Here is a 143,005-nt window from a genome sequence, read left to right as displayed (position 1 = left end):
GGATCTCAGTCCTCAGCACAGCACCCAGTAGGTGTCCAGTTACTACTTGTCAGATGAATGAATGGATGGATGGATGGATGGGTAAATGGATAGATGGGTGAATGGATGGCTGTATGGATGGATGAGTGGTTGAAATAAAAGAAGAATGGAAAGATACCAGATGGATAGGTAGGTGAAAGAATGAATAGAGTGGTTGGTACAGGCCTATGGATCAGGCATGAGATGTGGAGGCCTGGGCCACTCAAGAGCTGAGGAGTTAAACTGGAGTCTTGAATAATCACTTGGAGGGAGGTTCAGCAGGTGATTCAGCATGGTGGCAGGAGAGGGAAGAGCAGAGATCACTTCTGGTTGCTGAGCCTCAGTGGGGTAGTGATTCAGTGCTCGTGAGACCAGGATGTATTTGGATGACCCTGGGAGGTGATCGCTTAGGGGTGTGAAGATGCCTTGAGACACTCTAGGTCTATGTTAGTTTCCAATCTGGGGCTGTGGGTAGAGGGTGTCAGCCAGAGCAGCAGGGCCAGGACAGGGAGCAGAGCCCTGATCTGAGGGCAGGGGAGGAGGTGGTAGAGATGGAGTTGAAAGGACACAGACAGACCACAGTGGGACCTCAGTGAGCAGTGTGTGTGCAGACGGGAAGGTGGGTGGACAGATGAAGAGCATACGAGAGTGACCCTGACCGTGCCCTGGAGAGAGAAACATGGTTCAGACCTGCATGTACACTGACACATGCACACAGCAGCGCACAGAGTGAGACTGATATAAGGTTAGAGGAAATGCCACTGACCCAGAGAGAACAGAGGGGGTGGCAGCAGGGACAGCATGTACGTGGGGACATTCATACAGCATGGGATCCAGAAAACAGGTCCCTGGAGGTCTTCTCCAAACCTGTGGTGGGCTCCGGACTGAGTAGGGTGGGCTGCTGCAGCAGAAAGACTACAAGAGGTGCTGTTCCCTGCCAGCTCCTCTGGGGCTGGGAGGAGGGGGGCAGGAGCTAAGTGGGAACAAAGGGGCCAGGGAGAAAGTTTTGTTTCTGCAAGACAGGTGTTTATCTGGATGCCAGAGGTTGTTTTGGGGAAGGGGAGGAGGAAAAGCAGTCTAAGAGAGGTAGTAGGGGGAAGGATGAGCAGCATTGGTAGGTAGTTGGAGGTGGGAGGCCAAGGTGTAGGGAGGGGACTCTCACTTCCTCACCCCAGACACGTGGCCATGGGAACCTGAAGAAGGGAGGGGAAGATAAAGATGCAGGTCCTGCCTTGTTTCCACTGCTGAGGCTGGGGACAGCACTGTGGAGGCGCGAGCCTAGTGCTGCCTTAGCGGGGCCTGGGGAGGACACAGAAATGAGGCCACCATCCATATCAGGGGCCTCTGAAGTCCTGGGCCTGGGTGGTGTGGTCTCCAAAAGAGGAGAGAGGAGGACACAGCTCTGGAGACCTCTGATGCCAGTATAATGGAAGGATGAGGAGAGGTCCAGAGAGAAAGGGCTAAGATAAGAAATAAGGCACATTCCCACCCTCAATCACTGCCTCTCTTTTTCTCTCTCCTCCTTCCCCACGCACATACACATTCACAAAGCATAATGTCCAAAGTGATCAGAAGATTTGGGACTCCACTATCGCTGTATCACTGTCTTCTTGTGATGTGCTAATTTACCTGTTTCCCCCCTGGACTCTGAGGTTCTGGATGATCAGCCTGGACTCTGAAGTCTGGGTACCCAGCAAAGAACCCAGTGGATGCTCAGATGGGTCAAAAGGATGGAATGGCGGGTGTGTAAATATGATCCAGGCATAAGATTTTTTTATATCTGAGCAGAGGCAGGTGCTGAGGGGACCTTGACCTACACTTGGAGGGAGACTTGGCAGTAAGGGGGTGGCAAATGGGCCATGAGGCAAGAATGGGAACAGTCAGAGATGACTTGGGGCTCCTGACCCTGAGTGGCAGCGATCCCATTGCTAAATGAGAATGGGGACAAAAACATCTAGTGGGTGCAGACACAGTGCAATGGAATTGAGGCGCTAGGTAAGGGCTTCCTCAAGCTCAGGGTTGTGGCTGGAGGGAAAGAGAAAGGGGTTTGGACTGCAGGAGGCAAAGGGAGGTGGATATTAACACAGGGGACAGTGGATAAGTGTATCAGGGGGTGTATGTGCAGTGAGAAGAGAACCTGGGACAGGGCTTTGGGGGTGCTGAGGTCTGAAAGCTAAAGGGGGAGGAGTTGAAGAAGGAGAGGAGGAGAGACAGGACAAGCAGATACAATTAATTGAGCAGTTAATGGGTATACAGAAGAGCAAGCAGATAAACTGGCAAGGAGAGTAACAGAGAGGGTAGGAGTAATTCTAGTTATGCCTCAGAAGAAAAGATGTGACCAACATGTGGTCACACACAGTGAGATGGGGCAAAGAAAGGGCATGGGTCCTGGCACTCGATAGCTGGTGTGTGTTTGTGGATGATGGGTTGATGAATGGAGGGATGAATGGAGTAACCTGTGGAATAAGAATAAAATCAGGTTACAAAACCAGAAAGAGAAAAACTCATGTATAAAATCCCTTTGCCAGTCACTTTCCCAATAACCAAGATTTCCTGTGGGAAGAGGGGGTAGGAGCCAGGATCAGGGGGATCAAAGAGAATTGCAAGGCTTTGGAGCAAAACTACACAGCCCCCAGAAAAGAGGGAGCCGCGGGGGAACGGCAGCCAGCCCAGGCGCACGCACACACTGAGAACACACATATACACAGCACAAGTGACGCACAGCCTCGGAGCAAAATTCAATAATTCTCCTCTGGAGAGGGGGAGAGAGCAGAGATGAACAAGATGCAGTCAGATACAGGAAGAGCAGAGGGATTGTATGTCAATAAGAAAGTTGAAAAGAAGCGGGGGTGGCAGGACAGATGGGGGGCAGGCAGAGACCCTGGCGCAGGGCACCTGGGAAGGGCTCCATGAGATTTGCTGGATGGATGGATGTGTGGAGAAGGGTGGGTGGACAGACAGATGGATAGATGGATGGAGTAACCCAAAGGCTGGAAACAAATAAAGGGCCCAGACAGAGAAAGTTCTAGGTGTTTTCCCTTTGCTCCTATGATTCCCCTCGCCATGCTTCTACTCTTTTCTAGGAGGCTGATTGTGCTCCCTACTACCTGCGGCTTCCTGCCCATTGGCTTCCAGTGGGGTTTGGCCAATGAGATGCAGAAGACAGATGGAAAAGAGAGATACCTCAGGGTCACCTTAGGCTGGGTGGTCACAGCTCCTCTCGAGGCAACCTCTCTATGCAGCTATTTGCTTCTAGGTTCTGGTAATTACTGCTACATCTCATCCCCTAAGTCATAGAGGTGGTCACAACCTCACCACTATTAGCCTCACAGATTTACAAAATCCGTCAGGTTTTTCTACTTGCACTCCTGGCTGTAGAGTACAGTGCCTTTGTAAATAAGCCTTCCTCCAGTGTTCCTCAGTTTGTCCCATCTCGTTCCTATTGGGACCCTCTAACACAAAGGTGCATGAGAACAACAGACAATACACACACACACACAAGATGGCACACACACACATACATGGTGGGACAGAGAGTGACAATCACATTCAGAAAAAACAGGGAGTGTGAGAGACAGGGTGACTCAAAGACCCAGGAAGCAGGAGAGAGAACGCACAGAGAAAAAGAAGAAGCAGGGACCCAGATGTCCGCGGCAACCTTGTGTCAATGGCAAAACAGTAGAAATCATCTAAATGTCCATGACCAGAAGAAAGGCTAAATAAACCATAATGTTTCTTCCCTGTAGAAGGCTATGCAGCTGATAAAAAAACTGATGTACAACTTCATGTACTGAGATGAAAAGAGGTCCTAAAAATGAGGTTAGTCAAAAACCCCACTGAACAATATACATAGCTCAATATAATTTCTATGGAAAATAACACCCTAAGCCAAAACCTACCAGAAACACTTTATGTTATATACACACATATATTTTATTTGACATGCACATGTATATATTGTATGTATGTATTATGTATATGATCTGGTAGGAATGATTCCTGCTGAACTATTAACTGTGGTTTCCTCCAAGGTAGTGATTGGAGAACAACATGGGAGGAATGTCAAAGGAAACTCTTTCATCTTATCTGTGACATTTTGCTTTATACAAAGATAAAGTATTCATGTGTCACTTATGTAATTAAATATTGATTTTTAAAAGAAGGGGAATAATTACAGCCAAGATGGAGGCCTAGACAGATACACTGCATCTCCCACCACAACTGAGAAGGAATACAACTACCTCAAAACTAGAAACTACCAGAAGTTCTAGAAAATTGAGCTGTATGGAAGTCCAACATACAAAAAAATAAGAATAAATACTATCCAGACAGGTAGGAGGGGTGGAGCCAGGGCGGAGAGGATGCAATATGGTGGCAGCAGCAGCAGCAGCAGACTGGCAGAAAGTGCAGTCACATGTTTTAAAAAGTAGAGAGGGACACCTAGGGAGCACACCTAGCACCAGACCAGACCGCCCAGCTATGGTTCCACTGCTGAGGAAAATAAAGCCTCATTGCTTCTGACTGTGTAAACCAGTAGGGGCTGGGGTAGAGGAAGAAACTGCTGGTCTCTCAGCAGAGTTCACTTGTTTAATGGGCCCCCACCGTCCTAGAATGTCTGCACACCCACCCACTCTGGGAATGAGAGCCAGGGCATCAACTAGAGGGGTGCCAGTACTATACGGGGAGTTGGAGAAGTGCCTGGAAAAGGGGTGAGTGCTGAGCAAGAAGCATTGTTCCCTCTCAGACCCCTCTCCCACATACAGAACCACAATGTGGTGAAACGAGTCATCGTGTACTGACGAATACCTAAGGCTCTGCCCCCTCACAACATAACACGTGCACCAACTCTACCTAAGACACAGAAGCAAACACAAGAGCCTATCAAGTTGAGGAAACAGAGAAATATGGCCCAAAAGAGGGAACAGATCAAGGTCCCAGTGGGAGAACTAAGCAATGAGGAGATAGCCAACCTAACAGATGAAGAATTCAAAACACTGATGATAAAGATGCTCACAGACTTGACAGATATGCTCAAGTATGGCAAACGCATAGGGAAGAAGTGAAGGCTGTGCTAAATGAAACGAAGAAAAATCCACACAAAACCAGTGGTAGAGGGAAGAAAACCGGGGTCCAAATCAAGGATTTGGAACATAAGGAAGAAATAAATAATCACTCAGTACAGAATGAGGAAACAAGAATTTTTAAAAATGAGGAGAGGCTTAGGAACCTCTGGGACAACTTTAAACGTGCCAACATCCGAATCATGTGGGTGTCAGAAGGAAAAGAGGAAGAGCATGAAATTGAAAGCTTATGTGAAAAAATAATGAAGGAAAACTTCCCAAATGTGGTGGAGGAAATAGACATACAAGTCCAGGGAGCACAGAGTCTCAAACAAGCTAGACCCGAAGAGGACCACACCAAGACAAATCATAATTAAAATGCCAAAGGTTTGTGATAAAGAGAGAATCTTAAAAGCAGCAAGAGAAAAGCTGAGAGTTACCTACAAAGGGGTTCCTATAAGACTATCAGCTGATTTCTCAAAAGAAACTTTGCAGGCAAGAAGGGACTGGCAAGAAGTAGTCAGTGTGATGAAAAGCAAGGACCTACAACCAAGGTTACTCTATCCAGCGAAGCTATCATTTAGAATAGAAGGTCAGATAAAGTGCTTCCCACACAAGGTGAAGCTAAAGGAGCCCATCATCACCAAGCCATTATTACATGAAATGTTAAAGGGACTTATTTAAGAAAAAGAAGATCCAAACTATGAACAGTAAAATGACAACAAACTCACAGCTATCAACAAATGAATCTAAAAAATAAAAACAAAATCCTACTAAGCAAACCAGAATAGGAACAGAATCATAGGTATGGGGATCATTTGGAGGGTTATCTGCTGGGAGGGGGCAGGGGGAGAAATGGGGAAATGGTGCAGGGATTAAGAAGCATAATTGGTTGCTACAAAACAGACAGGGGGAAGTTAAGAATAATATAGGAAAGGTGAAGCCAAAAAACATATATGCATGACCCATGGACATGAACTAAGGGGGGTGGGATTGCTGGAGGTGAGGGGTACTGGGTGGATGGGAGGGGGGTACTGGGATGAGGGGAGCAAAGAGAAAAGAATTTGGGACGATTGTAACTACGAAATCAATAAAATATACTTAAAAATATAAATAAATAAAAATAAAACATAAAATAAAAGGAGGGAAAGCAACCAGGAAGAAAGGAACAAGAGAGTTGAAAGATACAACTTTCATCCGTCTGTCCATCCATGGTCCCCTCCAGCCATAGTTGCCGGTCAGCCTCTCTATGGCTGATGCTCTGTGTGCTGAGACCCAGACATACAGATCTTGTCTCAAGAAGCTCGAGGAAAGACATCCAAACCCAAATATGCCTGGGTGCTCCAGATGTCCTTAGGGGTATTTCCCTCAGGGAAGGTCAGCAAGCATTTCTGTGGGGTGGACATGGGCCACCTTCAGGGGGGCAATGAGAGGGGAAGCGAGGAGGCCCGGGGTGGCCATGCCAAGGCTGAGCCACAGCTTCAGGCCACTGGATGCAAGTGTCCCAGCTCAACAGGAAGAGGCTGGGCTGCAGACACAGTAGGATGTGGCCCAGGTGTGAATGGTCCCCAGGCCCTGGGAGGTGTGGAACTGCATGGAGGGAGGGGCGGGTGGAGCACTGGAGGGAGAGAAGGAATAGCCCTGGAGAACATTGAGATGCCACAGATCGTGGAGCAAGAGAACCCTCCACAGGAAGCAGGAGAGATGGTCCTAGAGGTGGGAGGAAACCCAGGACCCTCATCGCCTCTGGAACTAATGGGGGGGCAGGGGTCCAGAGGGTAGGACCAGTCCCCAGAGTCAAGGGCCCTATGGACAAGGGGTGGGGAGGAGAGAAAAGACCTCATTCTATTTGGCAAACAGGAGGTCAGTGGAGACCTCAACTGAGCACCCAGGTGGGCTCATGATCAGGAGCAGATGGTCACAGAGGGGCAGGGGAGGATTAGGAAAAAGTCAGATCCTAGTGTTCCCTCCCAAGTTCTTCTGTGGACTGAAGGACAGAGCAGACAGGAGGGAGATGGGAACAAAAGGTCAGTGGAGGGAGGTGAACATGTTCCTCTCTGAAAAACCCAGGAGAGGGGAACATGGTGTTGCCAGGGCAACCACACTGTTCAGGGATGATAGAAGTAAAGGGGAAGATGGGGCATGGGGAGATGGGGATGGCAGTTTGGGGGCAGAATTAGAAAAGCTTAAAAGGCAGGAGGCAGGAGAGAGGAAGGGGGCCTGGGTTTCTGTGCCCCAAGATGGGAACTGGGGAGCAAGGGATAATGTATAGGAACCCAAGAATTTCCTCTCAGACTTAGTGAGTTAGCAAAGCTGGTGAGATATGCAAGTGGAGAGGAAAGACACTTAGCTGCATGGCCTGTGGGGCAAATAGGATGCCCAGGTGGACATAGGCATGAGTGAAGGGGTCTCAGAAGCCCCAAATGTGGGTGGCATGGCCCAGGGAGGAACAGGAAGAGGAGAACATGGCCTGGGGCACACTGACACTGGCGGGGTGAGGAGGGAGGTCTGGTGGGATGGGCAACACAGAAAGATCACACACACACACACACACAGACACACACCCTGAATGTGCGCTCAGAGACCATGACTTAGGGAGCCTTTATCAACCCCTATTTTCCCATGATGTAACTAATAACTGATCTGTCTTACCCTGGATTCTGAGTTTCTTCAGAATAAAGCATGAGGTGTTGGGCTCTCTCCCCGCAGCAGAGCACAGACTACTGGGTGTTTCACTTGCATTTGTTGACTGTCTACCAGATGAGTAGATGGATGGATGGATGGATGGATAGATGGATAGGATATTGTCCAGGTACAAGATTCTGGATCCTCGGTGAGGCAGGATCCTTGTTGAGCAATTAGGCAGAGGTTCTGAGCAGTCTCTTTGAAAATCACTTGGCAGGAAGTAGGGACAGATGGGTCACGCATGGCAGAAGAGAGAGTCAGAGATGACTCTGGGCTCCAAGCAGGGAGGTGACATCCAGCACTAGTAAGAACAGAAAGAGATGGCCACCTGGATGCAGAGATGACGTGGTGGCGCTAAGGTGCTCTGGATTTAAGATGCCTCAGGAGGGTCCCCATCAGCATTGGCTCCAGGAACACATGGGGGACATGAACTTTGAGAGCATGTGCTTGATAGTCCAGAGAACATGAACAGAGTAGGGAAATGGGGCAATGGGAGAGGACCTGCGCCCCTTACCCCTTCCATGCATGAAGGTGGGCAAAAGAGGAACCATAGTTAAAGAAGAACATGAAGAGAGGCAGGAAGGACAGACAGACCCTGGCCCAGAACTTTCTACTCACTTCCTGAATGGATGGGTGGGTGGGGGATGGGTGGAAGGATGGTGGACAGTCAGACAGACAAACAGAGATAGAGGTGAAGCAGGACAGAAAATGTGGGAGCCCAGTGGGATTACACACACACACACACACACACACACACACAGCAAAAAGAACTCCACAAACCTCAAAAACAAGAAAAGAAAACTGAGGAGGAGGCAGCAGACACACACACACACACACACACACACACACACACACACACACACACAGCAGGGATGAGGCACAGACAGAGCAAAATTCAATAAGGCTTCTCTGTGGCTGAGGGAAATAAAAACAGAGGCAGGGAAAAGGTGGAGGGAGGTACAATAAAGAAGTTTTAAAAGTCAAAGAATGGGAGCAGAACCCTCGGCGGGGCAGGAGGTGGTAGAGGTGAGATGCACGCACAGGGCACTGCAACACCCCAGCCCATCTCCGGGTCTGAGAGAGGCTCATGAGCGTCTGCAGGTGGGCAGCGGACAGGTGAAGGGGCTGCGACCACACCCAGGGAAGGCCCGGAGAGAGAAAGACCCCAGGGCGACGCAGAGTGCTCATAACGCCTGTGGCCCTGCCGCTCCACCTGCACTGCCTCCTCCTGACTGCTGAGCTGTGTGGGCTGAGGCAATGCCCCCCACTGCCTGAGCCCCACCACTACCACCCTGGCTTGGCCAGGGGGGACCCTGAGGGAGGGAGGACAGAGCTCAGCTTATTCAATCTGCTGGAGCTCAGGCTGCCATGTCCCTCTGCACAGTTCTGGAAACTTCTCCCAGGGGTGACCATTCCCTACCACTATCCCTGGGTTCTTGCACCAGCCCTCATGGCTTCTTACATCCCTCGGTCCCTTTGCAAACAGACGCTCCTCCAATCCCCTTCATTTCAGGAGACTTCTGTTTTCTTTTGGGACCTGACTGAGGCTAAGATGGGAACAGGGGTCAAAGGAGACCTCCATTGTATACGTAAGGCTTTAATTTTTTTTAACAAACACCATAGGCCCTTATGTCATTTGTGTAATTAAAAAAATTTTTTTAATGATAAAACAAGAAGAGGAGGAAGAACAAGAGAGAGGAAGGGAAGAGATCCCCAGACACTGCCCAGCTTCCCTCTATGCAGACTCTAAAAGCCAGGCTCAGGCCGCAGGCTCCCAGTGGCCTGAGCAACAGAGAGAAGATCACACACAGTGCTTGGTGCTCTTTGGGTCCAACAGGACCTCAGGGTGGGTGAGCAGAGCTTCTCTGGAGAAGGCCCAGGGCCCAGGCCCATTTCTCTGCACATGGGGGGCATTGAGAAAAGGGGAGGGATCCATGGCGGCCACTCCAAAGTGAGCCTTCCTTGTGCCAATGCACATGGGGTACAGGTGTGGCAGAGTGGCTGGAGCCAGGGCTGGAGCTCAGCAGGGTGGGGGAAGTCTCCAAAGGAGAGTGGGGAGAGGCAGGAGCGAGAACAGGGCCCCAGGGAACACAGAGACACTGCAGAGTCTGGTGGACGAACATCCCCCCCAAGGAAATGGAGGGGGTAGACCCTGAGGTGGGGGCGAAAACCAAGAGCCCCGGTGTCCACAACACTGGTCCCCAGCATCAGGGGCCTCAGGGAGTCGGGGGGGGCAGAGTATAAGCAGTGAGATGGACTGGCCAGGTTTGTCAACGGGCAGGTGGAGAGGCCACTCAGAGTGCTACGAGCGGCTTAGGGCAGGGGTCCTCAGCTGTGGAGGAAGTGCTGGAGGGGGGAGCTGGTTGGGGAGAAATGAGCAGTGCCTGAGATCCCCCCCCTGCTTGTTGGTGGGCAGAAGGAGAGAGGGGACAGGAAGGAGATGGGAACATCTCTTCTCAGGTGGAAGGGAGGTGATCACCCACCTGCTGAGAGGACCCAGGGAAAGTGGAGAGAACAGCTGTTGCCAGGGCAACGACACTGGCCATGAGGATGGGGAAGAGGGAAAGGAAGGTAGAAGACAGACTCTGGGGAAGGAATTGTGAAGAACGGGGGGCAGACGAGGTGGGGGCTGGTAATGGTGGCCAGATTTTTGGCTCTGGAAATAGGGGATGGCTCTGGTGGGGGGTGGGGGTGAAGAAGTCCTGGTTTGATAAGTCTGTGATGCTGGCGAGACCTCTAAGTATAACCAAGGAGGAAACAGTGGGTCTGTAAGGTCTGGGGCCTGAGTCTAAGGGCCTGAGGTGAGGTAACACCTTGTGGAGGGAGCCCTTGAACCCCCAGGAGTAGATGACAAGGACAGGAAAGCTGGGCAGGAGAGAAGCAGACGAGCAGGGTGCGGCTGTGGGAAGCATCAAGGCTGGAAAATCAGGAGGAAGCAGGAGATCTGGGCAAGTGCCCCAGACAGACAGTCACACACCAATGCTCAGCGTGACATAAAGTCTTGGGAAGCCCTGATCATGCATCTTGTAGTGTGTAGTGATGACTGGTCTGTCTTCCTTTGGTCTCCAAGTTCCTGCAGGACGTGGGCTGGGGCTTGGGGGCCCATGTCCTCAGCAAAGACCCAGAGGGTGCTCAGTGCAAGTTTGTTGGGTGGACGGATGATCCAGGAATCAAGAAGCTGATGACGGAGTTGTGGCAGGTGCTGATGGGATTGGGGTGCAGAGGCGACTGCTGAGCAGCCCCTCAGAGGGAGACCTGACAGGGAAGGGGGCAGATGAGGGAGGGCGGCAGGAGTGAGCTCCTGGCTGCAAAGCCCCAGGTGGTGGTGACGCTGAGTCCTAATGAGAAGTGGGAGAGAAACACACTTGGGGCGAGGGAGATGACGCATGGGGGCTAAGTGAGGGTCCCAGTCTGTGAGAGATGAGTCAGTGGCAGGAGGGGGAGAGAATGAGTGGGGCCTGGGCTGCAGGGGGACCCTGGGGAATCATTGCAAAGAAGGACTCTGTGAACTCAACCAGGGAGCAGGTGAAAAGTAGGAGCGGAAAAGACCCAGAACAGGAACCTGGGGCTCCATGTGAGGTGTGTGAAGCAGGAGGAGTCAGGGGAAAAAAGGGTCAGGACAGACAGACAGACAGACCCTAGTATGCAGCTCAGCAAATGTGCTTTGAGTAGAAGGACAGGTGGATAAAGAGTCACTGGAATGACAGAGAGGGTGGACCCTGATTGTGACCCTGCCTCAGAGAAAAAAACGTGACCCAAATATGTGTACCCCTATGCACGGGGCACACACACAGACAAGGAAAAGAGTGAAAAACTTTCCAAGCTTAAGAAAGAGAGAGGGCTGAGGGGGCGAGCTGCGCACGCACACACACACACAGCAGGAATGACGCACAAACTCAGCACAAAATTGAATAACGTTTCTCAGAAGAGCAAGAACGGATGAGCGAGGGAGATCAAGACAGAAGCAAGAGGAGCGAGATGATGTGTAAATTTAAAAAGTTAGAAAGTAATAAAGAAGCGAGATAGGAGGGGGTTTCAGGGAGCAGGCAGGCAGGCAGATGGAGAGACAGACTCAGCCTGGGCACACACACACACTCTAACACACACCCCAAGCCTGAGCATGGCTCCCAGAACAGGCTCGGGATGTCTTGGTGGGCGGGTGTGTGGCAGCCAGGAGGACAAGTGGATGGAGGAGATGAGAATGAAACCTGAGAAAGGCCCCAGAGACAGGAAAGATCCTCCAATTATTCAAATTTGATTGAGACATCAGTTTCCTGATAGGATCTTTTTAAAATTGATTTTAGAGAGAGGGAAGAAGAAAGGAGAGAGAGAGACATTGATTTGGTGTTCCACTTATTTATGCATTCATTGGCTGATAGTTGTATGTGCCCCAACCAGCGATCGAACATACAACCTTCGCGTATTGAGATGACATTCTGACCAACTGAACTACCTGGCCAGGGCTCCTGATGGGATTTTTACTGATAGACCTACATGGCAGGGAATGGAACTGGGAAAGATGAGGGAGAAACAATGCTAAATTACAGTTAATGCGACTGGTCTCTGGAATCCTGTGCAGCAGAGGAAAAGAATTGACTGCAATCCATGTTCTAATAGGGAAAAGGGCCCTCGGGGAACTGTTGAGAGTAAAAGCCCATCGGAGAATAATATACACAGCATGGAGCAATTTCTTTTAAAAACAAGAACGGCAATCGTATTCTGAATACTGTTTACCAAACCGTATTCTGCATTTTCTGGAGGAATAGACATGCTTTGACTTCCCATCATTCACTGAGGTTTGCTCATTGACTTTGTGTCTTTTGACCTTGCTAAACTCCTGATAAAGTTCTAAGAGCTTTGGGTGTAGATTCTTTAGAAGCTTTTGTGTAGACAATAATGTCATCTGCTGTTGAGACGGGTTTGCTTCTTCCTTTACAGTCTATAAGCCCTTTTACTTCTTTTCCTTGCCATATAGCACTGGCTAGATCTTCCCATTGGATGCTGAATAGAGGGATGGAAGCAAATGCTCTTGCCTTGTCCCTGGTCTTGGGGGCAGGGGGAGGTGTCTTTCACTATTGAGCATGATTTTAGCTGCTTTTTAGGAGCAGGTGTGTATGTGTGTGTTTGATAAATTTTTCCCCACTAATTTGATAAGTCTGGGATCTTCTCAGGAAAGAGACAGGGGATCAAATGTACGATGAGTGGGGACAGTGGAAGACACTTTAATTTCAAATGTAGTGTTTTTAATCTTTCAAGAAAACCCTTCAGACCAGTGTATTTGCTTATCATTGGTGAGACTGAAAAATAATTTTTATTTTAAAAATATTGAGAGGGGTGGCAGGAAAAGGAGACAGGGGCTACTGATAAAGAACAAGAAAGAAGAGGAAATCCAGAGACCTTCCATCTGTCTGTCCATCCCTCCTCCATGCTCCTGTCCCAAATATTGCTTGCCCCTCCTCTGTGCTGACATCCAGGGAAGAAATCAGACACAGGGTTCAGTCTGCTGGGGAGAAGAGCACCCAAACCCAGGGATGAGCTCTGGGACATCATGGGGATGTGATGAATATGGGGAGAAAGAGCCCATCAGGGGCTTCATTGAAGAGGACATGGTGCCTTATTCTTGAAAAATGGGTTTGGAAGGAAAAAGGAAAGAGACTATTGCAGCTTTGCTGACAGTGAGGCAGAGCCCATGGGACATGAATCAGACAGATGGATGTGCAAAGGAAAAGAGACCGTCAATCTGGCAAATGGGAGGTCAGTAGAAAGCTTTGCCCAAGCCTCATGGTGGGCATAGAGGAACTGGGGTGGCAGTGCTAAAAGCAAGGGTTAATCTCCCCAGATCATCTGAGGATGGGGGGAAAGAGAGGACAGGAATAAGAAAGGGCAAGATGGAGTGTTTCTCCACAAGTTAGAGAGAAGGCGTACATTCTCCAGTTGAGAGGAGCCTGGAGAGAAGGGAGAGGATGGCCGTTGCCAGGGCAACCATGTGGGCCATGAGGATGGAGAGGAACAAGGGGGAAGACTGGAGAGAGGTGTCGGAGGAAGAATCAGCAAAAAAAAAAGGGGGGGGGCAATTAAATTAGAGATGGAAGCCAAGGGAGTAGAGAAGGCGATACCTGGATTTCTGGTCTTGGAGCTGGGTGGGGGGCGGAAACAGGGAGAGGGGCAGGAATAATGAGGAGTTTTATCCTGTCTTGGTAAGTCTGTGATATTGCTGGGGTATTAGAGTGGGTCTGAGGAAGGAACAGTGGATATACACGAGGGACCTTCTGCATGGAGGGGCAGGGACAGCATGGTGCCGGGGAGCTCCTGGAAGGAGAGGAGCAGATTGCAGCCCTGGGGACAACCAGTTTTGGAGGGTTAAAAAAAGGAAGAAGGTCTGAAGAAGTAACCAAAGAAAATAAGACAGATGCCACCAGCCAAAACACACACAGTGTAGTGACCCCGGTGACATAAATTCTTGGGAAGGCCCTGGCTATGTGGCTCAGTTGGTTGGAGCATCATCCCACAGACTGAAAAATCGTGGGTTTGATTCCCGATCAGGACACATACCCAGGTTGAGAGTTTGATCTCCAGTCAGGGCGCATACAAGAAGGCGACCAATCTGTGTTTCTCTCTCACATTGATGTTTCTCTCTCTTCCTCTCTCTTTAAAAGCAATAAAAAATGTCCTCAGACTTCCAGCAGAGATGGAGGCATAGACAGACATGCTGTGTCTCCCTCCACAACTAAGAAGGAATACAGCTGCCTCAAAACTAGAAAAACCAGAAGTTCCAGAAAATCAAACTGCTTGGAAGTCCAACAAACAAAGATATAAAGAAGAAATACTCATCCAGATTGGTAGGAGGGGCAGAGCCAGGGTGGAGAGGATACAGTTTGGTGGCAGCGGCAGCAGTGGCAGGGGCAGGCCAGCAGAAAGCACAGTTACACGTTTTAATAAGTCAGGAGGGACACCTGGGGAGCATTCCCAGCTCCTCACCAGAACGCGCAGTTCACAGTTCCAGCACCAGGGAAAATCAAGCCTCATTGCTTCTGACTGTGCAAAACAGTGGGGGTTGGGGTGGAGGCAGAAACTGCTGGTCTCTCAGCAGAGTCCACTTGATTAAAGGGCCCCCACGGTCCTAGAACATCCGCAGATGCATCCACTCTGAGAACGACGGCCAGGGCAACAGCTAAAGAGGCACCAGTCCCATATGGAAGTGGGAGAAGTGCCTGAAAAAGGGGCGAGTGCTGGGCTGGCGGCAGTGTTCCCTCTCAGACCCCTCCCCCACATACAGCTCCACAACGTGGTGAAACAAGTAACCCTGTACTGATGAATCCCTAAAGTTCTGCCCCTTACAACATAACAGGAGCGACAGCTCTACTTAAGACACAGAGGCAAACAAACACAGAAGCCTGTCAAGATGAGGAGACAGAGAAGTATGGTTCAAAAGAGAGAATGGATCAAGGTTCCAGTGGGAGAACTAAGTGACAAGAAGATAGCCAACCTAACAGATGCAGAATTCCAAACACTGGTGATAAAGATGCTCACAGGCTTGACAGATATGCTTGAGTACGGCAAAAGCATAAGAGAAGAAGTGAAGGCTATGCTAAGTGAAACAAAGGAAAATCCACACAAAACCAATGGTGAAGGGAAGAAAATCAGGGTTCAAATCAATGATTTGGAACATAAGGAATTAAAAAACAGTCACCAGTACAGAATGAGGAAACAAGAATTGAAAAAAATGAGGAGCAGCTTGGGAACCTCTGGGACAACTTTAAACATGCCAACATCTGAATCACAGGGATGCCAGAAGGAGAAGAGGAAGAGCAAGAAATTAAAAGTTTATGTGAAAAAATAATGAAGGCAAACTTCCCAAATTTGGCAAAGGAAATAGACATACAAGTCCAGGAAGCATGGAGAGTCCCGGGCAAGCTGGACCCAGAGGGGACCACATCAAGACACATGATGATTAAAATGTCAAAGGTGAAAGATAAAGAGAGAATCCTAAAAGCAGCAAATGAGAAGCAGAGAGTTGCCTACAAAGAGGTGCCTATAAGACTATTGGCTGGTTTCTCAAAAGAAACTTTGCAGGCAAGAAGGGACTGGCAAGAAGTATTCAATGTGATGAAAAGCAAGGACCTACAACCAACATTACTCTATCCAGCAAAGCTATCATTTAGAATGGAAGGGCAGATAAAGTGCTTCCCAGACAAGGTAAAGCTAAAAGAGTTAACCTTCACCAAGCCATTATTATATAAAATGTCAAAGGGACTTAAGAAAAAGAAGATCAAAACTATGAACACTAAAATGACAATAAACTCACAACTATGAACAACTGAATCTAAAAAATAAAAACAAAATCCAACTAAGCAAATCAGAATAGGAACAGAATCATAGGTATAGGGATCATTTGGGGGGTTATCAGCTGGGAGGGGGAAGGGGGAGAAATGGGGAAATGGTGCAGGATTAAGAAGAATAATCGGTTGGTACAAAATAGACAGGGGGGTGTTAAGAATAATATAGGAAAGGGTGAAGCCAAAGAACTTATATGCACAACCCATGGACATGAACTAAGGGGGCTGGGATTGCTGAGGGAAAGGTGGTACTGGGCAGAGGGGAGCAAAAGGGAAAAAGAATTGGAACTACTGTAACAACATAATCAATAAAATATACTTAAAAAAAATGTTCTCAACTGAGGATTAAAAAAAAAGTCTTTGGTAGTGCTGTATGTGGCAGAGGGGTCTAAGAGGGAACACTGTCACTTGCTCAGCACTTGTCCCCTTTCCAAGCAATTCTCCCTCTTTCTATATGGGACTGGTGCCTCTCTAGCTGTTGCTCTGGCCTACGTTCCCAGAGTGGATGCATCTGTGGATGTTCTAGGACCATGGGGGCCCTTTAAACAAGCAGACTCTGCTGAGAGACTAGCAGTTTCTTCCTCTGCCCAACCCCCATTCGTTTGCACAGTCAGAAGCAATGAGGCTTTATTTTCCCCGGTGCTGAGACCGTGAGCTGCGCGGTCCGGTGAGGAGCTGGGAGCGCTCCCCAGGTGTCCCTCCCAACTTTTTAAAATGTGTGACTGTGCTTTCCTCCGGCCTGCCGCTGCCACCACACACCACATCCTCTCTGCCCCAGCTCCGCCCCTCCTACCTCTCTGGATGAATATTTCTTCTTTATATCTTTGTTTGTTGGACTTCCATGCAGCTCGATTTTCTGAAACTTCTGGTTGTTTCTAGTTTTGAGGTAGTTGTATTCTTTCTTAGTTGTGGAGGGAGATGCACCCTGTCTGCCTAGGCCTCCATCTTAGTGGGAAGTCCATTTTATCATCTTTAGTGTATTGGTTTGATTCTCTGAGTAGCTGTCTTCATCACAGCAAAATAGCTGCTGTGACTCCAGCCATCATTCCAGACATAACATGCAGCTGCTGGAGGACAATTGTTTCTCTCATGTTTTAAGAGAAAGAGAATATGTCCTAGAACAATTCTTCACACACACACCATAAAGGCACCACCACCACCACCCCACCCACCCCCGCTATATCTCATTAACCAGAACTGGGTCACAGATCTATCCAAAAATGAGTCACTGGCAAGGAAAACATGGGATACCAAGATTAGTTTAAACTAATCAGGATTTCTCCCACCCTCAAGTCAGGCACATGGACTTCTGAGAAAACATTCAGGGCACTAAGGAAGGAAAAGTAATTTAACAATTGGATGGCAATCAAATATGTCTCCCATACAGGTAATTATTTTTGTCACCATTTTACCAATGGGAAAACTGAGGCTAAGAGAAATGAAGTAGTGCCTTAAAGTGACAGATGCCAAGTTAGGATTTGTACCCAGAACTCCTTAATTCCAAAGTCCTGGTTCTTTCTACTATGGGATGTAGCAAGCACTATTCTGTTTGCTTATGAGTAAGAAAGATTGTTCTTTTCACATCCACCTCAGACTCTTGCTGGAATAGGGAAGGTATAAATAATATACACATATGCTCACATACTAGTTTACTGCCGATGCAATTACATTATAAGAATTTATTCAGGTGCCTTCATTTGGTTCGCATTTATTTAGGGCCTTCTGGGTGACTTTTGGGGGTAGAAGGTAAGCCCTAGCCTTGAACTATAAAAAGTTGCCAGTAGGGAAGTTGTGGGCACAGGTAACTACAACTCTTTGTGATGTATGCACATTGCCACGGGAGTATAGAGACAGAAATTCTGGACACCAGTTTCATAGGAAAGGTAAAAACTGAGTTGGGTTTTGAAAGATGCACTGACGTTTGTTCAAAGAAGAGGGGGAAACATTCTTCCTAGACAGAGAAAAGAGCCCTGCAAAGGCATGGGCTTGAGAGTTCATGTGGCGTCCGAGGAACAAAGAGAGATTTAATGTGATCAAAACGTAATGCAATGGCAGGAAGAGGTAGAAGAGGGTTTGGAGGCAGTTTCCCAAGGGCCCTGTGTCCAAGGAAAGGAGTTTGTCTTGATTCAGTTAGGTGTCTGGAAGATTTTTAGACAGGATTGTAAAGTGATCAGATTTGAATGATTTTGAAAACTTGGAATCCCTAATGAACCCAAGTGAATGTGAGTGGGCAATGCAGAAGAAAGGAATAATAAACAAACAAACAAACAAACAAATAAATAAATAAAGTCTTGGGAAGCTCCTAGCATGCATCCTGTGCATGTATGACTGTTCTGGCCTGTATGTCTTCCTGGCCTCAGCTCCTGCAGGACATGGGCTGGGGCTTTGGGGTCCACACCCTCAGCAGACACCCAGTGGGCGCTCAGTGAAAGTTTGTTGGGTGGATGGATAAGCGGATGAATGGCTGATGGATGCTATGGTCCAGGCTTCAATATTCTGGGCCCAGGCCCAGGATGAGGCAGAGACTGATAAGACAGTGAGGGGGGAGGGGGTGCACAGGTTTGGAAGGAAGATTCAACAGGAAGGAGAACAGATGGAGTGTGGGTAGCAGGAGAGTGAAGACTCAGAGATGACTCGGGGCTCCTGGCTGTGGACCCAGGCAGGCAATGACAACCAGCACTAATTAGAACAGGGAGAGAAACCCATTAGAGGTGCGGAAATGATGCGGTGAGCTTGTCATCTGCTGGATTTGGAGTACCAAAGCCAGCTGGGGATTAGCTTTGAGTTTTCAACGTGTGAACAAAAAGGGTGCCTGGCCTGCAGGGCAGTCATCACAGGGGGGCACGATGAGCATAGGCAGAGAAGGAGGGTGGGGCTCCGATGCACACTGGGGGCCCCAATGTATGAAGGTAGGTGGAGGGAGAGGGGAGAAGGAGATGGGCAGTGGACAGCAGACAGTGGAGCACAGCGTGAACATTCACAATGGACCAGCCTCGGTCTTGGCATAAAGCAGGTGTTTAATAAACCTCTTGTGGATGAATCAACAAATAGATGGACAAAGTGTGAATGACAGTGACCCAGAGACTGGGAACCGCCTCAGTCCAATCTTCAGAGGGAAAGACGTGGAAGACTGACAGATGTCCTCTCTCTCTCTCTCTCTCTCTCTCTCTCACACACACACACACAAACACACACATGCACACACGTAGCACAAATGGCTCATAGACTCAGAGCAAATATTCAACAAGACTGCTGTATAGAGAAAAAGAGAATGGAATGTGGCTTTGGAGAGAGATAAAAGGAGAGGTAGTGAGGGAGGGGGAAAGGGGCCCTCTGACAGACAGTAAAGACACAGCAACAGGCACGCTGAACACACACACTAACATCCTCTCTGACTGGCATAGAATCTGGCGCTTGTTAGAGGTTGGATGGATGGATGGATGATAGAGTAATCCAGAGATGAAAACAAAACCTGATAAAGGTCTCAAAATGTGAGTGATTCACATATATCCACACACGCACACATCACACACCTACATTGTCTAGCATAGATCTACTACAAGGTATTTAAAGATGGAATGAAGTAACAAATTAACAAAGGGGACTTCTGGCCAAGATAGAGGTGTAGGTAGACACACTTTGTCTCCTTCCACAATTATAAGGAACACATCTACCTCAAAACTAAAACCAACAAGAACTACCAGGAAATTGAACTTCATGGAAGTTCAATAAACAAAGATATAAAGGAGTAATACTCACCCATACAGGGATGGAGGGGCAGAGTCAGGGTAGAGAGGATGCAGTGGCAGCAAAGCAGTGGCTGTGGCTTGCTGGAGGAAAGCGCAGTCAGATGTTTAAAAAAAGTTGGGTCACTTGAGGAGCAATACCAGTACCAGACCAGACTGAGCAGCTCACGATCCCAGCACCAGGAAAAATAAAGCCTCATTGCTTCTGATGGTGAAAATCAGTGAGGGTTGGGATGGAAGAAGAAACTGCTGGTCTCTCAGCAGAGTCCGGTTGTTTAGAGGGCTCCCACGGTCCTAGAACATCCACAAACCCGCCCACTCTGAGAACCATCACCAAGCAACAGCTAGAGGGGTGCCAGTCCCGTACGGGAAGTGGGAGAAGTGCCTGGAAAAGAGGCAACTGCTGAGCAAGCGGCATGTTCCTTCTCAGACCCCTCCCCCGCATACAGCGCCACAACGTGGTGAAACAGGTCGCACCACACTGACAAATCCCTAAGGCTCTGCCCCTTAAATGTAACAGGTGAGACAGCTTTACCTAAGACAAAGAGGCAAACACAAGAGCCTGTCAAGCTGATGAAACAGAGAAATATGGCCCAAAAGAGGGAGCAGATCAAGGTTCCAGTGGGAGAACTAAGCAATGAGGGGATAGCCAACCAGAGTTCAAAACACTGGTGATAGCAATGCTCATAGACTTGATGGACAAGATTAAGTATGACAAATGCACAAGGGAAGAAATGAAGGCTACGCTAAGGGAAATGAAGGAAAATCCACATGAAACCAATGGGGAAGGGAAGGAAACCAGGGTTCAAATCAATTATTTGGAACAGAAGGAAGAAATAAATAGTTACCCAGTACAGAATGAAGAAACAAAAATTGAAAAAAATGAGGAGAGGCTTGGGAACCTCTGGGACAACTTTAAATGTGCCAACATCCAAATCACAGGGGTGCCAGAAGGAGAAAAGGAAGAGCAAGAAATTGAAATTTATGTGAAAAATAATTTGGTGAAGGAAATAGACATACAAGTCCAGGAAGCACAGAGAATCTCAAACAAACTAGACCTGAGGAGGACCCCACCAAGACAAATCATCATTAAAATGCCAAAGGTTCAAAATAAAGAGATAATCTTAAAAGCAGCAAGAGAAAAGCAGAGAGTTACCTACAAATGGGTGCCTATAAGACTATCAGCTGATTTCTCAAGAGAAACTTTGCAGGCAAGAAGGGACTGGCAAGAAATACTCAGTGTGATGAAAAGCAAGGACATACAACCAAGATTACTCTGTCAAGAAAAGCTATCATTTAGAATGGAGGGGCAGATAAAGTGCTTCCCAGACAAGGTAAAGCTAAAGGAGTTCATCATCACCAAGCCCTTATGTGAAATGTTAAAGGGACTTACTTAAGAAAAAGATCAAAACTATGAACATAAAACGACAACAAACTCATAACTATCAACAACAGAACCTTAAAAAAACAAAAACGAAAACAAACTAAGCAAACAACCAGAATAGGAACAGAATCATAGGTATGGGGGTCATATGGTGGGTTATCAGCTAGGAGGAAGAAGGGGGAGAATGGGGAAATGATGTGGGGATTAAGAAGCATAATCAGTTGGTACAATATAGACAGGAGGATTTTAAGAATAATATAGGAAAGGGTGAAGCCAAAGAGCTTACATGCATGACCCATGGACATGAACTAAGTGGAGTGGGATTGCTGGAGGGAAGAGGGGTACTGGGCAGAGGGGGGCAAAGAGAAAAAATTGGGACAACTGTAATAGCATAATCAATAAAATATACTTTAAAATCCTTTAAAATTAATTAATTAATTAATGAAGGAATGAATGAATGAAACAAACCCAAATTCAATCAAAACTCAAAAGACAAGAGAGAGACAGAAATATGACCCACTGTGAGACAGACACAGATGTGCACACTCAGGCATGGATGTAAATATGACCCACTGTGAGACAGACACAGATGTGCACACTCAGGCATGGATGTAAATATGACCCACTGTGAGACAGACACAGATGTGCACACTCAGGCATGGGTGTTAATTCACACACACACACACTGACACACAAGATGATCCATTCACAGAGGGAGGACCAACCATGTGAGGGCTCAGCAGAAGAACTCAGAAGCCAGGGAAGAATGAAGACGAGAACACAGTAGAGCAGGGGAGGGAAGCAGAAGGCTGGAGTGGAGGGTACAGGGATGAGAGCTGAGAAGGAAAACTTGGCCACTAATCAGATTTATGTATGCATTCTGTGAGTATTTATAGAGCACCTACTATATGCCATACTGCTGAATGAGCAAATTATAACAGAAAGCAGAACAGACTCAGCTCCTGCTCCCCCAGTACAGAAGACAGAAAAAACTAACAGGAGGATAAAGCAAGTGATGAGACAGAGCCTGGGGCTTGGGGAGGAAATATTTCAGAAAAGATGATCAGAAAAGGCCCCTCTGTGGAGATGGCATCTGAGCTGAGAACTGAGTGAGAGGAAGGAAGGAGGTAGCCTTGTGAATTTCTGTAAGAGGAGTCTTCCAGGTTGAAAGAACTTGCAAGGGCTAAGGCCCTAGGACAAGAATGAGCTTGATATGTTTGAAGGATAGCTAGGAGGCCAGTGGGGCTGGAGCTGAGTGAGAGAAGGAGAATGTAGATGTACCTGGGCCAGATGATGTCAGACTTCATAGGGAGTCACACAAAGCTTGGGTTTTACGCTCAGAGCAATGGGAAACCACTGGAGGGTTTTAAGCAGGTGGTGGCCTGATTCCATTTGCAAGATCCCTCTGGTTCTGGATGGAGAATGAATTGGACTCAGCAGTAGAAGCCAGGAGGTCAGGGAGAAGGCTGGGCTATTGCCCCAAAGAAATGTCAGGGGCCTGAGTTAGGATGGAGCAGCTGGGGTGAAAAAGACAGATGAGATGTGGGATTCTTTGGGAGTTCAGTCAGTGGGATTTACCAGCAGATTAAGTATGGGTATGTATAAATGATAAAGGCCACAAGGGACTCCAGGATGACTTCTAGGGTTTTAAGGGGATGTCATTTACTAATATGGGGAAGAGTGGAGGGGAGATAGAATGCTTTCAGCTTTGAACATAGTGAGTTTGAGATGCCTGTAGAGCATCCAAGTAGAGATGTTAAATGTACAGTGGAGTCTGGACTTCAGGGAGAGGTAGAGTTTGGGAGGCAGCAGTCAACAGAGAGTAGGTCAAACCATTGAACTGGATGCAATCGCCTAAAGAGAGCGTGTAGATGAAGAGGAGGAGAGAGCCATTTGGAGGCTGGGGAAACCAGGAGGATCCAACAAAAGAGACTAATAAGGAAAATCAGATGAGTGTCATATCATGAAAACCAAGAAAAGTGAGTGTTCCATAATTTAGGAAGTGCTCAACCACATGCAACATTGCTGATGGGTCAGGGAAGATGGGAACTGAGAACTGATCATTGGATCTGACAAGATGGAGGTCACTGGTGATCTTGCCAAAAGCAGTGTTGGTAACAAGGTGGTGATTTAAAGATAATTAGGAGGTTAAAGAAAGAATGGTTGGGGGCTGACTTTCAAGGTCTTGTTGAGATTAAAGACATGCTCAGGTGAATGAGATGGGATGACAGCAGATGATGGATGGAAGTGGAATGGCTTGAAATTGGCATTCCTGAGTTATTGTGTGGCAAGGTCAAAGATGCTATCATGGTCGAGGTCAAGATTATCATGGAGGATAAGACTGTTAGCACTTGGGAGGTCAAGACCAAGGTGTTGGCCACACCATCCATGTTGGTGGTGCAGTCATTGAGGACAGCCACAAGACTAGGAATGGAGAGAAGACAGAACCAGGAAACACAGTCCTCAGTAATTGAGGGGACAGAAGGAAAGATTGATAAAGGACCACCCCAATGAGAAGTATTGGTGGATTGAGCAAAGCTGAGTCAAGAATGATATGGGAGTACCACCCTCTGTGGCAAGGTGGTCTTATTTACCAACCCAGGGGCCCCAGGAGGAGGAATACATGTCAGAAAAGATGTTGAGTCCACTTTGGTATCCAGAGAGTGGCAGGTGCCTGAGGGACAATCCAAATAGAAGCAATGGGGGAAATGGCTAATCATTCAGACCTGAGATTTGAAATCATGATTAGGTTTGGTGGATGGAAGGCAAGGGCTCCTTCAGTTGAGTTACCTGTAGACTTCCACGTGGAGACGTCCACAGAGCAGTTGGACAACAGGAGCCTGGAGTTCAGTCCTTGGCTGGGAGTCAGAATTAGGCTTGCTGGGTTTTCCAACCATAGCACTGAATGAATCAAGATTCCCAAGGAAGTAAGGGAGAGAGAAACAGAGACAGACAGACAGACAGACATCCAAAGACTAGGCCATGGGCTCACCAACATTTCATCAACATCAACACTTACATGGGGTTCTCCAACTTTTCTCCAGTGGCCAGTCATGGAAGGACAGAAGGAGGGTGTAGTGGAAGCTGAGAGTTGAGGACAATGTCTAAAATTGAAATGTCTGTTAAATCTGGCAGCTTGGAGGCCTCACTGATGACCTTGGGGGAGCTGATTGCAGTGGGTGAAGGAAAAGGGCTTTTTTGAGGAGGGAGGAGAGAGATGAGGCTATAGCTGGGGGAGAGATGGGGTCAAGGGAGGAATCTTTTCCTAAGATGGGAGAGACCTGCATGCTGGCTGGAAGGACCCAAAAATTTTTTAAAGGGTAGCCATCCTTCCAACATGTTAAAAAGCACTGCCTTAGAGACAGGGTAGCAGGAGGGGGACAAGCATGTGCAGCGAGAACAAGGAAGAGAAGAATGGCACACACATGAGTCATTCATTCATTCATTCATTCAGAAAATCCTTAATAACAGCTACCATTTAATCTTTAATAACAGCTGCGAATCATGAGCCTGGCCCTGCCAGCCTTTCAATATTCATCTAATCCTCATGGTACTCCATGAGGAACATGCTGTCAGTGGCTTCCTTTACAGAAGAGGGGACTCGGGAAGGCGACAGGTGTTTGAGCAAGAAGTGGAAGGGTGAGCGCAGAGGTGGGAGGCACGGAGGGGGCTCTGCTGCAGGAAAGGCTGAAGCAGGGGCTGCCGAGGGGCCCCAGAGGGAAAGTCAGCAGGAAGCGGGACAGATGGCTGTGGGCGGCAGGAGCTGAGAAGTCAGAGATGACTCTGGGTTCCTGGCTGCAGCCCCAGTGGGCGCTAATGAGAACAGAAGAAAAACATGTGTGAAGGCTGTGGAGACAAGGTGGTGGTCTAAGGCATCAGGGGGGAGGCCCAGCCAGTGCTGGCATCGTGTCTTCACCCTTGTGGTCTGCAGGGAGGGATGGGGGCTTCAGCACAGCAGGCAGGGGGTGTACCGCCCAAGGAGATGGCGCAGAGTGAGGAGTCGCAGCGCTCAGGACAGAACAGGAGATGCAGAAAAGAGAAAGACTCCAGAACCCTTTACACTTTGCAATAAAAATGCTTAACATCTATCACCTTATATCACTTAGAGGGTAGCTCTGGAGCTAGACAGGCCAGTTCAGATCCCACCTTCACTGCTTGCTGTGTGACCTGGGACAAGTCACTTAACCCCTCTGAGCCTTGGCTTCCCCATCTGTAAAATGGGAATAATAATAGTATCTATAATCAAATTATAAGGATTAAATGAAAAACACATGTAAAATCCTTAGGACAGTTTCTGGCGGGTGGCAAGCACAGCTTAAGCTGTTGTATTTGTCTCGCTCTGCCTTTGAGCACCTGCGGCCTTTAGGAAGGCAGACATCTAAAAAGAAAACCAACAACAATGTGACCTGAGATGTGTTTTAACTGTTCCATCTATGAGACAGTCCAGGAGGGGAGACACTTACATAGGGGGTCAGGGAAGGCATTAGCGAGGAGGGCTCATTTGAACTGGGCCTTGAAGGGTGCAGACAAGTTAGCGAGGCGCAGGAAGGCTATCCATTGTTCCAGGCATTCTCCAGCACCCCTTCCCTCCCACTGGTGCCTGGCCCTGTGCCTGATGGGTGAGGCGAGAGCTCCGGAGAGGTGAGCACCAGGCTGGCCCTCCTGTCCCTCCTCAAGTGGCTGCTCAGAAGGGAGCTGTGGGTCCTGCTAAGCAGGGATGGGGGGAGAGAGCTGGTGCAGAGCCCTTCCTGGGCCTTGGGGAAACTTTAGTGCCTGTTCCCAAATGTGCACGTGCACATCTGGGCCCAGCACAGAGCCTGGAGCCAGTGAAGGAGCTGTGCCTGGAGCTGTGTGTGGCAGGAAGGAGAGGACGGAGGGAAGGAGGAGATGAGAGGCGCCTAAAGAGTTAAGGGAGCAGGGATTCAGCCAGCGAGAAGGAAGGAGTGGCAAGTTAGGGGCAAAAGGTAACCAGGATGTAGTGACACCTCCCACGCACCCGGCCCTGTGCTAAATATCCTTTACATGAACCATAGACACTCTTATCCCCATTTTTCAGGTGCGGACACCGAGGCTCCATCGCTCACCTGAGGACCATAGTGAGACAGGGACAGATGGCAGACACCAAAGTCCATGAGCTTATCCCATGTGTCATGGTGGGAGGCAGAGGCAGAGTGAGGTGGAGAGGACCGCCCCAGAGGCAGCACAGACAGACAGTAAGACACAGGAGGACCAGCTGGAGCCAACTGAGTTCTCTGAGTGGGTGGGTCTCCCGGCGCCACCAGGAGCCCTTCCAGAAACACTGTCCGGTGTCCTGCTTCCCCTCGCAGGTGGGAGCTGTGCTGCCCACCTGTGTTACCGTGCCCCCCCCCCAGGTTCTTCTTCATTCTTAAGGACCCTGAGGACAAAGGACAGGATAGAGAAAGCCGTGGATGGACACAGGCAGGTACCCAGGACAGTGAGTCCCTGAATCCAGAGGGAGGCGGCAGGAGAGAGGGAAGGTGGGGGAAGGAGTGTGGGTTCTTTTTGGTCTCTGACTCCCTTTCCTCAGCCATTTCTTCCTGCTCATTTTCTCTCTCACTTCTTCTCTCCCTCAACACACACACACACACACACCCCTGACAAAACCCCAGAGAAAAAGAGGGAGGAAGGGAGAGAGAGAGGAACTGTCAGACAGACAGACCTCCTAGACCAAGACTCTCAGACGGGCTGATGAAGACATACGGGAGTGTCCCAAGTGGAGACCCCAAAATGCTTTTGAATGAAGGAAGGAATATGTGACACTAGAGTGAACGGAATCTGCAGAGAGAAAACGTCCACAGATCCAAGGAAAATATTCTGAAAAGACGCCCCCCCCCCCCCGCCAAATTGTTAACAGAGGCTCCTCTCTCTCTGGGAGGGGAGACTACAAGGGGTTTTCATTCCATATTCTTCTGCACATTCTTTCTGGTATTTTCCACCTTCTCTGCAGTGAACACATATTACTTCTGAAACCAAAGGAAAACAATAAATGTCATTTCTAAAGGAAAGAAAACATCCACAGAGGGGGAATGAAGCCTGCCAAAGCTCCAGAGAAGCAGTGAGTGGTGAGGGAGGTGAGCGAGCATGTCTGCACACTCACGCACACTCACACACACTCGCCTGCACACCCCACAGCTCACACACCCTCACCACAGACAACTACACACACTTACACTTACTCCCGCACACAGACACACACAAAACCTCATTCTTTAGGCTGAAAGCAAGAGCAGCCAGAGTGAAATTCCAGAAATCTCCAAGGAAGGAAATGGGTGGAGAAGAGAAGAGAGAAAAGGCAGACAGATGGGCGGACAGAAACACACACGCCCCCCTGACCTAGCACAGGGCATGACCCAGCGTGATGCTCACCACGAGCTCTGACGCCCTCATGATTCTTACGGTGGTTATGATAACGTTAATGGACATTTCTTATTACAAAAGTAATAATGCAATCTGTGTGCCTGGCAGACAATTGAGGATATATGATGTTCTATTTTTTGAATGAGCCAACAAACTTATGAATGGGAGTGACCCACGGAGAGAGAGAGAGAGTAAACTGTGAGGAAACCAAAGAAAGGAGTCTAGTGAACACACACACACACACACACGATGAGCAAAGAGCAAGATGGAAATTCAAAACAAGTGCAGAGAGGAAGGTGGCAAGCAGACAGATGGGTGTCCAGGGAGCCAGACACACAGACACATGCACCCCAGGAGCTCCCAGAAAGGGGGTAAATTCAATGAGACCTGAGCCGCGGGCGGGGGCATATTCTCCTGCAGACACACGTGCCCGGTCTGTTGTCTTCAGAATGGGTTTTATGAATGAGGGAACAAATGAATGAATGACTGTGAATGTACATGGGAGCTTCCAGGTGAAAGCAGAACCCATGCAGACAGAGAGACCGGCGCCCAGACACACGGCACTCAGAGACAGACCCGGGAGGTGGTGACAGGGACGGAGAGGAACAGGGTGTGCACGGCAAAGAAGGAGGGCAGTGGAGTTTGGGAGGGACAAGCACATGTGTGCGCGCACACACACACTTCACCATGCAGCTCGGTCCGCTCTCTGGCACGCTGCCCGTGTCCCCTCCTCTTGGGAAATAAGCCCAACAGGGATGTCTATTGTTCTCTCCCCGCTTCTCTGTGTTTTCTACGTGTTCTATCATAAAGATGGATGCATTACTTCTGGGATCAGGAAAAAAAAATGCCTTAAAAGAAAAAGAAAAGAAAGAAAAACGGTACATGGAGTGGAGATGGAGCCACAGAGAGCAAGTGAGGGGAAGTGACCAGACACACTTGCACACACGCTTGCACACGCCATGGACCCTGGGACTGAGGGGAGGCCTGGGGAGGGGTGAGGCAGGGGAAGTCGGCTGACGGAGGCACAGAGCCCCAGACCTCCAAATGCACCCCATTCATATCAGGAGAACGAACTCCCGAAGGAGCCTGGGAGTGCTTTTTGGATCACCTTCGTGTACAGGCTCCTAGGTTAGGTCGGGGCTCCAGCCTGGCCCCCTGGGGCCTACTGCAATTTTGAATGGTGAGTCTGAGCTGACCCAGAGGCCCAGGCAGAGGTGGGGTCTCCTAGAGGAGGCTCCCAGAGCCCAAGAGCTTAAAGCAGAGCCTTGGGGGAGGAAGAGGAGTTTGCCAAGCCGCTGGGCAGGGGAGAAAGGTGGGCCTCCTCACCAGGCAGGGGCAAAGCTCAAGCACAAGGATAAAGGTCTGGAGAAGCAGAAGTGCATGAGAGAGACAGAAAGACAAACAGACAGAGAAGCAGAGGAGGCTGCAGGACAGGCAGGATCTAGGTGTGAGAATGTGGGGGACTCTTGAGGGTGGCTGTGTTCTTGGCACAACGGGCAGTTGTCAGGTTTAGTGTTTGGGGGAGGGAGTTGATTCATGATGGGGAGCAGAAGCAGTGAGTGCTCAGAAGAAGCATGGGGGCTCCTTCCTTTGAGGGAGAAATGGGGCAGCCTCACTCCGGAGGGGGAGTGGTGGGTGGAATGGGAGCTGCTTAGGGGAGAGTCCAGGCATCTTCTTGGCGGTTCAGGGAGAGGACCGGGCTGACCTGGGAAACTAGGGGAATAATCCAGGTCCCCAACTCAGGAACCCTGGGGACCAGGTCTCAAGAAGAGCTTGATGGAGTCTGCCAGATATGGGGATGTGAGGATCCTTCAGCACAACACCCAGGAGGGGGTGAGGCCACAGCTGGGGGTACAGTGGGAAGACAAGGTCCCTGGGTAGTGCCCCTGTGAGCCCCAGGGGGTTAGGGGTAGGAGACAGAGAAATAGACCCAGATGTAGAGACACACAGACACACAGACACACACAGACACACATGGGAGGCCAGAGGAAGGGGGAGAAGACAGCCTGAGAAAAGAGGAGGGAGGGAGGGAGGGAGGGAGGGAAATACGTGGCATGGGACGCAGAGTCAGACATGGGCACATCTGGAAAAATCGAGGAGGAAGGAGAGGGAGGCCAGGAGAAGGAGACCGAGGGAGAGAGTGGTGGAGCAGAGACGGAGACATAGACCGCACGAGGGAAGGGAAGCGGGGAGCAGCGAGCAAAGGGGAGTACCCCTCACACCCCCTCCTCTCTGTCTCACTCAGAGCCAGGGCAGATTTCAGTTCCGCCTTAGAGACAGAGAATGAGCTGGAGGGTGGGGAGAAGGAAGAGAGGCGCGCTCGCACAGGAGAGACTCGAGGGGCGCTGGCTGAATAGAGGGATAAGTACCAGTGGCTCAGAATGAGCACAAAAGCAAGAACCCACAGAGGGGGGGTCCAAGCAGGGGGCTCTCGTTCTCTCAGTGTGTGTGTGTGTGTGTGTGTGTGTGTGTGTGTGTGTGTGTCACACTCAAAGAATGGCAATGACCTTCGGGGCTAGAGCAGAGAGAAAGCAAAGATTATGGGGTGGTGGGATAGTCAGACGGACTGACAGACACCAACACACACACAAAGCAAAGCATGTGATGCTCAAAAGGAGCACAAAGCCACCTAATGCTCCAGAGAGAATGTGTGACAGACACCAGACAGACAAAAGCCACTGTGACACAGGGTGAGAGAAAACCGGGGCAGGAGATCCTCAAAGGAGGAGGAGGAGAGAATGGAGAGGAGGAGGGGACCAAGGGGCCAGGCCACACGGTGCCGCACCCACAAGCCCCGCTCCACACATGCCTGGAAGGAGGCACTATCCTGGGCACAGGTGACTCTGCAGCAGGCACCAGGTTTGAGAGGCAATGGGGGCTGAGGCCTGGAGGTAGCGGGGAGCCAGGGGTGTGACTGCAGTAGGTAGGACAGATGTGGTCAGGCGTATGTTTGGAGATCTGGGGGAAGCAGGGATGGCCAGCCAGTCAAGGGGCAGCAGGAGGGAGACTGGCAGAGGGGAAACCGGCAGTGAGGTCAAAGAGATGGCCACAGTAGGCAGCTCAGGAGGGAGGAAGAAAGACGCAGCTTTGGGCGTCAAGAGGACGCAGCTGGTGCAGAGTGGCCCGGTTGTCCCAGGAACAGGAGGGCCAGGGGAGGGAAAGTCCAGCCTTCCCAAGACAGGGGAACCCTTTGAGACTCAAAAGGAAGCACAGCGGACAAAGAGTGGTCTATCCACACAATGGAATATTATTCAGCCAGGAAAAGGAATGAGGTTCTGGCTTGCGCTCCAACATGAATCAACCTCAGAAACTTTAGGCTAAGTGAAAGAAGCCAGACTCAAAAGGTCACATATCCTATGACACCGTTTACATGAAATATCTGGAATAGATAAATCCACAGAGATAGAAAGCAGACTGGTAGCTGCCGAGGACAGGGAGGGGGCAGGGGAGATGAGGTAAGTACGGAGTTTTTATTTTGGGGTGATAAAAAGTATTGGAACTAGATAGAGGTTGCATAACATTGCGGATGTACTAAGTGCCACCAAATCATGTAAAGTAGTTAATTTTGTTATGTGAATGACACCTCAATTAAAACATTTTTAATTTTAAAAAAAGTAGGAGTTCACTAAGCAGGCAAGTGAGGAAAGGGATTTCCAAGTGGAGGGGCCAGCACATGCAAAGGTTCAGAGGTCTGAAGGCAGGTGATGAGGGAGAGAAGGTGTGGCTGAGGGGGGAGGAACTAGGAGGCAAGAGGGAAGGAGGCCAGAGGAAGCGGGGCTTGAACACTTGGTGGAGGTGGAGCCCTGGGAGCCATGAGGTGGGAGAGTGTATGGTGGGCGCTGCCATGCCCAGCGGTCTCTGGTCTTATGTGGAGAACGGATCAATAGGGTTAGACCTGAGACAGAGCAGGTATCTGAGCCCCTCAAGGTGGGGAGTGGGAACTGGGGAGGTGGAGGGGAACCAGTTAGCCAAGGGGGTGGGCAGGTGGGGAAGGGCAGGATGAAATTAGGGGATCAGGTGGGCAAGAAGAGGCACTCCCCGGCATCCTGGAAGAGCGGGGCTTAGCAAAGATCTTGTTCACTCAGTCAGTGAACAGGGACTGGGTGCCTCCCATCTATGCGCCAGTGTTCTGGAAGCTGGAGACCCAGCACTGAACAGATAGACTCTGCCTGGCTTCTGGGGCCAGCAGCACAGTGGCAGGATGTGTGGTGTGAGAGACCGAAAATAAACCAATAAATCAATACCTAGAATGATGGTCAAGAGTGACGAGTGCCCTGCAGACAAATGCAGCAGGGAGGTGTCCGGAGAGGGACAGATGTTTTAGACTGAGTGACCGGAATGCCTCTCTGAAGAGGAGAGTTTGGAGCAGAGATGTGAAGGGGCTGAGCACATGCACAGATCTCTGGGAAGAGCACTCCAAGCAGAGGGAACAGCAAGTGCAAAGGCCCTGAGGGCAGAGCAGCATGTCCCATTTAAGGAGAGATGAGGGCAGGTGGCTGGGGCAGAGGGAACAGAGGGCGGGGGCTGGAGGTAAGGTCCTGCTGTGTGCTGAAGGGGGCTCAGTGCTTTTTCTGCTCTCCCTTCAGTGCCCCTGTGGGGAGTGGACCCTGGTGGGGACAGGGTGGTGAAAAGAAAAGAGGCGGCATGTCAAGCCCCCAACCCTGCCCTGCCCCCCTTCAGGACCTGCCGATCCAAGACTGAAAGTTTCTCCAACAAACTCACTCAGCAGCAGAAGGGTCACAGGAGGGGTGAGAGTGAGGTGCTTTGACAGGCACACACAGACACAGGCCTGACGCAGAAGGAAAGAGAAGAAAGCTCGAGAAGGGCCCCGAGGGAGTGAGGGAGGGGGCCAGGGAGAGCAGGAGCAGTGAGGCGAGACCCCCACACTGCCGGATGACGCACTCACCCACACGGGGAGAGGGGTCCCAGTCAGGGCTCCGTGTTTGTGAGGTGTGACGCATGCCACCTGATTGCAGGCTTGTGAGGCCGCCAGGCATGGATGGAGATGTGAGCACCCAACAAAACCCCCAGGAAAGGGTATGATGGGATGGAAGGGGAGGGGAGGGGAGACGTGAGCTGGATGGCAAAGGGGCAGGCGCTGTGCGGCCAGACAGACAGACAGGGAGCCCGTGACCCCTCCAGAGCCCTAAGAGAGAGAAGGATAGTTGGACAAAATCACCCAGACAGACCCCTACACTCAGGGAGACACAGCCAGAGACAATGTGATCTTCACCACACATGGAGAGCCAGCCAGGAGGCACAGACAGCCCTGCAGACACTCACCACTGCACACAGACGGACACACAGAGACATACAGACAGATGGCCGTCAGAGAGCAAGACACGTACAGAGACCAGCAGACGCTCCCATTCACGCGGACAGAAGCAGTCAGGAACCCAGGTAAGGCCACACAGACCATCAGATACACATGTGCACACAGAGTGGACACAAAGAGAAACACACACACACACACACACACACACACACACACGACACACCCACAGACACACAGAGACAGGAAGACCAGAGACTCACACACACTGGTGCATAGAGACAGAAAAACAAACCTCAAACCGCTTGACAGGGACAAGCACGCGCAGCCCCTCACTCTGAGACAGATGGAAACACATACCCCGACACGTGGAAAGCCAAGCCGGACTGAAGGGTTGGTAGAAGGGAAAACATGAAGAGGGGAAAAGTACATGAGGCCACGTGTCCACACCCAACCCACCCAGCCTGGGGTCTCCCCTCCGTGCCAGGGTGCCAGGCCACAGAAACATTTGTGTCTCTAAGGCCTGTCCCAAAGGGTGTGCTTGGTCACTGTTTATTGACTGAAAGCACAACCAAATTTGCCTGATGTAGGAGGGTCACTCTGGAAGATCAAGTGTAGGCTGGAGCACTGCAACAGATGACAAGTGACGGGGAGCCAGCAGGGTTGGGGGTGAGGGGGCTGGAGCACTGGCCAGGAGGGAAGGCAAGGCCCAAACCAAGTCAAGGTGCTGGGCTGAGCGGGATGTGGGCAAGGAGGCGCAGGCAGAACAGACCAAGCCCGGGGACCTGTCCTGGTGCCGAGTGGGCAGTGGGGCGAGGTCCAGGGGGTGGACAGACAGGGAGCTCTGCAGACCCAGGTGGCCCACACAGAGGGCCGGGTGATGCCCAGAGGGCGTGAGGGCTCCAGATTCAGGGGGAAGGGAGAAGAGAGGAAGACACAGCGAAGGGCCATGGGGAGGGAAGGGAAGATTTGAAGTGCATCAGGGAACAGACACATCTGTGGAGTCAGACCCTGGGTTTGCAGGAGGGTGGGAGAGGCCATGGTCAGAGCTGTTTCAGTGGGACGGGAACAAAATGCAGCTGCATGGGACTAAGAGGGGAGCTTGGACGTGACAACAGCCCTGGGATGGGGAGGAGAGAGGACAAGCGGGGGCTGGAGTCGGGGGTGGTTCTACAGTGAGAGAGTGGAGCTTGTTGGGTGGGTGGGTCTGGGGTTCAGCTCTAAGACCCCAGCCGAAGACCCTGATGGCAGCTGGTTGTCTGGGGGAGCAAATAGAGTTGGATAAGGGGGGCAGGAGATGTGAGGGCAGGAGGGGAGGGCCAGGCCAGAGCTGTTGCAGCTGAGGGGACCGCAAGCCAGCTCTCAGCACCTCTCAGAGAGAGCGGAGGAAGGAAGGAAGAGAGGGAGAGAGGGGGGAGAAGTAAAGCCAGGCTCACCTGGAAAAATCTAGATGGAGCCCCAGGAGTGGGAGAGAGAGGGCGGGAGGCAGAGGCGAGGGAAACGGGGAGTGAGGGGGAGGTGGTGGGCTAGCGGGACTCACACACACACTCACACACTCCTGCAGTGCTGCACAGAATAGAGGCAGAATTCAATAATGACTTGGAGACAGAGCGGAGGGAGTGGGAGAGAAGCAGCCGGGGAGGGAGGGAAGGAGCGGGGTAGGAGCACATCCAGCCCATCTTAGGATGTATTCAATAATTGTTGACTGAATGAGGGGACAAAGACAAGAAACTCCCAGAAGGGAAGCAATAACTGAGAAAGTTCCAAGACAGACAGACAGACAGTCACACATATGCAAAGTGGAAATAAAAACCATGTTGAGTTTTGGATTTGAAACAATGAAAGGAAACTGTAATAGAGTCAGAACAGTGGCTCCCTTGGGGGTGGCAGTGGTCATGAATGAGGAGGCTGCAGGAGGCTAGGATGGTCTGTTGCTTGCTCAGGGAGGTAGAGCCACAGGTGTAGAGTTATACATTTTATGGTATGTAAGTTGTACCTTTTTTTTTTTTTTTTTTTTAATGAGAGAAAGGGGATAAGAGAGGGAAGGAAAGATACATGGGACAGACAGGGAGACAGGAAAGGACACATGCACACACACACACACACGCACACACACAATGCCCCGGTCAGAACAAACCCTGACAAAGTCTGATGAAAAAGGAAATAAAAAGGTAATGAGACTCAAGAGAGAAAGACCAATGCCTAGACCCTCACTAGGAAAACAGGAGAGACCCCAGAAGAGACCTGAATTGGGAAGGGGGTCCACAGGACAGGGAGGAAATCTCTAACACTGGCCCCTTGATCTGGAGGTAGGGGCTGCTGGGGGCTCCTGGGGCAGTTGTCCTGGCCCGGGTAACCTGCTGGAGGTGGGGGTGAAGAGGCACATGGGGAGGAAGGGGCGGGGAAGGTGCGGAGTCTGGGTGGGGTGGGCCTAGAGGGGTGCAGGGGGGGGAGGCTGGGTGTGAGTGCTGAGGTAGCCCAGCAGTGGCATGCAGGGGAGAGCAGCAGCAGACCCAGGAAGGGGGGCAGTTAGAAAAGGGCCCAGAAATAACTCTGGGACAGACAGACACATGGTTGAGTGGACGGATGGACAGAGAGATTGCCATGTGCTTATCCACAGAGCAAAAGCAAACGCTGGACAGACCGCAGAGGTGGATGTGGAAGGAGGAAAGGAGAGATTGGGGGAAGAAGTAGGGAGAGAGACAGATTCCAAAATGTCTGGAAAAATAAAAATGGAGCCAGAGAAGAGGCAAGCAGAGAGCATAAGGGTGAGAGGAGATTTGTCTCTCTTGCTCTCTCTCTCCCCCTTTCCCTCCTCTCTCACAAACACACATAAACACATAACAAACACAAGGTGTTCGATGGGCGCTGACGGAGAGGAAACTGCGCCCATAGTGGGAGCAGAGGACAAGGTAAAGTGGCGGAGATGGCATGCTGACAACCTGCCACACAGGCTCACACACACACACACACACACCCTCTCTCCAGTTTCACCACTGCCGTAGAGACCGGGCAGCAACAGGCAGGAAGGGAGCAGAGTCACACACACACACACACACACTCACACCCCAGCACACAAGAGACTGAGGGGTGCTGACCGAATGGAGGGACAAATGCAAGTGTCCCAGGACGAATACAAAGGCTGCGAACCCTGCAGAGAAGGGGGCTGGGCCGGGGGCTACTCTGTGCCTGTCTCTGTGTTTCTCACACACACACATGCACGCACTCCATGGCCAGCAGGAGCAGCTGCTCCTGGGGTGACTGTTCCAGGAAAAGCCGAGGGAGTGAAAGGAAACAAAACCTCCAGCCCGCAGTGACCCCTGGAGTGGAGCAAGGGGGAGGCGGCTGCCCACACTGGAAACCCAACAAGCCAGCAGAGACTAGGAGGGCCGAGGCTCAAGGGACTGATCAGGAGCCAGACCCTGGCTCGGCCACACAGACACACACACACACCTGACAGGCCCTGCACAAATGTTGTGTGTGGGGGTGGGGGGGACAGACACACACACACATAAGCACACTTATGACTGTGTAGTCACATCTTGACAGGAAAAAAACGAATCAAAGCCAGGTAACATTAAGCTAAAACTTAGAGGCAGAGAGAGACAAGAAAGAAGGAAACAAAAGGAGACGGAAACAGAAACAGAGACAAAGAGCCTGAGAACAGAGAGGGGAAAGGGGAAGGACAATGGGGGGCGGTAGAGAGGTGGCAGCAGGCGCAAATGCAGGAGGCGCACACAGGGGCTTGGGGAGAAAACTGAGGTGGGGACCGAAGAAGGGTGACAGGAAGACAGAAAGAAGCACCCCTGCCACCCGGCTGCCTCTGAAGGACTCTCAGTTGAAGTTTTCAGACAGAACACGCAAATGAAAGGTGCCTGAGTGGTGGGGGGGACCCTCAGCCCAGCCCATGCTGGATTCAGGCAACAGGGAGGGGGGTCAGCAAGGGACCACACGCAGGCCACGCACAACACACCATACATACGCCACACACAACACACACACCACCACACGCAGGCCACGCACAACACACCATACATAAGTCACACACAACACACACACCACCACACGCAGGCCACGCACAACACACCATACATAACCCACACACAACACACACACCACCACACGCAGGCCACGCACAACACACCATACATAACCCACACACAACACACACACCACCACACGCAGGCCACGCACAACACACCATACATAACCCACACACAACACACACAGGCCACATACAACACAAACAGGCCACACACACAGTGTACCGCATACATACCACACGCATGCCACATCCACACCATACATGTACCACACATGCATGTACACACCAGAACAAACTCAACGAGGCCAGAGAAAGCTGAGATTAAGATCAGCCCCAGAGAGCAGGGGAAGGGAGAGAGGCGGGAGGTAAACAGGAAGAGCTGGAGCCTTCCGCGTGCCTCTCTCGCCCTCTCCCGGTGTCTGTCTGTATGTTTGTCTGTCTCTGTCTCTGTCTCTGTCTCCTTCACGCACACAATCACAGCCCCTAGAAAAGGGAAGCAGGAGGAGGCAGAGAAAGAGAGGACGCCATGCCTCAGTGGCAGTCCCACCCTGGCTCTGTCCAGCTTCCACCTCCTGGCCTGGCGTGGCAGTTCTGCTGCCTGGGGTGCCCCCCTTTCCCACCCTTCTTCTCCTGTTATTCCTGCTCTCTCTCAGGCCTCCCTCAGCTCCTCACTGGTGGAGCCCTCCTTGGCTCTCTGCTCAAGTGTGGGACCCCGTCTCTAGCTCCTGGGACCGTGGGTCTTTCTGCATCTGTTCTGCTTCTCTGTCCTAGACAGTGAGTGCGTGACCGGGGCTGCTCGCCAGCAAATTCCCCTCACCCCTGAACCCTCAGCCCCCAACCAGGGTCAGGCACGTTGTGAGTGCGTGACAGAAACCCGTTAAAAGAAGGAAGGAATGCCCCGGAGAGGGATGCGTGCAGACACGGGGTGAGCGCAAAGGTGGAGAGCACCAAGGAGGAGCGCAGGACAAAAAAGCAGCAAGGAAAAGCGGGGGGCGGAAGGGAGAGACCCAGAGTGGGATGGGAAGACAGGGGCAGGCACATATGGAATAATTAAGATGAAGGCCGGGGGGTGGGGGAAACACTCACACAGCCGGACAGGAACAGCTGCTCCATAATGAGTGTTTTAAGAAGAGGCTAAAGAGCTCAGGGGCTGAAGAAAACACCGACCCCCACCCTAGCCATGGCAAGGGGAGGGGGCTGCAGGGAACACAGCCCATACTGGAAATTCAACAAGCCTGCAGATCTGGGAGCTCAGAGGGCCTAGGGGACAGATGGGGAGCCAGATCCCTGTTCCCTGGCAGACACACAGACACCAGGTGTTTGTTAGGGGAAATGAATGAATGAATGAATGAATGAGGGGCCCCAGAGAAAGAGACAAACCTGCTAGGGTGAGAGAGATGGACAGAGACAGAGATGGTGAGGGAGGGGCCTGGCACATACATCATCTGTCACACAGAAGTCAAGGGCAAACCAAGGAGGCAGAATGAAGCAACAGAAAAATGCAGAGGCAGAAGGCACAAAGGGCACTCAGCCCTGCCAGGAACAGCATTTGCCCAGGCTGGGAACAGAAGAGGAGCTCAGTAAATCAGCAGCACACAATATGTTTAGGGGCCCATAAAAATGTTTTAATTTTTTTTTAATCAAACGAAAAATAAAATTTTAGCTCAAAGAAAATCTTTTAAGATATAATATTAAATATACCAATATTATCACAAAATATAATGTTTAGTATTGTTTATGGAGGAAAGGGCTCATGAAAGCAAAGCTAGGCAGGGCCCACAAAACTTAAAATTGGGTCCTGGTTCAGTGCCCAGCCTGGGACTGGGCAACTCAAGGCCAAGTTTAGGATAGACCCTAATGCAGGGAGTGCCAGAGCCAAGGAAACCCAGGGAAGGAACAGTCAGGAAGCCTTCCCAGAGGAGGTGAGATTCCCAGGCTGAAGGGAAGGCAAAAGAAGCAATGTGGGCAAGGCCTGCATCAGGGCATCAGGGTGCCAGGGGTGGCTAGATCCAGCCTGGAAAGGCCAGGAACAGCAAGCAGGTGGGAGATGGGACTCCCTCTACCAGGGACAGGGGATTGTGAGCAGGGCCAGAGCGGGGAGGAGGAAATGAAAGGCCGCGGAAGAGTCTGGGCCAGTGATGGCTGAGCCTCCCAAGACATGTGACCATTGCTGGATGGGAATGACAGAAGATGAGTTGAATTTGGGGGGGGCTGAGCATAAGATGTCCAGGGAATGGTCACCAGGGAAACCACCCATGAGGGGGGCCAGAATTGGGGCCAAGATGGGGAGTGAGCAGAAAGTCACCCCAGAGGCCAAGTTCCAGGAGCGCTGGGGAAGGGGTTCGTGGGTGGGGACACACACACACACATACATGCACACACACACATACACACGCACACACCAACAGGGCAGCAGGAAAAGCCAGAAGAAGGAAAAGGAGGAGGATATTTAACAAAGCTGCAGCGAGGTGGACGTGGGAGGTAGAGAGACAGACCCACTGGCACTAAGATCCAGCCCCAGACAGACAGACACATGGACACGCGCACACTCCACCCTGGGGTCGGGCAATCAGAGAAAGAGATGAACACTGAAGGAGACCATAGCAAAGGGCAGGCAGCGAGAGGGTCAGGCAAAGGCAGCCAGACAGATGAATGCACAGGCAGAGCCTGGCAGGGACACAGACCCAGGGTCCCATGGGTCATACTCTGAGGGAAGCAGATATGTGGGCACTGGGTGGGAAGACCGCAGGGAGGGGAAGTCTCGGGAGAGTGAGAGCAGGATGGATGACAGACGCACTGAACACCTTCTCCAGGCCCCTTCCCCGCCCTCAAGCACCCCCGTCCGTGCCCCTTTCCCTGGCTGTTCCTATCTATCTCTGTATTTGTCTTTCTGTTCTTCTCTCTGCAAACCACAGCATTTTGGAGCCCCCAAGAGAAAAATGGGAAGAGAAGACAGAGACAAAAGAAAATGCAGATGACAAACCATGTGTGACCATGTGTGTGTGTGTGTGCGCATGCACGTGTGTGCTCAAATGCACCTTTAGCACAAGGTCTGGGGCAGAACTTAATGGGAAAACAGAAGGGGATGAAAGAGCAGAGGGTGAAGGGAGAGACGGACCGCAGGGGTGGGTGCCACCTGGAAGACTGGGGAAGCAGGGACAGGCCCATGATGGACACACGACCCACGGGACACACACGCACACAGTGCACACCTTGCATACCACACACGCTGGAAGTGCAACAGCAGGAGGGAGCTCAGTGAATCCAGGGAGAAAGGGAGGTAGGGGAGGGGCTGAGAAAAACAGACAGATGTGGCACAGAAGGCCTGACACAGACACACAGGCACACATGTGCAATCACACATCCACAGGGACCCATGGCAGGACTGGGCCCCGGGTAAATCTTCAGTACAAGTTTTACATATGAATGTATGAAAGAATAAGCAGGCCAACCCTGACTGGGGTGGCTCAGTAGCTTGGGCATCGTCCCGCATAACGAAGGGCCGCCGATTCAATTCCTGGTCAGGGCACATGCCTGGGCTGCGGGTTTGGTCCCTGGTTGAAGCACGTATGAGAGGCAACGGACCCATTTCTCTCACACATTGACCTTTCTCTCCCTCTCTTTTTCCCTTTCTCCCCCTCTCTCTAAAAATAAAAGGAAGGTAAAAGAACAGGCCGGCAGCCCTGAGTGAGAGCCAATAAGTGTGGACCAGAGGCTGGAGAGACAGAGACACAGAGACATATTCAGAGACAGATGGAGGCACCGAGGCGATGGGCAGAGAACGTGTGCAAGACCAGAGGAGCACACACGCAGAAACACGCTCCATGTTTCTAGATGGGAGGGAGGGGTAAGAAAAACAAATTATGCTCTTCTGTACTTTTCTGTATCTTTTCTACTCTGCTGTGAGGAGCATTTTTTCCCCTTGGCGTATATATATTATTTTCTCCAAAAGAAAAAGACTGCATGCAGAATATGAGAAAACCACTGAAAACAGGAAGAGAGGAGGAGGGGACGTGGGGGTCCCAGGTCTCCCATCCTCTGACATGAGCTGGAAACTGGACAGGGCTGCCGGAGGAGGAGCAGGCAGGGGGCTGTGAGATGGTGGTCCCAGCAGAGGGGACATCTCTCGCCTCTCCACATTCCGTCTCTCTCACAAAGAGTCGAGCAAAAGCAAACTGAACAGAGGCCCAGAGCAAGGGAGTCAAAAACCTGAGAAGGAGCCAGACAAGAGGTGGGCCAGTCAGAGGGAGATTTTCTGCCTCTCTTCCCCTGTGGGCCAGATCTGGGTGCATCGGCGAGAAATGCCCCGTTCTTTCAGGTTCTCGGTCTAGATGGCAAAGCGCATGAACCACCCTGACAACCCTGCATGTTCCAGGGGGACAGGGAAAGCCCCCCGGGGGGCAGCCGGTGGACTCTGAGATATGTTCTGAAGGATGAACAGGAGTTTGCCAGGCTGCAGAGAGGAAAGAAAGAGCATTCCCAGCAGTGGAAACAGCCTGGGCAAAGACAGGGAGGTGCGAGGGCCTGGGGGGCAGTCAGAGGCAACAAGATATTGTTAAGGAAGAAAATCTGAAAGAGACAGGGAGAAAGAATAGAGGTGAGGGAGAGCAGGGAGTCACAGAGAAAAAGAGAAACTAACGGTGAGAAACAGAGACACATATGGAAACAAAGACAGCGAACCAGAAGCACACAGACACACAGAGAAAGACCGAGAAGTTGGGCGAAAGGCAGGTGAAGGCAAGGAACAGAAAGAAACACAAAAAAATTCTCGAGACAGAGTCAGGGTGACCCAGATGAAAAGAGGACGGGAGAGAGTTGGAGAGGCAGACAGACAAAGAGACAGGGCCGGAGAAAGGCATACAGAAAGACACACGGAGAAACACAGGGGGACAGTGGAGAGCAAGGGGACGTGGGACCTCTCCGGGCGTCTTCAACACAGGCCGGCTGTGGACACCGATGCTGCGCAGGCGCAGTCTGACCTCCACAGCGGTGCTGCCCAGCACTTTGTCCCTGCTGGGGCTGGGTGCATCACCGGCCCACCTGCACGTGTCCCTATGCCCGAGGGCACACGTGGGCCCTCCCACTTGGTGTGTGCACTCCGAACCTACCTGGGTCCACACGGACACACACTGCCCCACGCTTGTCTACAGAACTGAGTTACACACATGGGAACCCACAGGCCAGGAGTCTGCAGGTCAGGCTGGAAGGATCTGGATTTGTGTCCACGCAATACACAGTCATGCACTCACTTTATACCCCACTAAGACCCAGGTACACACATACCCCAGGCGCCCCCAGGCTAGCACACTACCTGGACACGTGTGTATAGAGACGCACAGAGCCATGGGCAACAGGACACCCACACACACACATCCTAGGACCCTGCCCCCACCCCCTATGAACAAACAGAAGACCCATGCCGCGAACACATCCATGTTCCTTGGAAGTTCCTGGTCATGCTCCGAAGTCATGAGCATACCCATGAGGTCTCAGGCTTGTGAAAACAATATTGAACAAAGTAATGTCCCAATTTTGAAATTTGTTTTTAATTAAAGTGTTATCACTGCCAGAGGTGACTCACAGATAGGTGTGTGGTCTGATGAAAAATAAATTTCTTCATAGAGGCTCTTGTTGCAAATGAACTTCCCAGGTTGTGTCCATGTGTGGTAGGAAAGAAGGGAGGCGAGGGAGAGTCCTGGATTTTTCTCCAGAGTGCCTGGGACTTTGGTTGGTCCAGCCCCACCTCCCACCCAGCCCAGCACTCCTGGGAAACACACAGATGGCGCGCACACAGCCACATCTCCCATAAGCACATCCACAACTCTGCGCAGGCCTGACAAGCCCACCCAGCGCCCAGAGTGTCAACTGTCACCATCCACCCAGGGCATCAGAGTTCTGAACTGCTTATACTTTGGGCGTCCTGGGATTCTTTGGTGCACCTCAGACACAAGCAAGGCTTCTGCCAAATGTGCTCACTCCCCAGATGCAGGTACAGGTGTGCACGCATGGGCACATTCTGAAGTAGCTGTCTCCAATCTGATCATGTCACACCCAGGCCTGAAGCCCTCCAGGCAGCAGTGCTGCCTGCGCAAAGGCCCCTGTGACCAGTCTGTCCTTACCTCCCACCCGCTTCCCTCTCCAGCACACAGTAGCTGCTCAATAAACCAGTGGCTGAACTCTGAGGTCTGTTTGTGTTTAATCAGATAATATGCAAAGTATTTACAATCAATTCTGGATTTCCCCCTCCCCTGCAAGCCTGGGCCATGGAATGTGGGACCGCCAGGCCCTGCCCAGAGCTGGGGCCCCCCAGCCTCTGCATAGTCATCTGAAATCTACAAAACACAATTTATTTGTTTGTTTTTAAAAAAGGACAGTATTAGGACACCTTATACAAAGGATCTTGAGCAGTTGGAAGGAACTTTTAGAGCTCGCTGTTGCAAACGAGCCCAGACTTGACTGGGAAAGACAGGAGGAGACTTGGGTAAGAAACATGTATGAAAAGAAAAGTTGAAATTCCATAGGCAGGCACCGCTTAGCCTCCTTCCCTGCTGGCAGGGCCTGGCTGGCTCAAGAATCCCTGGCAGTGGGAATGTTATTGCTATGGGGGGATGGGGGGGGGGGGCAGGCTGTGGGTGAAATGTACAATGTGTCTGGGGGACAGAGTAAGGGGCATTTTTACATGTTAAATATGAACACACACGGAGGAACACACACGTGCACACACACATACACACACAGAGGCCCTTGGCAAACTGCCCACAAACTGTCAGCCACCCCCTTTAAGAAGAGCACACTCAGGCCCAGGAAAAAGCCACCACATACCCTGAAAAGCAGAGCTAGGGCCAGAACACAATCTCCTGATGCCCCGGGCTGTGCTCACTGTGTGATGCTAGACCACAGGGTCTGGACATGAGAGGAGCAAGTGCAGAGGCCATGGCCACCTCTGGAGGCAGACACTGCAGCCAAGAGAGAAGCAAAGTCCACCCAAGGTCACACAGCCAGTCCTGGTGCATGGCAGTGGACACCCTCATCCTCTCTCACCCGAGCCTAGGCACTCCCTTCCCTACTCATGGCTTAAGGGGTGCCAACTTGGGGAGGACAGCAGGGGCCAGGTGTTGAAATGACACAGGACAAACTGGGCAGAGGACCTGGGGTTCCCTCCTAAGGCCAGGACCAGAGATTCCCAATTACTTAGAAATTCTTTCTGCTTGATTGCCCCCAGAGCCTGGGAGCTCACTCCCTTTCATGACTGGCTAGCTCTGAAGGTCAAAACCCACCCACATTCTGATTGAAGTCTGCCTCCCTACACCTGCAGCTTCACCTCTCATTCCTAGCTCAGCCCCATATCCACCTCCACTTTCCCCCCAAAAAACAGCCCCACTGAGTGGCAAATAGCAGCAGGACTCTCTGCCGTCTCTAACCCATGCTCTCGTCCCTTGTCCCTTGGGCTGCCACAGTGTGTCCATGATGCCGCTGTGGACAATCTGGTTGGTTCCTGAGGAAGACAGAGGGAGCACCGGGTTCTGATCCCATCTCAACCCAGAACTGCTCTGTGGCATTGGATAAGTCACAACCTCTCTTCGGACTCAGTTTCCCGATGGGTAATAAGGGACATGGAATTGATTATCTCTAAGGGTCCCTTGGATCTAAGAAGGGCAGGGTTTGAGGGGATGCCCAGCGCACCCACCATCAAGTCAGTCTAGGCCTCAGCCTGCCCTGCCTGGGAGGCACAGCAGAGGGGTCTGGACCCCCAGGCCTCTACCACTGGTGTTTCAGAAATGGATGGCAAGGGGCAAGGTATCAGTCAGGCTGACGGCCAAGGGCCTATCACTTTTCTTTGGAAAGGCTCTTTGGCCAGCTCTGGAGACAGACCTGGGTGGCATGGAAGTGGGAAGGAGCCAATGGGTAGAGTAGGTTGAGGCTGGGAAAAGAAGAGCCCTCAGCCCCAGCTCTTCTTCCTGGGTCCTCCTGCCTCGATGCACGGAGCTCCGGGAGGGGTACAAGGAGGAGGCATGTGGCTGGAGCAGGAGCCAGAGCACAGTCACTGTGCCAGGTGTAGACCCCGCCCTCGGGGCTGCCCCAGGGCCCAAGCCCTTCCATGCCACAAAAGAGGGAGTGGCCTCATCACTGGCAACTCAACCCCATGGAGAGGATCCAAGGCAAACAGGCCGAGGGAGGCAGGACCCCACACTGGGGGCAACCCAGCTCCAGATCCAAGCTGAGAAGCCAGTCTAGCCCCATAGCCAGCTCCCTATAGGTTCTCTCCAGGCTGGTATTGGGGCTCAGTGGACGTGAAATAGTCCTCCAGGAAAGCCTGCAGGTATTCGAAGGTGGGCCTCTCCTCCGGCTCCTTCCGCCAGCACTGGCACATGAGGTCGTGCAGGGACTCCGGACATTCAGGTGGGCAGGGCATCCGATAGCCCCGCTCCACCTGGTCCAGCACCTCCCGGTTTACCATCCCTGTGGGCAGAGAGAGGACTGAGAAGGCTGGCCTTGGGGAGGAGAGCAGGGTTGGGGGAAGCTGACGGGGACATCAGAGAGGGCTTCACACCAGGACAGGGTAGGTGTAACCATGGGTAAGCCCCTTCCCAAGGTTGGAAGCCCTGACCAGAGAGAGCCTAAGATCACAGGTTCAGCTTCTTTGTTATACAGATAGGGAAACTGAGGCCTGGGAGGGGGTCTGGCTTCTCTAAGGTCACCAGGGCAAAGGGGTTCAGGGACCGAAAACGGGCTGTGGGGAACCCTCTTACCAGGGTAGGGCACCCGGCCCTTTGTTGTGAGCTCCGTCAGCAGGATCCCAAAGGACCACACATCTGACTTGATAGTGAACCGACCATAGAGGGCAGCTTCTGGAGCCGTCCACTTGATGGGGAATTTGGCACCTGCAGGAGCAAGAAAGGTCAGATAGGTGCCTATCTGCCAGAAAGCACCATTCCCATCCCCACTTAACAGATAAGGAAACTGAGGTTCAGAGAAGGGGCATGGCTTCCCAAGGCATATGGTACCCACCCAGACCCTGCCCACCTTGCCGTGCTGTGTACTCGTTGTCTTCAATGAGCCGAGCCAGGCCGAAGTCAGCTACTTTGCACACAAGGCTCTCTCCAACCAAGATGTTGGCAGCACGCAGGTCCCGGTGGACATAGTTCATCCGCTCCACGTATGCCATGCCTGAAGCGATCTGCAGGCAGAGCCCAGGAACCTGGCTCAGGGGCCACCCCACACCCTTCCCAAGTCACAAGGCATGTACCCAGGGCTGGGATCATCCCCACAACAGAGAGCCAACCAAACACCTGCCTTCCCAGTTCTTCAGGCAAACGAAGCCAGGTTACAATAAATGATATTGGCACCAAAAGGTAGGACCAACACTCAGCAGGAGGGAACACCAGATGAAGGGTAAAGGGAAAATGGGAGGCACAAGATGCAGCCAGAGCAGCAGAGTCACCATGAAAAAGAGGCGCCAGATGCCCCAGAGACACAGATGAGTGCCAGGTCCTGCCTACTGTCCCAAGTCCCCATTCTGAGCCTCAATTTTCTCACCTGTCAAATGTAATAACAGCCATCCCGATCACCCCGACTGCAATAAGGATTAATTGGAAAAATGGTTGTTGAGCAAACACATACTAACTCATGTTTGTTGAGTGAATAAATGACCTTCACAGAGAAGAAAACTGAGGCCTGACGTCCCATAGCAAGTCTGCAAATCCTGCTGCCCAGGTAAGGACTCTTGCTTCTGTCCAGAACCACCAAGTAATCCCAAGTAATACATGAGGCAAGATCAGTGCATGTGAAGGCAACGAAAGCAAGCTTCCTGGAGGGGCTGCTCAAGAGGCCAGAACTGGCTGAGCCATGTGGGTCTGAGTGCTCAATGCCAAGGGTCTAAGAGGGGCTGACTCACCTGAGCAGCCATGTCCACCAGCTGAGGCAGCCGCAGGTACTTGCCCGTCTCCCCCTTGAGAAAGTCTAGCAAACTCCCTGGGCAGAGAGAAAACAGCTTTAGCCTCCCTCCCTGAGCTAGGGAGCAGCAATGCCCAGGTCCTGCCCAACTGGGCAGGCTGGCCTCACTTTAACCAGCACTGCAGAGTTTATGTAAACCCATCTATAAAAAAAGTCTCACTCGACATTTGTCACTCAAAGGCAAGGAGAATGGGAAACAATGGTATGTTCGCCTCTAGGTGAACAAACAGAAACTAGGGTCCCTCCATCAATGGAATACTCCTCAGCAATAAAAAAGGAACAAACGACTGATAACATACAACAAGAAAGACTCTTGGATGTAAAAGATTATATAAATGAAATTCTAGAATAAACAAATCTAGGATGACAGCAAGCATGTCAGTGGTTGCCTGAGTTTGGGGCTGGAGGCTACTGTCTGCAAAGCGGAGCAAGAGAACTGTCTGGAGTGATGGAGATCTTCTCTGTCCTGATTGTGGTAAGCAACACACAGAGTATCCATTTGTTAAAATTCTTTGCACTGGTCGCTGAAAATGGGTGCATTTAATAATATATAAATTATGCCTCCAAAAAGTAGAATTATGGAAAATAATTCATTAATTTTAAAACTCAGCAAGGGTCAAGCCAGAGATTTGATGTGGCTTAGCTCAAATGGTTGGGGGAGTTCTCTTTCTGTACAAAAATGGCAAGTGGCTTTAAAAAACCAGCAAACTAGGGGAGACAAGATGCATTGTGGGAAGTCATTAAAAATAAAATGAAACGAGAAAGGCAACCTTTGTTTTAACTTTCCATTGACATGAGAAGTTGGCTCTATTCTATTCCCCCTTTAAAGAGGTACACTCTAGATCTGGGGGGCAGTAAAGCACTCCCCACCTGCTCTGTGGTGAGCACCCTGACTCAGAGGCAGCCCAGCCAGGGGCTGCCCGCACCTCGGTGCCAGTCACCAGGCCTCACCCTTGCTCATGTACTCCGTGACAATATAGATGGGCTCTTCAGACACCACTGCATATAGCTGCACCAGCTTCTCATGCCTCAGCTTCTTCATGACCTGGGCCTCCTGCAGGAAGGCCTCTGGAGACATCGTGCCTGGCTTCAGGGTTTTGATAGCCACTCTGGTGGTGCCATTCCAGGTCCCTGTGTGGGGAGGGGTGCAGGCTGCATCAGTGGAGGCCCCATTCCCATCCCACAGGGACCCAGGATCTGCCCAGGTACCAATTTCAGCTCTGGCCTCCCTGAGCCTCAGAGTTCCCACTTGTAAAATGGGCACAAGGACAGGATGCTGCTCCCAGGACTATCATAAGGATTAAATGAGTCTCCGGTACATGCGCAAGAAAGAGTAGCTGTTGTGAGGACTATGATTGTTAGGAAAGTCCCCAAAAGCAGCACATTTGCCTGGGATGAGAGACCGGGGTTCCAACTCAACCAGTCTTTCCTGGATGATCATGTTCCTTCTCAGCAGCCCAGAGAAACTGCCTCGGGCGCTAGCAAATGAATGGCTGAGGCTCCTCTGATGAGAAGCTGGGGCTGTTCCCCCCAGGCACTGGGCCTCCATCTGAGGGTTAGGGCTCTAGCCCTCCCAGCGCAGCCCACCTGAGGAAATGTACCTGGCACTTCACATGCCTACCTGGAGCATCAGGGAAGAAGTAAGAACTTCCCCCACTGATTACTGCACACCCAAGCCAGGTATGAGTCTCACAGCCACAGAACAGCTGATACGTGGGCTTTCCCAGGGTTTGCTCACATCCTCACTTTGCATATATGCCTAGGAGCTGGCTTCTCATCCCTCTCCCGAGCTCAAAGCCAACACCCCTCTTTTCCTGACTTGGCCTGAAGGCCAGCCCCCAGGCCTTTGTCCCTGCCCTGCCTTCCACCCAGGGACCCTCTCTGCTCTTCCTGTCAAATCTTCCTCTGAAGGGAGAAAAGTGGAGACAGCAACGCCACGTGAATGCCATGGCTCAGATGAATACCTAGAAGATAGGACACTGTGATCCCTCCACTGAAGCCACAGGCTTACAGCTGTCATGCCTACCTCACCCCACGCTCCACGATTCCTCTGTGGCTGCCGAAACCAGCTGGAGGGTGCCTGAATTTTGTCAGGGCTGCATGGTGTTTGTTTTCAAGAATGATTTTGCAGTTTCTCCAGGTTTAGACAGGAGATTCTTAACAGGCCCCAGGTCCAGAACATGCCAGTCCTGCACTTGCCAGCACGCCCTGCATGAGCCAAGGCCTCTCTTCCCAGGGCTGAGAGCTACGTGTGGGTGTGCGCTAGGCCTGCGTTCTCACACAGCCTCATGCTGGGTCCTGCTGTCCCCAGCTCCATTTTGCAGTTGGTAAGATCAAGCCTCAGAGTGACCTGAGCTAGCGCCTGGAGAGATGCAATGCCCAGCCCCTCTGCAGAGGCATGAGGGGGCTACACCCCATGCTGTGCCAGCCACCACTTGGGGAGCTTCCTATTTAAAATAGGGCCCACTGTGTAACAGAGGCGCATGAGGCCCTGGGAGGTAAAAGGAAGGAGGAGGAAGGGGGCCTCGAGCTGCCAGACGAGATGGACATCTGCCTGGTTCTCAAGTGGGGACACCAAAATCCCCCCAAGGGGACCATGTTCTCCTCAGAGGGGCGAGGAGCAAGGACTTACCCATCCACACCTCTCCAAAGCAGCCCTGGCCCAGCTTGACCTCCAGCCGCAGGGACTCCCGGGGGATCTCCCAGGCATCCTTGGCCAGGCCCTGAGTCTGTGGCTTGGATGTGGGGCACACAGTGGTGAGTCGGTGGCACAGGCCATCGGCATGTTCTGAAGATGGAGACAGGGAAGTGGGGTTCGGGCCTGGCATCCGCCCTGGGGCCTCCCTGTCCCACGGTGTGTGTGTACAGACCAACACGTTACATACATGCTGGCTTCAGGGACACACAGGATGCCCTTGAGGTGAAGCACCCATGCCAGTGTGTACACCCCTCACCCCACACAGGCTCACACTGCCTCATGCATCTGCTCACTGAATCATTCATCCATTCATCCACCAGGCTTTAAGGGGTGGCCAGCTTGGTGGGTACCAGGGACCCCATGAGGGATAAGTCCAATGGAACCTTGGCCTCTGGGAGCTCACAGTTCAGGGGGAACCCAGCTTCCCTTAATCAGCTCCCAAGACTGCATGTGTGACAGAGGAGGGCTATGTGTGCAACAGCAGGTGGGCTGGATGAAGTCCTGGAAGGCTTCCCAGAGGAAGTGGTACTTGGGTTTGAAGATGCAGGAGGGTGAGTGGTTAGGGAGCAGCACTCCAACCAGAAGGCTCTGGGCTGCATGCCTGTGTAAAGGCCCTTAGGGAGGAACAGCTGCTGGGTGGCAGGAGCTGGAAGGAGGCTGGGGGGTTGCAGGGGAGTGAATGGGGGAAGAGCGGCCCCCGGTTTAGACTACCCAAGGCCTCAGAGACCACACTGGGGTCCTTATCCGAAGATTCCAAGATAACCCCCGGAGGGTTTTGATCTGGGGAAACAGGGTTCAGAATGAACGGTAGTGGTGGCCAAGGGGACAGAGAAGTAGCAGATGCTAGAGGGAGTCAGGAGGACCAGTGGACAGAAGAGGAGGATGTGTGGAGTGGGAAGCAGCAGGCACTCAGAACAGGCCACACCTGCACACAGAGGCCAGAGCCACACACCACAGCCACACGGGCGCCCACAGAGACCTGGCACGTGGGCTCACACAGGCCTGTGACTGACTCTTCAGTCCACTGGGCAGCCCTCAACATCCAGACGGAAAAGCCACAGTATCGCACATGTGGGCTGCGCACGGGAGCACCACGAGCCCTTGCTCCCTCTGCCTCGCGCTCTCTCTCTCTCTCTCTCTCTCTCTCTCTCTCTCTCTCTCTCTCTGCCGCAATCTAGCCCCCCTCTCCCTCTCCCAGTAACCAGTTCAGACCGGTACTAGGACTGCAGAGACAAATGACACCAGCCTGTGCCCCTCCCTTCCCTGCTCACTCCTCCGGGCAGCCCCCTCCTCACCAGCCAGCTGCCGAAAAGCAGAAAAAGGGGGAGGGGCAGTTGGGGGGAGAGGGTTGAGGGGAAACAAGAAGAGAGCACAGGCAGGAAAGCAGAGGGAAAAGCCAGGGGAGGGAGGAAGACAGGGAAGAGGGCAGAAGGGGAAAGGAAGCAGGGGCAGGGAAAAGAAGCAGGGAGGGGGGCAGGACCCACACATACTCAGCAAAACTGAAGCCCCAACCCTTGTTGGCCCCAAAGGCCCCTCCTCAGGGTCTGCAGCCAAGGCTGAGATACCCCCCACCAATGCCCTCCGAGGGCCTAGCCCCACACCAGGCAGCCAGCTACGCGGGCCGAGCTGCCTGGCCCCTTGAGGCCTGCACCCGGCTGGAGGGGCACTCACTGGAGTAGTAGGCTACCAGCTGCTGCAGACTGTTGAACTGGGTGCGAGAGGTGATGTAGAAGCCGCCGCTGTCCAGCTTGCGGATCTTGTAGTGCTTCACATTGAGGCCCTTGGCACTTTCGAAGTCAGACACTGAGAGGCAGTAGGCACCTGCAGGGAAGGGCCAGAGAGGGGCCGTGAGCACCAGGTCCGTCACCCCCACAGGCCACAGCACTAAGCACAGCTCTGGGTCAGAACAGCAGGGGAGAGGGAAGCCAGGTCAGCAGCCCTGGGCCCCAGAGAGAGCCAGGTGGGGCCCAGTCTATCTCTGAGCACCCAGCTCTGGGGCAGCCACTGAGACAGGGCCATGTCAGCGAAGAGGCACCTGGCCAGAAAGCTTCACCATGCACCCTTAGCCCTAGCAAGACTTCGGCAGCCTGAGTGAGCGTCCCAATTGTGTGACCTGAACAAGCCACTTGCCCTCTCTGGGCTTGTGTACTCCTTTGCACAATGGGGCTACTCCCAGTGCTGCTGGGAAAATTCAATAAGACTACACCTAAGAGGGCCTCGCACACAGTAGGTGCTCAATAAATGTTTGCTGGGATTGCAGGAATGGCCCCAAGTAGCTGTGTGTCCCCAGACTAACTGCTTCCCCTCTCTGGGTCTGTTCTCAGGAGCACTGTCTGTGCCCTACCACTTCCTGAAGACTCCAAGCTCAGGCAGGAGCCAGTGGCTGGCTGAGGCTGGGGCAGAGATGGGCAGGAGCTGGACCAGCAATAATGGTCCCCTCTCTTCTTTCCTTGAACCTAGAAAAGCTTTGGGCTGGAAAAGCTTCCTCGTGCTCAGTAGGCCTGGCTAGGAGCCTCTGTTAACCTGACCCCTGGAGACAGTGGCATCAGAGAACAAGGTGGCATCAGGGAATAGGGGCTGAGCCTCAGAGGGTGGGGCAGTGGGGGCAGAAGCTCCAGGGGACAGAGAAAGCCCTTCTTGAGAGGGAGTGTACAGGTATAGCTAGAAGCCCAGTCCACATGGACCACAGACCCTCTGGACAGTCCTCAGGTAGGGGTTAAAATCTGTGTAAAGAAGGGAAAATGAGGCCCAAAGAGGGAAGTAGCTAGGCATCAGATCACCAGCAGGTCAGTACCGAGCTGGGACTTGACCCAGTACTCAGGTCCCTAAAGCCTGCCTGGGGCAACCATGACTTCCTGCAGATGGCCCAGGCCCCCTGCACATAGAAGCTACTTGTGCACACACGCAGGCATGCCTGTGCCCAGGGGCTGCATGCTCACAGAGGTACAACTCCCCTGGCCCCCAGGCATGAAGACAAACCAAACCCACGGCAATTCATTCCCATGCAGCAACATACAAGCCTGGACACCCACATGGTGTGTGCGGCTGCACGACCGCTCATAAATGCACATGCATGACATGCATGATTTGCTTTCCCATCTCCTGCTGAGCCCCAGGCCCACAGGAAGTGGCCCAGCTTTGTTGCCATGGTGATGGGGCGCCTGCAACCCACTTGCAGAGGGGCTGGAGAGAAAGCCGGTGATACACATTCTCTTGCTGGGGGAAGGGACAAAGGAACAAGGGCCAGGACTGTTGGGGGAGGGGCAAAGCCAGGTCCCAGGACCTAGTCCAGCCCCCGAGGCCCCTGAAGAAGGGGGAGAAGAGAGGCCCAGTGCATCAGCACCCACCATAGGAACAAGCTTTATGCTGTGTGACCCTCAGTCCTCTGGACAACCTGTGCCCATTCCTCATCTGGGCAAACTGAGGCCAGAGAGGCTAGGTGTCCTCTTTTGCTGCACCTCTGGCCACCCAAGGTAACTTATGTTCCTCAAATGTACCTCTCTGCCTTTGACCCTGTCATTTTCCCCACCTGGAGGGTTCTTACCGCCTCACTCCATACACCAAACTCCTACTCATTCTGCCACACCCAGCTCAAACAACCCACAAAAAGACACTTCCCACTGGCCCACGGGAGTGCTCATACCTTTTGTGGTCTCGCTTTCTCGCACCAGGAAGGTCCCCCTTGGGTTCTCCGCATTGAGCAGTAACCGCTCAGACTCCCGTCTCGTGATCTTGCCAAAGTACCACCTGGGGTGGGAGGGAGGAGGATGGTACCCATGGCCCCGACTCCAGCCCACCCACAGTGCCTCTGCCTGGGATGAGTCTGGGACCCTGAGCAGCCAGATCTCCCACCCCAGCCCCGAACTGGCAGCGACGTTGAGCAAGCAGGGGGCCAGAGTCCATACTCACTCCTCGGCCTGGATGGAGTCGGAAGGCGCCACGTAGTTGCTGGGGATGTAGCCCGTCTGCCCTGTGCTGAGCGAGTGGGCCAGCCACCAGTCTCCCTCTCTGAGTGGAGGAGGGGAGGACAAAGGAGAAGGGGGTCATCAGCTGTGGGCCCCAGTGCCTGCAATCTGCAGGGGCGCTGTGCTGGGAGCCCTGGAGGCCAAGTGGAGCACAGGGAGCAGGGGGGCGGGACACTCACAGCCTGCAAGGCCACGTTGGCCCCGGGCCTCTTCCTCGCCCTGGCCCAGAGGCCTCCTGGCCAAAGCTGCCTCAGAGAGGCTCTGTCCAGGACTGTGGCAGGACTGACCTTGGTCAGCCTGAGGCCTGAATTCACAGGCGCAGAGTCCTGGGACGGGAAGTCACCTTGCTTCCCTGCAGATAGACCAAGCCCTCTGAAGATGCCAAGAGCTGCCTTGGGAGTGAGGTAGGGGGGCTCCTTAGCCCCAAGGTGCAAGCAAGTTACAACAGGAGAAAAGGTTCCTGTCCCAGGTGGATGTCAAATCAGACCTTCAAAGTTTCCCCAAGTCCTGAGACTTGGAAGTCCAATCCTGGGAGCTGGTGAGACCTGGGTGGAAGCAGGGGGTAGCCCTTTTTGGGCTCAGTGACAAACCAGGTGCCAACCCTGCAAACTAGAGCAATGCTAGCCTTTGTCACAAATCACAGGTCACACCTAAAGGGCTCCTTGGCTGAAAGCCACAGGCCTCCTCTTGCAGCCTGCCCATCTATGGGGGAAACTGAGGCCAGAGGGGGCTGGGATTTGCCCAAAATCACACAGCGAGTCATGTCGGAGGGGGCTGGGGTGGCAGAGCCCCAAACTCCAGGGCACTTTTACACTAATTGCCGCACAAGGCAGAAGAGGAGATGGGGGCTGGGGCAGGAGGCGCTCCCCACACCATCGGGTCCCCTGGGCCTGGGTGGGAGTGGGGAGGGGGGAAGTACCTTTGCAGCCATCTGAATGTGAACCAGGTCTGGCTGGAGCGGGGGTCCACAGACACAGAGGAGAGAGGAGAAAGCGAGAGCCCAACAGGAAAGAAGAGGCAGAGATGGGGGTGGTGAGAGGGAGAGGCAGAAAGAGTGAGGGAGAAAGCAGGACAGCCAGGCAGTGCTGGGGATGGGGGACAAGGGGGCAGCCACAAAGGCCTCACATCCAAAGCAACCAAAGGGGAGAGGGATGGTCCATGAGGAATGTGGGGGCCATGGGAAGGGCTGCCTGGGAATTAGGGCCCAGCTCCCACCCACTCGTCCTGTGTAGATGGGAAGACTGAGGCCAGAGAAGCATAGGCCTCTGCTCAAGGCCACACAGCCAGGCCCAGGCTCCCGACTGCCAGGTGAGAAGGGCTGGATCACTCGCTGAGCTTCGCTATCTGAGGGCACCTTTGGGCCTCACCATGACTCCAAGAAGACACACAGCAAGCAGGATGTGCTCCCCTCCTCATCACTGGGTCCAAAGAGAGAAAGGCACTTGCCAACAGTCACACAGCCTGGATTTGAACCTGAACCCCCCTGGCTCCTGGCTCTTCTGAGTTTCCCCTGACCCATATTCTTTAGCCCATTTTGAAGATGGAGAAGTTGAAGCCAGGAGTGTATGTGGCTAGCGGAGCTCTCCAAGGACCTGGGAGAGTATAGGTGAGCACCCAGACTGGGGCTTAGTTAGTGGAGTGGTGGGGGCAGGTGGTAGTGAGGCTGAACCAGAAGGGGTAGGGTTCCTTCTGGATGGACTGAGGCGAAGGCAGTGTGATAGGGACTGCGTGGCTGACTCAGTTGTGCCATTGCTGCCACACATTCGGGCAGGGACACAGTTCATGTGGGAGTTTCCGCAGGAGAGGAAGAGTAAGGGGACAGGGCCCACCTCAAGGAAAGGAGCCCTCACATGCCCAGGACCTCCATTTACCTCCTGTTGTGCACCCACCCAGGGGTGTCCACACTTGTCTGTCCCATTTGACCCTCAAGGTCACCCTGAGAGGGAATAAGGCAGGCCTCAGCCCCCAAATTAGGAAACTGTAGCTCAGATGTTGAGGCACCAGCCCAAGGACACATAGTGCCCAGACTGGAGTAACGCAGCCCTTCCTTTGTAGAGTTGGGGAAACTGAGGCACAGAGAGGGACTGAGACTTGCCCAGAGCTACAAAGCAAGGTAACAGCTGAGATCTTCCAGGCCAAAGCCTTCATTTCACCAATGGGGAAAATAAGGTGCAGAAGGGGCAGTGATTTGCCCAAAGCCAAACAGCAAATCAATGGCAGAGCAAGAGTGGGAACCAGGTTCCCTGAATGCCCACAGCCAGACACAGCCTGAAGCCTCCCCAGGCCCTCAAAGGCTCGGAGAGCCTAGGGGAAGCCAGGGGCAGATGGAGGAGGAGGCAGCAGGGCTGGGGCAAGGGACTGGGCCGAGATCTGGGTCAGAGGCTACAAGATGAGGCAGATTGACAATGCCAGAGTCTGCAAGCTGACCAGCCTCTGGGGAGCCCCCAGCCACCAACTCAGAGTGGAAAACCGGCAGAGCCTGTGCCCAGAGGCCAGCCAAGTAGGGCCCCCAGAAACAATGGGGGTTCAGTTCTGCTGACGTTACTCAGACTTTGGCTAGCAGAGCCTCTAGCTCCCCGACATCAGCCCATATGTGAGTTTGGGCTCCCAGCCCAGTTTGGGAGCTTTAGTTCACAAGGACAGGGATGGTGGTACACTGTAATCTCACTAAAGGACTCGAGGCCCACCGTCGGCCTGGCCCCAGCTTGACAGGTGTCTGAGAGCTTGAGAGCCGGAGTCAGCCACCCCGGGTACCAACCCAGCTCACCATGTGCAGGCTGTGTGACCTTGGCCCTGCCTCAGTTTCCTCATCTGTAGAATGGGGATACTTGTGCCTCCCTCCAAGGATGTAAAATACCAGCACAGAGCCTGGCACACAATAGGTGCTCAATGTGTATGAACTGTTAATATCTTAGTTGGCTAAAAAAAGAAAAACAATTGAATCTGTATCTCAATGGTGCACCTCCCCAACTCTCCAAAATGTTTTTATTTTTTTAAACCAAAGCAGCTCAGTCCATCTCCAATAAGGATTTGCTGTGTGACCTTGGGTAAGTACTCTCCCCTCTCTGGGTCTCAGTTTTCTCATCTATAAAAAGGAAATTATACTTTTTATTTCCTTTTTCACAGAATCTCCCTTGCAATAATGCAAATCAGTCAGTATCAAACCAGCTTCAGCTTCAAGTTGGCTAATTACTATGATTATCATCTGAGACTCAGTTTACCCACCTGTGAAATGGGGCTACCAAGCACCATCTTCCTAAGTCTATGGTCTGGGAGACTCAAACCTGTTGCAGGTGGCTGCCAAGGGACACCAACCCAAAGCCCAGCCTCGGAAGTAACAGCGGGTTAATCTAGACACCTTCCCTGGGGCCCTAGTCCTCATCAGATGGGTAAGGAAAAGGGAAAGAAGGGAAGAAGTAAGACATTCCCTGCCTAAGCCCTCACCTTCCCACCTGTAGCCAGAGGAGAAAGCACTGGACAAGACGTCCCTGAGCTATGATTTTACATTCCAATTGCTGCTCACAAGCTGTATGACCCTAGGATACTGACCTCACCTGTCCGAGTCTCTTTTTGGACCCTAATCTTTGCACTGGCTGGGCCGGTATTTGGATCAGGAATGTGGTAGCTTTGGAACCTGGGAAGTTATACCATTTGGGTGCTTATATACTGGCTAGAGAAGCACTCTGGGGACAGCAGGCAAGTTCAGGCAGCTCGACATGGCCCATGCAGGCAAATTTCCTGCACTGGGCACGTGGCATGTGGGAGAGGGCAGGGTGAGGCCAGGGCAGGTCACATAAGGAGGGAAGGAAGGTATCCCTTGCCCCATGGCGGGAAGTGCCCAGGGCAAGGTGGCAGAGGTTAGTGCTTGCTGGAGAGCGCCCCCAAAGAAGCTGCTGGAATAGAGGTGGGAGGAAGGGGCAGTTCAGGGAGCAACCCTGAGTCAGACCCAGAGTATTCCTGAACCCTGGAGACTCAGACACCAGGGCCGGGGCTTGGGACAGTCAGACCTCAGAAACCAGAGGGGTATCTCAGTCCCACAGCCACAGAACGTCAAGCATTCTAGAACTCAGGGCCATATGGCATGAAGTCCCAGGGGCAGGATCCCCAGGCCTGCCATGAAGACCCCGACCCAGCCAGCCCTGGCCAAACCCCAGCAACAGACGGGCTCATCCTTAAGCTCTCCATCTCCCCTGCCACCCAGCCCAGCCACAGGTTAGACTCAGACAGTCCCTCACTCACAGGGGAAGGTGGGGGCTTAGGGCAGGGGGCTCGGGGCTTAAACAACAATGGGCTCTAAGCAATAATGATGGAAGGACAGGTGGCTGGGGTATGAGACCGGAACACCTCAAATTTGGATGGCGCAACTTCCAATAAGCACCCCCCCTCCATCCGTTTGTCTCTCCTCTTCCTCTAGTGCCAACCCAGAAATCGGCCACCACCTGACTTCTCAGGCCAAGGAGCAGCTGAGCACTGCAGCGTGAGGAAGGGCTCTCAATTCGCCCCCACCCTCCAATCAGGGCACCTCACTGCCCCCGAGGGCTGCCCATGGACAGACTCCATCACTGCCAGCCCTCCCACAGCCCCAGGGCTGGCCAAACACCCCCCAGCCCACCCCTGAAGGCAGGACAAAGGAAGGGAAGGGGTAGACAAAAGAAGCAGTGAGGGCAGCTCCCAGGCTGTAGGTGGAAGAGGCAGAATCAGTTTCCAGAGCCTTTCCTCCAGTCACACCTTTGCTCAAGCTGTGACCGCAGCCTGAGATGTCCTTCCCATTGTTGCTGACTGAGACTGACCCCCCCAATACTTCCGAGCCTCCAACCTGATGCATCCTCCTGTGCATGGGCCTTCCCTCACCCTGGCTCCTCTGCGCCCCTGCTGAGTACCCCCGACAAAGGCCATGGGTCATGCCTACCCCTCCCAGCTCTGCCACCATTAGCTGTGGGACCTCGAGCAAGTCACTTCACCTCTCTGGGCCTCAGTTTCCTCATCTGTAAAATGGAGCAAATATGAGTTTCCACTTCCCAAGGCTGTGGTGAAGTGTGAATAAAACAATGCAGCTCAAAGCGCTCGGCATGAAACCAGGCTCACACACAAAGCACAGTACGCAGTGGTATTTTATCATCATTCGTCCATCTTGTTCACCAGCACCAGAGGGGCACCCCTGCGTGCTGAGCAACAGGTGACGGGGGACCCGGACTGTGGGAGACCTGCGAGCAGCCCTCAAGGTGCTCCCAGGGTGGAGGGAGGCAGGTGCAAACAGCCAAAACCATATGAGACTGGAGTGACCCCAGGCCTCAGACGCACGGGGGGAGGAGAGCTGGGGAAGCACCCAGGGAGGGCAGCTGGAGTCGGGGAGAGAGCTGCTGCCCAAGTCCCAGTCCTGGCTTTGCAGTTTGGTAGCTGTGTGACCTTGGACAAGGGCCTTCGCATGTCTGAGCCTCAGTTTCCTCATTTGCAGAATGGAGACGTCCCCTCCCCAAATCACTACAGGCCTGTCAGGATTGCTGCTGTGTAAACTCAAAGACACAGGAAAAAACGCCTTGCACGGCACCCGGCACCTCTTTTCCCTCATGCCTCACCGAGAAGGCAGCCCTCAGCTGGCTCCTAAGGGGCGAACAGGAGTTTGCCAGGCAGAGATGGGACACGGGACAGGTCAGGCAGAGGGAACAGCATGCACAAGGGAAGGGGCACCAACAAGCAAGGCACACTCGGAGAGGCTGCAGATGTCAGGCCTTCGAGGACACTCAGATCAATTCTACTCTGTCTTCTAGAACCTTCTTGCCCTTCTTCAGCCCCAAAGGCACCCTCTGCGAGGGATTGCCTTCCACCACCTCCACTTGCCATGTGACTTCACGGTTCTTCGTCCAAGGACTTGCTTGAACCTCCTACTCTCTGTGGTCACCACCAGGGAGGGGCACACAGCAGAGACCCAAATGCCGGGGCTGACCCTGGCTCCACCCTCTGCCTGCCACTTGGCCTAGACTGGGGCTGGCTCCTGGCCACACTCTGGCTCCAGGAAGGCATGGACAGGCCTCCCCCACCCAGGTCCCACCGGGTCTCGCACTGGACCATGCATGCGCTGGCACACGATGTGGGCTGATGGGTCAGAATGAGGAGCGGTGAGTTAGGAGGGTGGATGGGAGGAGAGGTGATGGGGAGCGACAGGGGTGATGGGAGGACCCTCCCCAGTCTCAGCCTGGGGTTAAGGTCAGGACCTGGTTAAACGGGCTGGGGGTGAGGGCAGAAGCTGGGAAGCTGGAAGCAGGCAGCCAAGGGAGCAGAGACCACAGGCAGGGACATGCCACATGCAGACAGCAGCCCCACCCCCACCGTGAAGCGAAGCGCCCCGCCCATTTGCGACGTATGTACACACCTGACATCCACCTTCCTCCTAAGGGCCAGCAAGAGAGAAGCAGAGAGAGGGAGAAGCTGAGAGAGGGCTGGAGGAAGCAAGCACGGGCCAGGAGTCGGGGCGGGGGAGGGGGGCGGCATGGGGATCCCAGGGTGCAGGGGGACAGGAGAGACAGCAAGCGCTGCCAAGGGCAGCAACGCAGCAGGTGCAGGCTCGGCCCCGCCTGGTTGGCACTCCTACATGAGCAAACCCCCCCAACCTCCCCCAAAACCCTCCACGGGCCCCCACCCTGGGCATATGACCCAAAGGCTGCACGGTGCTCCCCATGACAGGTGTTGCACCTCACTCCCACTGCACTGCACTCTAGGCAGGGAAAGAAGAGGGGGGACAAGAGAAGGACCCCCATCCCATGGCTGCAGTCCCACCCACCCCTCCCCCATCCACAGAGGCCCCAGAGTCTGGCACGGGTCCCCATAGGCCAGCTTGGCTCTAGGATGCCCCACCCCAAGGCTGGAGTCCCTGGAGGTGAACCATACATCCACCAGGGAGCCCTGCCCTCTGTCCCCTACCCTGCCATCTTGTCCACATGCCCAGTCCTGATGCTCTCACACTAAGCACCCACCATGGGTTCCCCAGCCCTCCCAAGGTGGGTTCCTTCCCCTATAGCTGGACACTCGGGCTCAACTGGCTGCTCCAGGCTCCCAGCCCCAAGTCACTAACAAGCGCACTTCTGTGGGCACAGCCTCCAGTTTCAGGCCCTGCATTTTGTGTCCTGAGTCCTGGGCCCAGTCCTGCCCTGACCACATGCCCCTCTGCAGAGTCTGGGATCTGGGGTGCTGTGCCCTGTTGCCCAGTCACTGAGCCCAGAATCCTGTCCCAGGGGCCCTCCGGGAGCCCCAGCCACCACCACTTGCCTCACTGTCATTCCCATAGGCCCCAGGACAGCGCCCTGGCCCTCAGCCGGCCTTGGTGCTCAGCTCTGCCTGTTGCCCATCATACTGCCCCCTGGGTCCGGGATGCTCAGAGGTGGCCCTGGCCCAAGTCTGGGCCCAAGGGATGGGGTCTCTGGGACAATAGGGAAGGGGGCACTCACGTGTTGTTGACAATCTGGAGCCGCTCCCCTTTCTTGAAGGATAGGTCAGTCTCTGTCCGTGACTCATAGTCATAGAGGGCCACAAAGGTGGTCACTCCACCTGCAGAGAGGGAAGGGGCATATTATAATGGCAGAGGCCATGGCTGGGGAGAGGGGTGGACAAAAGGACCCTATATCCTGGGCGGGGTGGGGGTGGGAGTCTCCCACATGCCATCAGAGCCCAGCCCAGAGGCAAGGTCACATTCGGAGTGGGTGGGCCTCTCTGCATGTCCAACTGTGTCCACGTGTCTGAGTAGGAGCACATGCATCTCTTCATGTCTGAGTGTCCCCCTGGGCTCTGGGGGATGCTGGGTGTTGGCTTATCAGCTCCATGTCTGTCTTCTCCATAGAACCAGAAGGCTCCACTAATGGGCATCCTTGTTTTGTTCCCAGACTGACACATAAAAGGTTCTCAAGAAACAGCTGTGGGGTGAATGAACCAGTGAATGAAGGAAACTGCACCAGAGAAGGTTGCTCCATTTCTCTCTCTGAGTACGTCTATGTGTCTGGGGAGAGCTCAGCGGCAGGTAACTGGCCCCTCAAAGTGGCCCTCTCTGTCCCCCATTTTAATTATAAACTCCACCTCCTCATCTGCCAGTTACCACCTTCCAACACGCCGCCCAGTTCACAGGCCTTGCTGTGTTTCTGTCCGCTGCGGGGGTTTTGTCTGCTTCACGCACTGCTGTGTCCTGAGACCAGGAGAATCCTGGCACACAGCTGAGGTGCCACAAGATATTTCTTGGACAAATGAATGGGTGTGTTTGCGGGTCTGTTGTCTCCCTTGGGTATGTGTCTGGGTCTGAGGGGTCCATCAGCATCCGTGTGTTTGTGTTCTCACTGCATGTGTGTGTCTGGGCCGGTGAGCCTGTGGGTATCCGTGAATGCATTTCCTACGTATGTGTCTGTGTCCTGTGTGTGTCTTTGAAGGGCTTTGGACTACACATGTGTGTCTTCATCTGGGACCATGAGATTATACATGTATATGTACTAATATTTGTACACATCTGCACTGGGCATGTGTCTGTGCCTAGGAAGTGTACATCCATGTGTCCCTGAGTGTGTTTTTATGTGTGGGGTCTGTGTGCATCTAAGATAAGAGTCTCCAGCTAAGCACATGTACATATCTTGCATGGGTGTCTTTGAATGAGCTGCTGACTGTGTGTGTAGCCATGAGCATGTGGCTTTGTGTGAGTGTGTTGGGTGGGAGTACAAGGGTTTGTGTGAGTGTCATGTGTCTGTGTGTCTCCAGGACCACATCTGCCTTTCTCAGCATCCCTTGTCTGGGATGCTATACCCATAAAGTGCCAGCAGAGGGCGCAGGGGCGCATCTCAGCATCAGGAGGGCCTCTGAAGGGGAATTTGGGTTCTTCCTCCCAACAACCCCCCTAACCTTCCCCACCCCTTCTGCCACACACCAGCCGCCTGTTCTGACCCATCTCTGGACTGAGAGAGCAAAGAACAAAGACTCAGAACTGGTCCACGTGCTTCCCTGAGCAGCCCCCTGGCTCTCAGGGCCTCAGTTTCCCCCTACAGTCCTCTCTCTAGATCCCTTTATACTCTGTATCTGATGGATTGTACAACACACTTTCCAGTTTATAAAGCCCTTCCCACCCACAGCCTCCAGGAAACTCCCGGAAGTCCCCAACACCAAGTAATCCATAGACTCTTCCTCTTTAGTAAGTGAAAGAGAGCCCAGAAAGGGGGCGTCGCTGCCCCAGGACACAGTCCTCCCAGCATAACAGCCTGGGCCCGGCTAGGATGGGCAAAGGTCATCCTGCAACACTCCCTCCCAGGCCCACTGACCAGCCAGGGGCCCCGCCCTCTGCGGAGAGGTGACTGTGTCTGAGGAGTTGAAGCCTCCGAATAGCTTGGGCTCAGCAGCGGCAGGGGAGAAGGCCGTGTTGGGGCCTCGGTGGCCATCAGCAGAGGCTGGCTTGTTGGGGGTCTGGGAGGTGGGGAAGGCGCCCCCACTGCTGCCACCATGGGTGTTCTCAGCAGGCTCCAGGCTACGGCGCCGTTGGCTGGCATCCTTGGGCTTGCTCTTGTTGCTGCCCATGGTCCTGGCTGGAGAAGAGAGAGGACCCTGGGGTGAAGGAGCGACTCTGGGAGCAGGCAGGGCTGCCTGGGCCCCTTAGACAATGTCCACCCCAACCCATTCTACAGATGGGGGATCTGAGGCCCAAAGAGGGGTATAGCCTCTTCAGGTAAGTTAGCCTTAGCCTTTCAGAGCCTCAGTTTCTTCATCTGTAAAATGGGAATGATGATGTCACCCACAAAGAGCTTCCTTGGTACAGGACCAAGCGCAAAAGACACCTCATAATCAGAAGCCCTAAACTCTCCCACATCCTCCTGAGTCACTGCTTCTATCTCTTGTGGGCAGGGACAGTAAGTCATGTCTATGTCCCAAGCACTTAGCCCACAGGAGAGGGCTCACTGAGGATTTGTTAAGTGAATACATGACTGACTGAAATTGTCTAATACCAGGGAGAAAGTTGTTAAAAATTGCAACCAAGTCAGGGATACAACTGGCATAAGAAAGGAGAGATGGCTGGGAGCACATCCCAGCCATAGGGCCTTTGCACATGATGTTCCCTTTGCCTGAATACTGTTCTGTGACCAGTTCACCAGGGTAATTCAGCCTCCCTGAGTTCTCAGTTTCTAAGTCACCTCCTTGGGAAAGGATTTGTTCCCCAAATCTTTTCACTGGTTTATGTCCCTGTGACTTTTGTGCCTCTCCTTGATAATATATGGCCCAGTTTTCATTTAATTTTTATTTGTGTGATTATATGATTATTGTCATGGACTTTTAGTCTGTCTAGTACCTAGCTCCCAGTACCTAGCACAGAGGGTGGCACATAGTAGGTGCTCAATAAGGAGCTAAATAAAAGAAATTTCTGAGCCAGAAATCTGGCAAGTCTAGAGACCAGGAAACACAGAAAACCAAGCTGAAAATTCCTCAGTGATGTCCACTGCCCTGCCACACCCTTTTGCCTCCCACTTGCCCGTCCTCAGATCCTAGCTGGCCCCAGCTCCCACTGAGCCTGGTCAGGGTCTCCCCACCCATCATGGCCACCCCTCCCTGCTCCATCATCTTGGCAGCCCTGATGGGTCATCACCTCACCTGGTAGAAGGCAGCCTGGGGTCTCAGCAAACACCAGGTGTGGAGTCAGGGGTCGTGGACTAGAATCCCTGCTGCACCTCTTCCCACTGTGTGACCCTAGGCCAGTCACTTCTGCTCTCTGGCCCTCAGCATCCTCATCTGCAAAGCAGGGATAAAGCAGACTCTCGTGGCTATCGTGTGGGTATGATTAGAAAGAGAAATTGCCATGACTTTGACTCATGGTTCATGATTTATCAGGCTCTGACTCTGGCAGGCTCGATGCTATGAGATTCCCAGACCTGAAGTTTCCTTCCACCTTCCCAAGGCATTTTCTGAGCGAGAGCAAGGCTGAGTGGGACACGAGTTGTTAGGGTGGGCTCTGAAGCCAGGCTCCCTAGCTCAGATCCTGGCTCTGTCCCTAATCAGCTGTGTGACCTCAGGCAAGAGACTTACCTTCTCTCTGCACCCCATTACTCCCTCTGTAAATGATGGGGTCATTGTGATAACTGAATGAGGCAAGGTAGAGTGCTGGGAACACAGCAGGTCACCCTGCCAAGTCTGCTTCCACTGATCTTGTGTGACTCTGGACACAAAGGCTAGGTGGGCTCCGACTGCTCTCCAGGGGGTGCCACAGGCCCTGGGATAAGTCCAGAATTTTCTCTGGAAACCCTTGGATGGAGAAAAGTCCCCTTGATGGGTAGGGGCCGCAGGCAAGACTATTAGCTCAGCTCTGTGACCCCACTCCCTATGTAAACTTCAGCCAGTCCCTGCCTGCTCTGGGCCTCAGCCTGTCTGGATACACAATGGAGGTGTGGCCTGAATGCTCCCTGGGGTCCATCCAGCTCAGAGAATGTAGGGCTGGGGAGGCCCTGGGGAGACCTGCTCAATAGCCCAAAGGATCACCAGGGCCTCCCAAGGGACCAATGGGCCTGGGGACAGGAATGGCCAATTTCTATGGCAAATCAATCCACTGAGGTCATGGTGCCCATCAACATTCATATAGTTGGTGTCCTGTGGGACCTACTAACCTGGTTCCCTGCATTCCCAGGCTTGATGGAGACTGAGTCCCAAGCACCATACCCCCAACCCACTTGATCCCTGGTGCAGCCTTCACAGCACCACCTGTACAGAAGGCCTCTGTTAGTCACTGCAGCGGGACACAAAGATGAACTGGCCAGGTACTGCCTCAGAGGGCGCATACCCTAACAGGGGGCTTATTTGTGGGACTTGAAAAGAAATAAAAATTGCAAAAACATATTTAAAAATTTTTTTAAATGAAGAACTTTTTAAGAGCCCAGATTTTCTTTTACAATGAACTCAATGATGAAGAGTGAGCCCCCCGTCACTGGAGCTAGGTGCTGTGGAGTGAGAGGGAGAGTCAGAGCTGGACCTTGGAGGCTCTTCCAGCACCAAGAGGATGTATGTTCCCTCTTGGGAGGGGGTAAAGGGGAAAAAGACAGCTCCTGGTCCTGAAGTTCTTACTACACTAACCAGGAAGACCATCCCCCACAGGAGCACTCAGAAAATCATAAGAGGCCTTTTCAAACCAGTCTAAGGTGGCCCAGGGCCTCTGATTGCCATGTTGGCTGCTTTATGGGGCTTGGTGGTTTTTTGTGTTTTTTTTTTTTTGGGGGGGGGGGGTCTGTCCTTGTGGTTGATTCTAATTATACAAGTAACACATGTTTGAGGAGAGATAGGCAAGTCGAGGTTAAGAGCCAGACTACCTGTGTTTGCATCCCAGTCCTATCACCCTGGCGTGGGACCCTGGGCCTCAGCTTCCTCCTCTGTCAACTGGAGACAACAGTCCTACATCATAGGGCTGCTGGGAGGATCAGTGAGGAAGGTGCATGGATCAAATGTTTCTTTTCTGGCATCATATGAATGTAGGACTATAAACGGGGATCCATGTAGTGCCCTGGACCATAAGCTGCCTGCAGGCAGGACCAGAACAGATCCATCTCCATACACCCAGTGACCAGGATAGGCCTACATCTACAAGGTGATCTGGAAATATCTGCAGAATAGATAACAGACCAAAGAACACAGACATGTGATTTGCATCCTGCTTTGTTCCTGTAACTTCATGTTGTAGAGACCAAGTATCATTCTGCAAGGGTATTCAAACCCTCCCGGAGCTTGGACCTTGTACTGGCCCCTGCGATAAACACCCGGCAAATGTTGACTCATCGAATCCCCACAATAATGTGGGAGGCAGATACTAATTGTGTCCCTATTTTTACTGATGAGTCAATTGAGGTACAGAGAGGTTGAGGAACTTTATGAGATCACACAGCAAGAGTGCAAATGAAAAGATGTGAGAACAGGAAAACATGATGGCAGGCAGGAATTGGGGGTTGCTCATGGGGTCCAGTGGAGGAACTCATGGGCCCCACCACTGGCCCTTGGGACCTCTCTCTCATGGAACAGCCAGATGCCCTTGGCAGATGGTGCCATGAATGGGTAGGGCAGTCCAGCTCCACTCCCAGAGAAAGCTGGAAGTTTCAGACTTCTGAAAAAGTAGAGAGCACTTGAGGAAGGGCAGGCACCTTTAGGGTGGGGCCTGGTCCCTGCAGGGCTGCTACCAAGCTGTGTGACCTTGGGAGACATTGTGCTCCTGGGCCTCAGTCTCCTTTCTCAGGGCAGGACCCCATCTCAGAACCCCAATGCCAAGTCATCATGAGTCACTCACTTGAGGATGGCCAACCCCCACATCTCTCTCACCACTTGCATACTCAAGGCAGAAATAGATCTTGGGGGCCCCAGGGGAAGTGGTAGGGGCTTTGTAGTGGGGTGCCTGAGGTTCCAGGAGGAAGGTGGCTCCTTTCCTGTGGGGAGATGCTCCCAACCACAGGCTCCAGACAGAAGGCCCAAGCTATCACTACCATGAGAGGTGCCAGGGTGCGGCCCTACAGCACGGCCCCCGCAGGGCCCCCAACTCTTCATGCTCAGCGGGTCCCAACCTAACCTGGCATCTCTCCATAAGGCTGCCCCCGCCCCATGTCAACGTCAGGGCTGGTTTCCCATCCTCTCCCCTATCTTTGTCAAGCGCATCCTCTCCCACCCTATCTCCATTCCCTCAGGCCAGCCCCCCTCATCCTGATCTGGGCGCAGCAGGGGTGAGCCCTCCAGTGCACCCTCCTCCCAGCAGGAGCACCTCTGTAAACCACACAGACAACTCCCTGGAGCTGGTGATGCTGTCACCCTCACCCCCAGGCCCCCTGCAGAGGGCTCCACGCTGGCTCTGTCCACCCCACCTCCAGGTACACAGATGCTCACAACATCCAAAAGAGGCCAGAAAAGACTGCTGTTTAGTCGTGACTACCTACTCCTTCCTTCCTGACTCTGAAGAACATCACTTCCACCTCTTCTAAGGGCGGAGGGGAGGCTAAGAGCTTAGGAGCTAAGAATAAGGACTCCAGTCAGGCCTGCATTCAAATCCTAGCTCCACTACTTATTAGCTAAATCTTCTTGGACAAGTCACTTCACCTCTCAGTTTCCTTATCTTTAAAATGAGGATAATAAGAAACCTAACGTCCAAGAATTAAGTGACAAGAGTCCATGTGCAGGGCACAGAATAAGTGCTCAATAAACAACGCACAATGTTGTTTTTATCATTACAGGCAATAAGAGGAAGCAAGCAGGAGTTAGGTGGCAGGGCTTTGAATGCTGAGCACAGGGCTGAGAACTTCACAAGCAGTCAGTACTCAATTGTCCTAACAGCACAGTGAAGTGGGAACTAGAACTGTTACAGATGGGACTAAGGTCCAGTGAAGCCAGAATTCTGCTTGAGGCCACACAGCAAGTGAGTGCAGCAGAAACAAGATGTTCGAGGTTCAGGAGATCATGTCAGAACGCACCTCTGATGGCCCAGTCAGTGTGTGGACAGATCCCACTGCCCCAAGCACCTCCACCAGTCCACTCCACCAACATCACCGTCCATCCTGCTGGACGTTCCAGGGAAGAAGAAGCATCATGAAGGAGTCAAAAAATACAGACCTGTAGCCAGAATGCCGGATTCAGAGGCCATGTAGCCTCAAGGGGTCTTCAGTTTACCCCTTATCAAAGAATCAGCATAATTGTTCCTAGGTAACTGGGCTCTTTTGGGGGGCAACATGAGATATAAAGTGCCTGGTACATAGGAATTGCTCAATGAATATTAGCTATTATCATCATTATGTTGGAAGGCTTTTTTCAGACCCTGCTTTCTTTTCTAATCACTCTTACAATTAGGCAAAGGCCTGCAAAATTCCTACTGTGTGCCAAGCCTTGTGCAGAGCCCTGGAGGGATGGTCTGAAGGAGTTGATTGGGAGCCCAGGCCTACAAAAGCCACTTCACAGAGGAAGAGTCCAGAAAAGACATGCATGTCCACTAGCTAACCTTACTCTAAGACACTTGCCAATGCAATGAGCTAAGAAAAAGAAATAGAAGAAATAAAGACAAGGATGTCCACTTTCACTACATCTATTCAACACTGTACTGGAGGGTTCCAGCCAGGGCAATAAGGGAAGGATATGAAATAAAAGGCATCCAAAGTGGAAAGAAAGAAGTAAAACTATCTCTATTTGCAGATGACATGATCTTGTATAGAAATTTCTAAGGATTCCACTAAAAAAATTATTAGAACTAATAAACAAGTTTAGCAAGTTACAAGATCAATATATAAAAATAAATTAATTCTTATATACTAGCAATGAACAATTCAAAAATAAAATTTAAAAAAATTTTACAATATCAAAAGAATACTTAGGAATGTAATTAACAAAAAAGTATAAAACTTAAAACTCTAAAAACCTCAAAAGTTGTTAAAAGGAATTAAAGATATAAATAAATGGAAAGACATCCCATATTCATGGATTGGAAGATTAAACATTACTAAAATGGTAAGAGTAACAAATTCATCTGCAGGTTCAACACAATCCCAATCAAAATCCCAGCTAGGTACTTTGCAAAAATTGAAAAATTGATCCTAAAATTTATATAGAAAGTCAAGGAACTGGGATAGCCAAAAACAATTTTGAATAAGAAAAATAACACTTCTCAATTTCAAAACTTGATGTGCCCTAGCCAGTGTGACTCAGTTGGTTGGAGCATCATCCTGTAGACTGAAAGGCCGCAGGTTTGATTCCCTGTCAGGGCACATACCCAGGTTGAGGGTTGGATCCCCTGTTGGGGCATGTCCGAGAAGGCAGTCAATCAATGTTTCTTTCTCTCTCTCTTTCTCTTTCTCTCTCCCTCTCTCCCCCACTTCCTCTCTCTATATAAAAGTAATTTTTTAAAAAGTCCTCAGGTGAGAATTAACAAAAAAAAAGAATAGATTATGTAGAAAAATTAACTTGCCACAAAGTTCCAATAGTCAAGATTATGTGTCCCTGGCTGGTGTGGCTCAGTGCATTGAGTGCCAGCCTGTGAACCAAAAGGTTGCTGCTTCGATTTCTGGTCAGGGCATATGCCTGGGTTGTGGACCAGGTCCCCAGTTGAGGGTGTATGAGAGACAACCTATCAATGTTTTTCTCGTATATTGATATTTCTCTCTTCTCCTACCCTTCCCCTCTCTCTAAAAAACACATACATACATAGATACATACATACATAAAGTCTTTAAAAATAAAAAAGAATCCATGTAATGGGAGAAAATATTTGCAAACCACATATCTGATAAGGAACTTGTAGCCAGAATATAAAAGAACTCTTATAACTCAAAAGCAAAAAGACAAATGACCAAATCAAAAATGAGCAAAGGATTTAAATAGACATTTCTCCAGAGATGTACCAATGGCTAATAGCTGCATGAAAAGATACTCAATATTATTCATCATCAGGGAAATATCAATCAAAACCACAATAAAATATCACTTCATACCCACCAGCATGGCTACAATTAAGACAGACAACAAATTGTTGGCAAGGATATAGAGGAACTGGAAACATCACACATTGCTGATGGGAATGTGAAATGGTGTAGCCATTTTGGAAAACAGTTTAGTCCTTCCTCAATAAGTTAAACACAGAGTTAGCTAATGAGTCAGAAGTCATGCACCTAAGTATATACCCATGGCCAAATAAAAACTTGTACACAAATAATGTTCATAGCAGCATTATTCATAAAAGTGGAAATATCCCATATGTCCATCAATTGATGAATGGACAAATATAAATAAAATATACCCATGTAATAGAATATTATTTGGGAAAAAAAAGGAATGAAATGCTGATACATACCATAGCATGAATTAACCTGGAAGACATTGTGCTAAGTGAAAAAAGCCATACACAAAAGACCACATCTTGTATGGTTTCATTTATATGAATTATTCAGAATAGGCAAATCTATAGAAACTGAAAGATCAGTTGTTGCCTGGGGCTTGGGAAGAAGGTTTGAGGGGAAGTGGGGAGTGACTAATGGGGGTAATATGTTCTAAAATAGATTGAGGTGATGGTTGCAAAACTCTGTGAATATACTAAAAACCACTAAATTGCAAATTTCAAATGGGTGAATTGGATGGTATGTGACTTACTTCTCAGTAAAGCTGTGATATTAAAAAAAACAACTTGAGCGTTGAGGGCAAAATGCAGTATGCAGATGACGTGTTATAAAGTTGTACATTTGTGCCCAGTCAAGATGGAGGTGTAGGTAGACATGCTTTGCCTCCTTGTGCAACCATAAAAAGGATCACAACTAACCTCAAAACAAAAAAACACCCAGATCTGTCAGAAAACTGAACTGTATGAAAGTCCAACAAACAAGGATGTAAAAAAGCCATATTCATCCAGATGGGTAGGAGTGACAGAGACAGGGAGCCTGGGTGGAGAGCATGCATTGTGGTGATGGCAAGGCAGCAGCAGTGACTGGCAGACAGGTGGTCCCACATTCACGTGTGGTCCCACATTCACGTGTGGTGAATAAAAAATCAGGAGGGATACCCTAGGAGTGAGCAATCCCAGGCCCAGGCCAGACCTCGCAGCCCAGGGTTCCAGTGCTGGAAAAATAAAGCCTCATAACCTCTGTCTGCAAAAACCATGAGGGTTGGGGCAGCAGAAGAAACTACCAGTAGGAAATTCTGTCTAAAGGGCCCACACAGTCCTAGAATGTATGCAAACCCACGCACTATGGGAACCACCACCAGGGCAACAGCCAGAAGGGCACCAGTCGCATATGGGAAGAGGGTGAAATAACTGGAAATGGGGTGAGTTCCAAGTCAGCCTCTATCAGCCAAGCAGTGGCATTGCTCCCTCTCTGATCCCTCCCCTACATACAGAGCCACAAAGTGGTGAAGCGGGTTGCCTTGCCCTGGCGAATACCTAAGACTCCGCCCCATATAACTTAACAGGTGTGCTAAGACAGGGAGTCAAAGCAGCTCTACCTAATATATATAAACAAACACAGGAAGGCTGTCAAATTCAGGAGACAAAAAAATATAGCCCAAATGAAAGGACAGAACAAAACCCCAGAAAAACAATTAAACAAAATGGAAATAGCCAACCTATTGGCTGCAGAGTTCAAAACACTGGTGATAAGGATGTTCAGAGAACTCAGTAAGTATGGCAAAAGCATAAGGGAAGAAATGAAGGCTACACTAAATGAAATAAAGAAAAATCCACAGGGAACCAACAGTGAAGGGAAAGAAGCCAAGGTTCAAATCAATGATTTGAAACATACGGCAGAAATACACATTTGATCAAAACAGAATGAAGAAACAAGAATTCAAAAAAAAAAAAAATGAGGCGAGAATAAGAAGACTCTGGGACATTTCCAAAAGTACCAACATCCAAATCATAGGGGTGCCAGAAGGAGAAGAGGAAGAGCGAGAAATTGAAAAGTTACTTAAAATAATAATTTGGTGAAAGAAATAGACCTACAAGTCCAGGAAGCACAGAGAGTCCCAAACAAGCTAGACCGAAAGAGGACCACACCAAGACACATCTAATTAAAATGCCAAAGGTTAAAGATAAAGAGAGAATCTTAAAAGCAGCAAGAGAGAAGTGGAGAGTTACCTACAAAGGAGTTCCCATAAGACTAGCAGCTTATTTTTCAAAAGAAACTTTGCAGTCAAGAAGGAACTGGCAAGAAGTATTCAAAGTGATGAAAAGCAAGAACCTACAACCAAGATTACTCTATCCAGCAAGGCTGTCATTTAGACTGGAAGGGCAGATAAAGTGCTTCCCAGACAAGGTAAAGCTAAAGGAGTTCATCATCACCAAGCTCTTATTATATGTAGTGTTAAAGGGACTTACTTAAGAAAAAGAAGATCAAAACTATGAAGAGTAAAATGACAACAAATGGACCTAACAAAACAAACAAACTAAGCAAACAACTAGAATAGGAACAGAATCATAGGTATGGCGGTCATTTGGAGGGTTATCAGTTATCAGCGGGGGCGGGGGGGGAAGAATGGGGGAAAAGGTACAGGGATTAAGAAGCATAATTGGTAGGCACAAAATAGACAAGGGGATGTCAAGTACAGTGTTGGAAATGGAAAAGCCAAAGAACTTATATGTGCAACCCATGGACATGAACTAAGGGTGGATGGGGGATTGCTGGAGGGAAGCGGGTACCAGGAGCGGGGGCCGCAAAAGGGGAAAAAATTGAGACAACTATGATAGCATAATCAATAAAATACACTTCAGCCATGGCTGGTGTGGCTCAGTGGATTGAGCACTGGCCTGCAAACCAAAAGGTTGCTGCTTCGATTCCTGGTCAGGACACATGCCTGGGTCACAGGCCAGGTCCTCAGTTAGGGATATATGAGAGGCAACCACTCATTGATGTTTCTCTCCCTCTCTTTCTCCCTCTTTTCCCCTCTCTCTACAAATAAATAAAATATTTTAAATAAAATAAAATATACTTTAAAAAAGAAATAAAAGTTCTTATCAGTGCCAAAGAAAATGACAACAGCCAAAAATAAATAAAGTTGTACACTTGAAATTCATATGGTTTTATTAACCAGTTACCCCAATAAATTCAATTAAAAAAATTTTTTTTCACAAATAAAAATATAAAGTGCAAGATACCTAATGAACAAAACAAATAAAGCAGCTAAATAGAACCAGAGGCATGGAAACAAAGAACAAGCTGACCATGACCAGAGGGGAGGGAGAAGGGGAGAAGGAGCAAAGAAGAGGAAAGGTTTAGTCAAGGAACTAGTATGAATGACCCAAGGACACGGACAATAGGGCGGGGACTGACTGTGGGAGAGGGGTTGGTGGGCGAGGCAGGGGAAAGCAATAGGGGGAAAAAATGGGACAACTGTAATAGAACAACAATAAAAATAAATAAATAATACTTTAATTTAAAATATATATATATATATATAAAGTTCATGAAAAAATCAAACTAGACTAGAGGCCACTGTTCATCTATTATATTGGCAAAGATCCCAAAATTCCATAGCAACCTGTGTTGGTGAGAGTGAGGCGAGCCAGTCGGTGTGGTGCGAGGGTCCATCAGCACAACCTCCCTGAGGAAAATCTAGAAATATACATCAAAATCACAACTGCACACACCCTCTGGCCTGCAACTTAAGCTTAATCCTAACAGGAGTCTCACACATGAATGCTAAGCATGTGACTGGGGTTATTCATTGCAGAATTGTCTATAATAAGCCAAGACTGGAAACAACCAAAGTATTCCTCGCTAGTTAAATAAGGCATGTTCTCCATCCACACAATGAATACTATGCAACCATGAAGAAGAAAGAAGCAACACAAAGTGATTTCCAAGGTGCACTGTCAAGAGGACATGGGTATAGAACAGGATATACCATGTGCTACCATTTTTTTACATTTTTCTGACATATATGCCTATATATGCCCAGATCTCCCTCACAGAATACACCAGAAATGCCTCTCAATGGATACCTGTCTTCTTTTCTACTGTTTGAATATTTTTTACTGTGTGTGTATTAATGCTTTTTATTTCCTTTTAAAGAAAAGATACAGGGCCTACCTGTTTCAAATCCTGGCTTGCTGACTCATAGCGGGGCAATTACTTCACTTCTCTGAGCCTCTGAGTTCTGCAAAGGGAGGGTAATGATAATATCTACCTTGCAAGGTTGTTGTGGAGGATTAAATAAGACATCGTAGGCCCAGGGCTCCCCACCAAGTGTGGTTCCTACTAAGTGCATAGTCCTAGTTAATTGTTCATATGGTATTACGTACACCATGGTGGACTGTAACAAGTGTCCCCAGAGAGCCTCAGGCCATGTGTCCAGAGCACCAGCAAGTCTCTCCAACTGAGAAACTGGGAAAGGCTTCCTGGAAGAGGCAGCCTCAAGGACAAGGAGTTCCACAAGTAGAGAGGATGACTGGGTATGGTGTTCCTGGCAAAGGTCCTAGAAGTAGAAAAGCCCTGGGTATTCTCTCAATTGTTGTGCACTGATTGGCTCCAACAAAGCTTAGCTGAGTACCTACTATGTGCCAGGCACTATAGTAGGAAAGACTAACAAAAGACGGAGTGGCTGGATCAGCCAAGGGAGGAATTACAGGCAGTACAGTGATGGAGACAATGAGGGTAGGGTCTAGGGCCTCACCCAGGTCCGAGTGTTCACAGGGGAGACCAGAAAAAGGAGGCTCAGAGAGGGAGGGGTGTTGCCTAAGGTCACAGAGCAGGTTCTCAACTTCTTAAAATAGCCCCTCTCAGCTCTGCCCTGTCTTAGTCCTAAAGTCCAGAGAAGAGAAAGCCCACGGGGGTCCTCCTGATGCACCACCAGCAGAAGGTAGATACAGAAGTCATTTAAACTGGGGCCCACAAAGAGGAGGGGCAATTTGTTCTCAGATGATAACAACAGCTAGTTGATGAGCAGAGAGACTCCTGTGTGCCAGGCACCATGCTAAGAAGTGCACATCATGCACAAGCCCAGGAGAACCCCCTACAGTCCTGTGTGGACAACCCCATTTTGCAGATGATGAAACTGAAGTACTCAGAGGCCAGGTTGCTTGCCTAAGGTCACACAGTTCATAAGAGACAGCATCACCAGGCAGGCCCAGGTTGTCTGAGCTTTGAAGGCTCATACCCCAGGGCCCATCCCCCAAGGAAGCCACAGGCAAGGCCTATATCAGTGATCACACCCCCGCTCAGAAGGGCCAAAGGTGCAAGCTGTCCTCAGCCAGTCCTGGAATGTCTCCTGATAACAATGACACAACAGGAGTGGGAAGAGTGGGTGGTGGAGGTTGTGGCAGGAATGTGGGGGTGGGGAGGTGGGGATGGGCACAGCCCATTGGCAGCCATTGTCCTGCCTCTAGACAGAGGGGACTAGCAAGGCCCCATCAGGCACCTGCCCAAGCCAGGTGCCGTATCTCATTGTGGCTGGGGCCCCCTGCTGTGACCTATGGGAGGAGTCTGGGAAAGTAGATCAAAACCTCCTTCAGCACCATGGAGATGCCCATAGTCCTACCCAGGTAGTTGCAAAGGTCAACACGCTCACCCATGCAAAGCCCTGGGCACACAGGCCATGCTTGATAAATGGGCCCTTACTATTGCTGCTAACATTATTATTTCTGTTGTCACTGTTCAGCTCTCCAGTTCCCACCAGGCCCCTGAAACAGAAGGACAATCAGCCCCGTCTTCAGAAGAGGGGACAGAAAGAGGCTCAGAGAAGTCAAGTTAGGTGCCCAGGACAGCATCCAAGACAGCGAAGAGCCAGCCGGGAATCCTGGCCCTCCTAGCCCCAGGCCACTGTCAGCCCGTCTCCCCAAGGCCACTGATCCCATCAGGCTCTTGCTGCATGTCCTTATACCAGGAACTACACAGGGCCCCCGGCCAGTCCATTTTCCACACAGGGAAATGGAGGCCAGAGCCGGGAGAGTAACTGGCCCAAGGCCACACAGCCCAAGGACCATTTATGAAGTGAACACATGACCCCTCCAACCTTCCAAGGCTGAGTCCCCCACTGATGGCCCATCCTTCCTCACCACGGCCCTGTGGGGCAGGTACACCAGCACTGGCCCTGTCCACAGAGGAGGAAGCTAGGGCCGGAGCCACACAAGAGGGCATCACCCAAGGTGCCCATTTCACAGACAGGGGCTGCAGCCCTTTCTTACCTTCCCCGTGACCTCCCATACTAGAAGGGACATTATCCACGGGCAGGGATCTTCACCTGGTTCCCTTTTTTGCCTTCAGACTCTCAAAAAAACTACTCCCTCAACTGGGGTGTTTTTTCTAAAGGTGGCTTTTTGGGGGACGATGCATAAAATTTTATTGACAGGTCAGAGGGAGAGCCAGGGGTAAGGGTCCCTCCCCTCCCATGCCCCTACCCAGGAGCATCCATCCCTCTGCTGGAAGCTGGAAGCAGGAAGCCCGGGAGGCTGCTGGACTTGAGCAGTCTTGGTGGTGGGCAGCTTGTGGTAGCAGGCCTCCCGGCCCAGGAGCAGGCTGCAGTAGGTGACAATATCCTGCTCCAGACGCTGGTTGATGTCCATCAACTGCTGGTACTCCAGGTTCTGCCGTTTAGTGTCACCACGAACATCACTCAGCTGGGCTTCAACGCTGCTGATCAGCGCCTAGATCTGTGCCAACTGGACTCCAAAGCCAGCCTCTGTTTCTGCCAACGTGCCTTCCAAGGCAACTTACATGCTGAGCTGGGACAGCAGCTCACTCTCCAGCCCCTGGAGGGTGTGATGCAGATCAGTGACCTCCGTCTTGCTAACCTGTAGTTGCTCCATGTAGCCAGCAACATCCCAGTTTAGCGCCTCAGTCTGGCTAGTGAACCAGGCTTCAGTATCCTTCTGGTTCTTCTCAGCCATGACCTCATATTGGCTTATCCTATCACTCAGGATCTTGGCTAGGTTGATGCCGGGAGCGGAATCCACCTCCACACTGACCTGGCCACCCACCTGGCCCCTCAGGGCACTGATTTCCTCCTTGTGCCTCTTCTTCAGGTAGGTTACCTCTTCCTTCAGACCTTCAACCTGCATGTCCAGATCGGCTCCAGCCAGGCTTGGCTCCTTGCACAGGCCCTTGATGTCAGCCTCCACGCTCATGTGCAGGGACTGCTCCATCTCGAACTTGGTTCAGGAGTCATCTCCAGCCAGGCAGGCATTGTCAATCTGCAGGACAATCTCAGCATTCTCAATGATGACAAGAATCTTGTCCCACAGCTCCTCGATGGCCTGGCAGTAGTGGCTGCAGTCGCAGGCAAGCCTGGGCCCCTGCTTCTGGTACCAGTCATGAATCCTCATCTCCTCCAGGTCCCCATTGGTTGCCTCCAGGGCACACACCTTCTCCATGTAGGAGGTAGGCAGTCATTGAAGTTCTGCATGGTCACCTTCTCATTGCCCTCAAGAAGCCTGTCAGACCCAGCCAGGGCACCCACATAGCTGCCACTGTAGTCCTCAGAAGGGGAAGAAGCAGGTGGAGGACACCTACACCCCATGGAGCCTGAGCCTTGATGGATGCTGCTAAGTACCTCTCACTGTGAAGCCCGCGGCGCTGCCACCCAGCCCCCCATAGGAGGAGGAGGCCAAAGACTGGTGATAGCTGTAGGAAGCCACAGCATAAGAGGGTGTGACAACACTGATCAGAGCTGTGGTCATCAGGAGTCTATAAGTGGCTTTTTAATATAGAAAGGGCTCTGGCCTCAAAGCAGGGGAATATGAATAATGACAGTAGTAATAGCTAATATTTATTTAGCACCCACTATGTGCCGTTCCTATTACCCCATTTACAGATGGGGGAAACTGAAGCAGACAGGTTAAATGATGTGATTAAAACCCCACCTCTTAGCAGCTGAGTGACAATTCCCTCCCACTCTGAGCGTGTCTCTAAAGACTGGCTGCTATGCAGGGTCCCTGGAAAGGGCCCAAGGAAGAACCCTAAGGCTGGGCTTTTCTTGGTAGGGTCCAGGGCCAACTTAGCTCCCTTCCCCCGAACTCAATGCTGTCCGCTGCTCCGGTGCAGGCTGGTGGGGTGGAATGGGGCATGCTGATGAGGGCGTTGAAACTTCCACACCTCCCACCTGGGGTTTATGCCACCCCTTCAGTTCTCCCAGCAATTCTGGAGTAAGCTATGGCCATGCTCATTTTACAGTGAGGACAAGGGGGCTCCAGGAAGCTGCCACAGTCAGGAAGTAGAGAGCTAGGATGCCAACCCAGATTCCAGTGATGCCAAAGTGTAAGAGAGTGGACAGAATTTGGGGCACGGGACTCAGTGGAGCACAGCCATTTTCCTGAGAGATGCCTTTGCACATCTATGGTGGGTAGCTAGTTTCTTGGTTATGCAAATAGTTATGGCCACTTCACGTTGTCAAGGAGATGGGAGGAGCTTTGACTATAGAATGGTGATGATTCAGGGCCTGCGCAAGATTCTGCAAGTGGCCAGGACCAGTCACCACACTGACCGCGTCACAGGCCACAGTCAGGGTTTAAAAATAAGGCAGCAGCCATGCGACGGGGAGAGCCATGCAATTTTGAAAGGATATAGGGAGACCCCACCAGTCCACCATGAAGTCTGATGGCAAGAAAGGCTCCCATCCGCCATGAGAACAAGCACAATGGAAGGAGCATGTTAGAGGAGCATGACGGATCAGCAGGTTGTAGCAGCCATGTGAGAAGCAGCAGTGATGCAGTTTGTATTCAGGATTAGGTCATGTGGCCTGGGCTAGTAGGAAAGCAGGCAGGCTGCTGCTTTGACCTTGCCCGCTCCAGCTGACTCCAAAGCCGCCAAGGACTCTGCCTTGCAGACCCGGACTCTCTCTGGACTCTTGGGACTCAGGACATGTGGAGAGGACACTCTCTGAGGACTTGTGCCTTCCCTAGACTTCATCGTGATCCAGTGTAACACAGCACATGCTTTTCTGGACTATTCTACAGAGGCTGATGACATTGTACTCCAGATCCTGAAGGACAGAGCTGACAGATAAGGAATGGGGGACTTCTGGGCATGGTTTTGGTTTATAACCTTTTGGGGAGCAAGGGTAGTGCTGGGTGTCATGGGAGAACAAGGCTCTGAGCAGGAGTGCTCCCAGCACTGCCCACTCTCCCCTCGCTTGGAACATTGTAAATAAAGACCTATTTTTCTCAACACTAATTGTTGGGTCTTACACCAAGGTGCCCCACAAAATCCCATTCTTTCTTCACAGCACCTGCAAGGAGGCATGGGAAGGGCAACCCAGGAGGTGGGCACAGCACATGCAAAGGCCCTGAAGTGGGAAAGTCCAGTGTACAGGGAATTATCAAGTGAGAGAACTGGACTAAATGGGTCCCAGCCTATCCGGGTAATTGCTGGCCTTTGGAACTGATGTGAGGAGGTCTGAGCAGGGGGTGCCCAGCCCCAGGTCACACAGCAAGGCAAACACCAGCCCTTGAATGAGGGTGTGGGCACTAAGACTAAAGATAAAATTCTTGGAGCACCAGGCCCAAGAGTGCTGGGCTGAGATGGAGCTAGAAGAGGAGATGCTGGCCCCAAGCCCACAGACCAGGAAGGCAGGTCTCAGAGACCCAGCCAGTACCACCTGGCCTGGCCTGAGGACTGCCCACTACATGGCTAAGTGGAAGGCCTCCATCAGAATCACTGTGTGACCTTGGGTAACTCATGCCTCCTCTTGGGCCTCAGCGTCTGCACCTGGACAGAGGCCCTGGTGTGCCAAAAACTCCTTAACAGACCTCCAGTATTGGGGGTGACCACAGGGAACAATGAAGTAACTAGTTTTGTTCCCTCCCAACCTCCTCAAGGTCATCTCTCCTGTGGCCTCCCAGCTGCCACGCCCCCACTTGCTGATGGCTGATGGGCCTTGAGGGGACAGTCACCAGGCGGCCTCTGCCCACGGTGCCCGCTATTTCCTGCTAGCAGCTCTGGCTGTGTCTCTGCTCTGAGAACACACAGTGCCCCCTCCTCCTCACCCACACACAAACAGTAACTCCCTTCAGGGACACTGGTAGGCAGGAGCACCTGGTGGCCAGGCCCCTCCACACAATCAGCCTGAGCTCAACCGCCCCTTCCCTCATACTTAAAGCCCACAGGTGGCCTGAATGTATGACCTTGGGAAGACGCAGCTCTCCCTTTATTCATCCATGTAATGGGGTCTCTGGCAGACCTCTGAGGAAGAGGGCGTCTGAGCCTGAGGCTGGGGACAGCGGTCAGCAAGATGGCCAAAACCCCTAAAGCTCCTGCCTGCTGCTCATAAGGTCAAGGCCAAGGATGAAGGGGGGCCTGCTGCATGCTCACACCTCCCTACCCGTTGACCCTCCCTTCAACTCACGATTACCCTCTAGCCTCCAGATCTTTGTACATGCTAATCCCTCCCCTGAAGCTTCACCACCTGCCTCCCTGCAACCTCCCCATACCCCCCCACCATGAACTCCAGTGTACCTACCTATTGTCTGAGCACCGGCAATACCTGACCTTGCCTGCCCACCAACTGAGAAAGGTACCCCTCTTTTTCTGGGTTGAAATAACCACCATCACATGGAGATTAAGAGCAGAACTGCCTAGGTTCAAAACCCAGCTCTGGCCCCTTCTAGCTGTGTGACCTTGGGGAAGTTATTCCACCTCCCTGTGCCTCCGTTTTCTCACCTATAAAATAGAGATAAAAATAATAACCTATCTCCAAGGATTATTGTGAGGTTTACATGAACTCATCATATTCATAAAACACTCATAACAGAGCCCAGATCCTAGCAAATGTTCCATAAGTGTTTGCCATCAATCCATAATAGTAGCAGCTGTTGCTTGTTGAGATCCTACTGTGTGTATGCCAGGCCCTGTGCTCAGCATCTTACCTGGATTCTCTCACAAGAGCCTGAGAGGAGGGGCCGTTGTGAACCTCACTTTATGGTAAAGAGGGAGGCCCAGATGCACCTCAAAATATATCTGGGTGAGAACGGGATTTTGCTGACATTAAGGAAGTATTGTTCATTTCTCTAAGATGGATTATGATTTGGGGGTTACTTTCTTAACATGAGTCCTTATCTTTTAGATTTCCACATAAAATATGACATTCAGGATTTGCTTTAAAATGACACAAGATGCGAGATGGGACAGAACGGGTGTGGAGGGGGTAGGACAGGCCATGGGCTGGTGGTGTTTGGGGCTCAGTGATGGGTTTCTGGGGGATCATTATTCATAATATGCCTCCATAATAAAAAGATTTAAAAATATAATTAATGAAATAATGCAAAAACAATGCGTGGTCCCTACCCTTTCCCCAACTGCCCCAGCCTGGGCAAATCAGTATCACCCCCTCCCCTCGCTCGACTAATGCAGCAATCTACCTGCCTCCACCCTCACCCCCCCCCCAAACCAATCTGTTCTCCACACAGCAGCCAGAAGTGGTCTGAACCCCTCCATGGCCCCCATATCACTCAGTTAAAAGCCAACATTAGACTGTTCCAGAGGCCCTCCCTAATTGGCCCCTCAATCTTTCTGCCCCTTTCTCCCTTCATTCTGCTCCTCACTCATTCTGTTCCCCTAGCCTCCTTGCTGTTCCTCCTAGACGCCTACACTCCAGCACCCTCCTACCTTAAGGTCTTAGAACTGGCTGTTCCCTCTACCTGTGTTCCCTTCCCCCAGGGAGCAACAACACTCTGCACCCCCTCCTTGGATGTGAGCTTCTGGAAGAGGTCCTTCTTCCCAGTGCACCCTATCTAATCACAAGCCATTCTCCGCGCCCCAGTATGCCAACCCCTTCCCCGCTTCACATTTGATCTGTGGCACTTGTCACCCACTTATAGACTGTGTGCGGTTTCCTTATTTGTTGCGTTTTTGTCTCCCCACCCAGAAGGTCAGCTTTGCAAGAGCAATGGCTTTTGTCTGGTTGGTTCCTTGCTGTATCTTCAGCCTCTAGAACAGCGGTTCTCAACCTGTGGGTCGCGACCCCTTTGGGGGTCGAATGACCCTTTCACAGGGGCCACCTAAGACCATCGGAAAACACATATATAATTACTTATTGTTTTTGTGATTAATCACTATGCTTTAATTATGTTCAATTTGTAACAATGAAAATACATCCTGCATATCAGATATTTACATTACGATTCATAACAGTAGCAAAATTACAGTTATGAAGTAGCAACGAAAAGAATTTTATGGTTGGGGGTCACCACAATATGAGGAACTGTATGAAAGGGTCACGGCATTAGGAAGGTTGAGAACCACTGCTCTAGAACATTGTCTGGCACATAGTAGTGCTCAGTAAATATTTGTGGAAAGGAGGGAGGGAGGCATGGATGGAGGGAAGGATAGAGGGATAGAAGGATGGAGGAATGGGTCCTACCCAGGGCCCCACAAAATGAAGAGGTACAGGCCTCAGACCTGGGTCTGTTCAGCCCTACCACAGCCTGTGCCCCAACCACTGTGCTCTCCTGACACTGCCTGGCACAACCAAGCGGGAAAGCCTCTGACTACCCTCACATGCACAGAGCGGTATGCAAGTCTGAGACAACTCCAGGTCCTGAGCCTCTCCTGGCAGGAGCCTGGACACAGATCAGATACCAGGGGATGTTTGCTGAATGAGCAAGGAGTGAGTGACGAGCGAGCGGGGGCCGTCTGTGGGCCAAGGCAGCCAGAACGTGTCTGGTCCCATGTTCGCGCTGCAAACATGCTAGCGGCTGACAAGCCTCAAACCGGCTCCACCAGTGCGGCTGGGGTGGGGCGGGGTGCTGCAGGCTCGGGCTGGCACTGGAAGGGAGATGGAGGGGTGTGCCAGGGACAAGACCCGCAGCCTGGAGGCAGGCAGGGGTTAAGCAAGAGGACCGTGGGGCTCCCCCCAATTCCAGCCCCACAGAGATGGGACTGTTCCAGTCCCTGAAAGCTCTCAGGTGTCTTCCTGGGCAGGAAGGGGACCCCTTTCCAGCCCCCCAGATCCTGACCTGTACTGTCGAGGGCAGGATCCTATCCTACCAGGACCCAGCCACAGAGGGAAGGGCGGGGGCAGAAGTAGGGGCACTGGAGCAGGACAAAGCAGCAGGAGACCTGATGAAAACCCTGCTCTCTCCTGAGGACTGTGTAGCCCTTAGCCAATCCTATGCCCTTTTGGACTCAGTTTCCCCATGTGGAAAGTGGTGTTGGGCATCGGTTCCAGGTACCTTCTATCCCGAGGTGCTAATTTATCTACAAGAGGTCACTCAGCCACTCCAGCCTTACCCCAAAGCCCAGCTCTGGCGGGGGCCATGGCTAGAGGCCAGACTTGCACCCGTGTCCTTACTCCCCACAGAAACAGCAATAATGCTGCTGATTACTGAGCACTTCCGTGGGCCTGGCATCAGGCTCGGCGCTTTACATGCACTGTTGCATCTGGTCTTTCCGGCAGCGCTGTGAGGCAGGGACCAGTACTCAGTCTTCTCAGCTGTGAAATGGGTAAGATCCTACCAGTTTCGTCTAAGGTGTACCATTGTTTAAAGCCGCAGGAACTGCAGGACTCAGTCCAATCACCAGAACAAAATGGAGAAGCTGCTGAGTCTATGTGCCTCTAGATGGATTAGGGATGGGGGGCTGGGAGGGCACACATGAACCTGAGCCCACGGTGGTCTGTGGTAGGGCCTCAGCCCCTCACTATCAGCAGCCCAAGAGAGGAAGGCCAATTCCTCCCATCTCCCACATAACCCAGTCCCAAGCCCTGTCAGTCCTGTCTCCAAACACATCCTGAATCCCCTTCCTTCCCTCCCATAGCCACCCTCTAGTCTAGGCCCAGCCTCTTCCTGGCCAATTGCGGTCTGAGAGCCTTTTTGAAACATCAGTCTGAACTTGTCACTCCTGCTTCATTTGTCTCACAGCCCCTCTGCTCCAAGACTAAAGACAACATCCTCTCAGGGGCTTCCAAGGCCTTTCAGTGGACTCTGCCAGCCCCATCCCCTTCACTCATTCTGCTTCCACGCCAGCGCTTCCCCTTCCCCTGAGGATCCAGTACACCCTGCCTCAGGGCCTTTGTACTTGCTGTTCCCTCCACCCAGGGCACACTTCCTCTGGATATCAATACACCTAATCCCTCCCACCTACTCACAGAGGCCTTTCCTGACCACTTGTTTAAATAGCAACAACCCAGACAGCTCTGCTCTATGAGTCTCATTTTAAAGCTACCTCTTCACAGGAGGCCTTTCTGACCTCCCCCAGCCCAAGTGAGAACCTTCAACTTCTTCCTAGCATAGACCACAGCTCTGATACAGAACTCACTGTATGAGTACATGTCTGATGAGGACAGGGTGCTCTTCTGTCGAACTCAGAGATGAATACTTTGTAGTGGGTGTAATGTTCAGAATAGTTAACAGCTGGGATACTTGGGCACCATCTGGTAAGAATGGACATTGGCCAAGAACACCAGGCCTAGCATGGAGTGAGTTCTTGGTAAGGAATGAATGAATGAATGAACAAATGAATGAACAAACGAATGGACAGATGGATGGACGAATGGGTGGATGAACAGGGCACACACAGTGGGCCTGAGACTTGCCAGAGATGCCTGTGGTCCTGAGAAGGTGGCCCAGAGAAGGGAAGGCCTTCCCAAGTTCACCAGCCAGGCTCAGGCCTGAGCAGCTGCAGCCAGCCAGGCCCCTGCTCCTGTACAACCCCACTTTCATTTCCCATCCTCTCAGACTGAGAAAGCTCCTTCCCCCAGGGGAACTGGGTGAGGAGGGGCAGGCGGCCCCCTAGTCCCCAAAGAGGCTCCATCTGTTCCACCACAAAGGGGCTTTGTCCTCAGTGCTGAGAGCCTGGGGCAGACCGGAAGCCGCCCTCAGCCTCCCAGCAAGTCCCAGGACCCCCAATAAGCTGGACCAATAGCTCCAAAACCCAATCGCAGGAGCTGACATGGTACTGGGCACAGCCCTCTAAAATCCCATTAATCCTCCCTAGGAGCCCTAGGCAGAAGGCTCTGGGGTGACCCCCATTTCCGCAGATGGGGAAACCGAGGCTCAGATGGGCAATGTAACCTGGCCAAGATCTCCCAGCCAGCAAAGAACAAACCTGGGATCCAAATTCAGACCCACCTAGCACCAGAGCCTTCATCTACAGCTCTCAACTCACCCCATCTGGTGTACGAACCCTCTGGGTTCAAGAGGGTAGAGGGGCCTTTCCGGAGGCACAAATGGGAAACCATGCCTAGCCCTTCACCCTAACAGGGAGACCCTTGCCCTGGTGAGGTTACCTCACAAGGGAGGGAGGCTGGGCTCTAAACCCAGTGCCCTTGTCCCACGCCCAGCCCATATCCCAGGCACTTTTGGAATCTGCCAGCCAAGCCCCAACAAGTCCGCCTCACTTCCTGCCAGACAGGGAATCTGCAGGCAAAAGATATACGGGCAGGCAGACGGAGGGGGGAAGAGCACCCCCCACCTCTCCCCCCGCTGTTCCCCTTTCAGTCCCAGACCTGCCATATGCCTGGCTGGCTGGTACCCACCTTCTTCCCAGGCCCATTTATCTGCTCTCAGTGCAGACACCACGGCCACCTCACCAAAGCCACAATGCCTACCTGCAGGGCTGGGTAAATCAGTCCTGCCCGGCAGTCGCTCCTCGCTGCCGCAGGACAGCATGTAGACTCCCTGAGCAGGCACTCAAGGCCCTCCACTGATGGGCACTAGTTACTTCTCATGTCAAATCTCCACTGCTCCCCCAAGCTCCAGCAAAAGGAACTGCTCCTGTCATGCTTTCAGGTCCTTGCTCAAGTTCCACCTCCCCTCAGAGAATCCCATCCTTCCAGGTAAGTAAGTCACAGGTACCACTTCCTCCAGGAAGTCTTACCCACTCCCTCCAAAGCCCCAGACCACCCGCTACCTTCTGTCTCAAGTGGGGGTTCTTGATCCACATCTGGAACCCCAGTCTCTGAGCTGCCTTTGCTGGGCAATAGTAACTGAGCACCTGAGCCCAGTCTGATCCTTCTCTTTGCCCTCTCTTCACACCTTCAGCATGAGGCTCAGCAGGAGGCCTGCCCTGCTCCCAGCAGTCCCAGTAAGGATTTGCAGCCTTGCCTGATCAACCTAGTCATCTTCTAGCTGTACCCCTGCTCCCCAGGCTATGCCTGCACATACCAGACTATACTTCCCACCTCCAGACCTTTGCCCCTGCTGCCCCTTCTCCCTCTTGAGCTCCTGCTCACCCTTTAAGCCTCAGGCCAGATATCACCTCCTCTGGAAAGTCCTTCTGGCATTGGAATGGACTGCCACAGTTCATATGGCACCTACCCCATGGCAGAGCAATGATCAAGGTCTGTGTCCAGCTCCCCCATGGTGCAGGCTGCTCCCAGAGTGCACCTTGGAGGTCCCCCCACCCAGAAGAAGGACCAGACATCACCAGCAGGTAACTGAGAGTCCAGCTGCCAACTCCCTGCCGAGAGAACCCAGGGACAGAGGCCAGGATCAACTGCCTGTGGCCGTACTGAGTTCTGTTTTGCCCACAGACCTAAGGTATGGGCAGAGTGGGGGGGCCTCTCTGCACATGGCCAACTGGTAACCAAACCCACGTCGTTTCTAAAACTAGGACACAGGAAAGAAATGGGAACAGCAGAATTGTCCCCAAATAGAACTGTGGCTCATCTGGTTCCAGGGCCTTCGGGAACACCTGGCAGGGATGGGGGTGGTGAGGACAGGTGGCCACTCGCAAGGATAGAAAGGAAAACTACAGTTTGGAGGGCAGGGAGGTCAACCTCACCGCGACTGGCATTGATATCCTGACCACTCCCCTCACGGTCAGTCCAAGTCCTGGAAGGTAAAGGGTCCTCTCCCACTTACCTCCACCCAGTTACAAGGTACTCGCAGTGGATCCTCTGCCTAGAATGCTATCCTCTTTCTTCCATTCAGAATCCTGCCATCCTCATTCCCCTGACCCCTGACTGGGCATTGCCTATGAGGCTGGCATTGGCAGACATCTGGGCAGAATGGGCTTATCAAGTCTTCCAACATCCCTACGAAGGAAAGACTCCTGCACCCATCTCAGAGATGAGGAAACTGAGGCTCAAAAAGAGAAGCCATTTGCCCAAGGCACACAGCAGAGGAGGCAGGTGCACCAGGAGGTGTGGTGGCTTACCTGGGTGCCAGAAGCCACAGGGCACCCAGAGGCCCAGTGGAGCCTGGTTCAGCCTTCTAACCAGGTCCAGCCTTGGGGACTTGACATAACTCAGGGACAAAGTACACAAGACACGTTCACACTGCCCTGAGAGAAATGCTAAGAGGGGCCGGAAGACTGGTCAGGGGTCAGGCAGGAGGCATAAGACTCAGCCTGGAGGAGGTGGGGCTGGCCTGCAGTGCTCTGGAGATCCAAATGCAGGCACTGGGGGACCTTGGGCAAGCCTCTTTGCTTCTCTTGAGTCTCAGTTTCCTCTTTGGTGAAATGGGGCCCGAGTGCTGCCTCGCACGGATGCTGTGAGGATCAGCCCCAAGCATTCACTGGGCCCTGAGCAGGGGCTGGACCACATGCTGAAGGAATGAGTGTCTACTGAAGAAATCCAGGGCTGGTCCATGCGGCTCACTCTTCCTTCAGGATCGTGGTTGTGTCTGATTCCACACTCAGAAGCGGTGGGAATGTGGACGGGCAGAGCCTGCCTCTTGAATTCCTACAAGCAACCCTCCCAGTTCTGCCAGGCCTCCAGGCTGTGTGACCTCAGGCAAGTCAGTTCACCTCTCTGAACCTCCAGATCCTCCTTTTGACAATAAGTCGAGGCTTCATGAGGCTCTGAGAGAGGGGTTCCTGCCTCTCACAGGGGTGGGTGTGGAAGGTTCAGTTCCATCTGCCCAAGCACAGAGAGCACCTGGCATGACCCTGACTTGGGGCTTCATTTCCCTCATCTGCCCGATGAAGGTTATTATGACAGTTCTGTCTCCCTCTCAGCCCTCCTTGGGGATACTCAAAGGTGACTGTGGGAAATGCTTTATAAACTCTAAAGTACAGCACCCCTCAGGGTGATAATTATCGCCACACTCCCATAGAAGCAAAAAGAATCCTACAGCTTGCCATCAAAGACAGAACATGTCAGATCCAGGAGGGAGGGCAGACAAGGAGCAATGAGGGCGCAGAGGAGGAAGTATGGGCTCAGGCTGGGGCACAGTGTGGTCAGAGAAATCTTGCTGGAGGCAGAGGCCGCTTAGCCACTAGCAGGGTATTAAGAGGAAGGACACACAGGCTATGGGACCCCCAGAGGCAAAGGCATGGAAGCTAGACATCCCAGGGCAAGCAGGAAGTCAGGCCATGATCCAGAAAGGCTAACGGGTCATCTGCATGAAAGGGAAATGAGGGAGATGTAGGGGGTGAAGGGGGTGTGCGAGTATGGCACAGGGCAAAGCTCTGGCCCAGACCAGCAGCACCTTCGGGAGCCCTTGCTATAGAGCCTGGGCCCAGCCTGGCCACTCCGGGAGCCTCAGCCTCCTTCCAGGTCAAGTGATACAAAGTACCTAATGCTCAATCAGTGACGGCCTGCAGAGAAATGGACACATTCAGTGTGGGGGAGAGGGATCCAATGTTAGGAATGAAAGCACTGGGAGGCCTTGAAAAGTCACAGGTGGGCAAGGGTTGAGGAAGAAGCCGGGCTCAGAGAGGCTGGATGGAGCTGGTGGCTTTCAATCGATCCAGCTACCAAACTTGTCTGTCTCTAGTTACCCTTCCCTCAACCCCGCCCCATAGGACAAATCTGCCATGGACAGAGGTATCCAGGCTCAGTTCATGGGATCTATTGGCCTGCAGAGGCCCAGCATTTCCACCTTGCAAGGAGTTACCTTCATAATCGCAGGCACTCAGAAATATTAAGCACTTATGTGTACAGGCCCTGCACCAGGGCAGACTACACATGAGCTCATCTGGCCCTCCCATCACCTTGTCAAAGCTGGTACTGGCACTGCCATCCCCATTTCACAAAGGAGGAAACTAAGGCTCAGACTGATCATTTTCCCACAATCATACACAGCAAACAAGTGACAGAGCCAGGATTTGAACCTAGATCCAAGCAGCTCCAAAGGCCTTGCTATTTCCAGACTCCCTTTATGCCACATCTACCCATTAAGCATCCCAACAGGCCAATCCTGAGACCTGAGGGTTCCCTGCAAGGTCAGAGTACTCCAGGTCTAAGTGGAGACCCATCAGCCAGAGCTGGAAGCCCCAAGTCAGGATACCTGCTCCCAGCAACACTCCCGCCCACACCTGGGGAAACATTTCAGTCAAGCTGGTGCCCACTCCGTGGGAACCGAGTGTCACAAATTACCCAGAAGACAGAAGTCTAGGCCCACACTTCACTGTGCTGGGTGACCATGGCCCCAGCCCTTGGCCACTCTGAGCCTCTGTTTCCTCTTCTATGTAATAGGAACAAGAGTTCTGCCACCCCACGATGGAGCAAGGGGTAGAATGGGTCACCTTGCTGTGACCTGGCTAGGAGAGCACAACTCAAAGACACTGACATCAAACAGTAAAAGTCAAGGCCACGAACTTGCACAAAGCAGCCCAGGAGAAGTTAATCAGCCCTTAACATGGAAGCCGAGCTTCCCCATACCACTCAACCCCAACTTCCATCCCCCAGCCCCGGGAGCTTGAGGGTTCAAAGACCCATTCCCACGGTTTCTCAACAGTCCAAGAATGGGCATCAAAGAAGAGGATTCGGCCGGGCCAACCCCTGAAGAACGCCCCAGCTAGGCTCCCCACCACAGAGCCTCACTGAGGGAAGAGTCCTCACCATACAGGTGAGGAAACTGAGGACCGGAGAGGGAAGGGACTTGGCCAAGACTATCCAGTTCTCCTTCCCTCTGGCTTCTCATTTTATTCTGGAATTTCTCTGGGTAGTTCCAAGGGGAGGGGAGGAGCTGGGGCCCAGACTGGAGGGGAAATGGAGGCTCTCGTTTCCAGTGCTAGGATCCTCCCCAGTCGTGGCCCCTTGTCTCCACCCCACCCAGGCCTGCACTGTGGACAGGCGAAGCTGGCTGCGTGGGGCGAGCCCAGGATCGAAAGACAAGGGATGTGCGCTTTCTCCCAGCTTTGATCATGTGTCCTGGATCTTTCTGGCCTCACTTCCCCCCTCTGTGAAGAGAAGGTCAGAATAAATCAGGAATAACAAACTCGTGGCACACAGAGCATGCTCTCTAATCCTCGGCCCAAGGTAGACATTACTAATCTCTCACAGCTCTCTGTCCCCTGAAGCCAAGACTGGACCTCACAATGTTTCCCAACATAGTGATCCAGGCCTGGAGAATTTGAGCCCCAGGCTATCCCAATACTGGAGATTACCTGAGCCCCCATGAAGGAAGGGAAGGGAGGAAAAAAGACTAACATTTCCTGAGTATCCAGCAGAATCAAGCTGCTGGGAGACGTTAGCTGATTTAATCTTCACAAAGGTAGAGGTGCAGAGGCTGAGGTGCAGCGAGGCTACGTAACTTGCCTTTTGGCATAAAGCTAGAACGGGGTCTGGAACACAGGGGAGGTATCTATGGATACCCCTGCCCCAGAACAGTGACGCAGAGCCAGCCATCAGCCACTAAGGCACAGCCTCACTCCATTCTCCCCTTGGCCCTACTAGGTGCAAACCTCATGCCTATTATACAGATTCAGAAACTGAGTCACAGCTGCCAGAGGAAGGACTGGAGTGGGTGCCTGGTTCTTCCCCACCCCTATTCACCAAGTGAATGCACTAAATGCTTTATTTCAGCCCTCTTCGGACATCATGGGAGCCATGACTCATATGATCCCACTTCAGGGATGAGGAAACGGAGATGCCCCAGAGGAAGTGCCTCCCCCAGGGGGTCAAGTGGGAACCAGAACAGTATACCATGGAGACAAGGGGGTGGGGAACATGGAAGGGAAGTAAAGGGCTGTGGAACCCACTGGGAGATAGAGGTGTAGGGAACCACAAAACGGAGGCAGGAAGTGAGGCTCTAGTCAAAACACCCAGCGCAGGGGGGTGGAGGCGCTCCGATGTGGCTCCAAGGCCTACAGAGACACGGGAGGCTCCTGGCAGCTCCCAGCTCTAGACTAGGAGTCCAGAACCTACAGTTTAGGTTCAGCCCCATCACTTGGCAACTGGGAGACCCTAATCAAGTGCTTCTGCTCTCTGGGTCTTAGTATTTACATCTGGAAAACAGGTCAACCTCACCTAAGGCAGGCTTTCGGAAAGCAGGGATGAGCTAGACCCACCTCCCTAGCGCAGCCTCCTCACACAAGGAGGGCAGGGCAGAACTAAAGTCACCTGGCATATGCGTGACTTTGGCAGCCAACATCCTGCCCTGGGCCAGTCCTACCCAGACCAGCACCTTCAGACTGTTAGATCATCCACTCAAAGCCTTCACCACACCGCTGGCGAGGCGAGACCCCCTGGGCCAACCGACCTGCCCAATGTAATGCCACACAAGGCAGTTCCCATTTCCTATGTGCCTACTGGTGCCAGGCACGAGGCATAGAGCCCTCTTTTAACCCTCACATGATAGGGAGATATTTATTGCCCCTATTTTCAAGGCAAGGAAACTATGTCTCAGACAGATAAGATGAATGGCCCAAAGACTCATGACAAGTGAAGACAATCAGAACTTGAACCCAGACCGATCTGACTCCTGAGCCCTTACCATACCTTTGGTCTCCAGCTGACCCCCCCCCCCCGCCCCACCTCCCCATCACACTCCCAGCCTCCAGCAACCCAGCGTTGCACTTCCCCAAACCCTGACTCTCACCCTCTTCTGCTTTCCTGCTAGCGAACTCCTACTCCGCTTTCAAAGCCCAGCCTCAAATGCCTCCTCTTCCTCTTGAAACCTGACCTAGGCCCCACAGAATACTTAAGAGTCCAGCCCCCAGATCTAGTTCTGCCAGATGCCTTGGCCAGCTCTGTACCCCTGGCCTCCAGCATTGAGTTGTTCATAAGGGATGCCTATAAGTCCCCTGTGTGAAATGAAGGCCAAACTCCTCTTCACAGCCCATGTGGCTCCACATGGTCCAACCCTGCTGCTAACACCCCCTTATTTCAACTCTCACTCAATCCCCCCAATTCTCTGTCCTCCAGACGCACGGGCTCTCCCATTATTTCTCCACAACAGCACATACTCCTCTACCTCAGGGCCTTTGCACATGCAGTTCCCTCTGCCTGGCAAGCCAATCCCCTAGTTCCATGCCCGGCCAACTCCTCCACGCTTCCTTCAAGAGTCCTCTGTATCCCACACCTCTTTCTCTGAGCCCTTATCACATCTGTGATTATATATTCATTTACTTGGCAACTTGTTTGCTATCTGGCTCACCCTCTAAACCCAAATTTCTGGGAAGCCAGGGGTCAGTTCACAATTCCCCAGCAAAGACCCAGCCAGGCCAACAATGCCAGGGGTCATGGGGAATATCTGAGCAGAAGGGAAGAAAGAGCACCCTGTCCCCTTCCTTGTTCCACGAACTGCTGCTTCCTTCAGCACCACCTCCTGGAAGCTTCCCTACAGCTCCCACTGCTAACCCCATCACCACACTGCTCAGTTTGAATTGAAAGCTCTTAGTACATAGTAGGAGCTCGATGGTCATGGATGCTTGTATCTAGGCAGGTTTGGGAAAACAGGGTCAAGTGAGGACCAGGGAAAATGGGGAGGTGAGGGGTCACTCAGCCATCTCCTCCCTGGATCCCAGGGCACAATCGGGGAAGAAGCAAAAGCAGGAACTGGCTTGGCTCTGAGCTAAGGAGAATTCATGCTCCAGGAAGAGGCTAGGGTAGAGAAGGAGAAAGCTGGGGGGGGGGGGGGGAGCGTAGAGGAGGTCCTTCCTGAGAGAGGTAGGCCTTAAGCTAAGCCTTAAGGAGCAAGAGCAGATAAGCAGCACGCAGAAGAGAAGACACCCTGGCAGGGACCTTCAGGAGCAAAGGCCCAGGGACCACACAGGAGGGTCTGGGCAGGCAGACAGGCAGGCAGGCAGCCGAGAGAGGTGACACACTATAAATCATTTCCCTGGGTGGAAAGACCACATCACCGAGGCACACCACATCACCAGAAAGGCCTCGTGGCTCTCATACAATCACTCGTCAGTATAGTCTTTTCCGACAATGCTGCATGCCGGGTCCCGTGCTGGGAAACCCCTGCTCCCTCAACTCTGGAGGGGTGCAAGGGTAGCCAGACTGGAGTCTCTGAGCTCTAAGTTCTAGTTCCGGCTTCAAGCGGTGTGGCCTTGGTCAAGTCACTTCCCCTCCCTGCACCTCAGTTTCTCCATCAGCCAAGTGAGGATAAACAAGGGTCCCCAAGAGTTCCTGAGATGCTCAGGAAATGTTAGCAGCTATCATTCTCACCAGTGCATTTTAAAACTGAGGCCAGAGGGGACAATGAGTTGCCCTAAGGTCACAGCTGCTGGGTGGCAGGTCTGTGCTGGAGCCACTTCTTCCGGAAGGTGTTCTGAGGTGGCTTCTCCAGCACCAATGTATCCTCTTCTGGAGCTGAGCCTCTCCTAGGGCCAGCAACGTCCCCTCCCACCCAGTTTAGGCAATTCACCCAGTGAAGCACCCATCCTCATGCACCTACTATATGCCAAGCCTCTACATGCAGGAACACATATCTTCTTCCCCTGAGGATATGGGGACTCAGAGGACAGTCCCTTGGCCCAGGTCACCCAGTGAGATGAGAAGTCTAGGTGTCTTGTCTCCCCAGCCAGGAGGCTGAGAAGAGGGTCAGCAACAGGAACAGCCTGGCCCACCCCTGAAACCAAGTCCGGCTCCCACTCACGGTGGCTGGGCCTGGACTCCCGCCAGGTCACCCAGGGACTACTGCTCCAATTGTACAGAGTTCTTGAAGCTCAGAAATCCTCACACAGGGCCATACATGCTCTGCCCATGCTCAAGTTGGCATGAAGGCCCCAGAGGCTGAACTGATACCCCACAGGTGAGCTCCTTTTGTTCACCCCCATCCTTCCACCAGCCCACTAATCCCAGCCAGGCCCACCTGCCACTGATGAAGTTGCCGGGCTCAGAGAGGGAAGGCAGTTGTCTGACACACAGCAGGGACACCCACCCCCAACCCCAGCACAGGTCGGCAGGTGGACCCAGCCTGGTGGTGAAACCCAAAACTTTTGCCAACTTTTGAGCAGGTAGGCGGTGGGGCCTAGGCAGGGGTGAGCCTGGGGGCTGTGGGCAGGAGGAACCAAGCACCGTGTGGACCAGTCCCTTCCAGGTCAGTGGCTCCAGGCTCTACCCAAAGCCCCAGGAGGAGAGGTTCTGGTGTCCAGCCATGCGTCCTCACACCGGTGCTCTCAGGCCTGGGTCCTGCGGGACCCCTTTCCACCTCCCTTCCCAGGCTGGGGGCACCAGGCCGGGCTGCCACGGCCAGAGGTGGCGCCGACTGGCTCAGATTTCAGATTTGGCCTAGACCCGGCCTGAGGGCTTGGGCAGGGCTGGCCACTCTCAGGGGAATCCTAGGGGATGGGTGAACCGAAGGAGGTCCCAGAGCGAACAGGACCCCCGAGACACCCGCCCAGCCGACCCCCGCCCCCTCCCGCAGCATCACAACAAAAGGCCGCGCTGGGCAAAACCCAATGCACCCGCCCAGCGCTCCGGGATCGCGGATCGGCCCGGGGGGGTGGAGGTTGGAGGGGTGGACAGGAGGCCCCGCGGCCCGGCAATCCGACGCCAGGGTGGTCCCCGGACGGGGGATCTCCGACGCCACCCGGGACAGGGGGCCCGCGAAGGGGCGGGGGGCGCTCACCTGGGCCGGCGGACAGGCGAGCGCACCAGCAGACAGACGCACAGGAGGGCGGACCACCGGACGCGTATGGGGTTGAGCAGACGGCGGCCAGGCCGCTCCGGCTCCCAGGCCGGAATGGATTCCGGGCCCGGAGAGACAGATCGAGAGAGAAAGGGAGGAGGAGGAGGAGGAGGAGGAGGCGGTGGCCCAGGGAGGGAGGGTAGAGGAGGGAGGGAGCGCGCGAGCAAGGAGGAGGGGCCCGGCAGGCCGCCGGGAGGAGGAGGAAGGAGGAAGCGCGCAGGGACGGATTCCCAACCGGTGACTTGGGAGACACCCATGCGCGGCCCCAGACACTGGAGCCAGGGGTTCAGGCATGGCAGGCGATTGGGGGAAGGAGGCACCGGGTGCAGGAGCCCCGCCCCCCACCTCGCCCGGTAAGAGAGCCCCACCCTGGGGGACCCTTATCCTTCCTCAATGCTAACTCCCCCGACCTACCCACCCTATTTATTCCAAATCCAGCTCTCCTGTGATGATTAGTAATAGTAACAATAATATCAGCACTGATGGAGCCCTCACTCCTTCCAGGCACCATGCTAACTGGCTCTGGTAGACTAGGATCTAACAACCACCTGGTCTGGGGGATAATTACCTCCATTTTACAGAGGAGAAAACAGAGGCGTGGAAAAGGGGTCGCCTAGAAGGACCTCAGCCTTGGACCCTGGCCTTGACCTTAGTTTCCCAAAGTGGGGACTGGGGCCTGAGGGACAGTGCGGGGAGGAGAAACATTTATCTCAAGAGATACGTGTTCATTTTACGAAACTAAGGCAGCTCATCAGAGCCATCAAGTTCTAGATATTATTGCTGAGGAGGGGACTGAAGTGGGTATTTCGTGTAAATAAAGAGGTGAAGTAGCTCTGGATGCAGGGGGCAGGGAGTAGACCAAAGAAAGTGGACATTGAGGAAACGCTGCTTTAGCCACAAAGCGTCCCACCACCACCATCTGATCCCACCTTGGAAGAAGGTTGGAGGGGACTCCCCTCACCCAACTCAGGTCTCCCAGGTAACACGACCACCTCCTGGCCCAGGCTGCCCAATAGGGGGGTAAGCACCCCACCCTTGGTTCTTCACCTGTCCTAGAATCATGGCACCAGGGAAGGCTGGCCTGAATCCAGTTTTAAATACCATCACCTGCCTCCACTTTCCTTCTCTGAAGTTCTCCCATTTCACTGATGGGAAACTAAGGCCCAGCCAGGTGAAATGGCACCAAGCCTGGATGCCTTCTGTGAGCAGCTGGGAGGAGAACCCTAGCATATGGGAGGCAAAGAGCTCAGAGTATAAAATAGCATCCAGGAGACCAGGAATGAGCAAGGCCTTGAGCCAGCCTGATCTGGGTTCAATTTTATGTGAGTTGCCCACCTGCTACACCTTGTACAAGTCACAGGAGTGAACATGATCACAGAGGACTCCCGGGAACGTTAAAACTGACAATTATGAGGGTGTTTGAGGTTGTGCTCAATGAACGATGCTTGGTAAACTGAAGGCTGGAGGGAGGGGCTGCTGGAAGTCACCGATGGGGTCAGCAGCAGAGCCAGCACAGTGGGCCATCCTCGTTTGGTGTACTTGCTTGCAACGCTGGCTTAAAGATTAACCTCAGCTTCCTGGGATTCTGGGCAGGCCCCTGGCTGGAGAAGCAGGTTTCTCAACCCTTATTCACTCTCCAGCCATGTCTGAAGGCCTTTACTGGCCACACCGATTCATCCAGTGGTGTGCTGGAGCTGGCTTTTGAGTTACCACTGAAAAGAGCAAATTATGTTCATTTTTCCCAACTCCAACTTCAATAATTCTTAGCTTGATATCAGCTACTTTGGGAGTATTTACACCTTGGAAATTGGCAAGCACTGGGAATCAAGGGTTTTTTTCCTTCCAGGGAGCTGGTTGTTCAATATTTACCAGCACATCACTAGATTTATTCCCAGGAGTTCAACTGAAAGTCCCAGGTTCCTAGAGCAGGGATGACAGAGGGCTTAAAAGCAGAAACTTTGGGCCTACAGACCTGAGTTCAAGTCCCAACTCTGCCACTTCTTGAATATAGGACCTGGAGCCTACCATTTCTCTGAGCCTCGGTATGCCAGCCTGCAAAATGGGCTCCACCTGGTGCTTCCCTCAGAAGACTCCCATAGGATGAAATGAGGTGTGAGCCCTTGTTATCATTCATACCCCTATGCACTCTCTCAGAGCAGCGGGGGCCATCTGTCCAAGTCTTGGTTTTGCAAGCACAGATGCAGCCTTCTGTCTGGAGCCGCCGCTGGCTCCGCGGGCTTGTCTCAGCTGCTGAGGCTCTCGGGAGGCACTTCAGGAGGATGTGGCCAGTACAATGGTTTTATTATTGAGCCTTGGAAATATTCATTATTTTCAGCCATCCCCCTGGGCCTTTGCCCTGCCAGGAATGCTCACCCCATATCTCCAGCTTCTCAACCCTCCCTTGTCCATCAAGGTCCTAAGTAAATGCTGCGTCCATCAGGACATGATTCCTGAAAAAACCCTGATGGAGGCACACCTCATCAATTCAAGGTGTCCTCGTTCATTCAGGGTGTGTCTGTCCTGAAGGCAGGTACTATGGCCTGGCCCATGACCGGCACAGAGCGGACACTGCCCCGATGCCTGGGGAGAGCACACTGATTAGGGTTCTACATACAAGAGTTCAAGTTCCAACTCTTTCGTTCATTGACTATGTGACCCCACCCTCTCACCCTCAGTTTACTCATCAATAAAGTGAGGCACCAACCCCACTAACTTCCAGGATTATGCAGATGCAAGAGTTGGTGGGCTGGCCTGATAAATAAGTGACTGCATTATTTTGCTTAAAACATTGTTAGTGAAGACTTCTGGCCAAGATGAGGCGTAGACAGACACGCTGCGTCTCCCTCCACAATTAAGAAGGATTACAACTACCTCAAAGCTAGAAACAACCAGAAGTTCCAAAAATCAAACTACATGGAAGTCTAGCAAACAAAGATATAGAGAAGAAATACTCATCCAGACGGGTAGGAGGGGCGGAATCGGGGCAGAGAGGACGTGGTGTGGCAGCAGCAGCGGTAGCAGCAGCAGGCGGGCAGAAAGCACAGTCACATGTTTTAAAAAGTCAGGAGGGACACCTGGGGAGTGTTCCCAGCTCCTCACTGGACCTCACAGCTCACAGTCCCAGCACTGGGGAAAATCAAGTCTCATTGCTTCTGACTGTGCAGACCAGTGGGGGTTGGGGTGGAGGCAGAAACTGCCAGTCTCATCAGAGTCCACTTGTTTAAAGGGCTCCCACTGTCCTAGAACGTCTGCAGACCCGCCCATTCTGGGAACGACGGCTGGGGCAGCAGCTAGAGGGGCGCCAGTCTGGTGCAAAAGTGGGAGAAGTGCCTGGAAAAGGGGCGAGTGCTGGGCTGGTGGCATTGTTCCCTTTCGGACCCCTCCCCCACATCGTCGTCGGCAGCCGTCCGTCTCGAGAGACGATGGTGTAGCTTCTTAAGAGTCTATCTGCACTGCTGAGAATGGCTGTGCAGTCCGACTCGGGAGTGACACGGTATCTGTCTCCTCCCATGTTGAATCGACATCTTTCGATGACGCTGGAGTGTCCTCTCCAGTGAAGCTGAAGCTACAGAGCCTGGGCAGGGTGATATGGAGGGTCTGCTGTTGCCCATGCAGCAGACCCCCCCTCTCTTCGCAGCTGAAGGGTCCAAGGGAAAGACGGAGTCAATACAGCTTGGCTTCAGGTGCGCCGCAGGAGTTGCCGGTGTTGACTACAACGTCAAACCGCCTTAGGGACTCCGGCTCCGGATTTTCTGTCGGGGTTTACTCCCTTAGCCTTTCCCCTGAAGAGGTATGCCGCAAGGCAGCGGAGGTTTTTTGGAATCAGAGTTTTCCTTCTCTGATGTGCCCTGACTGGAAGATCGAACCAGCGACACTTAGCTCGCAGGCCGACGCTCAATCCACTGAGCCAAACCAGCCAGGGGGATAAGACTGTATATAACTGAGATAATATAGTATTTATCTTTCTCTCTGACTTATTTAATTTAATATAATGCCCTCAAGACCCAGCTATGTTATTGCAAATAACAGAATTTCTTGTTATGTATATTTACCACAACATCTTTTTCCATTTACTTGTTGATGAATACTCAGGTTGTTTTCAAATAAACATGTAGGATTACATCAAACCAAGAAGCCTCCCCGCCGCCAAAGAAATCACCAACAAAGTGAAAAGACAGCACACAGAATGAACGAGGAAACACATCCGAAAACCATGCATCCAAAAAGGAGCCAACATCCAAAAGAGGCGAAAAACTCACAAAACCCAACAGCAAAAAACAAATAATAATAAAATCTGAAACCATCCAATTAAAACATGGCAAAAGGCCCGAATGGGCACCTCCTCAAAGCAGATACATGAAAGGCCCCCGGCACATGGCAAGACACACAACATCACCAGTCATCAGGGAAATGCAAACCACAAACAAAATGAGGCATCACCCCACACCTGCCAGAATGGCCACCATCAAAAACACAGAAGACAACAAATGCCGGCATGGATGCATCCATGCCGGCATGCCCTCCCCCACATACAGTACCACAAAATGGTGAAACAGGTCACCCTGTACTGACACATCCCTAAGGCTCTGCCCCATACAACGTAACAGGAGTGACAGCTCTACCTGGGACACGGAGGCAAACAAACGCAGGAGCCTGTCAGAATGAGGAGACAGAGAAGTATGGCCCTAAAGGGGGAATGGATCAAGGTTCCAGTGGGAGAACTAAGCGACGAGGAGATCGCCAGCCTAACAGATGAGGAGATAGACAACTTAACAGATGCAGAATTCAAAACACTGGTGATAAAGATGCTCACAGGCTTGACAGATATGCTTGAGTATGGCAAACGCATAAGGGAAGAAGTGAAGGCTATGCTAAGTGAAACGATGGAAAATCCACACAAAACCAATGGTGAAGGGAAGGAAACCAGGGTTCAAATCAATGATTTGGAACATAAGGAAGAAAAAAACAGTCAACCAGTGCAGAATGAGGAAGCACGAATTGAAAAAAAATGAGAAAAACTTCCCAAATTTTGTGAAGGAGATGTACATACAGGTCCAGGAAGCACGGAGGGTCCCAGGCAAGCTGGACCCAGAGGGGATCACACCAGGACGCATCATGACTGAGATGCCAAAGGTGAAAGATAAAGACAGAGTCCTGGGGCAGCAAGAGAGAGGCGGAGAGTTGCCTACAGGGAGTGCCTATAGAACTATCAGCTGATTTCTCAGAGGACACTTTGTAGGCAGGAAGTGACTGGCAAGCAGTATTCAATGTGATGAAAAGCAACCTGCAACCAGGATTACTCTATCCAGCAAAGCTATCATTTGGAATGGAAGGGCAGGTGAAGTGCTTCCCAGACAAGATGAAGCTAAAGGAGCTCATCATCACGAAGCCATCATTTTATGAAATGTCAAAGGGACTTACTTAAGAAAAAGAAGATCAAAACTATGAACACGAAAATGACAACGAACTCACAACTATCAACAACTGAATCTAAAAAATAAAAACAAAATCCAACTAAGCAAACCAGAATAGGAACAGAATCATAGGTATGGGGATCATTTGGAGGGCTATCAGCTGGGAGGGGGGAGGGGGAGAAATGGGGAAATGGTGCAGGGACTAAGAAGCATAATCGGTTGGTACAAAATAGGGAGATGTTAAGAATAATATAGGAAAGGGTGAAGCCAAAGAACTTATATGCACAGCCCATGGACATGAACTAAGGGGGGTGGGATTGCTGGAGGGAAGGGGGTTACTGGGCAGAGGGGTGCAAAGGGCAAAAAATTGGGACTACTGTAACAACATAATCAATAAAATATACTTGAAAAAAAAAGAAAAACATTGTTAGTGAAATAGCAACTCATTGCTTAGTACCCACAAATCACTCATCATCATTAATAGACTCAAACACTCATTGACTACCGATGGTATATACAGCCATGGGCGAGGCCTGGAACACCAGGACAGTTTCCCAAACCAAAGCACCCAGGAGATGATACATTAATGTCAACATTGTCAAGATGGTGAACACCTGTTGTACACAGTCATCTGTCTCTAGAAACCTCTTCCCTCCTTCCCCCCACATGGATCAGAGCCACACCTGATGGAGAGGCGTGGAGTGAGGCCTGACCCCACACAACTGGCAGCAGACCCTTCAGTAAGTGCTTTCCCGTGACATGTGATCAGGGTCGCTGCCCACACCTCACCCAGGGCCCTGGTGGTTTTGGCTTGATGGGCCTCTATTTGTTGTGCTCACTCCCAAGCCCTTGTAATGGTGACCAGAGGCTGGACCCAAGACAGGCACTCAGCAGCAAATTCCAGACCAGCCCTATCATTCCCCAGGTGATTTGCTGTGAGCTGTGTATTCACCTGGCTCGGGGCTATAGGACGGAGTGGAAGAATGTGCAGCCTCTAGCTTGAGGCTATGGAATGGGCTTGCCGCCTCCAGGGCAGTGCACTTTAGAATTTGCACAGAGATGTCTGGTTCATGAGTGCATCAGCTGATCTGGCCTCTGCCAGCTGCTCAGGCCTCCCTCACACGCCCTAGTTACCTTCCGGACTCTAGCAAGCCTGCCTCTATGCCATCACTCCATCACAGTGACTCCTACCCTGAGGCCTCTGCACTTGATTGTCCCTCTGCCTGGAACTCTCCCCACCCCATAGCCTCTGAGTAAGCCTTGCTCTTCATTCTTCTGGTCAGTCAATTTCTACTGAGCCTCTACTATGAGTTAGGGCCTATGCTAGCTGCCAGGGATACAGTAGCAGTAAACAAACCAGACCTGGTCTCTGCCTGGAGTTGCTCACAGCCTGGAGGAGCAGGAAAGCATGACCAGTGTCCTAGGCAGTGACATGGCAAGCACAGGGGGCGGAGGGGCCCAGAGGAGGGGCCCTAACCCAGCATGTATGTTGGAGTAGGGGGGCTGGTGAAGAAAGGAAGGTATCTATGGAGAGTATAGAAGCCTGAAGAGATGGTTTCAGGTAACAATGGACAGAGAAGTTATTCTAGGCAGAGGGAACAACATGAGCAAAGGCACAGAGGCCAGAAACACTGCCGTGTTTGGAACTACAGCCAGAGCGGCGCTAATGGAGCACAACCTGATGGGTGGCTAGAGTAGGGGGATTGAGGTGGGAAGTGTGCTGGAGACAGTGGGGAGCCATGGAGGGCTGTGAGCAGTGAAGGACCTGGGGATATGTGTTATTATGGAGTGGGGAGCAGATGCAGGGACAGGGAAAGGCCATCTGGAGGCCTCTTCACTGATGGCAGCCACAGCTGAGGACCAGCTGAGGCAGAGTCCCTGGCTTACATCAGCGTGTGTGTTTGAGGACACATACTAGGTTCCAGGGAACAAGGGCAAACTTGCTCAAAGGTTTAAAATGCAGGACACCACAGAAGCATCCCTAGCCCCGTGAGAGTCAGAAGGGGCCCAGAGCAGGTAAGCCTGTTCTCCCTCAGAGCTCAGCCGCCAGGAGGGGTAGCCAGCTGCCAGCAGGTTTCTTCAGCGTCTACCCACCCTCCAGGGAAGGGATGGAGACAGCAGGCCTCTGAGCAGGTGAAGCCCAAATGATGACATACAAATGACAGCATTAACCACTGAGTACAGCCAAGGATAATCAAAATCCTCCCAGCCTCACCTGGGGCTCTATGGCCAATTCACAAACGGGAAGCTTGAGGTTCAGACACTTTTCTATCCACCCCACCTCCAGATTCTGGAGATGAAACAGGGGATGTCATATGCAGAAAAGACCTGCCTAGCCCTGACCAGTGTGGCTCTGTTGGTTGGGTGTCATCTTGGAAAAGCAAAAGGTAACAGGTTGGCTTCCCAGTCAAGGCACATGCCTGGGTTGCAGGTTCAGTCCCTGGTCAGGGCACTTAGGAGAAGCAACCAATCGATGTTTCTTTCTCACATCAGTGTTTCTCTCTTTCTCTTGCTCCCTCCCTTCCCCTCACTCTATAAATAAAGAAAGAAAGAAAGAAAATCTTAATTATAAAAAAAAAGACCTGCTTATGTGAAAATAGGTGTGACACACTCCCAATGTCACAAGGAGAGTCATTTGCAGGCAGAGCCAGGCCCCCTCCATCCCAAGCCTCCTTCCACCAGATCTCAGAATGTCTGTGAAAAAAGATAAAAGGAGCCAGGCCCTTGATCTGCCTGGATGGGCAGGAGGGCAGAGGGCAGGGCGGAAATCTGCAGTCAGGGCTGTGACCCCACAGATCAGAGTGGGTTGGAAGCCTGCTGAGCAGAGAGGAGACAGCCTACAACAGGAGAGCTTCAAAGCATGATTGTAAAAATAACCATCATAGCAACGCTCGCAGCCACCATGTGCAGAGTTTCCTGGGCAGGGCCCTGTCCTGGGGGCTCTGTGTGTAGCATCTCAGTTGTTCTTCACAGCATTACAGGTCAGAGCTATTGTTCTCCCCATTGCACAGATGAGGAAGCTGAGGCGAAGCAAAGTGACATGCCATAGGGAAGGGGCAGGCAGGGTTGGGGGGACCTCAGATTCAAACCTGGGCAGAATTCAAGCCCTCCTGAGTCTGCAACGCAGGCTCTACGGTTCTGTCCCGCCCAAGCCTTCCATGAACCTTGATCCTCACAGATTTCCCGTCCAACAGGGAGAGGCAACACCCACAGAGCCCACCCAATCAGGGATGCCCCCACCCTGAGCCTTCACTTCCACCTTGTGGAGTGTCTCCATCTCCCACATTTCCCAGGCCTTTTGGGAAGATGGGCTGTAGCAAGGTTTTGTGGGAGTACTTCAAAAAATAGATATTAAAGAAGAAAAAATGCTACTCTTCTACTCTGCCCTTGAGAAGGGGAGTTAAGTATGGACCGTTCATAATGACTTTCTTCCAAAGAGGACAACATGGGAAGGGGAATGGATAACTATACAGAGTGAGGAGACTTGACAAACACTGCCTCAGCCAGGTGACCAAGGTCAGCATCAACAGGGGTAGAACATGGTGATAGCATGTCCTCTTGATATGATGCGGTGGGAATAACACTTCACCAGATTCTTCCTCTCCAGAATGCATTAGCTAGCATGATCATGAGAAAAACCAACAGATTCCAATAGAGAAACATTCTACACAATAGCTGACAGTTCTCAGAATGGTCAAGGTCATCAAAAACAAGGCAAGTCTGAGAAATTGTCACAGGCAAGAGGAGACTAAGGAGACATGATAACTAAATGCAATGTGGCATCCTAGATGAGATCCTGGAACAGAAAGTGAATATCAGGGGAAAACTAAGAAACTGAACAAAGTGTGGACTTTAGTTAATTACGATATTAATAGTGACTCACTAGTTGTAATATGAGATGCTAATAATAAGGGGAACTGGTTGTGGGATATATGCCATGTTATCTTCTAAAGCAAAAGAAAGAATATTAGGACAAGCAGGAAGCCAAGAGAGCCATCTCTAAAGATTTCCTTCTAAAGGTGGGGAAACTGAGGACCGGAGGAATGGAAGTGACTTGCCCAAAGTCACACTGCTAGTTTATGGCAGCTTGGACTAAGATCAAGGTTCCTCAATGTCACAAGAATGTATTAAATGCCTGCTGTATACAAGGCACCAGCCTGGGTCATCGGCATGGTGAAGGCAGGTGGAGGGGTTCAAAGATGTGCCCCTAGGTCAGCACTGCCTTGGGGCCAGTTGTCCAGGGACACAGACCCTGCCCGTTGGAGACTTTCAAACCAGAAGGGGCAACAGATGCTGAAACACCCTGAGTGGGAGGGACAGAGAGCTGTGAGCTTCTGTATCCGGAAAATACAGCCCCACCATCTGCCACCCATGAGAACGTGCTCAGCGTCACCGTGCTGCTGGGCGCCGTGGATGGAGGTGACACTGAGAGGGTCCAGTAAGGTCGAGGCCGTGAGGCCGTGAGGCTGTGAGGCATCTAGCACAGCGCCTGCTTCACTGCAAGCGCCCAATAAACAGTATTCTTTTTATCTGTTAGTCAGTGCGGTCTGAGTGCTGGGGGAGCTCAGAGAGGGAGCGGTTGGTACATTTGCTCTGGTAGGGGTTTCTTGGAGAGCTTCCCAGGCAAGGGACATTTAGATGGGGTCTTGATGGCTGGGAGGGAGTTTGCCAGGCAGGAAGGATGTGGCAGCTGCAGCCACCAGCCTCCAGACTTCACAGTCTGGTCTGGCAGAGAAGGAGAAAGGTCAGGCCACTCTCCCTGGGCTTTCCCATGCAATGGGACTTCCCCATTTTCTGGTCTTGATGCTGCCTTCCTGGTTGTCCTGGTCTTTGGGGTTCACCACCCCTGAGCCAAGGGCTAAAGCAGCAGGGGATGGACGAGGATAGGGGTGGGTGGCAGAACCCAACAACTCCAGGACTCTTCTGGAAATGAAACCAAGCCCTGCCACCCCCTCACCGGCTGGCTGAGTGTCGCTCAGACAACTTCCTCCTTCTGTTCCTGTTCAGGAATTACCCAGGCAGGGCTCTGTGGTGGCTGGGGCACTGCCCCGAAGGCTGGGACTCGAGCCTCCCTGGTCCTACTCTGGCTGCTTAGACACTTGCAGACCCTTTGTCTGGTCAGTCTTCTCATGGTTCCCACTCTCACCCTCCAAAACACGCTTTCTCCTTCCAGCCGCCACACATCTGGCCACGTGGTATGGCCCGCCCCCTCCTCTCTCTACTTTCCCAAACCCACTGTCGCTCTTCAGGCCACCTGGGCCCTGCTTAAAAGTCTTCCAGAGGCCCAGCCCTGTCTGCGCCTCTTGATCCTCTCTGTCCATTCATGCCTCCTGCATGGCAGGCCCTGTGCCAAGGTTGGAGACAGATGCAGCAGTGACCAAAACTGGCACAGTCCCTGTCCTTCGGAGCTTGGGCCTCTAACCCCATGTCCTGAGCATCCCACATGCTTTATCCACGGCCTGGGTGGGGAATCGGAAGCCAGGACTCCAGTCAGGTACAACCGCTGTGCAGTGGGGCCTTGGGGAAGTCCCTTCTTCCTCTCTCTGGCCAGTGGTGTTTCCACAGCTGCTAAGGGAAAGAGGTTCAGTGACCTCCCGGGGAACAGGCAGAGGGTGGTGAGAATTGCCCCGATCCTATCCTGCCAACCCCAGTAGAAAGTTTTCCTCTGAAAGGAACTGGTAAAATGCATCCACAGGGCTCCAGTCATCAGAATTGCTGGGTGGAAACAAATATAGGGGCCCGGGAAGGGGCCCCACCAGGTGGCCCAACATCATGGTTAAGAGCAGCCTCAATAGTTCTGCGGCCTCAGGCAAGTCACCTGACCCCTCTCACCCTCCTTCTCTCAGCTGGAAACTGGAGATGTCTTATGTCTGTTCAATGACTGGCATGACACACACATGCTCGATGTTCAGTGAATCGATGTTATCGTTGTTGTTATTATTATTTCTGGTGTAGCCGACCTAAGATTCCATTCATAAAGTGGACAATGATGGCAGCCTTGAAATTAACAATGTAGATCTACACATTTTGTCATGAAAAGAATTCAGGCTATGTTAGGCCATTAAAAGGTTAGAGTATTACTAATATAATCCCATTGCTGTTTTTAAAAAAAAAATGGGCCTAGGAAAAAATAAAAGGGATCATTACTTCCATGTTTCTAGCAGTTGTCCCGGACACAGAGGGATCACAAATGACCTTAGTCATCTTTTTCTTCCATGCTTGTCTTTATTTGTTAAGTTTTCTACAGTGAGCTCATGTTACTGGGGCAATAAAAAGCGATATAGATTATTTGTGACTCTGGATCACAGTGGGTCTTTGTTCCCCAACTGCTCTGGACACCCAATACAAGGCCTGGTCACAGAGCGCCACAGCTCAGAGCTCCTGGAGGCCAGAATCCTCCAGAAAGAGTTAGTCATGCACTTGACCTCTCCCCACCCGCTCTGGATTGGCCCCTTGAGGTGTGCTTGCCTGGGATCTTATTGTTCATTCTGCTTCTGGCTCCACCTGATGAGAAGGAGCGAGACTCCCAGGGAAAGTGCCCAGTTCTCTCCCACAATGTCCCAGGACTCTGCTCTTCCCCTCCCACTCAGCCTTGGCTCACCGAGCATACATCCCCAAACCCGCCCCAGGGTGGGCAGAGGCAGGTAATGAGGAGGGGGTGCTCCTCGGCCCCAGGTGGGAGAAGCCCACGGTCTCAGAGCTTCACCCAGACTTGATCTAAGCAGCTTTCCCAAAGCAGAGCCTGAGATAAGTACTCCTTTGGGACGTGATCCCATCCCTGAGTGAGGGAACAGGAAGGAATAGGGAAGGAGAGAAGTCAAGGTAAAGAATGTCATCCTGGTCACTGCTGTAGACAACCTGAGCTCCATTCCTCTGAGACCTCAAATAAGTCTCAGCATGACTCCTGGAAACATCCATCCCAAAGATGGAGGCTGGAGCCTGTGTCTCCCGCTCCTGCCCTTCTTGGGCTTCAGGATGTCCCCAGGGCCGTTCACTCCCTCCCCCTTCTAACCAAGCCTGCTCCCTGACTCCTAAAAGCCAGGGGAAAAGACCTGAGAAGGGACCACCCACCCAGCTTCACCGCCACCCCCAGCCCTGGACCCATCTGTCCCTCTTCCCCAAGGCCTTCCCCCAGGACAGCCCTCCAAGCCCCACCCCACTATCCAGGATATCCCACTTATCCTAAGCAGAACACAACACCTGTCCCTTGAAACTGGCCCCCCTCCCAGGTCCCCAGCTTAGAAAGAGCTGCTCCATCCTCTTGGGCACTTCAGCCAGAAAGTGGGCATCCCCAGTTCCCGCCCCCACCCCTACACCCAAGACTACTGCCTCTGCCAACCCAACCACTGCTTCCAGTTGTCCCATCCCCCACATGCAGGTGGGGCTTGGCTCATCTAGACACCATTTGGGCCCCCTCATTATCTCCCGGCCTCTGGTTTTCTGTCCCTGATTCAGCCTATGACAGCCCTTGTGTTCCTCTTTCCAAAACACATCTGGTCCTTCAGTGGTTCCCCTGTGGCCTCAGGCTGAAGCCCATGTGTAGGGGGCCACAAAGGGCTCTGCCAGGCTCTCAGGTCCCATCTGCATCTTCCCCCAGAGCTGAACTGCTGCCCACTCCGCACCTGAGCTACAGTCTCACCTCCAGGCTTTGCTTCTGCTTCTCCACCACTTGGGATGTCACTCTCCCTGCCTCTCCTCCCAGAGTTAATCCTGTTCATTCTTTGGTCCCTCCCCTGACCCTCCAGCCTGGGTCCGAGCTTCAACGGCCCCCTCTGCGCTTCTCGGAAGGAATGATTATTGTAACCCATCCATTCCCGCCACAAGCCAAGGGCTCCAGCGGGTAGAGTTTGGGCCTGGGTCATGCTTGTGCCCCAGCACTATGCAGGCCAGCGCTTGACACTGAACAGGCTCCATGCCTGTTGGGACACAAATCTCAGGCCTGGATTACCCAGGTTCCCTGCAATAATGCCAAGCCTCTCCCAGCCCCTGCCTGAGACTAGCACAGGAGCTCAAGCCTCCAGACCAGGAACTGAGCCAGCCATCCTGCCCTGGGTCACGCCCTGAGTCTGGCCTCACCTTCTCCACATAGGCTGCCAGCTCAGGGAGGCCCTCAGCAGGGTGGGGATCCCCGGTGGAGCCCGAAAGAGCCCAGCCTCTGTATTGGCCCGGGCCTCAGCCCCCTGGGGCCACAGGCCCTGGCTGAGACCTCTCCCATCCAGATGGCTGGATCTGGGGGAGGCCCAGATTTGGCAGGAAAGCTCCTCCGCACAGCCTGAATTTGAACCAGGCCTCTCGCTGCTTGCGATCTGTGCTTGACTTCCTACCCCAGCTACCTCCCAATAATTAAATAAATTTAATCATTCAATTGTTAAATTCACTCCCTGGGCCTTGAACTGACTCCCCTGCAGCCTTCTCATTCCTGGAAGTGCTGCATCTGTGTTTCCAGGGCCTTGGGACAGGGCTATTTGACTCAATTCAACTCTGCGAACACCTATCTGTGTTCACAAGAGGACATGCACCCAAGGAGTATAGGCAGGGGAAGGGCCAGTCTGGACTGCCTCCCCTCCCCGCTGCACCTTGGGTCAAGGTGAGGAGGAGAAGTCGTCCATCACCAGCCAGACCCCTCTACCTGCCAGGCACTGCAAACTCAAGGCTTAGAAAGGGTGAAAAACTTCCCCAGAGTACTGAGCCCAGGTCTGGAGGTCTGGCTGAGGCCTTGGGAGTTAATGAAATACTTGCTGTCTGATGCATGCACACTGGTTGGTAAAATATACCCAGCTCCTGCCCTGGCTGGTGTGGATCAGTGGATTGAGCGCTGGCCTGTGAAGCAAAGGGTCACCATTTCAATTCCTAGTCAGGGCACAGGCCTGGGTTTCAGGTCAGGTCCCCGGTTGGGGGCACACGAGAGGCAACCACACATTGATGATTCTCTCCTTCTCTTTCTCCCTCCCTTCCCCACTCTCTAAGGATAAATAAATTTTAAAAATACACCCACCTCCTGCCTTGGTGAAATTCACAGATTGGTGTGAGAGATGGTTGATAAACCAGAGGACAAAGCTATTGATACAGAAATGCAGATTGGGCTACATGCAGGATGCACGTGAGCAGGGGACAGGTTGGAGTTGGGAGGGCGGGGTGTGGCACCAAGGACAGGAGATCCAGGAGGGCTTCTCAGAGGAGAGGGATTATAGCTGAAGCTTGAAGGATGAAAGAACAGCTGTGGTGGGGAGTGTTCAGGGAAAGGTCCTGAGGTGAGAACTGGCTTGCACTGGTCTGGGTGGCAGGTGGGAGGAGAGCAGTTGGGGATGAAGCTAGATCCCATAAGAGGGTCTGGAGCCTCCTGAGTGGCGGTGAGGAACGTGATCTTTACGTAAGTGTGCTGAGAAGCTTCTGCAGGTGTTAAGCAAAGAGGGGTGACACCATCCAATGTATGTTTTTGAAAGGTCCCACCGGCAGCTGAATGGAGGAGGATTAAGGGGGCAGGTGGAGGCAGGCAGACCAGCAAGGAGGCTGGGAAGTCCTCTGGGTGAAAGTGGCTCAGTCCCGGCAGGGGAGGTGGTGAGAAGTGCATGATTCAAGTGCATTTGGAGGAGGCACCCACAGTCCTTGCTTGGATTGGGAGTGTGGGAGTACAGAGAGGTGGAATCAAGATTGATTCCCAGGCTTTTGGTATGAGTGGATGGAGTCATTTACTGAGATGGGGAAGCCTGCCTGGTAGGAGCCTGCTGCAGGGAAAAAGTCAAGAGTTCAGTTTGGGCCAGTTTATATCAGAGAAATCTATTATGTATCCATGGAGATATTGAAAAAAAGGTAATGCTCAGCCAACACTTACTGATTGAACACACTCTGCATCAGGCACTAAGAGCCTGATGTATATTAACTCATGTAATACCTTCATTAATCCCTTGGAAAAGCAATTTATTATGCCCATTTCACTGATGAGAAAAGTGAGGCTTGCAGTAGGATATTGTGTATAGGATAAGAAAGCCATGTAGAGTCCCAAGGAGCTTTCACATTGAAAAGGCTACAGAAGAGGCCTTCAAAGGGGTTCTGAGTTTCCTGGAAGGGGGTTCTCCTAGGTCAGCCTGATGTTGGCAGGAGGTCACATGAGAGAAGATAGAGATGACAGAATGTCCAGGGGATTGAGCCACAGAGCAGCCAGAGCTGCCACCAAGCAGTGGGTTGCAGGGGGTTGGGGGATGGGAGATGGATCACAGAAGGTCCCAGAGGGAATGGGAGAGGTGGAGATGGAGAGAGCAAGAGGGCCTCGTACTTTCCAGGAGCTAAGCCTGGCTGGTAAGGGCAAAGAGAGGCAGGGGCAGCAAACAGGAGCTGAGGATCCTGGGACACTGCCTGTCCATCTGGGGTCGGGGACTCCAGTGGTTTGCCAGAGAGAGGGACACTTCAGAATAACAACTTCCTTTTTGATACTGTCTAGCCAGCAGGTGCCTAAGTCTTTCGTTAGCACTGAGGGCCCTCTCTCGCCTGCCATGCTCCAGTGGACCGAGGACAGGGCACAGGGTCAGGGGAGGGAAGGGTGACTCACTCTCACCTCTCTCAGCTCCAACTGAGACTTGCCCAGAGCTCAGAGAGCTGTGGGGCACCCTGATGCTCCCTGAGGACCACGGGCCTGTCAGAGATGAGGGCCAAGGCCTCAAATGTGGGAATAAGGGGAGTCTCTTCCAGCTCTTGGACCAGTCACCCTGTGAGCTCAAAAACAACATCAACATCTTTCCTACCTCAGAAGTCCAGAGTAAGGAGACCACGACCATCATCGGAGTCAGCCACCCCTCACAAGTGTATTCTGGGCCCAGAGTGGAGAAAGGAGTTGCCCAAGGTCTCATTCCATTTGGTTATCCCTTCCTTTAATCAGTGCCATGGGTTGCTAAGCCTCTGGCACTGTCACCTCCTCCAGGAAGCCTTCCATGACTCTTCTCCAGGCTGGGTTAGAGCCCTCCCTGCATTCCCAAAGCCCTTCAGGCATAATGTCACCAGGCTTGCCAGTTTCTTATTGTCTGTGCATCTACCTAGCCCCACCGATTGAAGGAAGGGGCCACATCTTATCTACCTTGGTATCTCCAGTGCCCAGTTCAGGGTCTGGACAGAACAGGGACTTGGGTGTGTTTGTTGAACCAACTGCAACTGAAGTGAACCACTAGGTGCCTTGTGAAGGGCCACAGGTTTGGTATTTCTCTGGCTTGGGAGGCAAAGTACCACATTTCAGAATAAGAATTTCTACCAAGCAGCCATATAGAAGCACAGGGCCCCTAAATTATTGAAAACCCATAGGGACATCATTTCTCCAGCCCCCATTTTCCAGAAGAGGAAGCTGAAGCCTGGAGCAATGAAGGCCCAATCCACAGGCCCACAAGCAGTGGGGATGAATCGCACTCACATGGCCTTGACCGTGCCCCAAAACTCCCTTTCCATAAATGCTAAAGCCTAGGTTTCCTCATCTGCGAAACCAGGCTGGACCCAGCAGTCTCAGAAAGGTCAGCCAGAGTCCCTTTCCATGAACACAAAGGCCCCAGGCCCCCTGGTGGGGGGAGGAGAGGCCTGTTTATCATCGTGTAACCCCCTTGAGCTCTTGGAGCAAAATATTCCCAGAAGCAGGGTGATTCATTCACAGCACCGTTTGCCAGTTCCAGAGAAAAGGCAGCCCATGAAGTACATTCTGCAACTTTTAAAGAGAAGACAAAGAAATTTCAAGACGAAGTTTCCCTTTAGTGGACGGAGGCTGAGGGAGCTGGGACCTTCGTATTTTTCCTTCCAGAGAGCCAAGCTTTTGAGAGGGGAAAAGATCATAGTTTATCCAAATTTGCCCAAAACCCAAGGCGATACCCTCTAAGAACACCGAAGACAACAATGCTCTTTAAACAGCATGATAGGCTGAACCTAACAACCACTGTTAATGCTGTTGACTGACTGGATGTGAGTTAAAAGCAAATGATTGGCTGTTTTTGTTTTTGATGCTCATCCATGTCAGGACTCCAACTGTCAAGGGAAGGATGAGAACCTCATGCTTGCTCCTCTTAAATTAAACAGAGGGAAGCTTGCTGAATGTTGGAGGGTTTGGACATCTTGCACCCCAAGAAGGCATGGAGAGGGGTTAACAGGTGAGTGGGGTGGGGTGTTGTGGTAGCACTGGGAGGGGGAATGGTAAACTTCCATGGTTCACGGAAAACCAACCTGGAATGACCCTAACAGTACAAAGAGAGCTGGAAAGTTCGGTCTTCCCTTTTGAAGTCACAGGATAACTATGCCCCGAGTTTGGTCTCCTGTAACATGAATGTTGTACTCAGCTCTTTAAAAATTATACTTTTAGCTCCCAATCCCCAGATAGGCAGAAGTAGGAGTGAGCTTGACCTCTTTTCCCAAGCGAGAATGTGTGATATAATAAGAAAGCTCAAGAGATCTGGGTTCTAGTTCGATCTGAGTTCAAAAAGCTAAGTGGCATTGAGCATGTCTCCAGCCCTCTCTGGGACTCAGTTTCCCCATCTGTAAAATCTTAGGGGGGAGAATGTGCTGGGGAAGAAGAAGGGGCCCTTGAGGCATGGGCTTTGGAGTCATACCTGCCTGGGTTCTAATCTCATTTTTCTAGTTGAGTGTCCTGAGGCAAGTTGATAAACTTTTCTGAGTTTCTCATTTCTAAGGAAGTGACCATAATTATCTACCTCATGGGATTTGCTGACAAGTTAAATGACATAATGTGTACAAAGCACATAGCGTAGTACCTGGCCCACAGAAATATTTCTTGTTAAGGTGTAATTTACACATAATGAAATGCTCAGATCTTAAACATTCCATTTTGATGGCTGCATTGCAAGATACAGAACATCACAATTACCCCAGAAAGTTTTTTCATGTCCCTTCCTCGTCAATCCTTCCAGGAACATCCCCTGATCTGATTTCTATCACCCCAGGTTAGTTTTGTCTATTTCAGAATTCCCTATGAATAGAACTAGACAGTATGCATTGTATTTGTGTTTGTATGTTTGGCTTCTTTACCTCAAAATAATAGTTTTGAGATTGATTCGTGTTATTGGGTGTATTAAGTAGATCATTGCTTTATGGTGTGTATAAACATACTACAGTGTATCCATTCTATTGATCAGCATCTGGGCTATTTCCAGTTCTTGCCTATTATGATCAAAGCTGCTATGAACATTCTAGCGATAATTTAGTACAAGACTTCCATGGATAAATATTTTCTTTTTGTTTGGGTAAACACCTACAAGTGGAATGCAGGATCATAGGGTGGCTGTAAGTTGAACTTTGTAAGGAGACTCCCAAACGTCTCCAAAGCGGTTGTACCATTTTACACCTCCACCAGCAATCTTTGAGAGCTTCAGTCACTCCATACACTCCCCAACATTTGCTGTGGTCAATCTTTTTTATTTTCATCATTCTGGTATTGCATTGTGGTTTTAATTTGCACTCCCTGGTGACTAATGAACTTCTTTCATGAGTTACTTTAGAACTTTTTTAAAAGATAGTTCCTCTCCCCTTTGCTGCCATGTAGCTTTCAGCCTCCGTGATCTGAAGGGCCGTTGAATACATGAGAAGGGGAAAAACTGATGGCAAAATCTACTAGAAATCTAAAGAGCTCCCCAACTACAAAAGCAAGCATGAGCTCAGCCTTGGAACCCGTCCCTTAACTTTGCTTTCCCAGGACTGTGAGACTAAGGCTGTGCTCATCTTCCAAGGAGGCCATGATCGTGGCTGACTTGCTCAGACTGTTCCAATGATAATAATTTTGTCCCAGATTAAATAATTGTCTTCATTGTTCCCATTTATAAACTACCTACTATGCCCTAGGCACCATACATGTACACAATATGCCTAATTTTTACCATAGAGCTGTAAGGTTGTTGTATGATCTCCATTTGATAGGCTTTGAAAATCGGAGATTTGAATTCCTTTGCCTAACACCACACAGCCACACCTCCATGGAATCCAGATTCAAAATGTGACTGGCCCCAAAATCTTATTCACCAAGCTGCCTTCAACACACACACACACACACACACACACACACACAGGAATATTATTCAACCATAAAAAGGAATGAAGTGCTGATATGATTCAGGCTAGAACATGGATGAACCTCAGAAACATCATGCTAAGTGAAAGAAGCCAGACATAAAATGTCACATATTGTGATTCCATCTATTCAAAAGATACAGAATAGGTAAATCTATACCTATGGACACGTAGCAGATTGGTGATAGCCCAGGGCTCGGGGGATAGGGGGATGGGAAGAAACTGCTTGGTGGGGTTTTCTTTAGGGATGACAAAATTAATTTGGAGTTAGATAGGGTAGTGGTTACACAACATTGTGAATGTACTAAATGCCGCTAAACTGTACACTTTAAAATAGTTCATTTTATGTTATTCACCTCAACAAGATTTTTTCAAACTTCACCTTAGAGTTTCTTCCTCATTAAAGAGTATCATTTTACCATTAGTGATTTAGTCCTTTGGGTAGTGATGCCTCCAGAAGTTGAGCCCAATCTTTTCTCCCCACAGAGAACCCTCCTCGAGAATTCCAGAGTAGAAAGGGAAGAAACAGCAGGATGACTCAGACAGTGGGCCCTGGAGTTAGGCTGCCCAAGTTCAATTCCAAGTACCTCTGTGTCCTCATTGTAAAATGGGGATGATAATGTTACCAACCTCATGGGGTTGCTGTGAGGGTGGAATCATGCATGTAAAGTGTCTGGGCACATGTAATGCTTATTACCTAAGCTGCATTGTCAGGGCAGGCCACCTTCTCCTAATAGCATGCATGCTACAAATATTTATTGAGCATCTACTGTGTGCCAGGCATTCTAGGCCTTGGGGACTCACCTACAAGCAAAAGCAATAAAATTCCTTTCTTCTTAGAGCTCACATTCCAATTGCAGTATAAGACAAAAAAGTAAATAAAATACATACTATAATAGATGATGGTATATGCTCAGAAGAAAAAATAATTAAGAAATGAGGGATAGGGAGGTTGGGGGCAAAGTTACAATTTTAAATTGGGTTTCAGAAGGCTTCCCTAAATAATGATCTGAGGGAAGTAAGGTATGTACCTCACTTTTACTATTGCTGCTATAACAAATTACACAAATTTAGTGGCTTAAGACAACACAAACGTAATATTTTATAGTTCTTGAGGCCAGGAGTCCAAAATGGGTCTTGCTGGGCTAAAACCAAGGCATCGGCAGAGCAGTGTTCCTTCTGGGGACTCTAGGGAAGATGCATCCCTTGTCTTTTCCAGCTTCTGGAAGCTGCCGACATTCCTTGGCTAGTGGCCCAGCTTACTCCAACTTATGCTCCCATCATCCCATCTCCTTCTCTTTGACTTTCCTGCCCCCTCTTTCCCTTAAGGAGCCTTTTGAGTTTATTGGGCACAGCTGAATAATCCAAAATAACTCCCCATCTCAAGATCCTTAATTTAAACACACCAGCAAAGTCCTTTTTGCCATGTAAGGTGACAGTCACCAGTCCTGAGGATTAGGATGTGAACATCTTTGGAGGCCATTGTTCTACCACTGGAGGCACAGTATTTAGAGAAAGTGGGAACAGCAAGTTCAAAGGCCCTAAGGCAGCAGTTGCCTGGCATGTTTGAGGAAGATGGTGGCCAATGAGGATGCAGTGGAGTGGGCAAGGGAGGAGTGGTCTCTCACAAGATCAGAAGGGGAAAGGAAGTGGAGTGGCTCTTGCAGGCCATTATGGGTCCCAGTGAGTGAGGTCTTCAGCCTTTACCTGAGTAAGGTGGGAACAGGTGAGACATGGCCTTATAGGTTTAACAGGATCCCTCTGGCTGGTGTGTCAAGGACAGTCCATCCATGAGGAAGCTGCTGCAATATCTGGGTGAGATGATGGTGGCTGGATCATGGTGGTACAGGGACATGATGACACAGGTCTCGCTCTGGATTTTGAAGGTCAAGACACAGGGAACCACATAAGGGTCACAAGTGGAGTGTCGCAGAAAGAGGGGAGGCAAGGAAGGCTCTCAAGTTTTTGACCTGAGCAACTGGAAGAATTGAGATGTTCTTTAAGGCGAGGAAGACCACAAAAGATCAGACTTGGGATGGCTGGTGGCAGATCAGGGATTTGCTTTGAGATGCGCACTGAGTATCCAAATGGAGATAGTGAGTAGGAAGTCAGATTCAGGAGTCCGGAGTTTAGAAGAAAGATCTGGAGGGATTTGTTTGGGAGACATGAGCATAGACGTGGTATTTAAAGCCATGAGCCTGGATGAGATCTTCAAGGGAGTGTGTGCAGAGATAAGAAGGCCAAGGACTGAAACCTGGGCCCCTCTGATGAGGAGAGCCCAGTGAGGTTGGAGGAAAACCAGGGGAGGGTGGGGTCCCAGAAGCCAAGAGAGCCCAATGTTAAAAACTTTGTCCACAGCAGGTATGGAATGAGGGGTGGGTAGAGCAGAGGATGACCGCCCTTGTTGTCCTAGCCTTTCTCTGGCAAAGTCTCTATGGGAGATAATTTAAGGGAATTGGACCTACTGGGGCACAAGATCTTGCCAGGCCACTGTAGCAGCGCAGGGACCCTCAGAGCTCCGAGCCTGCTGACACTCACTGAATATTTGTTAAATACCAAGGAAGGGCCATGGACTTGGGTCCGAGTTCTGGCACTCTCGAGTAGTCAGAATTCCAGTCTCCCCTCTCTAAAATGGAGCTCATACCCGCTCCCCTCTTAAGTTCCTCATCGTCAGTCATGACATTTGGGAAACTGTTTGGTAAACCAGCTGGGCCAATCAGAGTTACTGTAGGTCAAGGCTTTTCCTTGGCAGCTGACTCAGGACATGTGGCTGGACCAGTGTGACCCACCCCGCACCATGTGAGGGCTTCGCCGTGGTTTTTCCCAAGCCACTCTGAGGACAAGTAGCTTCTTCCTCAGGCAACAGGAACTGGGGGATGAGTGGGGCCCAGTCCCAGTGGAAACTAACGCACGCACGGACATTCACAAGTGTTTCCACTGACTAAGGGCCACACAAAGCACTTGGCTGGACCCTTCCTGAAAAATTGTCCCAGAAGGGCTGCTCTGACCAGAGCCGCCTCCCAGCTCTGACCGTCCTCGGCCACTATGTCCCACTTCTCTGGGGGTGAGCCCTTCCTTCATCCCCAGAGCAGGGTCCAGGCTCCCCCTTTCCCTCAGCAGCACACAACATAGGATGTTCAGCATGCAAGGCAGTTTATTGACATTTACTTACCCAAAAAATTTTTCCACACTGGTTAGGGGATGAAAGAATTGGAGCAGGGGGAAGAGGATGAGAGACGTGGGGGATTGTAGAGGTGGAAGCCATGCTACGATGGGTTGAAAAGATAAGCCCCCCATTTCAGAGGCTCAGAGTGGTGGGCCCAAGGAACACACACTCATTCTACCAAATCCCTTCCATCTGCCGGAGGAGAACCAGGTATCACCCTGGTCTGGGTATTCTGCTGGCTCTCGAGCCAGGCACCTTTCAGACCTGGCCTTTGCACTAGTGGCCATAGCATCTTGACCTAAACAAAACAGGTGAGGCCTGGCCCCATCGCACAGGTGGAGGAGACAAAGGTGACTGATTAGCAGGAGATCTGCGGTGCACAAATAACGGAAGGGGGAGGCGCCTGTCAGCATTAGATAAGGGCTCTAAATCGTAGTGTAAATCCACAAGGTGGCTGACTATAAAGGCTGGGCTCTGTGGTTAAGTAAGAAAACATAGCTCTGTGATCTGACCTGACTTCTGAACAGAGTTCAGAACAGTCTCTATTCATAGAGTGTGTCAGTCCCCTTGGCTCTAAACCATCAAGGAAGCAGAAGGAAGAGGAAGTGGTGGTCTGTCCAGCTGGGACCTGGGAATGTCACAATTGTCCAGATCTCTGAGCCTGGGATGGAGTGAGGAAACAGGATGCTGAGTCCCAAGAGGGCCACCCCCAGGGCCCTTGCCCCTCCCGCCAGGCTCCACAGGCCTCTCCTAACGCTTCTTCTTAGTCTCCTTCTTGGGCCTCTTGTTTGCAGAAGGAGCAGCAGCCTTGGGCTTCCTCGTCACCTCCCCACTTCTAGGCTCGGACGGTTCTGCCTCCTGCATGGTGACAAAACGAAGAGTCATGCTTAGACGGATCAAGCCTGACAGCAGCAAAATGAGATCACGTTTGAAGGAACTTTGCTAATGGAAGGCTGCCATAGAAACACAAGGGATGGAAACCATCATGTCTGGGACCCATCAGGGACAAGTATGCAGAATAGCTGCTGGGAGCAGGGCAGTTCTCCGTGGGGACAGGGGACGAGGCCCCGATGGGAGGACATAGCCTTTGGAGTCTCAAGGCCTGGGTGGAATCTAAGCTCCTCCCCATTCCAGCCAGTGACCTTGTGGGGAATTCACTTTCCTTTTCTGTGTCTAGGTTTACCAACCTGTGAAATGTAAACAGTGATGCACATCTTGGAGGGCTGGTGTGAGGAGGCAAAAATGCATGAGAAGTACCTAGTAAATGTATGTAGCTGCACCCAGTGGCTGGCTGGTCACCTGGGGCAGAGTCTGGGCAGAATTTGGGTGAGGAGCCAGCCAGGGGGCAATCCCACTGCGTCTTGCTCTCCTTCTGGCCCTGCTGTTCCATTCCTCCCATTCAACCCACAGACTGCCAGGGCCACAGGGGTGGAAAGCACCAGCCGGTAGGTGGGCAGCCACTGAACTGTTCTGTGGGGCCTGGCAGAGGTGCCTCATGGGGGAGGGCAGCCTCTGGGAAGAGCTGCAGACTCTCCTGAGGACTACAGGAGCTCTGGCATGTACACTGTGATTTCTTCCCTCTAAGATTTGGTTTAAGCAAAGGTTGTGTGGCTTAAAAAAGGTTCAGAACTGCAGATCCCACTCTGGCCTTCATTGTGCGATATAAAAAGTAGACTCTGGGGAAAGACCTTGGCCTGCTCCAGCCGCTCAGGCTCATATCAGAAAAATCTGGAGAAGACTCAGTCCTGTCGAGTGTCCCCACCCACCCCCGCCACGGGTGATAATCACAGTGCACAGCCAGACAAGGCGTTAGCAAGGTCCATCTAGCTCAGAGGACACTAACCACAGCTCCTGGACCTCATCCAGCCCACAGGTGGACTTCACTTGGCCTACAGTTTATTTTTAAGAACTTAGGCCAATTGGGAGATTTCTCATTCAATCTGGATTCATGACTTTTTTGAAAACTTTAAAACCCTGGTGATACTAGCCCCATATCCCTTCATGAAAGAAATGGGCTGAGCCCTGGCTGTTGTGGCTCAGTGGATTGAGCACCAGCCTATGAACCAAAGGGTCACCTGTTTGATTCCCAGTCAGGGCCCACGCCTGGGTTGCAAGCCAGGTACCCAGTTTGGGTGAGGTTCCCGGTTGGGGGTGAGTGAGAGGCAACGACACATTGATGTTTCTCTCCCTCTCTTTTCTCCCTCCCTTTCCCTCTCTCTAAAAATAAATAAATAAAATATTTTTTAAAAATAAAAAGAAATGGGCTGAGCAGCAGCTGCCTCTTTATTCAAGTGCCCACAGCCGCCACGGCCCTATGGAAAGAAAATATTTCTCGGTGCCGGTGTTCTTTGATTCAATAATGGGAAAGCAAAGAGAAGACTAAGAATATTAGGAGGGAACACACTTTTTCTGGAAGGGGAAAATATTTTTTCCTCTTTAATTGGCCAACTCCCAGCTTCCAGCTTGCTTTAAGCTCTATCCTTCCCAGCTCACCCATGGGCCCCTGGCCCAAGCCTCCGCCCTACAGAAGAGGCAGGACCTCTGCTGGGGAGGGGCCGTCCCCGCCTGAAGGCCCAGTCCAGAGGTCTGTCAGCTCCCTCTTATTGGCCACTATTGCCTTCTCTCCTCCCCCCAGCTGAGACACAGATAAAGGCCCAGCCCCAGGCCCAGGCACCCACAGTGACCTTCCCAAAATAATAAGGCCAGTCTCTGAACTCCTCCAGCCTGTCCCTCTATGCTGACACTGTTTATGTAACTTGGCAAAAAAAAAAAAAAAATTAGAAAAGCAAACAAACAAAACCTCAAAAAGCCAGTGTGTCAAGTGCACAGGCTGCAGGCTTAGAGCTTGGCGGGAAGGCTACTGTTCAAGGCAAACCCTGCAGGGAACAACGCCTTTGGAGACCTTGGGAGCTGGAAACTGTCCCTGGAAACCAGGGGGTCCCTGAGCGCCCTGGGCAAACAGGCCCTGATTAGACCAATGGTTTGTGCCCAGGGAACTCGCGGAGGCCTGTCAGGATCCCCAGGCAGAGCCCCACTCTGAGCTCAAAGCGGAGGACCTCTTCTGGTTTCACTGGGGCCCAGTTTGGAATCCACAGAAATGGTGATACCCAGCTGCTGTCCCCTTTGACCCCCTCGCTCCACAGACCTTCCCTCAGGTGCCTCATCCTTTCTGGCACCTCCCAGACCTCTCCTCTGACCCAGCTGTCTATCAAATGACTCAGACTGGAGTCTCCCAGGCGCCTCCAACTCAGCTGTCCCAGGCCAAGCGTGGCCCTTCTCCAGGAGGCCAGGCCTCCTCCGCACCCTCCTCCCCACCTGTAGGCAGAGCCACCAGAGTCTCAGTGGGCCCACCCTCTCCCTCCTCTGCACCGTCCAGTCAGTCATCAAGTCCTAGTGATGTGACCTCCTCTACCTGTTGACTCAGGCCCTGTTTTTAGCATCAAGTCCCTACTTCAGGTCCCCCCGCAGCTAACCAACCTCCCTGCTCTTGAGGCCTTTCCTTGTGTACCTGCCAAAGGAATTTTTCTCAAGTGCAGACACCCCCATCTTAAACCTTCCAGTGGCTTTCCATCACCCACAGCCTCGTGGCCCACACCTGGGATGGCACCGGCCTCATCTGTGCTCTTCTCCACCCCCCATACTGGGTCAGGCCCCAAGGCTCCCAGTGGTCACCCTAACAAGAGGAGCACCCTTCTTTCCTTGGCCTCCCAGTGAAGCCCGCCCCATGGTTTGGCCCAGCCCAAGAACACACTCGTACTCACCGTCTAGCCTTCCTTCTCTGCTCCTCTACTTGCAGCCAGGTGCATCCCTTCCTCCACCCCTACCCCCTAGGTCCCCAGGAACCTTATGATGCCACTATTATTTTATCATAGTTACATGTTCTCATGTTGGTCTCACAGTGGCCTGTGAGCTCCTTGGGACAGCTTCAATTGTTGCTGAATGAATGAAATGAGAGAACAAGCAAGATCTTCCGTAACCATGGGAACTTCATGCTTGTTTATCATCGCACATATAACTTCAGACTAGGCCTCACTTTTTCCATGCTCACAGAAGACACAAGCAGATTTTAAACCCAATATACATACCCCGAACTATATATGCCTAGACATAGCAACCAATAATAATGACGACAACAGCCACAATATTATTCACAAAATGCCTGCCCTGCGTTCCCTGGTCTGGATAGACCTTATTTCAGTCAGCCTCATAAAGTGCCCTAAGGAGCCCTATTTTATAGATGAAAGAAGAGACACTCAGGTTGTATGACTTAACTAAGGTCTCAGCTGGTAAGCAGCAGAGCTGGGGTTTGAGCCTAAGCTCTTAATGGTTCTATACACCATAGCCTCTCCCAGGTTTCCAAGGGACCTTATGGAGATGGAGAATCTGTGTTAACGGTGAAATCTACTTTCACTCTGTGTAGCAGCCCCTACAGTCACAGGTGACCAGGGAACAACAGGGACAGCTTGTTCTAGATTCTATCTGTCAAAGGGTCATTCAGAGCGCCCTTGTTCGGGACCACAGCTCCTACAGGAGTCAGGAAGGTGGGTTAGGGCTCCTCAAGTCATGCTTTAGTTTTTACAGATGAAAGCAGTTCTCCATGGGTGACAGTCATCAAGTCAGCTGACTGTATTACCTGTCCCCTCATCCAGACCTCCTCCTCTCCTCCCCATTTCAGTTATTGGCATTGTCACCCACGTAGTTACCCAAGCTAGAAAGCTCCGAGTCATTTCTGAGTTCCCTTGTGCCCCACATCCGACCTGTCCCAGGTCTTGTCCACTCTTCTTTCCAGAGGCTCTGAATTCCACCCTGTCCCCTCTGGGCACACACACTGCTGTGCCGGACCGGACCCAAGGGTCTCCCGCCTGCCTCTCATTGTATCAGCCTCCCACAGGTTTTCCTCACCACTTGCCACATTGTTTTTAGAATCTAAAACTGTTGTTTTAGGAGATAATGTCTGTTTTCTGCTTCTCGGTATAAGACAAATTTCAAGAGCCTAAGGATGGCCGCAGGGCAATTCCACGCCAGCCCAACCCTGTCTCAGGGCACATCCCCTTGTGTAGCCAACTCTGTCACTCCAGGTTACTGGGCAAGCCAGCATCTCCCAGGTACTCTGTTCGCTTTCAAACTCTGCACGGGCACTCAGCGTTCATCACCCACCTATCTATGCCCGTGTCTGCAGGGTCCGTGCTGGGCACCATGGGGTAGTGGAGAAGAGAACACATACTTAGTGATGGGCACCATGTGCGTGCTTCACCAACTCAGCGAGCCTCCCACCACCCTTCCCAGCAGCCACTGTAAGCTCCATCTTACAGGTGAGGAAACTGAGGCTCACCGAGACTCAAGGACTGGCCCAATGGGGCACAGCTGCCCCCCCACTGCCCAAGCTGTAGGGAAGCAAAGGCAGCTTTCGTGCACATGGTTCGGCTGCGGGGGTCCTAGCCACACAGAGCTGAAGCTCCAAATTCTTGGTTGGCAAGAATGACTATGAACGAATGGCTGACTTTTAATTTCTCTTCAATTGCACGTTGCTGGTACAAGCCAGGGGGTGGGCAGACTCTGAAGGCTATAGCCCCACCTTTAAATCTGGGAACACCTCTCCTCCTCTGAAGCAAGTTTTTAGTTTCCTCAACAATCACACTGTCGGGAGTAAAAGAAACCTTCTCTTGCCAGGAGGTTCCTGGGTCTGCAGAGATGGCCTCTGCGGACGCAGCCTCATCAATAATGAAGCAGCTCCACAACAGCTTTCAAGGCCAGAAAATTGCTGCTATTCATCAGATTCAAATAATTGAATCTGGGCCATGATGCATCAAATCCCTTCCAGCAGGGAAAGCACAAAGAAGTTGATGATTTCCACTATACAGTTCAGTGTGCATTTGCTCCTATAAATCAGGACATGTCATTCTGCACAGATGGAAACTACGCTTCCCTCTAAGATGGCCCAGGGATAGAAAACCACTGTGCTCGGCTCAGGTAGCCCCCGCGCACCTTATCCCACTTGATCCTCAAGAACTCTGTGGGCCAGGCATGACACAGGCTCAGAGAGCTGAGGGTGGGACAGGTATGACTAGTGCCAAAGCTCCTGCTGCCCCACTGTGCACTCTTGCGTGGGGTCCTGGGCAGGATAGGGGCTGAAAAGACCTTGTAGAGATGGAACTAGCGCTGGTCTTGAAAGGGGAATAGGACCAGCTGAAACAGGGAGCAGGGGAAGGTGTCCATGTGGGCTCAACAAGGCGAACAGATAGTGTCCAGGATGTGCTTGGCAGGCGAGGAGAACTGTGATTAGTGAGAACAGCTTTGGGAGCTCATTCCAGACACAATTCAGCATCACGCAGACCCTCCCCGCCGGCTGGTCTGTGGCTCCCTGTGCATCCGATCGTCTCTCCTACGAGCCAGTACACATCTCGAGACCATGTTTATACCTTCACCCTGCCCACCACACAGTAATCTCTCAGAGATGGCTCGTTAAGTAAAAAAAAAAAAAAAAAAAAATCCCTGCTGCCCAATTCAACTGCAAACCCCTCCCAAGCTTAAGAACAATACAGGGTAGAACTGCACAGTTGGTTTTGTGGGCCTATCTGCTGAGGTGTTGAGAATGGGTACACAGCTGCCCAGGCTAACTATTTACTAGGGCAGCCTTTACTGGGAATCAGGGGCCTAGGTTAAAATCAAGAGTCTCACCCTGGCTGGTGTGGCTCAGTGCATTGAGTGCCCACCTGCGAACCAAAAGGTCGCTGGTTCAATTCCCAGTCAGGGCACATGCCTGAGTTATAGGCCAGGTCCCTTCCTCTTTCTCTAAATAAACATATAAAATCCTTTTTTAAAAATGTGGTTCTGGGAGGGCTCTCAGTCACTGTGGCCACAGGAGTGGCCAGTTGAAGTGGCCTGGCAGAAACGGTACCCAGTGCCCCTTCCCACCTGTGGGGCAAGGTGCCAGCATGTGAAGCAGAGGCCCTCCGTGAGTTTAACAAATTAATTCCCAGTCCTAAGAGCCAGTACAGTTCCATTCTGAGGAAACATAGGACGAGATTAGCCCAGTCAGCATTTAAACTACTAGGAGGGTGTATGATTAATTGCCAGATGAACTATTACAAGCTGCTGTATGAGTCGCTGAACTAAGGCAACACCTACTTGCTGAGGGTTGAATGAATCACCATTCTGTATAGAAACTGGTCCAAAGGAGGCCTTGACCGGTGTGGCTCAGTTGGTTGGGCGTCATCTTGCAAAGGGCAAGGTTGCCAGTTTGATTCCTGGTCAAGGCACATGCCTGGGTTGCTGGTTCATCCCAGTTGGGGTGTGTACAAGAGGCAGCTGATCAATGTTTCTCTCTAGCATCAATCCCTCTCTTTCTCCCCCCTTTCCCTCTCTCTCAAATTAAATAAATAAAATCTTTAAAAAGAAAGAGAGAAGAAGAAGAAACTAGTCCAAAGGAGGCTTGGGAGTCAGCTCAGGCAGGCTTTCGAGAAGGGAGGGAAGACGGGCTCCCTACCGTAACTGCCTTATGACCCACTCCTGAAACTCCTGGAATTGGGCTCCCACCTCATGAAACTATGGCACTCCACTTTGAGAAAAGCTAAAGACTATCTTCCCAGAAAATGTGCCTAAACATGAAAACATCACCTTTTTGCACATGATTTCAGGGAGCTCACAGACTGCTAAAGCCCATCTAGGGACCCCCTAGGGACTCAGGAAGCCCCTGTTAAGAACTCTGAAGGTCAGCAGCCTGAACACAGCTTCGTCATCAAACCAAACAGCTCCCCCTCAATCACTCAGTTGTTCTCATGGCCCCTCTGTGGGGCCTGGGTTTTCCCTGCGCTCTCCTTGAACCACTGGGTGGTTACAGGGTGACCACAGTCTCCTGGTCCTCTGCCCAGTGTCCCGAGAGGGAGAATGGAAACCCCAGCCTTGCCTACACAGCACTCCTGCTCCTTTGAGAACTGACCTTCCCCACTGCCCCTAGAGGTCACTCCACTGGACCCTCGCCTCCCCCGACGCTGGCCATAGCTGTCCCAAGCCACATCAGCTACCGTTCCTTCCCTGGGGATTTAGAAACTGGGACCAAGCAGGAAGACAGCCACCAGATGCCGCAGTTGAAGAACGTCAACTCTGGGAGCTGTTCGTGGCTATGTTTCTTCTTAACCACAGCGACAGCGCAGAGGAAGCAGGGACCAAGTGAGAGAAGTGAAAGGCAGGAGAGATACAGAGAGGAGAGGCAGAGGGAATGCAGACGGTGAGTGATGGGGTCCTGGGTTCCCACCTCTTCCAGTGGCCCAGCTGCATCCCTGCGCAGGCACAGCACCCCCACCTTTTTAGTATATCTCCATTGCACAGAAGCTACCTCAAGTAGTTCAAGCAATGCCTCAAGTTCAGGCCTGTCCTGAATTTTAATTTCCCTTGAAAAGGTCAGCAACTCATTCTCAAAGTTTCAAGAAATAATGCTATGTTGATAAAATAATCCCCAGGTGTTTATTCCCAACTTCTCACTGGCTCTCCCCGCTTTACCACTTGGATATCTTGCTATTATTTCACACTTAACACATGTAGAGCTGAACACCTCCTGTCCTCCCGAAACTGGTTTGAGCTTCAGGAAATGGTCTAAGGACTACGCCCGCGGCTGCATACAGAATCACCTGGGCACTTCACGAAAATACTGCTCCAAGATTCAGGGAACAACCGGATCAGAATCCCTACGGGTGCAGCCCAGGCTCAAATGAATGTTTGTTTTCTCGGGTCTTAGTTTAATGAGTTGTCAATGAGAAAAGAAAAGTCCTCATTTGGCTTAGCATTCTAGGGACTTTGGTTTTGATTTGACCAATTGGTTCTTGCTCCTACAAAGAAAAGGAAGGGGTGGGTGGGAAGCATTTGTATGTATTCCTTTTTTCTTCCCTGATTACCCCCAAAAGAGCTTTCAGATAATCTCCTAAGTATTGAAGTACTGAAGTCATAAACTAGTTGCAAAAAAATCAGCTTACTGGAACAACAGGAAAGACATTCTTTTGCTTTTCAAAGGCTTTCCCATCATCTGGAGCCAAAAATATTATCTTCTGACCCAAAAAGCCATTAATAAACCTTGTTTCTTTCTATAGGCCAAGCAAGAGAGATGATTTCGCCCTAAGCAACAAGGCAAAAAGTACAAGATTGTTCCCTGGGTCCTCCCACCCCGACTTCTGCCCTCTCCCACCCCAGGCCACCTCCATTTCCAGGTACCTGCCCCTGCCCTTGGGCTGCCTGGAGTCCCACAAGCTGTCCCCATTCCCATGGGCCCCCTTCCTTCCTAAGAGCTCCCTAGCCCCAAGTTAAAAACCCCTATCTTTTCCCCTCCCCATCCAAATTCCAAATCCCAGCTAGCTGCTAGGCACAGCCTCTAAGCACAATCTCAGAACTCAGCCTCTCTTTGTAAGATTGTCTACACACAGAACACTGTTTCCTCTTCATTTCCTTAGGAGTTTGAGTAGCGAGAGAAGGCTGCATTAAGGGGGAACACAGCAGAAAGCTGGCAGTAGAATCCCTGCATAACTGGGGGAAATTTGTTGGAGTGATGCACCAATAAAAAGTTAAATTAATGGAACTGTATGTTTTGCTACTGATCCATCAAAAAACTGAAAAAAAAAAAGCTAAAACAGTAAGCTTCAATTACGAAGACAATTCACTTGTGTGAGCCTTACTCCCCTAAACTGTAAGATAAATTAAAATGAAAGCATATGTACTACATTTATATTTTAAAAGATGAGGCTGTTGTCCCAAAGCAACCTCCAAACAGCAGAGCAGGTGGGGGGAGGGGGAGTGGAGGCATACTGCGGACCTTCTGTCAACACCCTGACTCAAAAGAGTTCAATTCACTGCGTCCTTAAAAACCTCGAAGATCAGTAAAGGGCCCCCCTCCTTCTGAAAGTTTGCTCAAGTGACCCAGGCCTGGAATGGTTGCAACACAACAGGAGGTGAGCCGCAGCTCTCTTAAAGGCCACACACGTCTGACTGGACATCTCTGCCTATGAAACAAGAACATTCATCACCTCCATCCCTGGGGGCCCTTAGCAGGCTTCATCAGTGGCCAATGACAATACAAATGTTGGTTATTTATAATGCCCAAGCATGCCGCGTCTGAGGACAGAGCCCCAGAGCACTGAGATGATGTTTTCAGAATGTGATACAATTGTGGGTGGAAAACCTCCAGTCATGACCTCCTTCTCAAAATCCCAGAATAAGAAATAGAGATGGACAGTCAACCCACAGGCCACCAGCCTGTCCCCACTCACCACGTTTTCCCCGCGCCGCCCACGGTGGCTGCTCCTCCCTGCCTATTTCCTAAGCGCTGGAGCTCCTTCGAGGTTCAGACTTATCTTGTCCTGCTCCATATCCGCTCCTCAGGAGACCTAATGCTCTCCCACGGCTTCAGTTACATCTCATTAACTCCAAAAAGTTGATCAACACTCAGCCCAGGTGCTTTTCCTGATACACACCTGCACATCTTAAAGGCACCTGTTTAAAATTGAACTCCGAATGCTCCTTCCCCTTCCCCATCCCCACCCAATCCTGCTCCTTCACCATCTGCCTGTGGGTGACATACGACAGGAAGTACACAGCACCAGCTATGAGGTGTTTTCACCAAATAGCCTGATCTGAATCAAATCAAGACTCTCTCTCAAAGCTCCTATTGATAGGAAATACAGGGAGCAGACAAACATATGAAATGATACCACAGAGAAGCAATCAGCCAAATCCAGCCAAATCCTGGATGTGGATGTCACAGGTGACAATGACCTGCTTTCACCAGACATCACTGTCAGGAGAAAAGGGAGGCTGGTGGTGGTGGTGGAAGGAGGGTGTACAGCTGTAGCAGGAGAGTCAAAAACAACAAAAAAGCCAATTTGATCATGTCACTTTCTTACTTGAAACTCTCCGGGCCCTGCCGATGCTTTTAGAGGCACCTCTCATCCTGTCCCTTCTGTGCTCCAATATCATCACCTTCATTCAGTTCCTTGAACTAGCCCGCCCCTTTATTCCTCAGGTACTTGCACATGCATTTCCCTCTCCCTGGGGGAGGAGAGACAGTCCAGCTCCTAAGTCCACCCCCTTGTCATATACCCTCCTGTACTTCTCAGGAAACATATGAGTATTTGTTTTTTGTTTTGTTTTTTACATTTTATTTATTTGTTTATTTATTTATTTTTAGAGAGAGGGGAAAGGAGAAAGAGAGGGAGAGAAACATCACTGTGTGGTTACCTCTCACTCGCGCCCCCAACTGGGGACCTGGTATGCAACCCAGTCATGTGCCCTGACTGGGAATCGAACCAGCAACACTTGGTTCGCAGGCCGACACTCAATCCACTGAGCCACAGCAGCCAGGCTGAGTATTTGTTTCACATGTGCCCAACCCCCAGACTAGAAGCTCCTTGACAGTAGACACCACATCTTTCAGTTCAGTGTGACATGTAGTAGGCACTAAATAAAAAAACCTGCTTAATGCATCTGTGAACAAATAAAGTCCTTATCCCAGGGTTCAACGCTACCAGGCAGGAATCTGGAGACACGATGTATCGATAAAGCCCAGCACAGTCCCTGCTGATCTTCATTGCTGTGATATCTATTTTTAGTGCCCAGAACCCAGCTTGAGGAACTGAGGCTCACAGAGAAGGACTCACCGCCTCGTGGGACTTGGGAACAGGTATGATGATGGCCAGCACACAGATGAGCTGGAAGATGGCCCCCAGGAAGAGTCCGTACCGTAGCAGGTTCTCCAGGAAAGTGGGCTCAGGCACCTCGGGAGGCGAGAAGTCCAGGTCGGAGGCCATGGCCCCAGCTGCCTGCTGCCTGAGGTCCCCGCGGGCTCACCCACTCCAGAGCCAACTTCTAAATGCAAAGGGTACGTGTCAGGTTTCTGCAGCCGACTTGTAAATGGTCCCACTGCACAAATACACACACACATGCAAGAATATATAAAGCAACTGTGGTGGCATCTTAACAGTTCTTGAATCTAAGTGGAGGATATAGGAATAGTCACTGAATCATTTTTTCCATTTTTGGTATGTTTGAAAATTTTCCAATTATAGTTAGGAAAAGTACGTAAGTAAAGGCAAACATTTCAACAGAAATCTCAAATCAGCATACATTTCCTGAAGGCCCGCTATGTTTCAGGTTTTGCTTATGTGTTCATTTACTCATCTAGTCATTCATTCAACAAATACTCACTGAACGCCAGGCACTGAAGAGTAAGCAAAACAGACACATCCCTGTTCTCTCGGAGCCTACAGCTCAGGACAGAGGCAGACAAAGGACACATCCAGATGTGAAATGCCAGCCAGTGACAACTTGTCAAAAAATCTTAAGGGCATTATTTTATTTTGTACGGGGTGACAAGAAGTGCTCTCTGAAGGAGAAGGAGGAATAAAGTGGCAGAGATATGAAGTGTGAGAGTGAGCCAACGGACACCTCCGGGAACATATCCCAGCCGAGGAAAGAGCAAGTGGAGAGGCCATGGGGAGGGATATGAGTCCAAAGTGGCCAGGGAGGGGGGCTCCGGAGGGAGAGAGGAAGGAGGTAAGGTCAGAGCGGAGTGGGGGCTGACCTTGCAGGACCCTCACACTTTTGACTGAGTGAAACGTAAAGCCACAGAAGGGTTCTGAACGGAGAAGTGACATGGTCTGACTTACACTAACCAGGGGACGAGGGGCACAGAGTAGACACAGAGACGGGTAAGGGGGCTACTGTCAGTAACTCAGGTAAGGGTGGGGGGACACGGAGGACAGGGGCCGTGGCGGGAGGTCCAGCATTGGGCCACCTTCATAGCCTCTCTTTTACCAGGTCCCCCACTCCTAATACCCCAGTTGAGCTGGAAGAACTGCCTGTAGTTCTCCAAGAGCACTGAGCTCTTCCACAATCCTGGACCGCTACCCAAGCTGTCTGCTCTGCCAAGAATGCCCTTTCCCATCTTTACTGCTTGGTGAAACCCAGACTCTACCACCAAGGCTGAGTTCAAATGCCACTTCCCAGCATGTCTTTCTTATTTGCCTGCCTCCCACCAGTATGACTGAACTGCTCCCCCTCTGCCACAGCACCCGCAAGTGGCTTCCTTCTGCCCACCTCAACAAAAAAAGGGGCAAAACTACTTTAGAACCAGACCCACCTGACTCCAAAGCCCTTTGTGTTTTCAGAGGTCTGTGCTATAATGTGATTTTCTGCTAATACTGAGCTATTACAGTGGCGAAGAGTCACATGTGATTATAGAGCTGAAATATAGCTAGTACAAGCTGAGAATGGCTGTTACGTGAAATACACAATTTAGTAGATAGGAGGAATATAAGAATGTAAAATAGCTTGTTGACAATGTGTTATATTGAAATGAAATATTGGGTTAATTACATTATTAATTTCACCTGATCTTAAACACCATCCAGGGTTTGAAAAAAAAGAACAAAGTTGGAGGATTCACTTTCTCACTTAAAGAATTACTACAAAGCTATGACAATCAAAACAGTGTGGTACTGGTAGAAGAATCTAGGACAATGGAATAGAATAGACAGCACAGAAATAAATCCTCACATATGGGGGGGGACCCAAAGAAAACAGAATTTATTTATTAAAAATTGTGCATTTATTCTTACAGTTTTAAACTTGTCACCTTCAAAATACTCTCCTATTGATGAAATATACCTATTGAGACACTTTCTACTGTGTAAAACAGTTTCTGAACTTGTCAATTTTGATGCCTTTTAGTACTTCTGCTATCTTTTGTTTCACCACTTTCACATCAGCATTTCCCTCTGAGGACTTTTTTCCATCGGGGCAAAAAAAAAGTCACTCAGGGAGAGATCGGATGAATAGGGAGGATGGGGCGCAGGGGGCTTGCTGGTTTGGGTTAAAAATTGCTGAACACTCAGCATGGTGTAAGCAGGTGCGCCTGTAAATCACCCATCATGAAATGGGCAAATGCACTGAAAGTCTTCAAGAAAAATTCACTGAAGCTGGACACAGCCTCTCACAACACCACCAGCTGGAACACTGATACACAGATGGGTCCTAGAACACTCACATAGTGGGGGAAGCCTTGTAAGGGGCCCATCCTCCAGAAGATAACTCTGGGTTTTGTTCCTCTTGTATACAGCCAATTCATTTCTGAACAAGGGTTACAAGACCATTCAATGGGGAAAGGACAGTCTTTTCAGTAGTTAGTGCTGGGTAAACTGGATATCCACATGAGAGAGAATCGAGCTGGGCCCCTACCTTACACCGGTCACAAAAATTAACTCAAAATGGGTCAAAGATCTAACCTTAAGAGCTAAAGTTATAAAACTTATGGAAGAGAACATGGGGGAAACTCTTTGTGACATTGAATTTGGCAATGATTTCTTGGATATGACACCAAAAGCACAGGCAACAAAGGGAAAAAAAAAATGGACTTCATAAGAATTAAAATCTTTTGTGCATCAGAGGACATGAAGAGTGAAAAGACAGACTGGAAAGGTTTGGTAGTGTCTCAGAAACTTAAACACAGAATTACCCTATCATCCAGCAATTCCACTCCTAGACATATGAAAGGATTGAAAGCAGGGACTCAAACAGATGCTTATATATCAATGTTCACAGCTGCATCATTCATAATATCCAAAAGATGGAAACAGCCCTGGCTGATGTGGCTTGGTTGGCTGGAGTGTCGTCTTGTGCACTGAAAGATCACAGGTTCAATTCTCGATCAGGGCACATCCCTGGGTTGCAGGTTCCGTCCCTGGTTGGGGCATGTACGACAGGACACTGATCAATGTTTTTCTCTCACATCAATGGTTTCCCTCTGACCCCTTCTCTCTCTCAAATCAATAAATGTATCCTCAGGTGAGAAATTTTTTTTTATTATTAAAAAAAAAAAGAAATCAAAAGATGGAGACAGTCAAGAGTCTATCAAACAGGTGAATGGATAAACAAAATGTGGTATAGACCTACAAAGGAATATTACTCAGCTATCAATAGGAATAAAATTCTGATACACGGATAAACCCCGAAAACATACTAAGTGAAATAAGTCATACCCAAAATAATGTTGTGTCATTCCACTTATATGAGGTACCTAGAGTAGGCAAATTCATAGAGACAGAAACTAAAATATAAATTACCAAGGGCTAAAGGACTGAGTATGGAGTTATTGTTTAATGGGTACAATTTCAATTTGGCATGTTGACAAGTCCTGGAAATAGATGGCGGTGATGGTTATACAACATTCTGAATACCACTGATTTGTGCACTTAAAAATAGTTAAAATGTTAAATTTTAGGATGTATATCTTACCAGAATAAAAAATATTTTTTTTAATTTTTAAATGTGGCCACTAGAAAATTAAAAATTACACCCGTAGCTCTGGCTAGAGACTTTCCTAAGGCCTCCCCCTTGGGCCACGCAGCTTCACCGCTGTGCAACATTTTTCCAGCATGAAGGAGGATTGACTAAAGAATAACAGAAATGACCTAACCAAACAGACTGGGACTTATGCAAATATATACTGTCTCTTTTTCAGCCTGGGCACTTAGAAAGGTCCTGTGCCTGTGCCAACAAGGTGGCTGCCTTGTAGAACCACTCGTCCTCTTCAGGAACAGGCTTCAAAGCCTGTGCCCCATCCCCCACCTTTTTTCCCCCAAAGTGCTCAGAGCTGGCAGATCTTCATCCTCCCAGGAAGGATCTGACTTCTGGAAAGAACCCAACATCGCTGGGATCCAAGTGTGGTGAATCAGGTGGGGCCGCAAGCTCAGGAATACCATTTTTGGTCAAATACAAGGTATGACGCTAAGACACTAGCCAGATTTTGGGGGGTGGCTCATAAACTGGCCCTGAAGTGAATTCCAAGGCAGCTGTGAGGAACGCTTCACTGGAGGAAACGTAGGGCCCCAACAGGGCTCTGTATCCTGTGCCATGTGAATAACAAGGTGGATGAAAGATCTCTCATTTCTTCTGTGGCACCTTATAAATAGGCATTTGAAAAAATGCCTCCAGCAGCACTGGAGCGCGTGCTCTCTCTCTGCACCCTTCCTCGCCCTGCCTCCCCCCACCCCCACTCCCACTTTCCCCTATCTCTTCCCCCAGGCACCTTTTCCTGGCCTCACTCCCCCTAAGCTCCAAGGGCCCTTCTGGCCTCTAATTTGTTTCCTGAGTCACTTCTTCTACAGCTCACTTCTACCACCTCTGTGACTTTCTAAAAAAAACTTTTGGGAAAAAAAATATGCCTTCAGTCCCAAGCTTTGTGCTGAAGGCTACAACAAACCTACTTGGCTTAGCGATAGTTAGATTTATTAGTTGTTAACAACAAACTGTTATGAAGATTTGTAGTACAATAAAAACATGGGGCCAGGAGTCAGGAATCATGGGAACAAACCCTGACTCCATCAGCAATTAGCTACACTTTGGGCAGATCTCTTGACCTCCTGGAGACTGGATGTCCTCATGAGCCAAGCACCAGTAATATCTATTCAAAGCTATAATGCACTTACTTTTTTTTTTTTTTAATAATGGCAATTAGGCAATACATAACAAGAGCCATAAAAGTGATTATATCTTTTGACTGAATAACTCACTTCCTAGAATTTACAGTAAGGAAACAATTCAAAAGAAGAAAAAGGCTTCAGGTACAAAAAGGTTCATGGCAGTGCTATTCATAATACTGAAAAACAGGAAGCAACTGAAGTGTCCCACGATAAAAACACAGTTAACCCAGTTACAGCACATCATGGCATACTCTCCTGTCACTAAAACAGTCAGGTCAGGGGAAAGTCTTTGCAAAATAACACTGAGAAAAGAAAACAATTTCATAAACACTGTGATTGCCACTGGATATAAACTGTGATTTCTTTGGCTAGAGATCCAAGAGACCATAGGAAAATGTAAATAGTTGCTGTTGAAGTAAAGGGGTCGTAAGTTTTAATTTTTGGAATAATATTGAAACAATGAATACAATTTAAAAGAAAAGCCCATGTTCTGTGTACTTCTTCCACAAGACCTATAGGGTTTAATGAAGAGCTGTCCGACAGAACCTCCTGCAAAGATGGAAATGTCCTATATTTGGGCTCTCTCATAGGGTAGCCACCAGCAGCATGTGGCTTTTGAACATGTAAATTTGGCTCCCCAGAAACTGAATTTTAACTTCATTTAACTTTAATTAAAGATCAATAGTCACACATAGCTAGTGCCAGTGTAACAGAAGGGTGGCTGTAAAAAAGTTCAGGAAATCATAAAATGCTCTACACGCATTGTGTGTGCTTTAGAATTGCTGTCTGATTTCCTCTGCACCCCTGTGCTTTATTTCCCCGCCTGCCCGCCAGTATTTCCAGGTTTTCCTTTTCTGATTACAAGAAATCACAAGGGTGCGCCTCATCCTTAAGCTCTCAACTAGGAGGTACTACGCTTAGGCTCTCTGGGACAGGCTTTGTTCGCCGCCCCGCCCCGCACCCACCCCCACCCCTATTGTCGCAGCAGCAGCAGCAGCAGCCGTGAGCAAACCTTTTGCCAGAAATGCACACACACTCATCTCATTCACTTCACAGCCACTCTGGGAGGCAGGTATTACTAATGAGGATGAGGAAACTGGGGCTTGGAGAGGTTATATGGCTCAGCCAGGGATTACTTGGCTGAGAAGTGGCAGAGTCAGGATTCAAACTGTCTGGCTAGTCCAGCCCCTGAGCTCTTACCCACTAGGTCAATGGTCTTCAAACTGCAGGCTGTGGCCCATTAGTCAGCCATGGAAACCATTTCCAACGCTGTTACCAGCACTTTTTCTTTTTCACTTTATTAGCCAGCACGTCAAAGAAAGGACAATAGAACATATCACCTTAATAAGGGTGGGTATTGTGTCCTGAAGCCTTTTTCAGTCACATCCATCTATATCCAAGTATGGATGTCCTGGGTCAAAATTCAAAACCCATTTCTTATTGTTTGAGAAACACTACAGTGAGTCTGTATTTTTACTTGCTCCACTATAAGCTCTTGGACAACAGGGACCCTGGACCATCGAGTTTATTCCAGGGCCTGACTTAAGTATTTGGGAAGTGATGAAACCTATGCTTGGTTTTTACCTTTAAAGCAACAGTAGCTGCCTCAACAACTGCCTCATTTAACGGCGGTGAGGAGGAGTGGAGAGGCGTGGGGCTTGCTTAGGCTTTCCCAGTGAGTCAGGGCAGAGCTGATCATCCTGCTATGTCTCTGGCTTTGTGGTGCTCACACCTGCTCAAGAGCAAAGGGGAAATTTCACACCCCTACCAGAATTTAATAGAAAGTACATACCCATTTATTACCGAACAGGGCAAATAATTTCATAAGGCTACTGGGCTCCTTGAGGTTCATCCCTGAATGCCAGACACCAGCGGTCAGAGGCATTCATTCATTGGACAAATATTTATTGAATACCTACTATGTGCGGGACATTATTCTAGTTCCTGCCATGGAGTTTTCATCCAGTTAGTGGCCTCACTCAGATATACAAATAATGTAATGTCAGGGGTATTACAAGAAAACATAAATAGGGAGGAAAGAGGTGCTATTTTATGTGGGTGGTCAGGGAAGGGACTCTCTGAAGTGACATTTCAGCAGACGCAGGAAGAGAGCAAAGGAACAAGACATTAAAATATCTGTTAGGTACCCCAGGATGAAGGACCAACAAGGGATAAGATCTTGAGGCACGAATGAACTTGATGATCAAGAACAGTAGAGTAAGCACACTGTGTAGGGTCAACAGGCCATTATAAGGACTTTGGCATTTCCTCTGAGCAAAAGGGGAGCCACTGGAAAGTTCTTAGTGACAACAATGATGATGATGGTGGTGGTGGTAGTGGCATGGTCTGACTCATCTTAAAACAGTCCCTCTGGCTTTCCCAGGTGGCTCCGAAGATGGTGGAGGGGCAGGTCCTGGAGCTCAATGGCCAAGGCCATCTGGTGGCCATAGAGGCCAAGCAGGTACAGCTGGGCCAGAAGGTGATGGTTGCACACTGTGAAGGTATCAACATATCTGGCAATTTCTACAGAAACAAGTTGAAGTACCTGGCTTTCCTCCACAAGCAGATGAACACCAATCCATTCCGTGGCCCTTAACCACTTCCAAGTTCCCAGCCACATCTTTTAGGGGACCATGCAAAGCATGCTGCCCCAAAGGACCAAGCAAGGCCAGACCGCCTTGGACCACCAAGGGCATGGTGGTTTCCGCAGCTCTCAAGGCTGTTCATCACAAGCCTACACAGAAGTCCGCCTCCCTAGGGTGACCTGACTCATGAGGTTGGCTGGAGGAACCAGGCAGTCACAGCCACTCCGGAGGAGAAGGCCAAGATCATTACTGGGAGAAAAAGCTCATGAGGCTACAGAAACATCCCAAAAAGAACACAGAGAAGAAAACTGACAGATACACAGAGGTACTCAAGACTCATGGACTCCTAGTCTGAGCCCAGTAAAATTGACTGTTAATTCCTCAAAAAAAAAAAAACAAAAAAAAACACCAAAGGTCCCACTGGCTGTTGTATAGACTGCAGGGGACAGGGAGACTAGTAAGGAGGTTACTATGTATAATAGTCAAACAGTCACACTTGCACCAGGAAGGTAACAGTGGAGGTGGTAAATTATATTTTGAAGAGAGAGCCAGGACTGCTGAGAAGTTATATATAATCCCTGAAGGTCAAAATATTTTATGATAGTGTAATGGTGAATACAGGACATTGACCCTTTGCAAAACCCACAGAACTTTACAGTACAGAGTAAACTTTAATGAGTACAAAGATTTTTTTAAAATCATTTAGGTCAGGGTATCTCAGGATGGAATGCAGAATGTGACATTTTGAATCTAAATGTATACAAATGTATTAAACAACTTCACTGAAAGGGTAGGGAGAACTGGGCATTGATCAGTAACTTTGGAAATCAGTAGTCTGCAGACTAAAGGCAACAGGAACTACATGCATGCATTGTATTCTAGTTGATTTGTTATTCCCATGGGGGATACAGGTTAACAATTCTGAAGCCACTATACATGTATACCAAAATTGAACAATTAAGTAAATAAATGGGATGTTGTGAAAGCCTGGTTTGTCACAGTTGGAGTGGAAGGTTACAGATAGCCAGAGGAGGCTGGAATGATCCACACAGGATGGGTAAGAGTTGCATACATCAGTATAGACTAATTCATGTTTCACTTACTATAAATACAGGTGGCTACATATATATTTATAGATATGTGTATATATACAGGTTAGATACACACATATACCTCTTACTCTGCATGAACATCCTGGTAGCAATGAGAATACCAAGCACCCAAATCTTGGTGTCTGATACCATTCTCCAATAAAAGGAACCAGGCCTGAGACAGAAAATATACAAGATAAGCCTGGAGCAGAAAGTAAGAACAAAACAGTGACTGGGGTATGTCAAAAGGATATAGGAGCCAACTGAAAGGGAGTAACAGCAGTAGGAAAACTTGACAAGCTAATGATCCAGGTTAACATCAGCAGTGATAACTTATATTTGGTAGTATAAGCCTTTGACATGATAAGACTGGCACTTGACTTCTGTGGTCTTCTTCCCCATTAACTCCTAACTGCAATCTAATCACAAAAAAACCACTAGGCAAATCCCAATTGAGGGTCATTTTATAAAATCTGACTCCTAATAATGAAAATTGTCAAGTTCACCTAAAACAAGTCTAAGAAACTATCATAGCCAAGAAGAGCCTAATTAAGACATGACCCCTAAATGTAATGTAGCATCCTGAATGGGATCCTGAAACAGAAAAAGGGTATTAGGGGAACACTGAGCAAATCTGAATAAAGCATAGACTTTAATGATAACTTACCAATATTGGTTCGTTAATTGTAAAAAATGTACTATACTGATATAGATGTTAATAACGGGAAATTGAATGTGGGCATTTGAGAACTCATTGTAGTATCTTTGCAATAATTATGTAAGTCTAAAATTGTTATAAAATATAAGTTCATTGAAAAAGTCGACATGTCAAGATAAATAACCCCTGAGACATTTATAGCTCTCCAGACTTAGCCAATAGAAATAAAATCTTCTTTAAGACAGAAAAACCAAGATTCCAAGTGTATTAGTAATGGATTTTTGGCTTCTAATTAAGAGATTTAAAATTCTGTTCTGAAAATTCAATTGAAACAGACTAGGGATAGAAAATTAGCGTCATGAATTAGTGACTGTCTTATAAGCAATGGACTATGTATACCCAGACCCATCCCATTACAACGAATTCCCAAGAACTGCTGAAAAGTGGGTTAAACTTTTTGCCCTATGGAAAGCTCAGCCATCTCCCAGAATAGTCAGAACTGGCAGCCAGTGGGCTGAAACTGGTGTGCAGATGTTCTGCAAAATGTAATTAATAATCTGAATTTGTTACCACCACTTAAAAAGTGTTGAATTTCATATATTCATTTCCCACTTGTTCTGAAAAGAAGTCACCCTACGAACACGCACAGTGCACCCTTACCAACTGCTTTGCATTCACCATCTCATTTAACACCCAGGTCAAGCCTACGTGTCCATTATAAAGGAGGTAATTGAGAACCGGAGGGGAAACCAGATTCCCCACGGTTACAGAGCACTACGGGGCACACTCAGGGGTTGAACCCCGGAGATCTGGCTCCTCCTAATGCTCCGCTAGGCGGGGGGAAGGCAGGTCATGGCCGTGAGTAGCGCTAGGTTCTGCCCGGGCTCTGAACTAAAGCGCTGAACGGCACCAGGTGAGGCCTCCCGCCTTCCAGGAACTCAAAATCCCGTCTGCAAGTAACTTCCTTCCGAGCAGCTGGGAAGTTATTCTGGCCGAGCGCATAGAGGCTGAAACACACGGAACAGAGCCGCCGGCGGCAGCACGGCCGTGGAGCCGCAGCCCGAACCCCTCTCCGGTCCCGCGGCTTCTGCGATTCCGCACCGCCCCGAAGCCCCGGCACCCGCACCTTCGCACTCACCACCCGCGCTGCTGCGCGCCGCTCCCCCGGAAGTGGTTCTCTTAGACCACGGGTCCCGGAAGTGACGCGCCTGAGCAACCGGCCGGCTCAGCTCCGCCCGTGTTGCTAAGGTTGGTGGTTTGTTGAACTCTTGTCCGTGCTTTGTGGGTTAGAGCCAGACGGAGAAGCCTGGGAAAGCAAGAGAAAGACCCCTGGCTTCTCCAGATCTATCACTCAGCTCATTTCAGCACACGTGTTTAGATGTTTATAGAAGAATCCTTAATTCCACGCCAAGCCCTGAACTAGGAGCCCACAATGCAGAGGGGAGACAGAGGAGCACCTTCTTATAATCTAACAGAAACAAATGACATATTAGAATCCATTCAAAACATTCACCAACCACCTAGTCTGTGCCCTGTGCTGGTTCCTGGGGCTACAGTGCTGAACCAAACAGGTGCTATCTGCTCTCATGGAGCTGGCATTCTGATGGAGACAGACAATAATAATTAATATGTAATCATATGATGTAATAAGTATTTGAAATGCTAAAAACAGGATTATGTGACCGAGTATGGGTAGGCAAGTAGAGAGGAAGGAGATCTAGTTTAAAGTGGGTACCTAGCCATGGCTGGTGTGAGTGGATTGAGTGCCGACCTTCAAACCAAAGGGTCGCTGGTTCGATTCCCAGTGAAGGCACATGCGTGGGTTACGGGCCAGGTCCCCAGTTGGGGACATGTGAGAGGTAACCACACATTGATGTTTCTGTTCCTCTCTTTCTCCCTCCCTTCCCCTCTAAAAGTAAATAAAACCTTTAAAAAAATAAAAAATAAAGGGGTATCCAGACTCCACCGAGGACCCCCATCATCCATGACTCCTGGTATCCATGCCCTATGTAGTCCCTTCCCACATTGAATAGGACAGACCAGTAGAGCCAACAGAATATTGTAGAAATCATGAAGCATAAGTTCCAGCATTAAGTATCAAAGACATAGCTCTTCCACTTTGCTCTCTCTTGATCACTCATGGGGACTCATGTTGTGAGGACAATCAAGGAGCCCCCCAGAGAGGTTCCCAAGGGTAGTAAGTGAAGTCTCCTGCAAACAACTAACTCCAGACTCTGTGAGCCACCTTGGGAGTGGATCCTCCAGCGCCAGCCAAGCCTTTAGACAACTGCAGCCCTGATCAAAATCATAAATACGATCTTCTGAGAGACCTTGAGTCAGGAACACTCAGCAAAGTCACTTGAATTCCTGACCCACAGAAATTGTAAAATAATGAACTGCTACTATTTTAAGCTCCTAAATTTCAGAGTAATTTGTTGTACAGCATAAATAACTAATAAGTACAAGATCAAGAAGGAGGGGTTAGATGCTGGAGATTCAAGAAAGAATAATACCCTCGAAGAGCTCACTCTCTCTTGGGAGGATACAGACATAAATTATTACAATTCACTCAACATCCACTAATCCCATACTATTTGAGGTAGTATGGCAGATCCAAAGACACACTATTCATTCTATCATTCAAAAAATATTTATGGAGTTTCCACTTTGAATCATGTGCTATGGAATTAAGAAGACAATGATGAGCAGGTGGGTTTCTACCCTCACTGTAACTATAGACTAGGGGTTAATGTCTGACAGCTCCATTAATCAATTACACAGAGAAATATATACTAATGAACCATAAGATATCCTGGGAAGAAGGAAGAGGAAACTATGAGAATAAACAACATGGGAGATACAATCAAGAGAGGGTGATCAGGGAAGGCCTCTCTGTGGAGGTAACATTTATGCTAAGAAATGAAGAATGGATAGGAATTTGCCAGGCAAAGAGAAGAAACAGCATGGTGGGAGGTGGGAAAGCTTGGAGCATAAGCAGGGAGAAGCTGAGGCCTGAAAGGTTACAGATATGTTAGGCGAGACTTGGTACTTGCCCTGAAGGGCTCTCTTTGGGGTGTGAATGAAGGGTCACAGGAGACAGAGATGTTTTACGTGTTGAATTGTGCCCCCCCGCAACACAAAGGATACGCTGGAGTCCCAACCCTCTACCTCAGAATGTGATCATATAGAGAGAGGGTCTTTACAGAAGCAATCAAGTTAAAATGAGGTTGTTGGGGAAGGCCTTAATCCCATATGATTGGTGTCCTTATTAAAGAAGGAAATTTGATCACATGTGCACACATAGAATGTCCTATGAAGATGAAGACAGACATAAGGGTGATGCTTCTAAAAACCAAGACATGCCAAAGGTTGCCAGCAAACCACCACAAGCTAGAGGAAAGCCATGGAATAGATTCTTCCTCGCAGCCCTCAGAAGGGGCTGACAGATCTTCCTCTCAGACTCCTGGCCTCCAGAACTGTGTGAAAATATCTGTTCTATAGGCTACCCAGTTTGTGTTACCACAGCCCTAGCAAACTAATGCAGATGTGTAGGTGCTTTGAGAACGGTTATTCTCTGTATCCAAATGTAAAAGGTCCTCCGTGTGGCTGCTGCAGGCACAGCTACTTTCTCATTCTCTGGAAGCTTCTGAAAGGTTCCAGCTGAGTCTTGTTCATCTCTGTGCCCTGCATGGCTCCATTAGCGCCGCAGCACGATGGAGAGCTCTGTGGCTTGCTTGTTCATATCCGTAATATCTACTTGCACTTAAAGAGGAAAGGTTGAAAAAAGCATGGTCTCTGCTCTGAAAAAAATTCTAAATGAGATTAGCATATGATGGGGTGAACCAATTTATAATTATTAATTATAACTGCCATTTATTGAATATTCACTAGGTACCAAGCACTTTACATATGTTAATAGTTTCCCCCCAGCTATCCTATATGGTAGGTATTATTATTCCCATTTACAGGTGAAGAAACCTAGGACTGGAAAAGGTAAGCAAGCATCTTCCCCAAGGCCTCACAGAGACTGTGTATGTAACCACTGCACTACCCAGCCAACCTTTTGCAAGCCAGATGAGCACTCCAGGTATGAGTGTTCTAAAAAGAGGGAAAGATCAGCCAGGACTGAACTATCTGGGATGGCTTCATGAGGGAGGTAGTTTGATGTGTTTTCTGGAGGATGGGGTTGTATTTGGATATAGAAAAGGAGAGGAGAAAAATTTGTTTTTCCACCTCTCAACCTTTTGCCTTTGTCAGTCTCTGCCTAGAATGCTCTTCTCTCCAGGATCTTCACAAGAAAGGCTGTTCTCATCTCTCAGGACTCGCCCAAATACCACCTTTTTTAGAAAGGGCTTCCCTGATCACCTTTTTCTGGCTTATTGTTTCTTCTAAAGATGGCTCCATCCCTCACGCTCTTCCACCCCGTGCCTGCTTTAACCAATAACATTCCATGGAAGAGGCACTGTTGTCACCTCCAGACATGGCGGTTAACTGGCCTGGAAGTCAGCCACCATGTAAGAAGTGCGACTAAGCTGAGATCACCAGACTGTGAGAAGCCCAAGCCACGTGACCCAGGAGTGAAAAGGACATCTTGGATAGCTGAAGAGATGCAAAGGTGTGTTGATAGACAGTATACTGTTAAGTGTAGAATCTAGGTGGTAGGTATAGTGTTTGCTGTATGAGTCTAGTGACTTTTTTTGGTATATTTGAAATTTTTCACTACAAAATTTGGGGGAAACAATAAAAGATCTTGGAAGTGGATTATCCAGCCCCAAAGCACCTCACCTAACACCATATGGAGCAGAGATGAACCACCCACCCAGCCTTTCCTAAATTCCTGATCCACAAAATCACAAGCTAAATAAAAGTGTTGT

At 50.8% G+C, this 143,005-nt stretch overlaps 2 protein-coding genes and 2 pseudogenes across 3 annotated transcripts; 1 reads left to right on the top strand and 3 right to left on the bottom strand.

The window, feature by feature from the left end:
* Positions 1–43,101: 43,101 nt before the first annotated feature.
* On the bottom strand, positions 43,102–94,824 carry SRC (SRC proto-oncogene, non-receptor tyrosine kinase). Its single transcript, XM_090286377.1, has 15 exons — positions 94,655–94,824; positions 64,144–64,281; positions 62,826–63,086; positions 60,984–61,083; positions 59,912–59,929; positions 54,461–54,493; positions 53,486–53,584; positions 53,220–53,323; positions 51,248–51,397; positions 49,511–49,666; positions 47,830–48,009; positions 46,820–46,896; positions 45,949–46,102; positions 45,675–45,806; positions 43,102–45,384 (listed from the first exon to the last, which is right to left on the bottom strand). Exons 3-15 carry the CDS (start codon positions 63,076–63,078, stop codon positions 45,176–45,178), a joined length of 1,665 nt encoding a protein of 554 aa, XP_090142503.1. The 5' UTR covers positions 63,079–63,086; positions 64,144–64,281; positions 94,655–94,824; the 3' UTR covers positions 43,102–45,175.
* LOC150003532 (keratin, type I cytoskeletal 19 pseudogene) lies at positions 76,325–77,630 on the bottom strand (annotated as a pseudogene).
* A 22,483-nt stretch (positions 94,825–117,307) lies between the features above and the next one.
* On the bottom strand, positions 117,308–139,337 carry MANBAL (mannosidase beta like). Of its 2 annotated transcripts, none has more exons than XM_090286375.1 (3): positions 139,258–139,337; positions 128,977–129,184; positions 117,308–118,195 (listed from the first exon to the last, which is right to left on the bottom strand). In XM_090286375.1, exons 2-3 carry the CDS (start codon positions 129,124–129,126, stop codon positions 118,088–118,090), a joined length of 258 nt encoding a protein of 85 aa, XP_090142501.1. In that variant the 5' UTR covers positions 129,127–129,184; positions 139,258–139,337; the 3' UTR covers positions 117,308–118,087. The 2 variants fall into 2 exon arrangements, with proteins under 2 accessions (XP_090142501.1, XP_090142502.1); XM_090286376.1 differs by having other exon boundaries at positions 139,270–139,329.
* On the top strand, positions 136,148–136,737 carry LOC150003530 (large ribosomal subunit protein uL13 pseudogene; annotated as a pseudogene).
* Positions 139,338–143,005: the final 3,668 nt, after the last annotated feature.

Source organism: Furipterus horrens, unplaced genomic scaffold (assembly GCF_987537825.1).
Source record: "Furipterus horrens unplaced genomic scaffold, mFurHor1.1.pri manual_scaffold_8, whole genome shotgun sequence".
Classification (NCBI taxonomy): domain Eukaryota; kingdom Metazoa; phylum Chordata; class Mammalia; order Chiroptera; family Furipteridae; genus Furipterus; species Furipterus horrens.
This window is presented reverse-complemented; position numbering and strand designations above follow the sequence as displayed.

Bases quoted from the DNA above. Each gene is read 5' to 3' on its own strand.
- MANBAL (XM_090286375.1), bottom strand. From the start codon at position 129,126: ATGGCCTCCGACCTGGACTTCTCGCCTCCCGAGGTGCCTGAGCCCACT. The intron at 118,196-128,976 runs GTGAGTCCTTCT...GTCACCATGCAG, and splicing joins TTCCCAAGTCCCACGAGGCG to GAGGCAGAACCGTCCGAGCC.
- SRC (XM_090286377.1), bottom strand. From the start codon at position 63,078: ATGGGCAGCAACAAGAGCAAGCCCAAGGATGCCAGCCAACGGCGCCGT. The intron at 53,585-54,460 runs GTACTTCCCCCC...TCCTCCACTCAG, and splicing joins ACATTCAGATGGCTGCAAAG to AGAGGGAGACTGGTGGCTGG. The intron at 53,324-53,485 runs GTGAGTATGGAC...CTCCCACCCCAG, and splicing joins GACTCCATCCAGGCCGAGGA to GTGGTACTTTGGCAAGATCA.